At 42.2% G+C, this 132739-nt stretch overlaps 8 protein-coding genes, 1 long non-coding RNA gene and 1 other non-coding gene across 15 annotated transcripts; 8 read left to right on the forward strand and 2 right to left on the reverse strand.

The window, feature by feature from the left end:
* Positions 1-23011: 23011 nt before the first annotated feature.
* Positions 23012-36627, forward strand: cdhr5b (cadherin-related family member 5b). Of its 2 annotated transcripts, XM_041849527.1 has the most exons (15): positions 23012-23202; positions 25798-25970; positions 27781-27831; positions 28371-28460; positions 28739-28825; positions 28941-29039; positions 29193-29369; positions 29561-29651; positions 29859-29950; positions 30356-30562; positions 30792-30905; positions 31053-31119; positions 31333-31539; positions 34586-34761; positions 35116-36627. In XM_041849527.1, exons 1-15 carry the CDS (start codon positions 23118-23120, stop codon positions 35662-35664), a joined length of 2265 nt encoding a protein of 754 aa, XP_041705461.1. In that variant the 5' UTR covers positions 23012-23117; the 3' UTR covers positions 35665-36627. The 2 variants fall into 2 exon arrangements, with proteins under 2 accessions (XP_041705461.1, XP_041705462.1); XM_041849528.1 differs by lacking the exon at positions 31333-31539.
* Positions 33749-33803, forward strand: LOC121540988. The gene has a single exon (XR_005995633.1). It is a non-coding gene; the product is annotated as a U7 small nuclear RNA (small nuclear RNA).
* A 3452-nt stretch (positions 36628-40079) lies between the features above and the next one.
* On the reverse strand, positions 40080-50440 carry LOC121540562 (cathepsin D-like). The gene is made up of 9 exons (XM_041849530.1): positions 49972-50440; positions 49531-49681; positions 49234-49357; positions 46375-46493; positions 46095-46291; positions 45794-45916; positions 41864-42008; positions 41476-41574; positions 40080-41172 (listed from the first exon to the last, which is right to left on the reverse strand). Exons 1-9 carry the CDS (start codon positions 50031-50033, stop codon positions 41026-41028), a joined length of 1167 nt encoding a protein of 388 aa, XP_041705464.1. The 5' UTR covers positions 50034-50440; the 3' UTR covers positions 40080-41025.
* Positions 50441-51375: 935 nt separating this feature from the next.
* LOC121540563 lies at positions 51376-59521 on the reverse strand. 2 transcript variants are annotated; one of them, XR_005995509.2, is made up of 5 exons: positions 59351-59521; positions 55560-55676; positions 52075-52179; positions 51777-51906; positions 51376-51492 (listed from the first exon to the last, which is right to left on the reverse strand). It is a non-coding gene; the product is annotated as an uncharacterized LOC121540563 (long non-coding RNA). The 2 variants fall into 2 exon arrangements; XR_005995508.2 differs by having other exon boundaries at positions 51376-51906.
* LOC121540561 (synaptotagmin-1-like) lies at positions 56856-62902 on the forward strand. The gene is made up of 9 exons (XM_041849529.1): positions 56856-56942; positions 59495-59632; positions 60153-60322; positions 60589-60675; positions 60952-61119; positions 61258-61425; positions 61640-61757; positions 62087-62220; positions 62444-62902. The coding sequence occupies exons 2-9, from the start codon at positions 59524-59526 to the stop codon at positions 62681-62683; spliced, it is 1194 nt and encodes a 397-aa protein (XP_041705463.1). The 5' UTR covers positions 56856-56942; positions 59495-59523; the 3' UTR covers positions 62684-62902.
* Positions 62903-68679: 5777 nt separating this feature from the next.
* LOC121540564 lies at positions 68680-79052 on the forward strand. Its single transcript, XM_041849532.1, has 5 exons — positions 68680-68867; positions 69546-69643; positions 69773-69859; positions 70565-70749; positions 77595-79052. The coding sequence occupies exons 2-5, from the start codon at positions 69556-69558 to the stop codon at positions 78498-78500; spliced, it is 1266 nt and encodes a 421-aa protein (XP_041705466.1). The 5' UTR covers positions 68680-68867; positions 69546-69555; the 3' UTR covers positions 78501-79052.
* Positions 79053-83083: 4031 nt separating this feature from the next.
* On the forward strand, positions 83084-90729 carry LOC121540569 (troponin I, fast skeletal muscle-like). The gene is made up of 7 exons (XM_041849540.2): positions 83084-83162; positions 88031-88063; positions 88173-88209; positions 88406-88534; positions 89414-89503; positions 89618-89794; positions 90541-90729. Exons 2-7 carry the CDS (start codon positions 88056-88058, stop codon positions 90634-90636), a joined length of 537 nt encoding a protein of 178 aa, XP_041705474.1. The 5' UTR covers positions 83084-83162; positions 88031-88055; the 3' UTR covers positions 90637-90729.
* Positions 90730-92596: 1867 nt separating this feature from the next.
* LOC121540568 (troponin I, fast skeletal muscle) lies at positions 92597-108087 on the forward strand. Of its 3 annotated transcripts, XM_041849537.1 has the most exons (8): positions 92597-92670; positions 92888-92978; positions 97184-97216; positions 97306-97348; positions 97504-97632; positions 97809-97898; positions 107097-107273; positions 107408-108087. In XM_041849537.1, exons 3-8 carry the CDS (start codon positions 97209-97211, stop codon positions 107501-107503), a joined length of 543 nt encoding a protein of 180 aa, XP_041705471.1. In that variant the 5' UTR covers positions 92597-92670; positions 92888-92978; positions 97184-97208; the 3' UTR covers positions 107504-108087. The 3 variants fall into 3 exon arrangements, with proteins under 3 accessions (XP_041705471.1, XP_041705473.1, XP_041705470.1); XM_041849539.2 differs by lacking the exons at positions 92597-92670; positions 92888-92978 and adding an exon at positions 93316-93451; XM_041849536.2 differs by lacking the exons at positions 92597-92670; positions 92888-92978 and adding an exon at positions 93320-93432.
* Positions 108088-111770: 3683 nt separating this feature from the next.
* On the forward strand, positions 111771-116610 carry LOC121540570 (troponin I, fast skeletal muscle-like). 2 transcript variants are annotated; one of them, XM_041849541.1, is made up of 7 exons: positions 111771-111837; positions 113531-113564; positions 114186-114222; positions 114395-114523; positions 114704-114793; positions 114930-115103; positions 116274-116610. In XM_041849541.1, the coding sequence occupies exons 2-7, from the start codon at positions 113557-113559 to the stop codon at positions 116358-116360; spliced, it is 525 nt and encodes a 174-aa protein (XP_041705475.1). In that variant the 5' UTR covers positions 111771-111837; positions 113531-113556; the 3' UTR covers positions 116361-116610. The 2 variants fall into 2 exon arrangements, with proteins under 2 accessions (XP_041705475.1, XP_041705476.1); XM_041849542.2 differs by lacking the exon at positions 111771-111837 and adding an exon at positions 111866-111989.
* A 7718-nt stretch (positions 116611-124328) lies between these two features.
* LOC121540571 (troponin I, fast skeletal muscle) lies at positions 124329-130520 on the forward strand. The gene is made up of 7 exons (XM_041849543.1): positions 124329-124404; positions 128254-128287; positions 128387-128423; positions 129367-129495; positions 129788-129877; positions 129953-130126; positions 130295-130520. Exons 2-7 carry the CDS (start codon positions 128280-128282, stop codon positions 130373-130375), a joined length of 519 nt encoding a protein of 172 aa, XP_041705477.1. The 5' UTR covers positions 124329-124404; positions 128254-128279; the 3' UTR covers positions 130376-130520.
* The last annotated feature ends 2219 nt before the right edge of the window (positions 130521-132739 follow it).

Raw genomic sequence — 132739 nt, forward strand, 5'->3', positions numbered from 1 at the left:
AGGAGAGGCCATGTGAGGATATGACAGAGCCAAGTGACTTGGTGTATAGGGAGAAAAGGAGAGGGCCTAGAACTGAGCCCTGGGGGACACCAGTGGTGAGAGCACGTGGTGCGGAGACAGCTTCTCGCCACGCCACTTGGTAGGAGCGACCGGTCAGGTAGGACGCAATCCAGGAGTGAGCCGCGCCGGAGATGCCCAGCTCGGAGAGGGTGGAGAGGAGGATCTGATGGTTCACAGTATCAAAGGCAGCAGACAGGTCTAGAAGGACAAGAGCAGAGGAGAGAGAGTTAGCTTTAGCAGTGCGGAGAGCCTCCGTGACACAGAGAAGAGCAGTCTCAGTTGAATGACCAGTCCTGAAACCTGACTGGTTTGGATCAAGAAGGTCATTCTGAGAGAGATAGCAAGAGAGTTGGCTAAAGACGGCACGCTCAATAGTTTTGGAAAGAAAAGAAAGAAGGGATACTGGTCTGTAGTTGTTGACATCAGTGGGATCGAGTGTTGGTTTTTTTGAGAAGGGGAGCAACTCTCGCTCTCTTGAAGACGGAAGGGACATGGCCAGCGGTCAAGGATGAGTTGATCAGCGAGGTGAGGTAGGGGAGAAGGTCACCGGAGATGGTCTGGAGAAGAGAGGAGGGGATGGGGTCAAGCGGGCAGGTTGTTGGGCGGCCTGCAGTCACAAGTCGCAGGATTTTATCTGGAGAGAGAGGGGAGAAAGAAGTCAAAGCATAGGGTAGGGCAGTGTGAGTAGGACCAGCAGTGTCATTAGACTTAACAAACGAGGATCGGATGTCGTCAACCTTCTTTTCAAAGTGGTTGACGAAGTCATCCACAGAGAGAGAGGAGGGGGGGGGGGGGGGATTCAGGAGGGAGGAAAATGTGGCAAAGAGCTTCCTAGGGTTAGAGGCAGATGCTTGGAATTTAGAGTGGTAGAAAGTGGCCTTGGCAGCAGAAACAGATGAAGAAAATGTAGAGAGGAGGGAGGAAAAGATGCCAGGTCGGCAGGGAGTTTAGTTTTCTTCCATTTCCGCTCCGCTGCCCGGAGCTCTGTTCTGTGAGCTCGCAATGAGTCATCAAGCCACGGAGCTGGAGGGGAGGACCGAGCCGGCCGGGAGGATAGGGGACACAGAGAGTCAAAGGATGCAGAAAGGGAGGAGAGGAGGGTTGAGGAGGCAGAATCAGGAGATTGGAGGGAGAAGGATTGAGCAGAGGGAAGAGATGATAGGATGGAAGAGGAGAGAGTAGTGGGAGAGAGAGAGCGAAGGTTGCGGCGGCGCATTACCATCTGTGTAGGGGCAGAGTGAGTAGTGTGGGAGGAGAGCGAGAGAGAAAAGGAAACAAAGTAGTGGTCGGAGACATGGAGGGGAGTTGCAGTGAGATTAGTAGAAGAGCAGCATCTAGTAAAGATGAGGTCAAGCGTATTGCTTAGCTCCATTCTTTCTTTTTTATCCTGAAAAACACCCCAGTCCTTAACGATTACAAGCATACCCATAATATGATGCAGCCACCACTATGTTTGAAAATATGGAGAGTGGTACTCAGTAATGTGTTGTATTGGATTTGCCACAAACATAACACTTTGTATTCAGGACAAAAAGTGAATTGCTTTGCCACATTTTTTGCAGTATTACTTTAGTGCCTTGCTGCAAACAGGATGCATGTTTTGGAATGTTTTTATTGTGTACAGCCTTCCTTTTCACTCTGTCAATTAGGTTAGTAACTTCAATGTTGTTGATACATCCTCAGTTTTCTCATATCACAGCCATTAAACTCTGTAACTGTTTTAAAGTCACATTTTTACATTACATTTTAGTCATTTAGCAGACGCTCTTATCCAGAGCGACTTACAGTTAGCCATTGGCCTCATGGTGAAATCCCTGAACAGTTTCCTTCCTCTCTGGCAACTGAGTTAGGAAGGACGCCTGTATCTTTGTAGTGACTGGGTGTATTGATACAACATCCAAAGTGTAATTAATAACTTCACCATGCTCAAAGGGATATTCAATGTTTGCATTTTTTCCCATCTACCAATAGGTGCCCTTCTTTGCGAGTCTTTGGAAAACCTCCCTGGTCTTTGTGGTTGAATCTGTGTTTGAAATTCACTGCTCAACTGAGGGACCTTACAGATACAGTAATTGTAGTCATTCAAAAATGATGTTAAACACTATTATTGCACAGAGAGTGAGTTCATCCAACTTATTATGTGACTTGTTAAGCAAATGTTTACTCCTGAACTTATTTAGGCTTGCCATAACAAAGGGGTTGAATACTTGACTCAAGACATTTAAGCTTAAAAAAAATGTGTGGTAAAAATTCACTTTGACATTATGGGGTATTGTGTGTAGGCCATTGACAAAACATCTCAACATAATCCATTTTAAATTCAGGCTGTAACACAACAAAATGTGGAAAAAGTCAAGGGGTGTGAATACTTTGAAGGCACTGTATATAGTAGAAATGGCAAATGCATTTACAGGTCACCTATTTATTTATTTATTTTATTTATTTATTTCACCTTTATTTAACCAGGTAAACCAGTTGAGAACAAGTTCTCATTTACAACTGCGACCTGGCCAAGATAAAGCATAGCAGTGCGATAAAAACAACAACACAGAGTTACATATGGGGTAAAACAAAACAAAAATCAAAAAAATACAACAGAAATACAATTAATATACAGTGTGCAAATTTAGCAAGTTATGGAGGTAAGGCAATAAAATAGGCTATAGTGCAAAATAATTACAATTTAGTATTAACACTGGAAAGATGTGCAAGAGATGATGTGCAAAATAGAGATACTGGGGTACAGATGAGCAAAATAAATAACAATATAGGGATGAGGTAGTTGGGCGGGCTAATTTCAGATGGGCTGTGTACAGGTGCAGTGATCGGTAAGGTGCTCTGACAACTGATGCTTAAAGTTAGTGAGGGAGATAAGCGTCTCCAGCTTCAGAGATTTTTGCAGTTTGTTCCAGTCATTGGCAGCAGAGAACTGGAAGGAATTGCGGCCAAAGGAGGTGTTGGCTTTGGGGATGACCAGTGAGATATACCCGCCGGAGCGCAGACTACGGGTGGGTGTTGCTATGGTGACCAATGAGCTAAGATAAGGCGGGGATTTGCCTAGCAGTGATTTATAGATGGCCTGGAGCCAGTGGGTTTGGCGACGAATATGTAGTGAGGACCAGCCAACAAGAGCGTACAGGTCACAGTGGTGGGTATTATATGGGGCTTTGGAGACAAAACGGATGGCACTGTGATAGACAACATCCAATTTGCTGAGTAGAGTGTTGGAGGCTATTTTGTAAATGACATCGCGAAGTCAAGGATCGGTAGGATAGTCAGTTTTACAAGGGCATGTTTGGCAGCATGAGTGAAGGAGGCTTTGTTGCGAAATAGGAAACCGATTCTAGATTTAACTTTGGATTGGAGATTCTTAATGTGAGTCTGGAAGGAGAGTTTACAGTCTAACCAGACACCTAGATATTTGTAGTTGTCCACGTACTCTAGGTCAGACCCGTCTAGAGTAGTGATTCTAGTCGGGTGGGCGGGTGCAAGCAGCGTTCGGTTGAAGAGCATGCATTTTGTTTTACTAGTGTTTAAGAGCAGTTGGAGGCTACTGAAGGAGTGTTGTATGGAATTGAAGCTCGTTTGGAGGTTTGTTAACACAGTGTCCAATGAAGGGCCAGATGTATACAAAATGGTGTCGTCTGCGTAGAGGTGGATCTGAGAGTCACCAGCAGCAAGAGCGACGTCATTGATATACACAGAGAAAAGAGTTGGCCCAAGAATTGAACCCTGTGGCACCCCCATAGAGACTGCCATAGGTCCAGACAACAGGCCCTCCGATTTGACACATTGAACTCTATCTGAGAAGTAGTTGGTGAACCAGGCGAGGCAGTCATTAGAGAAACCAAGGCTATTTAGTCTGCCAATAAGAATGCGGTGGTTGACAGAGTCGAAAGCCTTGGCCAGGTCAATGAAAACGGCTGCACAGTACTGTCTATTATCGATCGCGGTTATAATATCATTTAGGACCTTGAGCGTGGCTGAAGTGCACCCATGACCAGCTCGAAACCGGATTGCATAGCAGAGAAGGTACGGTGGGATTCGAAATGGTTGGTGATCTGTTTGTTGACTTGGCTTTCAAAAACTTTTGAAAGGCAGGGCAGGATGGATATGGGTCTGTAACAGTTTGGATCTAGGAGTGTCACCCCCTTTGAAGAGGGGGATGACCGCGGCAGCTTTCCAATCTCTGGGGATCTCAGACGTTACGAAAGAGAGGTTGAACAGGCTAGTAATAGGGGTTGCGACAATTTCGGCGGCTAGTTTTAGAAAGAAAGGGTCCAGATTGTCTAGTCCAGATGATTTGTAGGGGTCCAGATTTTGCAGCTCTTTTAGAACATCAGCTGTCTGGATTTGTGTGAAGGAGAAGCGGGGGGGCATGGGCAAGTTGCAGCGGAGGGTGCAGAGCTGGTGGCCGGGGTAGTGGTAGCCAGGTGGAAAGCATGGCCAGCCGTAGCAAAATGCTTGTTGAAATTCTCGATTATTGTAGATTTATCGGTGGTGATAGTGTTTCTAGCCTCAGTGCAGTGGGCAGCTGGGAGGAAGTGCTCTTATTTTCCATGGACTTTACAGTGTCCCAAAACTTTTTGGAGTTAGTGCTACAGGATGCAAATTTCTGTTTGAAAAAGTTAGCCTTTGCTTTCCTAACTGCTTGTGTATATTGGTTCCTAACTTCCCTGAAAAGTTGCATATCACGGGGGCTATTAAGCTATGCTGGGTACAGGTATGATCTCGGTGGAAGTGAAGCCTCTGAGCTGACGAGGGGGACGAGGGAGTGCAGCGTCGATGACCTGGAGGAGATCCTTTCATGGACGCCCTGCTCTTCTGTGTTGACATTCACATAGCCCATATGTTAAAATAATAACCGGGTTAGACAGCAGGGAGGAACCTGCAAACTAAACAAGTCACCCAAACTCACAACCTACCATCACAACTCAGAGAGCTCAGTGCAGCAAGGTCCGGTGGGTTTAATGAAATCCCGGACGAGCCCCCATGTTACGCACACCTCTCGGAAGAGGGAACGCAACACCCTGCTACAACTCAACTCTCCGTGGTGTGAAAGAGGTATGGGACTGTAGGTGTGAGTAAGGATGACAACCCACTACTTACTTAACTAGCACCACCTGGTGTACTAACAAAAATAAAAGGGATGGTCCGCCCAGGTATTTTCTAGTGTGCATAGACAGTCAACTTCTACGGGTAATGTATGCCCGCGGCCCTCTTGCCTAAGCACTCCCTAGGTGCCTTCCCCTTCCCCCCTTGGGAACAAATGAAACAAAAATAGCACAAACTGGTTCACAACAAAACTAACTCAGGACATTAAAGGAACTCTGAGCCACAAACTAACACAAAACATTACAATTGGTTCTCAGAGCAACAACAACACAGTACATACCAAACTCTTAGCATACAACCAACATGCTGTAACTCTCAGCAATTCTGGTTCCCCTTTCCTGCATTTTCTGAGCAACTGGGGCTTATATAGCTTCAGGAGGAGTTGGTAAATTGGAGACAGCTGCGTCCTGACGAGGGCGCGGTGTCAGCTCTCCAATCATCAATGTTTTTCAAATCAATCAGCTGCTTGTTGGGGAATTTCAGGAACCCATTTCCTGAAATACCTACATGAAAATACACAAACCACAACATAGAAACTGGGGAACGTAACAGTGATGCAAACATAATCCAGGTCATACCATGTTCCATTAATTATTGTGGTAAAAGTTTGTTTATCCCAAGTTAAAAAGACTTCGCAAATAGTAATGAATCTGTTGCAGAATGACCACACTCTAGTTTCCGTATACAGATAAATAATGTTTTGCTCACAATAATTGCCCAATTAAATAAAATATTGTGTTTTTGCCTGCTATGGTACCAGATGTTACTATCCATTGTACTTTTTTTGTCCATTGACCTTCTTTGTCTCCATTGCAATCTATTGTGTCTGGGTTGTTTTTGCAGTGCAGAATTTGCATATACAGTATATTGCTAGCGTGATTTAGATGTTAATGCTGACATTGAAGCAAAACGTTCTTTATTTCCTTATTGGAACTCTTCCTGTAGCCTAATGCAGTAAACAATATAAACGTATGTCTAATTCATACCTTTTAGTGCCATGTTTGATTATTGCCATTTCGGAGTAGAAGAGCTGCTCAAGGTGACATTTCATTGTCTCTAAGGACTAGATCTACTGAAATTGTGTGGGAGTCTGGGAGCCTAGCACAAATAGTACTTAAGGTAATAAAATATATACTTCTGCATAGTTTTACTTTCATGTGGTCTACAAAAACAGTTTTTGCATATTTAAGCACATCTTACATACACTACCAGTCAAAAGTTTGGACACACCTACTCATTCAAGAGTTTTTCTTTATTTTCTTTAAACTATTTTTTACATTGTAGAATAATAGTGAAGATATAAAAACTATGAAATAACACATATGGAATCATGTAGTAACCAAAAAAGTTTTAAACAAATCAAAATATATTTTATATTTGAGATTCTTCAAATAGCCACCCGTTGCCTTGATGACAGCTTTGCACACTCTTGGCATTCTCTCAACCAGCTTCATGAGGTAGTCACCTGGAATGCATTTCAATTAACAGGTGTGCCTTCTTAAAAGTTCATTTGTGGAATGTATTTCCTTCTTAATGCGTTCGAAACAATCAGTTGTGTTGTGACAAGGTGTGTGTGTGTGTGTGTGTGGGTGTGGGGGGGGATACAGAAGATAGCCCTATTTGGTAAAAGACCAAGTCCATATTATGGCAAGAAAAGCTCAAATAAGCAAAGAGAAACAACATTCCATTATTACTTTAAGACATGAAGGTCAGTCAATACGGAAAATGTCAAAAACTTTGAAAGTTTCTTCAAGTGCAGTCGCAAAAAGCATCAAGCGCTATGATGAAACTGGCTCTCAAGAGGACCGCCACAGGAATTGAAGACCCAGAGTTACCTCTGCTGCAGAGTATAAGTTACCAGCCTCAGAAATTGCAGCCCAAATAAATGCTTCACAGACTTCAAGTCACAGACATATCTCAACATCAACTGCGTGAATCAGGCCTTCATGATCGAATTGCTGCAAAGAAACCACTACTAAAGGACACCAATAAGAAGACCTGATTGGACCAAAAAAACACGAGCAATGGACATTAGACCGGTGGAAATTTGTCCTTTGGTCTGGAGTCAAATTTGAGATTTTTGGTTCCAACCGGCATGTCTTTATGAGACACGGTGTGGGTGAATGGATGATCTCTGCATGTGTAGTTCCCACCGTAAAGCATGGAGGAGGAGGTGTGATGGTGTGTGGGTGCTTTGCTGGTGACACTCTCTGTGATTTATTTAGAATTCAAGGCACACTTAACCAGCATGGCTACCACAGCATTTTGCAGCGATATGCCATCCCATCTGGTTTGGGCTTAGTGGGACTATCATTTGTTTTTCAACCTCCAGGATGTGTAAGGGCTATTATACCAAGAATGAGAGTGATGGAGTGCAGCACCAGATGACCTGGCCTCCACAATCCCCCGACCTCAACCCAATTGAGATGGTTTGGGATGAGTCGGACGGCAGAGTGAAGGAAAAGCAGCCAACAAGTGCTCAGCATATGTGGGAACTCCTTCAAGACTGTTGGAAAAGCATTCCAGGTGAAGCTGGTTGAGAGAATGCCAAGAGTGTGCAAAGTTGTCATCAAGGCAAAGGGTGGCTACTTTGAAGAATCTAACATCTAAAATATATTTAGATTTGTTTAACACTTTTTTGGTTACTACATGATTCCATATGTGTTATTTCATTGTTGTGATGTCTTCACTATTATTCTACAATGTAGAAAATAGTCAAAATTAAGAAAAACCCTTGAATGAGTAGCTGTGTCCAAACTTTTGACTGGTACAGTATGTTAAATAGTCACCACTAGCCGGCCTCCACCCAGTACCCTGCCCTGAACTTAGTCACTGTTACTAGCCGGCTACCACCCGGTACTCTACCTGCACCTTAGAGACTGCTGTGCTATGTACATAGTCATTGACCACTGGTCACTTTAATAATGTTTACATACTGTTTAACCCACTTCATATTTATATACTGTATTCTAGTCAAGGCTCATCTTATATAACTACTGCTGTACACACCTTTTCTATTCCTATACTGTCCATACTGTCTATACACACCATCATACATACTGTATATATACTGTATATTTATATTCCAGACTCTGACATTGCTCGTTCTGAAATGTCTTCATTTCTTTCTTAGAATTTTTGTATTTGTGTGTATTGTTTTGTATTGTTAGGTATTTCTGTGCTATTGGAGCTAGAAACATAAGCATTTCGCTGCACCTGCGATAACATCTGCAAAATACATGTACGCGGCCAATATATATATTTTTTATTTATGTATCTTTTATTCTCACTCTTTTACACTGACACTTAAACCATTGATGATAAAGAAATGCTGCATATGTCATTTATGCAGTATTTGATCGTTAGTCCATCTAGCCAGACTTTATGAGAAGTACTTTGCAAAGCACCGAACACACACACACACACACAGGGTAGAGTACCGACTGCCGGCCCTAGTAATACTTGCGCAAATGGATTTGAGAGTCTAGGCCACTCTGTCTCCTAGCTCATAACTGTGTGGAGTATATACTGTAATAAACTCCAACACGACAGAGTGTTTTATTCTCTCATTACTTTGTCGTCAGATGAAGATGTAGCTTTTTGAAACATCAAATTAGAAATAAGGAGATCATCTCCTATTCTCCTTATTCACACCCACACTATCATGATGACAGTGCAGTATTAATGATTTTGTCACGCCCTGACTCTGGGGACTCGTATTTGTTGAGTCAGGGTGTGTATTTTCTGTGTGGTATGTTCTATGTTGCATTTTCTATGTTTAGATCTAGATCGTGTAGATCTATGTTGGCCGGTGTGGTTCCCAATCAGAGGCAGCTGTAGCTCGTTGTCTTTGATTGGGGATCATACTTAGGTAGCCTATTGGCACTAGTGGGTTGTGGGATCTTGTTCCGTGTTAGGTATGTTTGTTTTGTGTACCTTGGACGTCATGTTTCGTTTGTTGTTTTGTCATTGTGTTTATTCAGAAAAATAAACATGTACGCATATCACGCTGCGCCTTGGTCCGTCCCGTCTGTAAACGAACGCGACAGAAGATCCCACCAAACGAGGACCAAGCAGCGTGTCCAGGAGCAGACAGCCTGGACCTGGGAGGAGATCCTGGACGGTAAGGGATCCTGGACTTGGGAGGAGATTCAGGCCGGGATGGATCGCCGTCCTTGGGAGGAGACAGTGGAGGCGCGGTATAGAGAGGAGCAGCGGCAATGCAGAAGGCGCCGGCCGAGGAAGAAGCCAGAGAGACAGCCCCAAGAAAATGTTGGGGGGCTAAAAGGGTGGTTGGCGGAGCCTAGTGTTAGAGCAGAGCCAACTCCCCGTACTCACGCGAGGAGGCGTGTGACTGGGCAGGCTCCGTGTTATGCGGAGCTACGTACTGTGTCGCCAGGGTGCCGGCACAGTCCTGTACGTCTTGTGCTAGCACCACGCACGTGCCGTGCGAAGATGGGCATCCAGCCAGGACTGGGTGTGCCGGTTCAACGCTCCTGGTCTCCAGTACGCCTTCTCGGTCCTGCATATCCTGCGCTGGTTCTACGAGCTGTATCGCCAGTACGCGTGCACAGCCCAGTGCGTCCTGTGCCAGCGCCCCGCACGTGTAGTGCGAAAGTGGGTAGCCAGCCAGGACGGGTTGTGCCAGCTCTCCGCTCCAGACCTCCAGTCCGCCTTCGCAGTCCGGTCCGGTCCGGCCCGTTCCTGCTCCTCGCACCAAGCCAGTGGTGCGCGTCGCCAGCCCGGCCCGACCTGTTCCTTCCCCTCGCACCAAGTCAGTGGTGCGCGTCGCCAGCCCGGTCTGGCCTGTTCCTGCCCCTCGCACCAAGCCAGTGGTGCGCATCGCCAGCCCGGTCCGGCCTGTTCCTGTCCCTCGCACCAAGCCAGCGGTGCGCGTCGCTAGCCCGGCCCGGCCTGTTCCTGCCCCTCGCACCAAGCCAGTGGTGCGCGTCGCCAGTCCGGCCCGTCCTGTTCCTGTTCCTGCTTCTCGCACCAAGCCAGTGGTGCGCGTCGCCAGCCCGGCCTGTTCCTACCCCTCGCACCAAGCCAGTGGTGCGGGTCGCCAGCCCGGCCCGGCCTGTTCCTGCTCCTCGCACCAAGCCAGTGGTGCGCGTCGCCAGCCCGGTCCGGCCTGTTCCTGTCCCTCGCACCAAGCCAGTGGTGCGCGTCGCCAGCCCGGCCCGGCCTGTTCCTGCCCCTCGCACCAAGCCAGTGGTGCGCGTCGCCAGTCCGGCCCGTCCTGTTCCTGTTCCTGCTTCTCGCACCAAGCCAGTGGTGCGCGTCGCCAGCCCGGCCTGTTCCTACCCCTCGCACCAAGCCAGTGGTGCGGGTCGCCAGCCCGGCCCGGCCTGTTCCTGCTCCTCGCACCAAGCCAGTGGTGCGCGTCGCCAGCCCGGTCCGGCCTGTTCCTGTCCCTCGCACCAAGCCAGTGGTGCGCGTCACCAGCCCGGCCCGGCCTGTTCCTGCCCCTCGCACCAAGCCAGTGGTGCGCGTCGCCAGCCCGGCCCGGCCTGTTCCTGCCCCTCGCACCAAGCCAGTGGTGCGTGTGTCCAGTCCGGCACGGCCCGTGCCTGTTCCACCGGTGCCTGATCCGGCACCGGTCAGCTGCTCCACTCCGGATCCAGAGCAGTCCGCTCCACCGGTGCCCAGTTCAGCTCCGGTTAGCTGCTGCACTCCGGAGCCAGAGCAATCCGCTCCACTGTGGTCCAGTCCAGCTCCGGTCAGCGGATCCACTCCGGAGCCAGAGTAGTCCACTCCACCGGTGCCCTGTTCCTGCCCCTCGCACCAAGCCAGTGGTGCATGTCGCCAGCCCGGCCCGGCCTGTTCCTGCTCCTCGCACCAAGCCAGTGGTGCGCGTCGCCAGCCCGGTCCGGCCTGTTCCTGTCCCTCGCACCAAGCCAGTGGTGCGCGTCGCCAGTCCGGCCCGTCCTGTTCCTGCTCCTCGCACCAAGCCAGTGGTGCGCGTCGCCAGCCCGGCCTGTTCCTGCCCCTCGCACCAAGCCAGTGGTGTGGGTCGCCAGCCCGGCCCGGCCTGTTCCTGCTCCTCGCACCAAGCCAGTGGTGCGCGTCGCCAGCCCGGCTCGGCCTGTTCCTGCCCCTCGCACCAAGCCAGTGGTGCGCGTCGCCAGCCCGGCCCGGCCTGTTCCTGCCCCTCGCACCAAGCCAGTGGTGCGTGTGTCCAGTCCGGCATGGCCCGTGCCTGTTCCACCGGTGCCTGATCCGGCACCGGTTAGCTGCTGCACTCCGGAGCCAGAGCAATCCGCTCTACTGGGGTCCAGTCCAGCTCCGGTCAGCGGATCCACTCCGGAGCCAGAGTAGTCCACTCCACCGGTGCCCGGTCCAGTTCCGGTCAGCGGCTCCAGTCCAGACCCGGACGTCAGCCCCTCTCCAGGTTCGGGGTCTCCCACACCAGGGTCCAGACAGGGCTTGGAGTATAGTGGGAGGAAGGAGAGAGGAAACAGCGCGCCGAGGTCCAGACCAGACCAGGGGCGCAACAGGGAGGCGGAGAATAGGTGGTTGTCACGCCCGGAGCCGGATCCACCTCCGAGGCGGAATGCCCACCCGGCCCCTACCCTGTTAAGTAAAGGTTGTGCGGTCGGAGTCCGCACCTTTGGGGGGGGGGGGGTACTGTCACGCCCTGACTCTGGGGACTCTTATTTGTTGAGTCAGGGTGTGATTTTCTATGTGGTGTAGATCTATGTTTATTAGTCTAGTATGTCTACATCTATGTTGGCCGGTGTGGTTCCCAATCAGAGGCAGCGGTCGCTCGTTGTCTCTGATTGGGGACCATACTTAGGCAGCCTATTGGCACTAGTGGGTTGTGGGATCTTGTTCTGTGTAAGGTATGTTGTTTGTGTCTACCTTGGACTTTACGTTTCGTTTAGTTTGTTGTTTTGTCGTTGTGTTTATTCGGTATAATAAACATGTATGCATATCACGCTGCGCCTTGGTCTGACTAGTCTATGAACGAACGTGACATGACTAGAATACAATATAATACAGTATATACATATGAAATTAATAAAACAGTATGTAAACATTATTAAAGTGACTAGTGTTCCATTTAAGAGGTTATCCATTATTTAACCTCTCAGGATACAGGGCGCAACAACCCCATCCTGAATTAACATTACTTTGCACTTTTTTGATAGAAACAAAAGGAAGGACATCACACATGCATACTAATCTAATTATCACATTCCTAGGAATTTTCCTCTCTGATAAGCAGACAGCCCAACAGACAACTTCGACCCTCTCTGTTTGAAAATACATAAACTGGAATACACACAATACATGGCCAAAAGTATGTTGACATCCCTTCAAATTAGTGGATTCGGGTATTTCAGCCACACCCGTTAATGACAGGTGTATAAAACTGAGCACACAGCCATGCAATCTCCATAGACAAACATTGGCAGTAGAATGGCCCGTACTGAAGAGCTCAGTGACTTTCAACGTGGCACCATCATAGGATGCCACCTTTCCAACAAATCAGTTCGTCAAATTTCTGCCATGCTAGAGCTGCCCCGGTCAACTGTAAGTGCTGTTATTGTGAAATGGAAACATCTAGGAGCAACAACGGCTCAGCCACGAAGTGCTAGACCACACAAGCTCACAGAACGGGACCGCCGAGTGCTGAAGCACGTAACACGTAAAAATCGTCTGTCCTCGGTTGTAACACTCACTACCGAGTTCCAAACTGCCTCCGGAAGCAACAACAGCATAATAACTTTTCGTTGAGAGCTTCATGAAATGGGTTTCCATGGCCGAGCAGCGTCGGTTGGAGTGGTGTAAAACTCGCCGCCATTGGACTCTGGAGCAGTGGAAACGTGTTCTCTGGAATCACACTTCACCATCTGGCAGTTCGATGGACGAATCTGGGTTTGGCGGATGCCAGGAGAACGCTACCTGCCCGAATGCATACTACCAAATGTAACGTTTGGTGGAGGAGGAATAATGGTCTGGGGCTGTTTTTCATGGTTCGGGCTAGGCCCCTTAGTTCCAGTGAAGGGAAACCTTAACGCTACAGCACACAATGACATTCTAGATGATTCTGTGCTTCCAACTTTGTGGCAACAGTTTGGTGAAGGCCCTTTCCTGTTTCAGCAAGACAATGCCCCTGTGCACAAAGCGAGGTCCATACAGAAATGGTTTGTCGAGATCGGTGTGGAAGAACTTGACTGGCCTGCACAGAGCCCTGACCTCAACCCCATCGAACACCCATTTGGGATTAATTGGAACACCGACTGCAAGCCTGGCCTATTCGCCCAACATCAGTGCCCGACCTCACAGTTTTAATCACTTTCAGCCTTGAGGGCAGTGGGAACCAAATGCAGTCACCTGTACTTCGTAGGAATGTCCCGCCCGTGGCTGGAGTTGTGAGCAAGGATGTGCTTTGCTCTTTGAAATGGTAAAATGTGGTTATTTCTCTAGATAATACCTCCCTGTGCAACTGGATCCTGGACATCCTGACGGGCTGACCCCAAGTGGGGAAGGTAGGCAACAACACCTCCACCACCCTGATCCTCAACACGGGGGCCCCACATGGATGCATGCTCAGGCCCTTCCTGTACTCCCTGTTCACCCATGACTGTGTGGACAAGCACGTCTCCAAGTCAATGATCAAGTTTGTTGACGACACAACAGTGGTAGGCCTGATTACCAACAACGACGAGACAGCCAACAGGGAGGAGGTGATAGCCCTAAGACCCTCACAAACTTCTACAGATGCATCATTGAGAGCATCCTGTCGGGCTTTATCACCGCCTGGTACGGCAATTGCAGCAACCGCAGGGCTCTCCAGAGGGTGGTGCAGTCAGCCCAACGCATCACCGGGGGAAAACTGCCACCACAAGGTGCACCTGTGTAATGATCATGCTGTTCAATCAGCTTCTTGATATGCCACACCTGTCAGGTGGATGGATGATCTTGGCAAAGTAGAAATGCTCACTAACAGGGATATAAACACCTGAAGAGAGCTGGGACCACAGTCTCAAAGAAAACCATTAGTAACACACTACGCCGTCATGGATTAAAATCCTGCAGCGCACGCAAGAACCCCCTGCTCAAGCCAGCGCATGTCCAGGCCCGTCTGAAGTTTGCCAATGACCATCTGGATGATCCAGAGGAGGAATGGGAGAAGGTCATGAGGTCTGATGAGACAAAAATATAGCTTTTTGGTCTAAACTCCACTCACCGTGTTTGGAGGAAGAAGAAGGATGAGTACAACCCCAAGAACACCATCCCAACCGTGAAGCATGGAGGTGGAAACATCATTCTTTGGGTATGCTTTTCTGCAAAGGGGACAGGACGACTGCACCATATTGAGGGGAGGATGGATGGGGCTATGTATCGCGAGATCTTGCCCAACAACCTCCTTCCCTCAGTAAGAGCATTGAAGATGGGTCGTGGCTGGGTCTTCCAGCATGACAACGCCCCGAAACACACAGCCAGGGCAACTAAGGAGTGGCTCCGTAAGAAGCATCTCAAGGTCCTGGAGTGGCCTAGCCAGTCTTCAGACCTGAACCCAATAGAAAATCTTTGGAGGGAGCTGAAAGTCCGTATTGCCCAGCGACAGCCCCGAAACCTGAAGGATCTGGAGAAGGTCTGTATGGAGGAGTGGGCCAAAATCCTTGCTGCAGTGTGTGCAGACCTGGTCAAGACCTACAGGAAACGTATGATCTCTGTAATTGCAAACAAAGGTTTCTGTACCAAATATTAAGTTCTGCTTTTCTGATGTATCAAATACTTATGTCATGCAATAAAATGCAAATTAATTACTTAAAAATCATACAATGTGATTTTCTGGATTTTTGTTTTAGATTCCGTCTCTCACAGTTGAAGTGTACCTATGATAAAAATTACAGACCTCTACATGCTTTGTAAGTATGAAAACCTACAAAATCGGCAGTGTATCAAATACTTGTTCTCCCCACTGTATCATAGTCATCAAGGCAATGGGTGGCTACTTTGAAGAATGCCAAATATAAAATATATTTGGATTTGTTTAAGACTTTTTTGGTTACTACATGATTCCACATGTGTTATTTCATAGTTTTGATGTCTTCACTATTATTCTACAATGTAGAAAGTAGTAGAAATAAAGACAATCCCTTGAATGAGTAGGTGTGTCCAAACTTTTGACTGGTACTGTACCTACTCATTCAAGGTTTTTTTTGCATTGTAGAATAATAGTGAAGACATCAAAACGATGAAATAACACATATGTATTATATATATAATATTGAAAGTTTTACCGCACTTCCAAAGAACCTGACTTGAATTGAGAGTGTGAGTTGCCTGAATCCATGATGTGTTGACATTTGGCACCAATAATCTCACAGTATGCTTATATGCTTGAAATGAATCTCTTGAAGTCAATACACTGCACACAAAATACACTGCACACACAATACACTGCACATGCAATACACTGCACACACAATACACTGCACACACAATACAGTCTCATTCATTAAACTTTCAGTTCAGCACTCTAATTTCCCACAAGCAAAAAAACTTACAAAAAACAAACAGGTATTAGCTCAAGGGTGAGCTACTCTATTTAGGATCGATGTGTATTCTTAAGAGCACAAAACCATTGAACTGTTTGTCAGTCTCATTCTAAATGCTTGACGTTATCTAGTCTGTTCCTGTCATCTCAATGCTGAAATAAATTGAGTATCTACCTTTGGGTCCTTCCTTGTCCTGCTCCTGGTTTGCTATGTGTGCAATGAAGGCAGCAATGGAATATACTGTAGATATACTTGACGATAGCAAATAAGGTTCCATCCCACTTCCTAACTTTCTCAAACTTCTCATATCTTAATCAGATAAGTTATTTACATATTTAAACCAAGTTATTCTAGTTCATTCTAGGTTATTCAAGTTCAAGTAAGTTTCTCTAAGGCTTTATTTTCCTGAGGAGATCTCTGAGGGCTCATATCAATTGTATGTCCCTGAGGATTGGACTTTGAATATGCTCTAATTATAATACAATTTTAATTCCCTGGTGTGATCCCATAGAAAATGTTGAAGGCTGACATTCGCTAACCGTTTAAAGCACATAAACAAGCTCACATGTACACAAAAAATGTATGCACGCATGACTGTAAGTCGCTTTGGATAAAAGCGTCTGCTAAATGGCATATTATTAGTATTATTATTACACAGAGAGAGAGAGAGAGAGAGAGAGAGAGAGAGAGAGAGAGAGAGAGAGAGAGAGAGAGAGAGAGAGAGAGAGAGAGAGAGAGAGAGAGAGAGAGAGAGAGAGAGAGAGAGAGAGAGAGAGAGAGAGAGACAGAGACAGAGACAGAGACAGAGACAGAGACAGAGACAGAGACAGAGACAGAGACAGAGAGAGGCCGTATGTATATATAAATATATATGTTCAGCCTGCATGGATGATTCTGGCTATGGTGGCTCCATGCTGCCATCTACAGTTATTTTTGTTCCCAACAGTATTACATTATTGCCAGATACAATATAGAAATAATGCAACAGTTTCAGCATGAACAGATTGTGGACTGAATGACTCGTCTAAATACATGTAAGCAATCATTTACATTTTTACATTTTTTTGTCATTTAGCGACTTACAGTTAGTGAGTGCATACATTTTTCAATCACACACCATCACACTCATAGAGGCATTTGCTGTTGAATCTTAAATGATGGCGGTCAAAACTGACTTGACTGGTCAGAGACTCTTGTGATTGATACATCTGGCACATTGACGTGTCCATTTTCAGTGCCAATGAGGCAAACTAAATACATGTCAATCTAGGATTCACTCCTAGGTGTCTAATGTATGTCAAGCAATCAGTTCTCTGACATTGATTTTTCTCTGATTTCTGATGTCCAATAGTAGCAATCTGCAGCAGTTCAAACCAATTAAGGAAGTGAAGACCGGTAATGTGATTGATCTCTATTAAACAAAGTACACAAACAGGACCATCATGCCCTGATTACAACACCAATAACACAGAGATTTAATTATATGTGCAAATATTAACAACAATAAAAAGTATGTGTCAGACAGGTGAAGGGGGTCAGTCCGAATGTGAAGCGGGCTGTTGATTTACTAGCTTCGGTTTTGTGAAGGGGGTCAATAACGTCCAGGGCTACATAAGGCGAAGGCGCATTCTCTCTGAGGTGACGGTCACTCTTCTGCTTTGCACCACTCCAGACCAGGGTGAGTACTGTCTCTATTACATCTGAGGAGCCACCACCACTTCAGCTGATTAGAGCAGCTGAAGGGGCTTCTAAGGCTGCGTTTAGACAGGCAGCCCAGTTCTGATATTATTTCCACTAATTGGTCTTTTGGACAATCACATCAGACCTTTTCACATCAGATCTTTTTCAGAGATGATCTGATTGGTCGAAAGACCAATTAGTGGAAAAAATATCAGAATTGGGCTGCCTGTCTAAATGCAGCCTAAGTGGTTGAGTCGCTGCTAGTGCTAGTCTGGCTGCTAGGAACTGAGGGAATTACATCTGGGATTGTTAGTGTTTCACTGTTGTGTTTGTGCTCAGATCTGGGAAAATGTATCATATACTGTATGATTATTTCAAATGCATTTTTTTGGGAGGTCAGATTATGTGACTTGAAGCCTAGACCTACTGTAGAACACTTTTCTTGTTAGTTCCAAACTATTGAAGGATTGTATTTTTCCAGGGTAAAATCATGGCCTTTCTCATCAGCTTGGGACAGATGCTACTGCTCACAACCATTCTCTTCCACCATACAGCATCCCTTCCTCTGTCGGAGAGGTAAGATTTTCTTGTCCACTAATTCATAGTAATTTCATACATGTGTATATGTGTAGCCGGTGTTGCTATCTGGTGTGTGTTATTCTACAACTTCACATCATATCATCACCACAGTAACCAGGGGGATCTGGAGGGGATCATTAGGAGTGAGATCAGTCGTTTAATCACCCCATCCCTGTTCGCCAGGAACTATGTGGATGCACTAGTTGAGGCCAGACTGAGGTAGGTTACACAGAGGCCCCGTCCATGCTCCTCATATAAACCAATCTCTCTCACTATGGTGGCTTCATGTGTGACATATAACTGCATTGGTTAAATATTCCAATGAGACCATATCGGCAAGATAAGCACTAGTACTCATGTTTGTACCACTTCATTGATCTGCCTGCTATTCCAGTCAATCTAGGAGATCGGGCCCACAGACGAGACAGTTGGGGGACATTGAGTTCTCCAACCGATACGCTGAGTACCTGAGATCCAAAGCAAAGCACAGCTCAATCTGCGCCTTCCTCCGACGCATGCAGAGTGTTAAGAAAAGGTAATGTCACCCATAGAAATATAATTACTATCACGGAACGTTGACTTGAATGTGGATGTCTGTTTTATACAGATAATCTTTTTGGATCATCACCAGGGTCACCATATTCTCTCTCTCTCTCTCTCTCTCTCTCTCTCTCTCTCTCTCTCTCTCTCTCTCTCTCTCTCTCTTCTCTCTCTCTCTCTCTCTCTCTCTCTCTCTCTCTCTCTCTCTCTCTCTCTCTCTCTCTCTCTCTCTTTAACAGAACATGAACAGAGTAAACAAACATATTCATTACCATGATGTGTTGGTGTTTCCTGCTGTACATGTCAAAACTCATAATCATGTAATATATCATAATGTATCACTGCATGCTTGTCCACAGTGGGTTAGGAGCAGATACAGAGATCAACCTGCTGTTGAAGCAGTACATGTGTCCCAATGTCTACCACTGGGCGGACTGAGTTATAACTGAGTTGTAACCGGAGGACAACAGGGCTGGAAATGCGGGAAACGACTGACGTCTCTCCAACTGGACTACCATGGAAGACTGACTACCTAATGTTACAGTAGTAAACGATGGATTGTTTAGATATTTTAAGATACTATTCTATTAGATGTGATGTTTAATCAGTCATGGAAATGTATGCTATTTAGAGTTCTCAGGATGTAATAAACATGTTTTGTGAGTATTAATTAGGCTAATCTGTAGTTATTTATAAGTTGTTATAGTGATTTAGATATATAGTTTCCCACCTGTATCACCAGTGTCTGTACCACTTTACAATAATACAGTAACTTTCATGATTAAGCATTAACAAACGATTTATAAATATAAACATTTATAAACATTGCAAGTCATGAGAATGTATAACATTTATAATACTTTTTTAGTAATGGCTAAAGTAATGGCTAGTTTATTAATGTTATTATAAAGTGTTACCCAAGTCTGTAGACTGGGTGTGTAAAATGATACCTGATACCATATAAAGACTGTCATGGACTGATACCTGATACTATATAAAGACTGTCATGGACTGATACCTGATACCATATAAGGGTCACCATATATGGGCGGCACCATATATGGGCGGCAGGTAGCTTAGTGGTTAAGAGCGTAGTGCCAGTAACCGAAAGGTCGCTGGTTCTAATCCCCGAGCCGACTAGGTGAAAAATCTGTCGATGTGCCCTTGAGCAAGGCACTTAACCCTAATTGCTCCTGTAAGTCGCTCTGGATAAGAGCGTCTGCTAAATGACTAAAATTTTAAAAATTTATATAAAGACTGTGATGGACTGATACGTGATACTATATATAAAGAATGTCATGGACTGATACCTGATACCATATAAAGACTGTGATGGACTGATACGTGATACTATATATAAAGAATGTCATGGACTGATACCTGATACCATATAAATACTATCATGGACTGATACCTGATACTAGATAAATACTGTCATGGACTGATACCTGATACCATATAAAGACTGTCATGGACTGATACGTGATACTATATATAAAGACTGTCATGGACTTCCCCCTGTTCTTTGTACGCTGATCTGATAACAATGTTTAAATAGCACATGAAGTTCCCTGCTTTAAGTGTTGGTTTAAAGTGTCTCAGTGGTGCTTTTTCCAGTCATCCATCAGTGAGCTGCAGGTTCTTTTTGTTGTTGTTGTGAATAAATAGTATTTGACTGGTTGTATATGGTTTACATCCAAGTGTTTGGTGACAACAGTCTTCCTCAGGCCAAGATACCTAGGTCAACTAATCTGCACCATGCATATAATGAATATGAACATTATGCGCGGAACTGCTAAAGGAATTAGGAATTAAACGTGTACTTGAAGCAACACACATACAGACATGCATAACACACAGAGGTCTCACCTGTACTCTGAGGCTTCAGATTTGAGTACTTTATGTATAGGCCAGTGGAGGCTCTTCAGAGGAGGAAGGGGAGGACCATCCTCCTCAGTAATTTTATTTTTTTATTTTTTATAGTGAAACATTTAAAAAGTTATCCTTTTTAGATAAAACTATACAAAATATATTAATGTCACCAAATAATTGATTAAAACACACTGTTTTGCAATGAAGGTCTACAGTAGCCTCAACAGCACTCTGTAGGGTAGCACCATGGTCTAGCCAGAGGACAGCTAGCTACCATCCTCCTCTGGGTACATTGACTTCAATACAAAACCTAGGAGGCTCATGGTTCTCACCCCCTTCCATAGACTTACACAGTAATTATGACAACTTCCGGAGGACGTCCTCCAACCTATCAGAGCTCTTGCAGCATGAGCTGACATGTTGTCCTCCCAATCAAGGGATCAGAGAATGAATCTAGTACTGAAAGCATAAGCTTCAGTTAGCTAGCACTGCAGTGTATATAATGTGTTGAGTAGTTGACTCAAAGAGAGAGAAAGACAATAGTTGAACAGTTTTGAACAAATTAATTTATTTGAAAATGAAGGAGAAGCAAGAGAGAGATAATTTGTTTACTTTAACTTTCACTTACTTAGCTAGCAAATGCAGCTAGCTAGTTTAGTCTACTCAAACACCCGGCTCAAACAGAGGGATGCTATGTTAGCTAGCTGACTATGCCTTTCCAACACAACACTGGAACTCTTCCAAGTCAAGGTTAGCTTTTTACCTAATATGGTGACAACAATGTAGGCTGTGTGTAGCGTTTATGATATGGTTTGGAAAGGTTTTATCGCCTGGTCACATACAGCTGATGTGTTGTGCATTGAAGTCCACAAGCGAAGGGAAAAGGTGAGAGGAGTAGAGCGCGTAGATGCGAGAAGGAATACAACGTGGCTGCTATGAACGTGAACTGTGTTTACGTGTGATCATGGGTGTATTCATTCCGCCGATTCTATTGAAAAATGTTTCTTAAACAGAAGCAAATGGAAAGAAACTGGGATAAACATACCTGAATTTGTCCAATAGAAATTCTTGTTTGAAACTGTTGGACTAATGATTGCACCCTAGATCAGCTAGATGCAGGCAAGAGTGTGCAAGGCGGTATTGAATGTGTCACTGTCTGTACACATGTCACTGTCCATCACATCAAATTTTTCTCTCGACCTGTGTGCATCTACGTTGTAAACGTTCATTCATAGGCTAGGTTGTTGTAGCAACCTCATGATTGGTATAGGGAAAATTTTAGTATCATGTAGTAGCCTAAACCAATCGATGTTACATTGAAATGGGTGAATGGAATATGAATGACAGTCATCCAATATGCTGTAATAGAAATAATGCCATGCTCATGAAAAGAAATGAATTGTCCTCCCTCATCTTAAATGGCACCGACCGCCACTGGTATAGGCATACTGGGTATATTTTTGCCACTATCTGGTCAGAGAGTCAGTCCACACACCTGGCCTCACCGATCTAAATCTCTCTTTGAACTACATAAAAACAAATAATGAAAATCATCATAGTATGACAGTGGCACTTGGTGGGTGGAGTTGAATAGTCTTGTGGTGTACAGTCACAGATGAGCAGTGAGACTGTACAGGAGTTAAATGATATCTGAAACTAGGTTATAGCCTATAGTCTACACCCCTGTGTTCCACCCATTCAAAGGTCCTCCGTCATCTCTCATCGAAACGATAAAACAATCTTTTACTAATCATTCCCTTATTAACCTGATGTAGTTTTGAATTCTGGCTTACAGTGTTTGGCCCAAGTCTTAAATCCATGTATGGATGTTATATGGATCTAATTCTCCCTAAATCATTAAAGTAGTGTCTGCTGTAGGTAACATTGATACTTGGATAGTCAGTAATATAGGCCTTTCTGTGTCCTGCTTCTGTTACCTTCTTATTATACGAGACAGACTCCCACTGGCCAATGGTTTCCTGTTCTCTGTGTAAAATTATATTATTCAATCATTCTTAATGCTTTCCCTTTTTCTCACAGTATACGCGAAAGGTTTCTTGTAACTCCTGATATTTGTTGTCGTCATGTGGATGGTTGTTGTACATTTACAGTACACAGTCATTAAGTTTGTAGCTACTGACCAAAGGCCTCCACACATTCCTGTTTTCATTGTCCTTTAGAACCGGTGGCCTAGTAGTTCCATAATAGAAAATATGACAAATGGATCAAATAAATTTTACATGGGCTTAATCCTCCAACTTTAGGGAGGTCATCATGCCTCACATTATTTCTTCGTACAGGTTATTCACTATACTTTACAACAGTTTTGTTCAATTCTCTGGACACTACAGCTTATAGGACAAAAAGGTCCATGACTTTCTCCCATACTCCCCTCAAAACAGATTGTGTGCAATTTCTCATATAATGATCAGACAAATAGATCTCGTCTCAACCTCAAAAACAGATCCGCTTTCATGTACTTTGCAAATGAAACATGAGTCGTGTGGCTCTTATTATTGTATGATTTCTCCACAACAGATGTGTATCTTTATGAGGGGAAAAGTCCACCATAGACATGCTCCTCTCCTCTGATCATAAAACAGCAGATAAGCCCTATAGTCACAAAGGTGACTAAAGTCAGTTCTCTCTCCTCAGGGCATACAGTCGCTGCTTTATGCGAACAAGTACAAGCGGGTACAAAGGCCCTGCTATTCCTACCTTATTTCATTAGGATTGATCGGACAATTGAACAGGGCAATGGAGCAGAAATATCCACACTTCACTTTGAGGACCGTGTTGAGCTTTCTGCTTGTGTTTTTGCTTCACAGATCAACTCAACAGAGTAAGTATTTCTAAACTGAAATGATTATTGGACATTGACAGGGACACAGCTTCAGGGTCTGCAGCTTTTGTAATATGTTGCAGATTGGTTGTCCAATTTTGTTTTTTACACTTTGAATTCTGAATTTTAATTTTGGACTTTTTCCCAAATACATCTCACTTCTGAGAAAATATAGCATTTTCTCAGTCCTTTAATCACCAATGAAACTAAGGCTATACATGTATTACTTGTATTTTATTGTTATTTTATTTCACAAACAGTAAGGCTACCCACTGGGCACAAACTGGTTAAATCAATGTTGTTTCAACATAATTTGTCAACATATTGTGACGTGGAATCTACGTGGGAAATACTTTGGAGTTGAAAAAAGTAAAAACTGTTGATTTAAGGGTACAATTTCTACCACAGGATCATGTCATCATGGTAACGAATTTTCAACAAAGACAAACTTTATATGAAATAGGTTTAATTTTTACATTTGAAACAACGTCAGATCTTCAACGTAACATCCACTGTAAGAAAAAAACAATAGGCTGGGCAGCACCTCCTACTGGAGAGTTGATCAATCTACAGCTATCCAGAGTTTTAACCAAGTTTTAGCCCATCCAGAGTTTTAACCCAGCTTAGCTTTGATATTTGTCACTGACCATAACCAATGTGCTATCGTGAGAATGATTGCTGAGAAATCTCGACTTAATAGATTCACTGTTGCTATCGAAGTAATTCCAAAGGTTAGGCTCAACAGTGGTGCCGAGCTCCCTGCCATCCAGGACCTCTATACCAGGCAGTGTCAGAGGAAGGCCCTAAAAATGGTAAAATACTCCATCACCCAAGTCACAGTCTGTTCTCTCTGCTACCGAACTGCAAGTGGCACTGGAGCGCCAAGTCTGGGACCAACAGGCTCCTGAACAGCTTCTACCCCAAAGCCATAAGACTTCTGAACAGTTAATTAAACGTCTACCCAGACTTTCTGCTTTTCACCCCTACCTACAGTACATAGTACTTCAATCACCTAACCAAACCTACATGTACATTTTAACTTTATCAATCACCCCAACTACCTCGTACCCCAGTACACTGACTTGGTACCGATAGTCCTTGTATATAGCCTGTATATAGCCTCGTTATTGTTATTTTATTGTGTTACTATATTATTTGATCTATTTGTTAAGTTTCTACTTTTTAACTGCATTGTTGGGAAAGGGCTCGTAAGTAAGCATTTCACTGTAAAGTCTAACACTTTTATTTGAACAGAGCAATGAAATGTAACCATACTTTATCAATCACATATTTGGGAAATCATCAACAGCTATTGTTTAAATTCAGCCCAGGATTAAACTAAAAATAGAAAATACATATAGGCCTATGGTTTCAAGCTTTGGTTGATTTCAAATGGAATCTACAAGTTAATAATAAATATGTTGGATTCACATCTCCATCTCAACCAAAAATGTATGTTAAAGAATAGGATGAAATCAAATCAAACTGTATTTAAAGTGCATTTAAAGTTAAATTTGATTTGATTTAGTTATATTCTTTAACTTAGATTTTTTGGTTAAAATGAAGACGTGAATCCAACATATCAATTATTAATTTGTAGACAAACTGGAATTAAAGGCAGACTCAGATTCACAGATGGAGCTATCCAAGCAGAAGAAACATCTCCTTCAAATGTTGATATTTGGTTGCGTTGACAACCAAACACAATTCAGTATCACTTTTGCAATACAGTAAATAGCCTTTTACATTTTCTACAGGTTAACAAATGATTGTTGGATTCATGTCTCCATCTCAACCTAAAATAAAAGTTAAAGAAATAAAATAATAGGATTAAGCCAGTGGCTCAGATCTAACTGTCCAAGCAGTAGATATCTCCTTTAAATGTTGATATTTGGTTCAATTGTGTTTGGTTGCGTTGTCAACCAAACACAATTCAATATTACTTTTGTAAGACAGTAAATAGCCTAATGTTAAGGATATCTTAAAAACGAATGTAACAGTATTTATTCAACCTAAAATGAGTAACACATCCATGGCCACATTTTGAGTTTACTGTAAAAATAAACGTCTTCTTATGTAGAAAGCATGCGTGTTCAGAATCGTAGGTCTGTGGAAATCTTCACAATTGCTGTAATAATCTGCACAGAATCTCAAACGGCATTGATCACTTGCACTATGTACTTTAATATAATCTCAACTGCAATCCAGGTCATTTGGTTGTGCTATTAGATTAAGCACATTAAGTTGTTGTATAAATACAAAAGATCTGACATTGTATTACCGTTTTAACTTTGTTGTGCTTTTAAATGGTTGAAAGTGCTGTGATAACACATTGAGAATTCAACAAACTTTGGACTGTCTTTTTGAGTGTGTGAAAATAGGTTGGAATCTCAATCATCAATGTATCTACCAAATATTACCAAATTCTCCATGTTGAAATGACGTGGTGTGCCCAGTGGGATAATATCCATAGAGTTCAAACACATTTTGCTTGAATTATACTTTCATTGAAAACAGACAATTATTGAATGTAATGTTATATCATTTGTGTACTGTTCATTCATTGTCATACCTCTTTTCTCTCTTCCATTGCAGTATGCTCCGTGCCTGGGAATATTTTCACTATTACAGAGAACAATGATGTTGGTGCTTTTGTGACCACAATCACCACAGAAGTTGGAGTGATCCTAACTATTACCAGTAATCCTGCAGACTCTTTCGGTCTGAGTGGCAACAATCTTATAGTGGTAAAAGTTATGGACTATGAGGTATGCTATAACTGTTTAGCATGAATATGTTTTCATCTTGGATCTAGATTAAGCTACGGAAGGCACATGCATTGTTGGGTACACTTACAGTGGGGAAAAAAAGTATTTAGTCAGCCACCAATTGTGCAAGTTCTCCCACTTAAAAAGATGAGAGAGGCCTGTAATTTTCATCATAGGTACACGTCAACTATGACAGACAAAATGAGAATTTCTTTTCCAGAAAATCACATTGTAGGATTTTTAATGAATTTATTTGCAAATTATGGTGGAAAATAAGTATTTGGTCAATAACAAAAGTTTCTCAATACTTTGTTATATACCCTTTGTTGGCAATGACACAGGTCAAACGTTTTCTGTAAGTCTTCACAAGGTTTTCACACACTGTTGCTGGTATTTTGGCCCATTCCTCCATGCAGATCTCCTCTCGAGCAGTGATGTTTTGGGGCTGTCGCTGGGCAACACGGACTTTCAACTCCCTCCAAAGATTTTCTATGGGGTTGAGATCTGGAGACTGGCTAGGCCACTCCAGGACCTTGAAATGCTTCTTACGAAGCCACTCCTTCGTTGCCCAGGCGGTGTGTTTGGGATCATTGTCATGCTGAAAGACCCAGCCACGTTTCATCTTCAATGCCCTTACTGATGGAAGGAGGTTTTCACTCAAAATCTCACGATACATGGCCCCATTCATTCTTTCCTTTACACGGATCAGTCGTCCTGGTCCCTTTGCAGAAAAACAGCCCCAAAGCATGATGTTTCCACCCCCATGCTTCACAGTAGGTATGGTGTTCTTTGGATGCAACTCAGCATTCTTTGTCCTCCAAACACGACGAGTTGAGTTTTTACCAAAAAGTTATATTTTGGTTTCATCTGACCATATGACATTCTCCCAATCCTCTTCTGGATCATCCAAATGCACTCTAGCAAACTTCAGACGGGCCTGGACATGTACTGGCTTAAGCAGGGGGACACGTCTGGCACTGCAGGATTTGAGTCCCTGGCGGCGTAGTGTGTTACTGATGGTAGGCTTTGTTACTTTGGTCCCAGCTCTCTGCAGGTCATTCACTAGGTACCCCGCGTGGTTCTGGGATTTTTGCTCACCGTTCTTGTGATCATTTTGACCCCAACGGGGTGAGATCTTGCGTGGAGCCCCAGATCGAGGGAGATTATCAGTGGTCTGGTATGTCTTCCATTTCCTAATAATTGCTCCCACAGTTGATTTCTTCAAACCAAGCTGCTTACCTATTGCAGATTCAGTCTTCCCAGCCTGGGCAGTTTTGTTTCTGGTGTCCTTTGACAGCTCTTTGGTCTTGGCCATAGTGGAGTTTGGAGTGTGACTGTTTGAGGTTGTGGACAGGTGTCTTTTATACTGATAACAAGTTCAAACAGGTGCCATTAATACAGGTAACGAGTGGAGGACAGAGGAGCCCCTTAAAGAAGAAGTTACAGGTCTGTGAGAGCCAGAAATCTTGCTTGTTTGTAGGTGACCAAATACTTATTTTCCACCATAATTTGCAAATAAATTCATTAAAAATCCTACAATGTGATTTTCTTGATTTTTTTTTCTCAATTTGTCTGTCATAGTTGACGTGTACCTATGATGAAAATTACAGGCCTCTCTCATCTTTTTAAGTGGGAGAACTTGCACAATTGGTGGCTGACTAAATACTTTTTTTCCCCACTGTAATTCCCTTGGCTCTGCTGGTGCCTTTTCCACATGAATTAACCCTTTATTTTCTTGCAGTTGATTATGAATATAGTCAATTGTATAATGCAGATGAGACGTTGATGTGTAATTTTGTTTATTTCACAGACTACCACGTCTTTCACCGTTGACCTTCAATGCAGAAAAGGTGACCAAGTTGTAAGTGCACTTTCTTGTACTTTTAAACATCCATACATTATGTGAGTGGCTACAATATGGGCAATCTGGACCAATAAATAAATCATTAAAAAAAGCAATTACAATAAAAAGTTATGCCCGTTATACAATGATCAACATTGTAATAAAAATTATTTTGATTTGAGATGTATTCAGTCATAACTGCGTTTGTTATTTACTTGTGTATGGTCATTTTATGGAATACACATACACCTCCACTGTACATTTTGTTAACCATCAAAGTGTAAATGGAGCAATATTCCAAACTGCATTCCATGACATTTTCACATGCAAATAGCACTTGATTTCTATGATACAGTATATCTGTAGTGCTCAAGGGACAACATTCCATTAGAGCAAAATGACTTGGGAAATATATATTTAAATCTACTGTGACCTTTTTTTAGGTAAAACTCTTAAATATCATTAGATTTATGACAGATGGCATGCAGTGTTAAACGTAAGTTAAACCTAATTTTACTTCTATGGAGTCAGTAATTCAAATGTGATCTTCATTCCAGCTCCCTTTACCAATAGTGGTACTTATTGAGAATGTGAATGACAACCCGCCAGTATTTACAGAAAGCCAGTACACTCTCAATGTCAATGAGGTGAGTGCATATTTGTGACTCTCATTCTTTCCTAGTTAGTTTACTTCATTATCAGTCATAGGGAAGTTAGGATCACGTTTTTAACTAGTCAGTCAAACAGTCAAGCAGATTAACAGTCTAGCAGTTTTTATACTAGCCATGAGTACTTTGCTATATTTCTAGAATCCTGTTAAGGTTCCATAGTAGAATGTCTGATTCCATTTACTGTAAACACAAAACATCTACTCATAGGACAGCGACAGTAATTAATACTATACGTGTTATTTTCTTTGGACCAGTTGTCACCTGTAGGCACAAGTGTCGGTGCATTTGTAGCAGTAGACGCAGATGATCATCAACTCTATTACCGCCTAATGCCAGATACAGTAAGTCTCCATCCTCATCCTGTCTAAATATGAAAGCGAATACTAAAAGAAAATGCTCCTCTCAGCCATACATAACTTATCTAAAATAAAATAATGTCCTTTTAAATTCTAACAGGCGGGTTTTAGACTGCAAGATAACAGCCCAAATATACTAGTGCAACAAGTTCTCGACTACGACACAGTGAAAATGGTGACACTTACATTATTTGCTCAGGTGAGTGCTGGTTGTGTTTTTCTAGTTCTTGTAATAAAAGTGACTGATTGTTTGGGGCTGTGGAATAAGAAACTGTATTGGTTGAAATCATCATCTATCTGACTGCATCCAAGCTTTTGATCTTCACCTAGTCCTTTGTTGTGTTTTTTTTAGGATACCCCAACACCCACACCACCTTCATTTACTGCCACAGCCACTATCCATGTCAACATCTTGGACATTGACAACCGTCCACCATGGTTCCAGCCCTGCACAGAAACCACAGTTGGCTTGTCCAAAATCTGCCTCAGCTCAGGTTATACAGGAAAAGTCAACCTAACAGAGCAAGAGGTGCGTCCATCCATCTCCCCTCAAAAAACAACAACGTTGTTATAATCTTATAATACATCTGACTAATATTCACAATCTACTCAGTACGGCTAGCCATCATTATGTGTTTATCTTAGCCTATGACATTGTTGGATTGTAATAGTAGTAACAGTAGCCACAGTAGGTAATGCAAAGTCTCATTTACGTCCCAGGTTGGTGCATTGCCATTGCAGCCAGGTCCGGTGCGTGCCATTGATGGTGACAAAGGCTTAAATGTGCCGATAATGTACAGTTTTCTAACTGGTAAGCAGCATAAATATTCAAAATTTTACATGTACATGCTCTCAGATGTTGGCTCTCAGAAATATCATGATCATTGATACTGGCAGACTCGGCCATCATTCACAATGCAAATATCTCACCTATAGGCCTGGCCAACAACACTTTTCTTCTCCAATGAAAATACCCCTACTTACAGGACTCTCACATTTCTCTTTTTCTCTTTTTAAGAGAATGGCATATTTGATATCAATCAAAACACTGGGGAGATCACCATGTTGAAAGCGGCGGATGTAGCGGGTCCATTGACCTTAACAGTTTTGGTAATTAAACGTTTATCTGAAATAGTTCATAAATCCATAATGTCCATATAGACCTCTGCCAACCATATAGTCTATACACGCTTAGAAAAAAAGGTGCCATCTAGAATCGAAAAGGGTTCTTCGGTTGTCCCCATAGGAGAACCCTTTTGAAGAACCCCTTTTGGTTCCAGGTGGAACCCTTTTGGGTTCCCTGTAGAACCCTTTCCACAGAGGGTTCTACATGGAACCCAAAAGAGTTCTACCTGGAACCAAAAAGGTACCCTTGGAATCCTTTTTTCTAAGAGTGTGTAGTTAATAACCTCTTATTGCAATTAATAGAATTATGCAGTTGACATCACATGGGAATGTTTTTGCGGCACAGATACAATCAGCGATAGAAAATGTTGACTCGGTTCTTATTCTCAGGCTTTACAGACGTCCAACAGCGACCAGTTCGCGACCACAACGGTCACGATCGTTGTTGTGACCAAGAGTGTGAACCCGCCGCGGTTTGAGAAGACGGAGTACGAGGGCTTCATCTCTGCAGACGCGGGCATAGACAGCATGGTTCTGGAGAGCAAAGCCTCCAACAGGCCACTCAGGGTCCAGGCCAAGGACAAAGACTTTGCTGATGTAAGGTCTATCAGATTCCCTTGTGGCGGTAGCAGTGAACACACATGCACATTTAAAGTACAGATCTTGTGATTTCATTTTTAAAGAGACTAAATATGCTACAGATGATATTGATATTGATCACACTAACTCTAAATATGATCTTTAGTGGTCTTACATTTCCCATTACAGGGACCTTATTGCATGGTTCCCCTATCTAACGGTATGGCTAACCAATCCTTCTCTACAGGGCTTCAACCCTGATGTGAGATACGAGGTTCAGGAAAGCCGTGGTTTCTCTATTACCCCGCAAGGCTTCATCCTCATGGCTCAAAACCTTGAGCCAGGCCATGTTTCCTTGCATGTGAGTGTATCCTGTTCCCTTTAAGACAAAACAACAACCTACAAATAAACTGGAAGAAAGTCTACTGTAGGTGTTTGAGTGAGACATAAAAAAAAAAACGTCTTGTACTTAGAGTTTCAATGTTGAACTTTTTATCTGTTTGCTCAGTTGCGTGCCATCGACTCATTCAATGCAGAATCAACTACAGCAACTCTCACGGTGGAGATCATGCCAGGTAAAACCCATTAAATGTAGCTAATATATTTACATAGTTATAAATAATGCTGGTTGCCCATTACCCTCCTTGCTCTCCCTTAATTACTCGCAAATCACGTGCTATTGCACGCCCTATGTCTTTCTCCATGCTATGCTATTGCTAACCCTGGTGAGGGACAGGGATGGTGAGGGGGTCCATGCTGAACAGCTGCTGACACTGCTCTCCTCCCAGGGATTACAACCATGGCCCCAACCACCACTGACATGGCCACCACTGACATGGCCACCACTGACATGGCTACCACTGACATGGCCACTACTGAAATGGCCACCACTGAAATGGCCACTACTGAAATGGTCACCACTGAAATGGCCACCACTGAAATGGCTACCACTGAAATGGCTACTGCCACCCCTGCCACCATCAACTCCACAACAGGTACCCACATGGAAAAATACTACAGTTTACTATAGAATATTATAGTATTTACTGTAGGATTCTCTAGTAAACTGTAGTAAAAGGTAGTATACTGTAGAATACAATACTCCACACTGTAGTATCCCTCGATCATGTGTAGTACTTACTTTAGAATTTTGTAGTATACTGTAGAATATTATACTCCACACTGTAGTATCCCTCGATCATGTGTAGTGCTTACTTTATAATTTAGTAGTATATTGGAGAATACGATAGTAAATACTACAGTATTATCCACATAAAAACACTGTAGTTATAAAGTAATGTAAAGTACACAAAAACACGAAAATGTCTGCAAAAACACTATAGTTTTTAACTATAGTAATACTACAGTATTTAATGTGCTTATACCCCACCCATTCCTATCTCCCATATCCCAATTTGTGCCACCCATGAGTGAGAAACCTACATGCCAAGTATAGACAACATATTGTGTTCCCTACAGGTTACACGGAAACACCTCTGTCAATCATGCTCCAGATGTCAAAGCCAGACTGATACAAACTCAACCTCACACAACATCAACATACCTCACTTATAAACACAACATAACCCTAATTAACATGTACCCTATCCCCTACCCCCAACCCTTACCCTAATCCGGGTTCGTATCCTCCCCCTCCCCTCCCATTACTGACTATTGGCATCTACAAACAGTTCTTTACACTTTTACTGTTCTAAACTCTACACTATTTTAACTATTCTCCCACTAACTACTTTTAACTCATCTCGTTGGCACTCTTCTTTCCTTTATTAACAAAAGTAAATAAATATGTAAATAAAACAAAACATTGAATTTTAGGTATTACTTTAAATATACGTACATTCAGTGGCCAGTTTTTAGGTACACCACCCCATTCATGAAAATGGTTCACTCCTACAGAAAGCGAGTCACATGGCCGTGGCTTGCTACATAAAGCAGGCAGACAGGCATCGAGGCATTCAGTTACTGTTCGATTGAACGTTGGAATGGGCAAAACGAGTGACCTAAGCAACTTTGAACGTGGTATGAACGTGGTACGTCTCCCGAGTGGCGCAGTGGTCTAAGGCACTGCATCACAGTGCTAGCTGTGCCACTAGAGATCCTGGTTCGAATCCAGGCTCTGTCGTAGCCGGCTGTGACCGGGAGACCCATGGGACGGCGCACAATTGGCCCAGCGTCGTCCAGGGTAGGGGAGGGAATGGCCGGCAGGGATGTAGCTCAGTTGGTAGAGCATGGCGTTTGCAACGTCAGGGTTGTGGGTTCGATTCCCACGGGGCGCCAGTATGAAAAATAAAAAATAAAAAATAACTGTAAGTCGCTCTGGATAAGAGCGTCTGCTAAATGACTAAAAATGTAAAAATGGATGATCGTCGGTGCCAGGCGTGCCGGTTCCAGTATCTAAGATTCAGCCAGCTTCCTGGGCTTTTCACACATGACAGTGTCTATGGTTTACCGAGAATGGTCCAACAAGCCAAAAACATCCAGTCAGTGGCAGTCCTGTGGGCGAAAACAACTCGTGGATGAGAGGCCGAAAGAGAATGGCAAGAATCGTGCAAGCTAACAGGCGGGTCACAAACAGGCAAATAACGGTGCAGTACAACAGTGGTGTGCAGAACTGCATCTCGGAATGCACAACTCGCTGGTCCTTGTCACGGATGGGCTATTGTGGCAGACGACCACACCGGATTTCACTTCCATCAGCTAAAAACAAGAAGAATTGGCTCCAGTGGACATGCGATCACCAACACTGGACAACTGTAGAGTGGAAAAACATTGCCTTGTCCGACGAATCCTGGTTCCTGTTGCGTCATGCTGATGGCAGAATCAGGATTTGGAGTAAGCAGTATGAGTCCATGGCCCCATCCTGCCTGGTGTCAACAGTACAGGCTGGTGGTGTTATGGGGTGGGGAATGTTTTCCTGGCACACGTTAGGTCCCTTGATACCAATTGAGTAACGTTTCCATGCCCCGAAGAATTCAGGCTGTTCTGGAAACAAAGGGGGTCCGACCCAGTACTAGATGGGTGTACCTAATAAACTGACCACCTAATAAACTCCCCCCTGCCTGCCTTGCCTCCTTCTCTCATCCCATGAGATGACATCGATAGAAAATAGTAGAATGTCTGAACTATCCAATCAGGCTCCAGTCCTACCTACCTACCTACAGTTTATAGAAAAGAGCAGAAGCTCTGAACTAGCTCTTTTAGTATTTGTCCAGTAGGTTTCCTCAAGGAGAAAGCCCCCACTTCTATGTCAAAGATAATAAAACAAAAACGCTGTAGTAAATACACAGTAATGTCCTCAAAAACACTACAGTTATTACTACAGTATACTACAATCATGTCCGCAAAAACACTACAATAATTACTACAGGATACTACAGCCATATCCGCAAAAACACTACAGTATGTATTACAGTAAAGTCCGCAAAAATACTACAGTGAATAATATAGTATATAAATATAGTAATACTACAGTATTTATACCATAGTATACAATATTATTTTTTCATGTGGGTATCCTCTAATCCCCCGTATTTTTCTCCCAGGAGACTCCAAACACAACCTCACTGATAATGGCTATTGCTGCTGCCTATGCTTCTTACACAAGGTCACACACAGTGCTTTTGCTTGGCTTGTCAACACCTCCCAAAAGCCATTCACTGATTGTAAAACCAATGTCCATAGCTTGCAAACCTGCGCTTACCCAAGCTTGCTGAAATTATACTCACACATAACGTTAGAGGTCTTTCTTGGGACATTCCTGTGGTTATTGCACATCCTGATAAACCCCTTCCCTAATCCTCCTACTTTTAGGGGGGAGGGGGCTATAGAGATGCATATATAAAATTGTATACACAATTTTACCATATTTGATTAGTCTCTAAAAATAATGTTTTCCCTGACCAAGATGGCTGTCCTGTAGACATGTTGGATGGATGCCAATGTCCATTCTTGTGTTGTATTTATTTCTGTGAGGGGCGGCATGTTTTAAACATTGTGTTTGACCTCGAACCTCCCCTGCAGAGGGGATTCTTGGGGCCCCAGGTGGGTATGGTCCTGGGGACATGGCTGCCCTGGGTGCTAGCATGGCTGTGTTACTGGTCATCTCTATGGTCTTCATCGGCCTGCTCGTCTTCCGCATCCAGAAGGGCAAGACAGATTGGAGGAAGCTGTCAGAGGCCAGCATCTTCCGTAGCTCTGTGAGTTAATTCTACACTGCTAGAAAAAATAGCAGTTCAAAGCTTTTAAAAGCTACACTTTTAGAAAAGAAGGTGCTATCTTGAACCTAAAAGGGTTATTCGACTGTCCCCATAGGAGAACCCTTTGAAAAACCGTTTTGGGTCCAGGTAGAACCCTTTCCACAGAGGTTTCTACATGGAACCTAAAAGGGTTATATCTGGAAACAAAAAGGGTTCTCCTATGGGGACAGCTGAAAAACGCTTTTGAAGTGTAGTAATCGATTGGAGTGGCAAAAGAATTATATTAGTGTTAAAGATTTTTGCTCTGCCTCCCTAAATACAGTCTGTTCTGACTGGTGCATTGCTTGTCTACAGCTTGGGAAAGGTCCCGGCGAGCTCAAGGACGGGGTGCAGTACACCAATGAGGGCTTCCAGAATGACGGGGACACCAGCAGCGTGGGCTCCAAAGGCCCAGAGGAGATGGATGGGAAGTGGGCCATCGGGAATGGAGTGACCTCCAGAGCTGTGGAGGAGACTGTCATAAAGGTCTCGGCTCCAATGTACCCCAACCTCCTGCCTGATACCAGCAGCCTGGCAGGGTCTGACAAGGCCGACAGCGAGAAGGAGGTGAAGCCCATCCTGACCAAGGAGAGGCGCATGGAGGAGGGCTACAAGTCAGTCTGGTTCAAAGAGGACATCGACCCAAACGCCAAGGAGGAAGTGGTCATCATACCCGACAATGGGGAGCGGGAAGGTGACGACGATGATGATGATGATGAGGAAGAGGAGGTGTCTAGAGAGGAGGAAGAAGAATATGACAACTCGTCACCACAGACCCCAAAGGTGTTCTTCTCTGATGCTGATCTGGATGATGGACGAGGGGCGAGGTTTGAGGATGAAAAAATCCAGACGTCTGACCTGTGAGGAGTAGAGGGGTAGGCCTGCAGTGGATTTAGCTTGCCTTGTCTGGTTGGGCGGGTGGGGTTTTCATTTTTTTGCGGGGACTATCTTACTCTTTCAGTTGTGCCGAGTAAGCTAAATCTTACACACCTGGGGCCTCATTTCCACACTAAATATCTGCGTGCGCCATTTCTGAAAAGAATACGTACGTCTAAAAATATTGAGATTTATAAACTTGGCGCATTCCATACATACGCATTTTTGCCGCTATAAATCAGACCTGTCGTAAAACTGTGCACACATGAACAAGCATTATAACTCTGTCAGAAAATGTCCCTCCATTCACCTTTCATGGTGACAATAACGCCTTTTATTTTCTGTATCATTTGGAACTATTGGAATTAGGCCACGTAGGTTTCTGAAAGAAAGAGCAATGGCAAATTTGATCACATTTCTGTAGAGGTGTGGGCAGAATGTTTTAGTCTTTTAAAGTGACTTTTTCAAACAGAACATGCATGCTGCCTATGCCAAACACTTGATTGATTGTAATTTATATTCGGAACAATTTTACTTTGACAGTATGGGTATAGGCTACCGTATTGCTGTGCGATGGGAGCGTGACATCATAGCCTATTGAATCTCAGAGCCTATACCAAGGCAGGAGATAGAAACACAATAATCTATTGATAAACAAAATATTGAACAACAATTAGTATTTTGCATAGAACTGTGGGCTGTATCATTTTACTTATAAACTACTGGACTATTTACTGTGGAATAGATTCCTATGAATAAAACACAGATTTTCACTCTTGTCACTAACAGCAAATGGCTGCATCTTGTTATTATCTTTTTATGAATAAACGTGTCATAATAGCCCCCATTTGCACAAAATACTTTGCCGCGCTCACGTGCTAGTCAGAACTAGGAAACTCTAGTGCACACATGTTTTGGGGTATATTTTGTACGTACGCAACATTTATAAACGAGGCACCTGAAGTACTGCATGTGAAAGAAAGAAATGCTATTTTCTGCATTAGGATCCCACCTGTCTGAAGCATCACATTAACTTTTTACTGCATTGGGCTAAATCAGGGTCATACAGAGTGTTTCTTGGTAGTCTTAAACAAATCTACTTTGAAACAAAAGTGTACACCTCACACACATGGTTATGGACTGAAGAAAACAAGACACCTGTACCATGTCAGATATACAGATGAAATGTATTCAATGTTGAGTTTGCATCCCAATATTACACTTTATATACATCACAGAAGATTGAAATATAACAAAACCGTTTGACATAGAAACACTGGATTTTCAGCAGGTTTTTTATGAAACAAATGAATAACATTCCACCCATGATGCCGTTAGAGGGCGATTTGGTCATTTGACCACAGGAATGGGGTTTAAGACGACTATTTTATTGGACAACATGCTAGAACCTCTGCTGCTTTCTCATCAATCCTGGAAACATTACAGTAGAAGCCATTATCAATCATGTGGAGCTTTGACCCTGGCACACATCGGAGTCATACTTCCTTGTTGCTTACCGAAACTCTGCCGTTCACTAATCAGTAACTCACTTTATTGCTTAATACAGTACTATTAGACAATGTGTTATCATACACAAAAACAAACAGAAAAAAATAACATTAAGTGCAATACTTACTAATTTCGTTTTGCCATTGTTCGGGTAAGATAATTCATGGTTTGAACTTAAGGTTGAACTTTTTTGTATCTTTGTAAATAATGGATGTTAAAAATAAAATAATTTATGTAATAATAAAGAACTCAAGTATGATTTGACAAACCAAATATCGAATGATCATGTCTCACATGTCTCACATGAGTTTGATAATACAGACACCTGAATGTAAAAATGTGGCAGGACAGATACTGATAGCAACAAGTCCTCCATTGTTTGTTGCTTGTTTATGATAAGGCCCTCGTTACCAGCAGGCAGGGGCTGTAAAGAGCAATAGACTGACGCAAACAAGTGCACTTTGTACCCTAATTAAATAATAATCCATGTACAATAATCATAGATGTTCTATATTTGTGAGAATGACTAGATCATGACATACAGTGAGGGAAAAAAGTATTTGATCCCCTGCTGATTTTGTATGTTTGCCCACTGACAAAGACATGATCAGTCTATAATTTTTTTTAAATGGTAGGTTTATTTGAACAGTGAGAGACAGAATAACAAAAAAAAAATCCTGAAAAACGCATGTCAAAAATGTTATAAATTGATTTGCATTTTAATGAGGGAAATACGTATTTGACCTCTCTGCAAAATAAATCAAATCAAATCAAATCAAATCAAATTTTATTGGTCACATGCGCCGAATACAACAGGTGCAGACATTGCAGTGAAATGCTTACTTACAGCCCTTAACCAACAGTGCATTTATTTTAAACAAAAAAAGTAAGAATAAAACAACAACAACAAAAAAGTGTTGAGAAAAAAAGAGCAGAAGTAAAATAAAGTGACAGTAGGGAGGCTATATATACAGTAAAATAAAGTGACAGTAGGGAGGCTATATATACAGGGGGGTACCGTTGCAGAGTCAATGTGCGGGGGCACCGGCTAGTTGAGGTAGTTGAGGTAATATGTACATGTGGGTAGAGTTAAAGTGACTATGCATAAATACTTAACAGAGTAGCAGCAGCGTAAAAAGGATGGGGTGGGGGGGCAGTGCAAATAGTCCGGGTAGCCATTATTAGCTGTTCAGGAGTCTTATGGCTTGGGGGTAGAAGCTGTTGAGAAGTCTTTTGGACCTAGACTTGGCACTCCGGTACTGCTTGCCGTGCGGTAGCAGAGAGAACAGTCTATGACTAGGGTGGCTGGAGTCTTTGACAATTTTGAGGGCCTTCCTCTGACACCGCCTGGTATAGAGGTCCTGGATGGCAGGGAGCTTTGCCCCAGTGATGTACTGGGCCGTACGCACTACCCTCTGTAGTGCCTTGCGGTCAGAGGCCAAGCAGTTGCCATACCAGGCGGTGATGCAACCAGTCAGGATGCTCTCGATGGTGCAGCTGTAGAATTTTTTGAGGATCTGAGGACCCATGCCAAATCTTTTTAGTCTCCTGAGGGGGAATAGGCTTAGTAGGCAGGTAACAAATATGACTTAGTACTTGGTGGCAAAACCCTTGTTGGCAATCACAGAGGTCAGACGTTTCTTGTAGTTGGCCACCAGGTTTGCACAAATCTCAGGAGGGATTTTGTCCCACTCCTCTTTGCAGATCTTCTCCAAGTCATTAAGGTTTCAAGGCTGACCTTTGGCAACTCGAACCCTCAGCTCCCTCCACAGATGTTCTATGGGATTAAGGTCTGGAGACTGGCTAGGCATCTAGGACCTTAATGTGCTTCTTCTTGAGCCACTCCTTTGTTGCCTTGGCCGTGTGTTTTGGGTCATTGTGATAATGGAATACCCATCCACGACCCATTTTCAATGCCCTGGCTGAGGGAAGGAGGTTCTCACCCAAGATTTGACGGTAAATGGCGCCGTCCATCGTCCCTTTGATGCGGTGAAGTTGTCCTGTCCCCTTAACAGAAAAACACCCCCAAAGCATAATGTTTCCACCTCCATGTTTGACGGTGGGGATGGTGTTCTTGGGGTCATAGGCAGCATTCCTCCTCCTCCAAACACGGCGAGTTGAGTTGATGCCAAAGAGCTCGATTTTGGTCTCATCTGACCACAACACTTTCACCCAGTTCTCCTCTGAATCATTCAGATGTTCATTGGCAAGCTTCAGACGGGCCTGTATATGTGCTTTCTTGAGCAGGGGGACCTTGCGGGCGCTGCAGGATTTCAGTCCTTCAAGGCGTAGTGTGTTACCAATTGTTTTCTTGGTAACTATGGTCCCAGCTGCCTTGAGATCATTGACAAGATCCTCCCATGTAGTTCTGGGCTGATTCTTCACCGTTCTCATGATCATTGCAATTCCACGAGGTGAGATCTTGCATGGAGCCCCAGGCCGAGGGACATTGACAGTTCTTTTGTGTTTTTTCCATTTGCGAATAATCGCACCAACTGTTGTCACCTTCTCACCAAGCTGCTTGGTGATGGTCTTGTAGCCCATTCCAGCCTTGTGTAGGTCTACAATCTTGTCCCTGACATCCTTGGAGAGCTCTTTGGTCTTGGCCATGGTGGCGAGTTTGGAATCTGATTGATTGATTGCTTCTGTGGACAGGTGTCTTTTATACAGGTAACAAACTGAGATTAGGAGCACTCCCTTTAAGAGTGTGCTCCTAATCTCAGCTCGTTACCTGTATAAAAGACACCTGGGAGCCAGAAATCTTTCTGATTGAGAGGGGGTCAAATACTTATTTCCCTCATTAAAATGCAAATCAATTTATTAAAATGTTGTCATACGTTTTTCTGGATTTTGTTGTTGTTATTCTGTCACTCACTGTTCAAATGAACCTACCATTAAAATTATAGACTTTATAGACATTTCTTTGTCAGTGGGCAAACGTACAAAATCAGCAGGGGGAGAACAAGTCCACTTCTCAAACCAACCCATTGCAGGGACTGAATACATTTTTTAAATGTTATTTGTCACTGCAGTAATTGTGTCGGATTGCCATAACAATGTTGTGTCTAATGACCCAACACTCATTCATATATCAGTAATATCACTATTATCTTAATACCTAATGTCAAATTCCAAATCTGAATTCCAAAGTTTAATAATACACATGTATAAATGTACCCAGGAAGAAAAGCATGTAGAGGGCACGCTGGGCTAATGAGAGTCCATATAGATGGGGATGTGCTGAAGTGATTCAAGGTCAAAGGAAACCACATTCATTTCCTCATGGCAACAGCAAAACCATAACAAATCCTGATAAACATCGCTGTTGGTGCAACATCATAACTACACCCAATCAGCTGCAATTACTCTGAAAGAACACCACGCACACACAATGGCCAAATAACTGGGAGTTAAGTATTTATTTGATTCATTCATCTCTTTACACACAAATATGTAAAATAGAGGTCATGTTTAAATGGGAAATTAACACAGGAAAATGCACCCACTTACTCATAAAACAAACTAAACTTTGAATGCTGTGAAAATTATTTATGATACAAATGTTACCAGTGTGAGAGAAGTTAATTGTCTGCATGCCTCATTTTCAGGCCAAATATAATTGTACAAAGTTTGTTATTCTAAAATAAGAATTTTAAATCTATGAAAGCACAATAAATCTCAGCAGCTAATTTAAGTGTTTTAGCATTACTCTCTTTTTCAACATTATTTTCACTGGGCAGGGCTATCTAGAGGGGTTGGGTTAAACGCGGATGCAGAAGACAAATTTCGGTTGAATGTATTCAGTTGTGCAACTGACTAGGTATCCCCTTTCTCTTTCCCTTATATTGCTTTGGCAAATCCCACCCTATCGTTGTCCCGGTCAAAGACTGTGTAGTAAGCTCCAATGAAGACATCTCCCAGAGTCCAGCCAGGGAAGCCTGTGGCGAAAAATCCTAAAAGGCAGACTTTCTTGCCCTTACTAGTCCACTGTTCATGCACGTGCGCACGCCCGCACACACACACACACACACACACACACACACACACACACACACACACACACACACACACACACACACACACACAGTTAAGAAGGTAAGAAGGAGCACCAGTGACATCTACTGATATGCTAACAAGGTTTCTATTCTATAATGATGCTAAATTATTCCACTTTATATTTCCATATGCCTTTTACTTTCCTAGACTCTGACTGTGCTAACATTACAGTACCATATAGTGCATTTCGTTTTCTCTACAAACTGTCTGATATACTATATATACTGTACTTACCCTGAGAATATAATGTTCTCCAGTCAGAGGGTAGACCTTTCCACTGACAGCGAAGGAGACGGTGGGGAGGGAGGACACTTTCTCACAGTCAACCGTGTACTGTGAAACAACAGGGAAATGACAGCTAGCGTTTAACAACAGTCAGACTACCCTCTCACAGCTAACATGCTTCAATGTCAATAGAATCGCTAGAGAGTTGTGAAATGGCTATTCGAGGACCTATTTAGCATCATGATTACAATTATTTTTACTCCCTTGGGTTTGGTAGATACCAGGACGATATACTCGTCGGTTGGTATGCATTTTCAAAAGAAAAGGATTAGGGAGATAGAGAGAAGAGATAGAGAGTAATAGGAGATTCTAGTCTCTGTCATCTGTCATGTTCTACCTTTCCACGGTTCCAGGACACAGCTCCGACAGCCTTCTGCAGAGCACTGATCTCATCATAAGGACCTAGGATCAGGGAGGTGCCAGTGTCCACTACGGCCTCACAGCCACCTTTACACAGCTTGACATCCTCCCCAACGTTCAAACTGCCAAAGACACCCAAATATTTAGTTAGAGAAATATACTGAACAAAATTATTAACGCAACAATTTCAACGATTCAACGAGTTACAGTTCAGACAAGGAAATCAGTCAATTGATATATATTAATTAGGCCTTAATCTATGGATGTCACATGACTGGGCAGGAGCCCAGCCATGGGTGGGCCTGGGAGGGCATAGGCCCACCCACTGGGGAGTCAGGCCCAGCCAATCAGAATACGTTTCTCCACACAAAAGGGCTTTATTACAGACAGAAATACTCCTCAGATCCTCAGGGGATCTTTTATTTCAGCTCATGAAACATGGGACCAACACTTAACATGTGTCCAATCAAAAACGCATCTTCTGACCAATGGCTAAAATAATATGTAAATTGTGTAAATAACTCTCTAACAAAACCAATGGTCCAAACCTCATATCTCTATCATAATCCGTTGAATTTCTATTGGAGTAAAAGCAGGGTAAAAAATCGGGAAATTAGCATTGAGCGTACTGCAAGCTTTTTATTTTCAAAGCCTTTTAGTTTATTTCAGCTCGTGCCATGCTAATTTAGCAGAAACAACTTGTACATTCTCAAAATGTAAAATCCTCAAAGGTTTCGGCGACAGAGCTCGGTGCATTTTATCGGATGTATGCAGTTCCGAAATCGGACTTTTTGTATATAATGTTAACGATATGTTAGAGATAGATCCCACTGAACGATTCAGAACATGAAGAATCATATTTGTCTCTGTAAAATGTATTTTATAACATAAGGAAGTGAAATGTCATCACCAATGCACGTTTTCACCCACTCTGGGCAGAGTGGGTGTACACCCTAATGACTGTCCCATGAAAATCTAACTTTTAAAAGTTAATATTCTGTTAACTCATAGCCAGATAATGTTGTTGACTCATCCTATACTTGTATTTGTGGCCAAAGCATAAATTGGAGAAAGAAAACACTTCAAAAACCCCACCTCAAACTTGTCTCTCAAACAGACCGTTTAAAAAAATGCTTGCTATTTCCTCAAATGCTTGCTATTTCCTCATGGAGGATGAGCTGGCCAATCAGCGGACTACTCGCATGAATATTTTTAATGACCATGTTACAAATGAATGGAGGCTTGTTGTGCAATTAAACTGAACGTCACAGCGTAGCTTGGAAGAAACTGTAAGTAGTATGTTTCCTTGCCGAGGAATGATGCCAGCTGTGCTGCGGACTGAGGCTCAGGTAAGGTGAGAATAATAATAATAATATGCCATTTAGCAGACGCTTTTATCCAAAGCGACTTACAGTCATGCGTGCATACATTTTTGTGTATGGGTGGTCCCGGGGATCGAACCCACTACCTTGGCGTTACAAGCGCCATGCTCTACCAGCTGAGCTACAGAGGACCACTATGGGACAGGATGAGGGTGATGTATCCAAGGAACTCAACGTCTGACACCCCGAACACACACTTTTCTGTGTTGAGTCTGGCCCCGATCTCGAAGAGCTGACAAAACACCTGCTGCAAGTGAGAATCGTGCTCTGTCTGTGATGCACAGTGTACCACAATGTCATCCAAACAGATTTACACTCCAGGGATGCCTGCCAGGAGAAGAGTCATAATCTTCTGGAAACAGCTGGGCGTGGAGCTGAGTCAGAATGGCATGCGTTTGTACCTGAACAGCCCCCTGTCATGTGCCAGGGGAACCTGGAGGGATCCCTGCCTCAGGTCTAATTTGCTGAATAACGTGGACCCATAAAAATGGGTTGTGAGCTCCTCAGCGGTTGGTAGCGGGTCCTTGTCGGAGATAATCGCTTTGTTCACGGCCCTGAGGTCCATGCAAATTTGAAGATCGCTATTTTTCTTGGGTGCAATGACCAGGTTTGAGACCCATGGTGAGGTGTTAAGGAGGTTGTCAAGTCCGTTGTCAATGGGCTTCCGAAGGGTCAGCGGAACCCTCCGCAATGGCTAGATTACTGGCTTGACCTCTTTGTTGACTGTAGGCCGATGAGGTGAACTAGCACCTCAGAAAGTTGTGAGTACTCCGTAGGCACTGGTGTAGGAAAGTGCTGCACACGTGCACCAGTTGAATCTGACAACTTGAACCCTAGGGCATGAAATAAGTCCAGTCTGAGGATGTTAGCGCCATCTGTTGCAATGTAGAACTTGGTGGTCGGTGTGGTTTTGTTGTTGTAACAGACTGGCAGTGAGACAGTCCCAATGATTGAGATCGGTGTGTGGTTGTAGCTGTAGAGGGATACTGCTGGTCTCTGCAGTGGCACGTGTGAGAAGAATGAGTCATAAGTGGCTTTGTTCAAAAGTGACACTTTTTCTCCAGTGTCAATCACCAGTGAGGTTTTAACACCCTCAATGTAGCAGTCACATTGCTTGGCCGCAACTGAGTCATCATGTACAGAGTTAATGGAGACTGGTGAACTTTGACCTGCATCTGCTCGATGCTGTCCTGCCGCTGCTGAACGACAACAATGGGCAAAAGGATTGTATTTGTTGCAGTTCTTGCAGCGTTGCCCTTTTGCTGGACATGGAGATGCTCTTGTAGCATGCCCACTGGAGCCACAATTAGAACAATGAAGCCCCCCAGTGGTTTCCTGCTCATTTTGCACTGGTGCCTCAGCCAGTGTGTGAAGCCCCGCCCACTGAGATGCGCTCTGTAGTTTATGTAGGTCAGCGAGAGCAACTTCCATTTGTTTTCCAGTGCTTTCTCCAGTGTCAGCTCTTCGGTCTCTAACAACAATTTCTCCCTCAGTGGAGCACATGACGATTTTTCAATGAACTGATCACGTACAAATTCGTTTTCGAGTGGTCCCACTAGCTCTCTCAAGGAGGAGACAAACTGTGCTACGGACTCACCCAGCAGTTGGGCTCATTGTCTAAAGAGAAAACTATGCATGATCACACTGCGTGAGCCACTGTAGTGTTCCAAGAGAGCTTGGACCGCCGATGTAAACTTGTTATCTACTGGCTTTAGAGTGGAGATGACATATTGTCCCTCAGCACCGAGACAGTGGAGTAGAATCGCCCGTTTGTGCAGCTCCATGCAGATTGATAACTATCATATACATCTGGGCTCCCGAGTGGCGCAGCGGTCTAAGGCACTGCATCTCAGTGCTTGAGGTGTCACTACAGACCCCCTGGTTCGATTCCAGGCTGTATCACAACCGGCTGTGATTCGGGGTCCCATAGGGCGGCGCCCAGTGTCGTCCGGGTTTGGCCGGTGTAGGCCGTCATTGTAAATAAGAATTTGTTCTTAACTGACTTGCCTAGTTAAATTTAAAAAAAGGATTGAAACCAGCGATTCCATGGAACAGGTGGATCTCCCAAGACCGATGGAGATTGTGGAGGTAAGCTAAACTCGGCCATCCTCCTCGCCAAATGTTACAAATGCACTGAGGCTTTTTGTGCAATTAAACTGAACATCTTTACTTCAGATCAACATGTTAACATCTCGTACAAACTCACCTATCCAAACCTCACACCTCTGTGCATGGACAATATGACTGATACATTCTTAAAGCAACAGTATTCAATACTCAACTGAGCTACGACACCATATTACTGAACACAACAGACAGGTATACACCAACACCATTCTGTTGTTGGGATATGCCGATACCCTTCCAAAACAGAAAAGTTTATTTTAAATATACTTAATTACAATTTTTGGGGACAAAAATGTTTTCACACATATTGTAATTAATTATAGGTCATATTTCATAGAAATCTGGAAACACTGGACAGTTACTTTAAAATAAAAAAAACACTGGCTAGCAGCACTAACCCGTCCATGTGGATGTTCCAGAGGTCCTTTGTGGTGACGTTGACATAGTGGAAGTCCCCAGTGTAGTATGCAGGGTCAGTCCCTCCCAGCACTAGCTGTCCCCCTGGCTGGTTGGAGGAGATCCTGTCACAGAACAGTAGTGCCCATCAGAAGACAGCATCTACAGTACATTTCCAGTGGTACAAGTAGATTTCTAAAACTGCCATGTTAACTTACAGTTATTCTGCTCAATGGGACTTTCTGGATAAATAAGTATAAAATACAATAATGATCTGTGTTCCACTTCACTATCGCCACTCACCTGTGGTTGAGGTAGAAGGAGAAAACATTCTCCGCCAACAACTTCTCTCTCATTATGTTGTCAAAGACAGGGCTCATGGCATCATCCGTTGGGTAAGACATACCCAGAACTCCATCGAACCTAGCACCAACGAAGTTCGCTCCATATATCTTGACGGCCTCACCAAACACCTGATCTTTTACGGATACACTTCCAATCTGACAGAAGAGCAAAGAAGACGATTTAAAACTATATCATCTGTCAGTGACAACAGTTCATTTCTCCTCCTTTCCAAACTTACTGTGCATGTATCCTGGCTGAGATACCCGGTTACACTTCCCAGTCCATAATGCATTGAAAAGTCTTTTCCACCCTTGACATATGTGCTGGACTTGGTATCATTGTATTTCCTGTGAATCACTGCAATAAAACGTTAAACAGACAGTGCCTTGCAAAAGTATTCATCCCCCTTGCCGTTTTTCCTATTTTGTTGCATTACAACCTGTAATTTAAATGGATTTTTATTTGGATTTCATGTAATGGACATACACAAGATAGTCCAAATTGGTGAAGTGGAATGAAAAAAATAACTTGTTTCAAAGAAATTCTATAAAATAAGTAATGGCAAAGTGGTGCGTGCATATGTATTCACCCCCTTTGCTATGAAGCCCCTAAATAAGATCTGGTGCAACCAATTACCTTCAGAAGTCACATAATTAGTTAAATAAAGTCCACCTATGTGCAATCTAAGTGTCACATGATCTGTCACATGATCTCAGTATATATACACCTGTTCTGAAAGGCCCCAGTGTCTGCAACACCACTAAGCAAGGGGAACCACCAAGCAAGCGGCTCTCCAAACAGTTCAGGGACAAAGTTGTCATTAATCAGAGAGGCAACAAAGAGACCAAAGATAACACTGAAGGAGCTACAAAGCTCCACAGTGGAGATTGGAGTATATGTCCATAGGACCACTTTAAGTTGTACACTCCACAGAGCTGGGCTTTACGGAAGAGTGTATCGTATCTGAAGATTATGCCTTTGTTAAATGTTTTTCATGACGAAATGGAATGTTGGTTATGTTAGTATCAAAAGGCAATATTTAGTATAAGGTAACATATAATAGACAGGAAGTGTATTGTAAACTGGCCAGCAGAGGGAGCCCATCTTGTTGCATTGGTTATAAATAGGGGTACACGAAGAAGATAGGACAGAGCAGACATTAGAATTGGACGCCACTGCTCTCCGGACCACGCGTGTCTGTAAACTCATGCTGAAGCTTGTGGTCTGAATAAACCTTATGATCAATGTTCAGTATGAGCAGACTCCTTTTGTTGACAGCAATAATTGCCACCATTCATCATATACTACAAGTGGTTAGAAAAAAGCCATTGCTTAAAGAAAAAAATAAGCAAACATGTTTGGTGTTCGCCAAAAGGCATGTGGGAGACTCCCAAACATATGGAAGAAGGTACTCTGGTCAGATGAGACTAAAATTGAGCTTTTTGACCATCAAGGAAAATGCTATGTCTGGCGCAAACCCAACACCTCTCATCACCCCGAGAACAACATCCCCACAGTGAATCATGGTGGTGGCAGCATCATGCTGTGGGGATGTTTTTCATTGGCAGGGACTGGGAAACTGGTCAGAATTGAAGGAATGATGGATGACGCTAAATACAGGGAAATTCTTGAGGGAAACCTGTTTCAGTCTTCCAGAGATTTGAAACTGGGACGGAGGTTCACCTTCCAGCAGTACAATGACCCTAAGCATACTGCTTAAGCAACACTTGAGTGGTTTAAGGGGAAACATTTAAATGTCTTGGAATGGCCTAGTCAAAGCCCAGACCTCAATGCAATTGAGAATCTGTGGTATGACTTAAAGATTGCTGTACACCAGCGGAACCCATCCAACTTCAAGGAGCTGGAGCAGTTTTGCCTTGAAGAATGGGCAAATATCCCAGTGGCTAGATGTGCCAAGCTTATAGAGACATACCCCAAGAGACTTGCAGCTGTAATTGCTGCAATAGGTGGCTCTACAAAGTATTGACTTTGGGGGGGTGAATAGTTATGCACGCTCAAGTTTTCTGTTTTTTTGTCTTATTTCTTGTTTGTTTCACAATAAAACATATTTTGCATCTTCAAAGTGGTAGGCATGTTGTGTAAATCAAATGATACAAACCCCCAAAAAATCAATTTTAATTCCAGGTTGTAAGGCAACAAAATAGGAAAAATGCCAAGGGGGGTGAATACTTTCGCAAGCCACTGTACATCATCAGTTTGAAATTGTATTTTCTGAACAAACAACTAGCTAAGACATTAAGTCACATTCACAATGTTTATTCCTAATATTGACATAAATGTCACTCAGACATTAAATCGCCCTTGGGTTTGGTCTCTCTTTCTTTTTAAACCTTATATCCATTTACTCCAAATATACACTGAGTGTGCAAAACATTAGAAACACCTTCCTAATATTGAGTTGCACCCCCTTTTGCCCTCAGAACAGCCTCAATTCGTCGGGGCATGGACTCTAGAAGGTGTCGAAAGCGTTCCCCAGGGATGCTGGCCCATGTTGACTCCAATGCCCACAGTTGTGTCAAGTTGGCTGGATGTCCTTTGGGTGGTGGACCATTCTTGATACATACAGGAAATGTTGAGTGTGAAAAACCCAGCAGCGTTGCAGTTATTGACACACTCAAACCGGTGCGCCTGGCACCTACTACCATGACCCGTTCAAAGGCACTTAAATATTTTGTCTTGCCCATTCACCCTCTGAATAGCACACATACACAACCCATATTTGAATTGTCTCAATGCTTAAAAATCCTTCTTTACCTTGTCTCCTCCCCTTCATCTAGACTGACTGAAGTGGACTTAATAGGTGACATCAATAAGGGATCATAGCTTTCACCTCCTGGATTTACCTGGTCAGTCTATGTCATGGAAATAGCAGTGTTCTTAATTTTTTGTACACTCAGTGTATATTTCCATATGCCTTTTACTTTCCTAGACTCTGACTGTGCTAACATTAAATTGCAGTATCATATAATATACATGATATTCCTAGAGTAAAAAAGAATTGTACATTCAGTGTATATGCTACAGGGAATAGTCTGAGAAAATGCTACCCATGTGCACAATGCATGATGAGACTTACAGCATGTGATGTCAGCGACGGAGCACTTGGAAGAGGGCACCCAGAGATCGTTGGATCCAGTGTCAAAGGTCACCCTGAACATTTGAGGTGGGGTTCCTAGACTAATCTCTCCATAGAACTGAGCCTGGAGACACAATCACATCAACGATGAAGAAGATATATCAAAACCAATGCACAATGATTAATGCATAATGGGCGAAGTATGACTTGAGTTACTGTGCATAAGGCCCCTTACTGTGCAAATGAAATAGGACTTTTATATGACTTATACTGTGCATAAGGCGGGCAGACCCTTACATCAACATAGTTCCTCAGAACCACTTTGCTGGGCCCACTGGCGTCATCGTCGTCAAAGGTGTCGGAGTAGGAATCATGGAATAGATTACTGAAATCCCTCTCTGAGTCAGACATAGATTGCCTCAAGGACTTAAACTTTGTGAGGGGAATACTGGATAGCAAAATCAACAAAAAAGGTACAGGACATAAGGATCTTCTCAGTGCCTCTAGGACCTTTATCAAGCCTTCACTAAGTATGAACAAGTAATAATGTTTTAAGCAGTATACTTTTATACAGATCTCCAGCAATCTATTTTTATTTCTACATAATTCATATAGAATTACTGCATAATTTAGGTAATGTTCAGTTGCAAACCACACATAACTAATGCAGTTAATAATGCACATGTTTTATAAATGAACTAGAAATGTTATTAAAAACATATCTGCTGTGTATCATACCGTATGAGCGACTCGGACGTCCACGCACAAGTTGCTAACACACTGAGATATAAAATCTTCATTTTGAGGCTTTCTTGTGGTTGTTGTCGATGCAAGTTCTGATGGCTTCTCCACCACTGCTGTGATGTTGGACTGTAGAGTAAGGATCCATAGACTGGATATCGTCTCTCCTGAGAGGAATTTATACAAATCTTTGTTTGCTTGTTGCTGTGTACCTGTCACTCCTGTCATGCAACACATTACCTACCTGAGGCTAATTCCCAGGTTCAAATATTGGAGCTAAGCTAATTCTTATTGATGTAGGCTATGCGGGCGGCAGGTAGCCTAGCGGTTAAGAGTGTTGGGCAAGCCAAAAATGTTGCTGGTTCAAATCCCCAAGACAACTAGCTGAGAAATCTGCTGATGTGCCTTTGAGAAAGGCACTTAACCCTAATTGCTCCAGGGTCGCCATCAATAATGGCTGATCCCTGGCTGTGACCCCACTCTCCGAGGGTGTCTCAGGGGGAGTGGGATATGCAAAAATAAATTTGCAATTCACACATGTGTATAATACCCACTTGTACATGTGTGAAGTAGGACAAATATAAGCACCACCCTAATTATGATTATCTTGATGCAGCGCTCCACCTGAGGAAGAATGTGTGTCATTCAGAATGCATTGTGTGCTTCTGCTCTTAAACAATCAAGATTAAAGGAATATTTCAATATTTACAATCTGTTTAAGCAGTTGGTTCAATTATATACTGAAGATGGCAGCTGTCGTATGAATGATAAATGATAAACATGCCAGTGAAATATGTAAAACTGGAGCCAAAAAAATACCCCAAAATACACAGTATCTTCTCCCCATTGGTCTGCCATCAATCATGACATCGTAGTGACCCCCTCCATGTGATACAGGCAGTTGAGGCAGAGTACAAGATGCCGTACCAAGTTAAGGATAGGGCTATGAGTGGCTCCAGCCAGGCAGAAGGCCTCATCCACCAGCAGTCCCCAGCCTCGTAGAGTCTTAAGGGCACTGGCACACACTTCCCTGGAGCTCCAGCCTAAACCTCCTCCTCATCTCACCCATCAACACAGCAAACTCTGTCATGGAACCCTGGAGTACAGACAGCATGTCAGGGCGACGTGTATGCTGTGAGCGAAGAAAAGCGCAGGACACCGAGCTACTGGCAGACGAACTTTACTTGCACAGTAATCAAAAATACAAACAAAACCTCCAAACAGGGAGGAACAAAATACGCATACACCCGAACACTGCCGACCTCACGGAAAACAATCACACACAATAACCAATGAGAGACAGGGGGTTATAAAGGAAATACAATGTAACATAATGGGAAACAGGTGAAAACAATCAAGACAAACTAGACAAACACCGAAACATAGATCGGTGGCAGCTAGTACTCCGGGGACGACGAACACCGAAGCCTGCCCGAGCAAGGAGGAGGAGCAGCCTCGGCTGATTCCGTGACACAGCAATACTTTTCTTTAGTAAGGCCTTGCAAACATCATTGGTATCTGTTGACAAGTACAGCTTCAGGTTATTTGGTTGCAGGCTCTAAATGGAATCCTCCTTGTCGCAGAAGTAAAATCTGCTAATATCAATAACTTTTGGGGAATACAAGAAATACAACATCCAGTTTGTGATAATTACACGTTAACTAGGCCTACACATGGATTACCTAGAAATGACTACTTAATAATAAAGTAAGAACACTGTTCTTGAAAATAGGGATTCATCTTACATATCTTGTTGTGATTCTCTTCCATACCCCTACTGTAACTCAAAGTTTATGCCATACCATAATGTTTTGCACTGGCAATGATATTTGAGTGTGTTTCTTCGCTGTCATTGGCCAGCAGAATCACATCAAACAGGAATATCTCATCAGGGTTCATGGTCAGCAGTCTTTCATTCACTTCCTGGATGGCCTGGGGAGGATAAAAGCATGCAAAACAAACTTCATTTCTGAAGAAATAATATTTCTGAAGAAAGACGTATTCAAACTATTAATGTATTCATTCATAAATGAATTACCACATCTGTGTATTTTACTAACTGTGCATACAGAATGGATGCTTAAAATTATGAATGTTCACCTTGATGAACGAAAAAGCATCTCTCTTTCTCAAAGGTTCTGTTTCTCCATGGACTTGCTCAGCGTCTGATTACACTTCAACAACCACAGCCTGAGTTGCGTCTCTCTAGAGACAGAAAGAAACATTCAATAATATTGCTCAAACATTGATAATACCCCATAGCCTACAAGTAGTTGTTCTGGGGGACTATTATGAGTACCTGTAACTAGACAGATTTGCCGCAGGATATTTGACATGTCGATGTCTCACCTGCTTGACATCGGGATTAGGATTGAATATTGTCCTGGTATTTTACAACTCTTCCATCCTGAGAATAAATCACTTTTCTCCCGGTTAACCCGGTATTTCCCGCCAAAACCGGAAGTGTAATTCAAAAGCATATAAAGCATATAGGCGTATATCTGGATTTGATTAGAGATTTGATCGAAAATTCAAGCCTGATGCTACCTGAGCCATACATTAAATACATTTTATGAGCCCTACATTAAAGACATGTTATGAGCCCAAGCCCAAATGATTGTGTCGTTATCCAATACATGCAGTACCAGTCAGAAGTTTGGACACACCTACTCATTCAAGGGTTTTTCTTTATTTTTACTATTTTCTACATAGTGGAATAATAGTGAAGACATCAAAACCATGAAAGAACACATATAGAATCATGTAGTAACCAAAAATTTGTTAAACAAATCAAAATATATTTTATATTTGAGATTCTTCAAAGTAGCCACCCTTTGCCTTGATGACAGCTTTGCACACTCTTGTCATTCTCTCAACCAGCTTCACCTGGAATGCTTTTCCAACAGTCTTGAAGAAGTTCCCACATATGCTGAGCACCTGTTGGCTGCTTTTCCTTCACTCTGCGGTCCAACTCATCCCAAACCATCTCAATTGGGTTGAGGTCAGGTGATTGTGGAGGCCAGGTCATCTGATGCAGCACTCCATCACTCTCGTTCTTGGTAAAATAGCCCTTACACAGCCTGGAGGTGTGTTGGGTCATTGTCCGGTTGAAAAACAAATGATAGTCCCACTAATCGCAAACCAGATGGGATGGCGTATTGCTGCAGAATGCTGTGGTAGCCATGCTGGTTAAGTGTGCCTTGAATTCTAAATAAATCACAGAGAGCGTCACCAGCAAAGCACCCCCACAACATCACACCTCCTCCTCCATGCTTCACGGTGGGAACCACACATGCAGAGATCATCCTTTCATCTACTCTGCGTCTCACAAAGACACGGGGGTTGGAACAAAAAATCTCAAATTTGGACTGATCAGACCAAAGGACAGATTTCCACCGGTCTAATGTCCATTTGCTCATGTTTCTTGGCCCAAGCAAGTCTCTTCTTATTATTGGTGTTCTTTAGTAGTGGTTTCTTTGCAGCAAATCGACAATGAAGGCCTGATTCACACAGTCTCCTCTGAACAGTTGATGTTGAGATGTGTCTGTGACTTGAACTCTGTGAAGCATTTATTTGGGCTGCAATTTCTGAGGCTGGTAACTCTAATGAACTTATCCTCTGCAGCAGAGGTAACTCTGGTTCTTCCTTTCCTGTGGTGGTCCTCATGAGAGCCAGCTTCATCATAGCGCTTGATGGTTTTTGCGACTGCACACAACTTTTCCGGATTGACTGACCTTCATGTCTTGATGGACTGTCGTTTCTCTTTGCTTATTTGAGCTGTTCTTGCCATAATATGGACTTGGTGTTTTACCAAATAGGGCTATCTTCTGTATACCACCCCTACCTTGTCACAACACAACTGATTGGCTCAAACGCATTAAGAAGGAAAGAAATTCCACAAATGAACTTTTAAGAAGGCACACCTGTTAATTGAAATGCATTCCAGGTGACTACCTCATGAAGCTGGTTGAGAGAATGCCAAGAGTGTGCAAAGCTGTGGGACATCTTTTGTTTTTCAACAGGACTATGACCCAACACACCTCCAGGCTGTGTAAGGGCTATTTTACCAAGAACGAGAGTGATGGAGTGCTGCATCAGATGACCTGGCCTCCACAATCACCCGACCTCAACCCAATTGAAATGGTTTGGGATGAATTGGACCGCAGAGTGAAGGAAAAGCAGCCAACAAGTGCTCAGCATATGTGGGAACTCCTTCAAGACTGTTGGAAAATTATTCCAGGTGAAGCTGGTTGAGAGAATGCCAAGAGGCATCAAGGCAAAGGGTGGCTACTTTGAAGAATCTCAAATATAAAATATATTTTGATTTGTTTAACACTTTTTTGGTTACTACATTCTATGTGTTCTTTCATAGTTTTGATGTCTTCACTATTATTCCACAATGTAGAAAAACCCTTGAATGAGTAGGTGTGTCCAAACTTTTGACTGGTACTGTATATGATATAGGTATAGGCTACTGCACATTACTCACAACATAACAACATGAAAGCCCATTGATGTAGCTAGCTATAGCCTATGCTCTCTTGGGTAAATAAATGAAACAAGCTCCAGTAGGCTTATCTTTTTGAGTGTGAACTGTATTACTGTAGGCCTACTGTATTGTGTTATACTGTATTATATGGACTGGAATTACGCACCTCCTTCAAACCATGATCAAGTTGGGAGAGAACATGCAATTCTGGTGCAGCACATGCGGCCTACAAAGTTACAAATATAGGCTAGCGAATTTGATTTCAATTTTGAAATATAATAGGGCCTATTTCTATAATTAGTAGGCATATATATATATATATATATATATATATATATATATATATATATATATATATATATATATATATATATATATATATATATACTTACCTTTATAATATTCCCTAATGTTATTAGCCTACCTCCTCTTTCTCTCTATATTGTTGCTTCGTTCCTTCCTCGCTTTCAACAGTTAAATTAAATACGTTTTGTTGTCCTTATCTTCATCATTCTAATGACATGCTTGAATAATATAGTACTAGAATTAGATGCAGACGGCTTCCACTTCTCTTCACGAAGATTGAATGGTTATGGGTCTGAATAAATAACTGCTATAGCCTACCGCCATTGCGCGTTCGCCCTTTTTTCAAACTACTTGTGAGTTCTATTGGCTGCTGTATTTATCATTCAGCAAACAAGAGCTTGCATCCCTCTTCTAATAGTCTACTGGTGTAAGAAATGCACAAAAAAATGCTAAGCTAAGGAGCTTTTTTAAGGAGAGAGGCCAGTGGAGCACAGGTGCGTGCGTATTGCGCAAGAGACAGAGGCTATAAATTAGAAGCTTATTATGCATAATTTATTAGCTAAATAAAAGGCCAATACTGCATTGAATGTATTACCTGAAAGAGGTAGGCTAGGACATCGATATACAGTATGTGCCTATATCCATCTTGAACAGGATTATCTATTTTGGATGATTGACCATACAGAGAACAGAGAGAATGCTGTAGAGAAGCCAGATTTAGACATCGCATATAATTTAACAGTTCCATTTCACGTCATGCTGTTCATATAAATAATTTATGGTAATTTACCGGTTTCTCGCAGTTATTTATCCTGGGAAAAGGGAGTGGTTTTGGGCAGTAAATCTCGGGAACTGGGTTCCAGCCATTCAACCCTAATTGGGATTGCACACCATTGAAACCATCCATCTTGATAATGCAGAAGAGAGAGAAAAAATTAATAAAAATAACCCAAACAATCTCCAAACTCTCTAAAGTTTCTTAATGAAAACTGTCAATAGACTCAGGAATAGGCATTTGTGCAAAATTGTCTATTTGAATAGGCTATAATGACAAACATGTATTGAACAAATTATGCAGAATAAGGTATAATGTGGAACGGTGCTTGGATCGCCGTTATGTACTGTATAGCCAACATCAGATTGCCCTACCTACCTTGGTTTGCCTTGCTACAGTGTTTTTCCGTACTGAGAAACAGATACTTAACCAATACTGCCATCTGCTGCACAGGAGTAGTAGTACCAGCAAAACTACAGAAGTTATCCCCTAAAAACTAACATTATTATAATCAAGGTAATATTTGTACTCCAAAATGAATATTAAGAAAAGAAAATAAAGCTAAACCTTATTGATAAGATTCTTAATATTTCATTGGATTTGAGTCCATGTTTATTTGTCATGGAAACCATATAGTCACAGCGGAAGCTATGATTATTATTAGCAACTATTTAAACATTTATTTTTATAAATTCATGACCACTTTCAGCATAAATAAAATAGTCAGAGAGCTCCATCTATAGCGCACATGTAGATTGAGTATGATTGGAGATAAATGAGATAAAAATCAATCGTTATTTGCTCAATAAACAGATGATGGAGGGGTTGACTATTGACTCATGGAGGCACCGATGTTACTTTGTTGTAACTGAACCGGATTAGTCTAGGTATCTTCCTGTGTTCATGCAAATGTTTGCGTTTTTAACCTTGGTTTCCTTTCAAAATGGAATATGATACCGTACTGTAGTATTGGTCCATCCCATGTTTATACAACATATCCAGACTACTGTTCTACTGTTCTACTGTTCTACTGTTCTACTGTTCTACTGTTCTCTTCTCTAATACTGAGGTGGAGCCAAACATTCCAATGCTGTACGGGTTCCCTGACTCACACACACACACACACACACACACACACACACACACACACACACACACACACACACACACACACACACACACACACACACACACAATGTGTGGTGTCACTGTGTGTACATGAGGTGTGGTATTCAATGCTTCAGTTACATGTGTTGAGGAAATACATCAAAGCTCCCTACCATCTACAAGCTGTAACAAAATGGAGGGATGGGATGATTGGGATCAAGAAGTGGACTAGACACATCATTGGAATTTAAATTTCTGGAAACAAACGTGTCTATTATCATTGGAGAAAAGGTGAGTCAATCAATTTACCAGTGTGATATTTACACATTTAAAATTAACCCACTCAATGATCAATCCACCATTACAGAAAGATTTGTGTAAACCAGAATACACAGTTTATTGAGCTGTTTAATACTAGTAAAAAGCATCAGTAACATAATTTACTCAAAGATGTTATTGTAAACAAAGGTGTGATACTGCAGGAAAATATTGAAGGCTACGCCCTAACTGAGTTGGCCTTTCTATGCTTAGCAATGAACTATGTGAAATGCATATATTGGTCTAAGCAGAAGAATAGCTATTTATCTTCCACATGAGACCACGTCTTCTCACTGATCAAACACTTCATACAGAATGTTTATGGGCCGATACAGCCACTTTCAGGCTTTCAGGGCCAAGTGACTTCCTTCCCCTCATTTGTTGTAATCCTGTAACTCCCTTTTGCTGGAGAACTGCATGGATGAATGATAAAGTAGTACAGTCTTCAAGTAGGCTACAGTAATAAGGATAAAACTACACTGGTACTGAAACAGTGAGTACTACCTTAGTTTTTACATATACGTTTCCCTATATTGTAAGTAAAACCTGATTCTCTCAGAATATAGGTATCTATTAATAAAACAATTGTTTGCCTGTTGTACGGTTGTTGGTTGTGTTCATGTGAACAAAGACTCGAGCTCTTGAGATACAAGCTCTTGTGGTACTCTGTCTTTTCATTATCTTTGTTCTAATGCTCAAATACTGTCTCTTTGAACTAGCAGCTACTGTATAAAACATATTGTATTGGGTTTTAGGGATATTGTCCATTGAGTGTCCATCTTTGTATTGACTTTTCCTTACTGTTGACACATTCCGGTGGTGGAAAAAGTATCCAATTGTCATACTTGAGTAGAATTAAAGATACCTTAATAGAAAATGACTCAAGTAAAAGTGAAAGTCACCCAGTAAAATACTACTTGAGTAAAAGTCTAAAAGTATTTGATTTTAAATATACTGTATCAAAGTAAATGTAATTGCTAAAATATACTTAAGTATCAAAAGTAAAAGTACAAGTACAAATAATTTCAAATTCCTTATATTAACAGGCCAGACGGCACCATTTTCTTGTTTTTTATTTATTTACGGATAGCCAGGGACACACTCCAACACTCAGACATCATTTACAAATTAAGCATGTGTATTTAGTGAGTCCGCCAGATCAAAGACAGTAGGGATGACCAGGGATGTTCTCTTGATAAGGGCGTGAATTTAACAATTTTCCTGTCCTGCTAAGCATTCAAAATGTAACAAATACTTTTGGGTGTCAGGGAAATGTATGGAGTAAAAAGTACATCATTTTCTTTAGGAATTCAGTAAAGTAAAAGTAAAAGTAATGTACAGATACAAAAAAAAACGACTTAAGTAGTATTTTTACTTAAGTACTTTACACCACTGACACATTCCAATTGAAAAGCACCTGTATGAATATATTTACATCATGTAAAGTAAAGAAAAGTAATCCGCTGTGCTATGGTAATTTTGTTTGAAATACCATTTAGAAAATAATGTTATCAGGGAGTGCAGCACACCCTGTTTTAATCTGCCTTTGTGGAGCTGTCAGCACTCAACCATGCAGTTGTTTAACAATGGTGGTGGCTAAGTATCCACTCTCCTCTGTCATGGCAACCATGTTTTTGCAAGCAGAGGCACAATATTTTGTGTGTAAGAAAGAATGGGTGTTGGGTACAACTTGAGTTTAAACCAGTAGTGTAAAGTACTTAAGTAAAAATAATTTAAAGTACTACTTAAGTAGTTTTTTGGGGTATCTGTACTTTACTTTACTATTTCTATTTTTGACAACTTTTACTTTTACTCCACTACATTCCTAAAGTAAATAATGTACTTTTTACTCCATACATTTTCTCTAACACCCAAAAGTATTTGTTACATTTCGAATGCTTAGCAGGACAGGAAAATGGTCCAATTCACCCACTTATCAAGAGAGCATCCCTGGTCATCCCTACTGCCTCTGATCTGGCGGACTCACTAAACACAAATGCTTCATTTGTAAATGATGTCTGAATGTTGGAGGATGCCCCTGGCTATCCATAAATTAAAAAAACAAGAAAATTGTGCCGTCTGGTTTGCTTAATATAAAGAATGTGAAATGATTTATACTTTTACTTTTGATACTTAAGTATATTTAAAACCACACACTTTTAGACTTTTACTCAAGTAGTATTTTGCTAGGTGACTTTCACTTTTACTTGAGTCATTTTCTATTAAGGTATCTTTACTTTTACTCAAGTATGACAATCGGGTACTTTTTCCACCACTGGTTTAAACATAATTTCAACATCAATGCTATGATCTCCAAACTATTATCTGTAAACCTAACAAAAATGGTCTAAGGCAATGAAATTATTAGTACTTTATCTTACCAGAGGGGACTGCTGAGGAGCAACAGTACAGTAACTGTGTTAAAGTAGCAGTTGGTGTCAACAGACACAGTAGCATCCTGAGCTATGAATTACCCAAATTGCTTTTCCTCATTGCCTGTGTTTGCTGTTTGCTCTCGATTCTAGGTCTCAGCTATTCACCCCATACATACACCATGTTTCCTACAACCCCATTAACTAAGGGCACCGTAACCCCTAACACTACTGCCAGCCCCACAACCGCCGCTCCTGGGTTTATAGACCAACTACTGAACAAGATTCCCTGTGAGTAACCCCGTAATCCCCCCTCTCCCTTTACCCCCCCCCCCCTTCCTCTGACACCCCTCCTCTGACACCCCCCACCCTCTCCTGAGTGGGCACCCCTACGCTGCCCCCCTTCTGTCCCACTTTCAACAGACATGGCAGGGGAGAGCTGCCTGCCTGCCTGCCTGGGCACCTGTCTCCATGTGTCATATCTAATTTCACTCCCAGCGCACATTTCTTAGCTCTCCATTTTCACTTATTATACAAGTTTATTTCTCCTGAATCTTGTTGGCTGTGCTCTTGCTGCATGCTTCAGATGTGTGTCATGGTGAGACAAGTTGACTACACTGACTCTCTCAAGACTCGGCAGCTAGGGGCTGCTGCTCTCACATAAATACAAGGCAAATTTATTTTCGAATAGCTCTCCATTTCTACTTGTTACAAGTGAATCTCTCCTTAATCCTGCTGGCTGTGCTCTTGCCTCATGCTTCAGATGTCTGTCACAATGAGACAAACTGCTGTCTTTTCTTGTCTCCCGCAGTGCCAAGATGGGCTATTTACACCATCTTTGCCGTCATCGTCTTGATGTTTTTGGTGTGTATTATCTGCATCTGTGCGAAATGCTGCTGCAAGAGCAAGAAAAAGAGAAAAAAGAAGCCGGACGCTCATATCAATCTACAAGGGGTGAATGGTTCCTCAACTACATCGCTAGTAAGTACAGGGAGTAGTAGTAGTAGTAGTAGTAGTAGTAGTAGTAGTAGTAGTAGTAGTAGTAGCTTGGTCTTGGTGGGAGCATCTGCTCCATTTGATCCATTTATTTTTGCTTAGACTGGTCGCTGTTGTTGAGAAGGAGTGAGGTAGAGGTGCAGCTTTAGCTCCTCATGTCTGTTAGGATGGGCCGCTGATTGAGGGATTGGTTGGCTGGCCGGTGAATGTGATTAGCTGGTTCAAGCTATGACAGTGTTCTTGATGGGCAGGTCCAACCTGGCTCGGATGATGCAGGCTACGGCTCAGCTAAAAACCGGGGAAGACTGCTCTACTCTCTGGAATACAAGGCACAAGAGGTTAGAATGCACTTAATTAGTCTTCTGAACTTGTAACTTGATCAAAATACTGTAGCCACCACAAGCCATAGAACCAGAGTTCCCATTTGATCACAGATTAAACAAGATATTAATTATCACACATATCAAGAGAAATGTCTGCTTTTTCAAAATATCACTGAAGTATACGTCAATGTGTCTTTATTTTTCTACCATACAGTGATATTGCGTGTGTGTGAGGCAGCCTTATCTTCCCCTACTATCTTTGACTATCCTGCCATCTCTCATCCCCTGCAGCTGACAGTGGGGCTCAAAGAGGCTGCAGCTCTGACAGCCATGGACCGGAGAGGCACCTCTGACCCCTATGTTAAAGTCTACATCACCCCCAACAAGTCAAAGACATTCGAAACTAAGGTCTTCAGGAAAACCCTCAACCCCGTGTTCAATGAACACTTCAAATTTAAGGTATTTGAGGAGTATTATACATATGTTATTATAGCAGTATTACCAGACAGTCTACCAATTTGAGAGGATTTTAAACAGTGTAAGTGAGTCTGTGTTCCTGCACCACTCTTGACTCTTGCCTGTCTATCTTGTGTCCAGATTGACAAGGCTGAGCTAAATGAGTCCACCATAGTCATGAAAGTGTTCGACTTCGATAGATTCTCCAAACACGACATCATTGGGGAGCTGAGGCTGCAGCTCGGAAACATTGACTGGAACCATGTGATTGAAGAGTGGGAAGACCTGAGAGAACCCTCCAAGATTGAGGTCAGGAGATTTAGTTGATTTCTGGAACCAAATAGTGCAGGTCAAACATTTTTTTTCAAACGGCATTTGAATATCACAAAGTTCTCAAATCTAGCCATAGGCCTACATACTGAATTTTTACATGAGGCCTACATTCCCTTGACATCTATAGGCCCACATACTGAATTTCCACATGGTAGTTAATGTTGTTTCTTGTTATCTACTGTGATTACAGGATGAAATTCTGGGGGAGATCTGCTTCTCGTTGCGCTACGTCCCCACCACTAACAAGCTGACTGTTGTCATCCTGGAAGCCAAGAACCTAAAGAGTATGGACAGAGGGGGCTCATCAGGTAGGTCCAAGCCTTGCTCTCTGAGAGGAAGACTGAGTGGTGGTTTTGCTGAAGAGGCTAGTTATGATTAGCCTGGAATCCAGACCTGTTTTGTGCTGACATTCCACTCCTTGTACTCAGTCAGTGTCATGCGCCAAACATATAACATGGAGTAACAAAGAGTGCAATGTTACCACAAAACAAGTCGGATTCCAGGCTAAGTTATTAATTAAACAAATAATACTACATTATTATTGAGGCCAGTTTTTGATTATCACAAAAAATACTGCATTATTTGTGAGGCAGTGGATGCTCAAACTACACTCCACCTTCATTCATGTACACTGTAGATCCCTATGTAAAAGTGCAGCTAGCTCTGGACAAGAAGAAGTGGAAGAGAAAGAAGACATCTGTTAAAAAGTCGACACTGAATCCCTACTTCAACGAATCCTTTACGTTTGATGTGTCGTTTGAACAAATTCAAGTAAGTATGATCTTATCTCAGAATATGGCTAAGATGAAGCCTTTTGGCTCTTCAGCCAGTTACAAGCTCAACAGCCTGCATGCTATGGAGCTCCAGAAAAGAGGCCATCCCTTTACATCATAATGTTATTTTGTGGCCAAATTCATTTAAACAAAAAGGTGATGGGACATCCTCTGTAGAAGCACAGTTTGCAGTGACTGTTCTCTGCTGTTGCTCCCTCCAGAGGGTTCAGCTGATGATCTCTGTGTGGGACCATGACAAGTTGACCAGGAACGACGCCATAGGGAAGATTTTCCTGGGTTGTGATGCTGCAGGGAACCAGCTGAGGCACTGGGCAGACATGCTGTCCAACCCCCGTAGGCCTGTGGCCCAGTGGCACAACCTGCTTTCCAACGAACAGGTGGACTCCACCCTCGACCTCAAACACTCAGTCAGGATCCCCTTCATCAATAAGAACTTTTGAGAAATCTTAGACTCGCTTGCCAGACTCATGGCACTCAAGCAGCTGTGGGAAGAGGCTAGAGAAAATCCTCCTCCGTGGCCTGACATAACCAGATTCCTCCCTCTACTTCACTAAGCTAATAGCGGCTTGGAGGCCCTAGCACTTCTAAACACTGCAAAATACAGTGCCTTCAGAAAGTATTCACACCCCTTGACTTTTACAGCCTGAATTTAAAATGTATTACATTGAGATTTTTTTGTCACTGGCTTACACACATAGCCTATAATTTGAAAGTGGAATTATGTTTTTAGAAATGTTTACAAAACATGTTTTTATGGAAAGCTAAAATGTTTTGAACCCCTTTGTTATGGCAAGCCTGAATAAGTTCAGGAGTAAAAATGTGCTTAACAAGTCACACAATAAGTTGCATGGACTCACTCTGTGTGCAATAATAGTGTTTAACATGATTTTTGAATGACTAACTCATCTCTGTACCCCACACATAAAAGTATCTGTAAGGTCCCTCAGTCGAGCAGTGAATTTCAAACACAGATTCAACCACAAAGACCAGGGAAGTTTTCCATTGCCTCGCAAAGAATGGCACCTATTGGTATGGTAGATAAAAAAAGTAAAAAAAAAAAAAGCAGACATTGAATATCCTTTTGAGCATGGTGAAGTTATTAATTACACTTTGGATGGTGTATCAATACACCCAGTCACTACAAAGATACAGGCGTCCTTCCTAACTCAGTTGCCGGAGAGGAAGAAACCGCTCAGGGATTTCACCATGAGGCCAATAGTGACGTTAAAACAGTTACAGAGTTTAATGGCTGTGATAGAAGAAAAGTGTGGATGGATCAACAACATTGTAGTTACTCCACAATATTAACCTAAATGACAGAGTGAAAAGAAGGAAGCCTGTACAAAATAAGGCAATAAGGCACTGAAGTAAAACTGCAAAAATGTGGCAAAGCAATTCACTTTATGTCCTGAATACGAAGCGTTATGTTTTGGGGCAAATCCAACACAACACATCACTGAGTACCACTCTTCATATTTTCAAGCATGATGGTGGCTGCATCATGTTATGGGTATGCTTGTCATCGGCAAGGACTAGGGAGTTTTTTAGGATAAAAATAAATGGAATAGAGCTAAGCACAGGCAAAATCCTAGAGGAAAACCTGATTCAGTCTGCTTTCCAACAGACACAGGGAGACAAATGTACCTTTCAGCAGGACAATAACCTAAAACACACAGCTAAATATACGCTGGAGTTGCTTAACAAGACAACATTGAATGTTCCTGAGTGGCCTAGTTACAGTTTTGACTTAAATCGGCTTGAAAATCTAAGTAATGGCTGTCTAGCAATGATCAACAACCAACTTGACAGAGCTTGAATAATTTTTTTAAGTGTGCAAATATTGTACAATCCAGGTGTGCAAAGCTCTTAGAGATTTACCCAGAAAGACTCACAGCTGTAACCTCTGCCAAAGGTGATTCTAACATGTATTGACTCATGGGTGTGAATACTTATGTAAATTAGATATTTCTGTATTTCATTTTCAATACATTTGCTAAAAACATGTTTTCACTTTGTCCATATGAGGTATTTTGTGTAGATGGTTGCGAAAATAAAATCTATGTAATCCATTTTGAATTCAAGTTGTAACACAACAAAATGTGGAATAAGTCAAGGGGTATTAATACTTTCTGAAGGCACTGTATATGCTGCCATTTTTATAGACATTTCATGAGATAAACATGTGATGGTTATGAATAATACAATTATTGAAGCTCAACTATTTTCTATGTAGCCCATTGTTCATTGGTTTTATACTCAAGTTGAATATAGCCTTACAGGCAAACTTGAACGCTGCACATGTTCATATAAATGTAATTACAATTGGTCTCAGTTGTAGAACAATTGTCATAGTGTCTACCTCAAGTTATTCAACAAACACTGCCCCTATATGGAAATACTCTAAAACTCTTACTTGATGGAAATATGCAATAAATCCATGTATGGCTTCTCATTTCCCCAAAGCATCTGATTGAATGTGTCTGATTGAATCTCAGATGATAATAGCATGTGCCCTACCTTGGGCCAATTAACTTCAGTTCAGCAGCCTCCTCTCTCCCAAGTGACACAGGGTTGGTACAGTGGGAAATCAGGGAGCCACAGAAGTGTCAGCCTATAAAACCTTTAGATGAACATGGATCCCTATGGGAGGGATGAAAACAACAGAAGCAGGGCTCGGATTCTGAGCCAGAGATGGTTTATAATGTTGATACAGGCTTTGTCTCAGCGTTGTCAGCACCTGCTGTACACAGGCTCATTATAGCTACCTAATGAGGAGTTATGTTTTGGACAGAGCACTGGAAGCACTGTGGCCACTACAAGAGGGGATGTTGCTTACTGGTCTCACAGGTGGTCAGGTGTAACATATTGAACGGTATGAAAGAAGTAAAGGAGTTTTTTCATAGCATGTTGTCAAACATACCCTCAAGACAATAGTATTGCAACACATTTAGCAATATTGCAACAAATATGGAAGTTTGAGTATAACTCAGAAAGATATTGACTTGAAATAAATTAAACTGGGTTCTAACCATGCTAGATCTCATGTCATAGAGTGACAGTCAAAGAAGGAGCTATGACTACAGTGGCTTGCGAAAGTACTCACCCCTCTTGGCATTTTTCCTATTTTGTTGCCTTACAACCTGGAATTAAATTTGATTTTGGGGGGGTTTGTATCATTTGATTTACACAACATGCCTACCACTTTGAAACAAACATGAAATAAGACAAAAAAACAGAAAACTTGAGCGTGCATAACTATTCACCCCCCCCCCAAAGTCAATACTTTGTAGAGCCACCTATTGCAGCAATTATAGCTGCAAGTCTCTTGGGGTATGTCTCTATAAGCTTGGCACATCTAGCTGCTCCAGCTCCTTCAAGTTGGATGGGTTCCGCTGGTGTCCAGCAATCTTTAAGTCATACCACAGATTCTCAATTGGATTGAGATCTGGGCTTTGACTAGGCCATTCCAATAAATTTAAATGTTTCCCCTTAAACCACTCGAGTGTTGCTTAAGCAGTATGCTTAGGGTCATTGTCCTGCTGGAAGGTGAACCTCCGTCCCAGTCTCAAATCTCTGGAAGACTGAAACAGGTTTCCCTCAAGAATTTCCCTGTATTTAGCGTCATCCATCATTCCTTCAATTCTGACCAAGTTTCCCAGTCCCTGCCGATGAAAAACATCCCCACAGCATGTTGCTGCCACCACCATGCTTCACTATGGGGATGGTATTCTCGGGGTGATGAGAGGTTTTGGGTTTGCGCCAGACATAGCGTTTTCCTTGATGGCCAAAAAGCTAAATTTTAGTCTCATCTGACCAGAGTACCTTCTTCCATATGTTTGGGGAGTCTCCCACATGCCTTTTGGCGAACACCAAATGTGTTTGCTTATTGTTTTATTTAAGCAATGGCTTTTTTCTGGCCACTCTTCCGTAAAACCCAGCTCTGTGGAGTGTATGGCTTAAAGTGGTCCTATGGACAGATACTCCAATTTCCACTGTGGAGCTTTGCAGCTCCTTCAGGGTTATCTTTGGTCTCTTTGTTGCCTCTCTGATTAACGCCCTACTTGCCTGGTCCGTGAGTTTTCATGGACGGCCCTCTCTTGGCAGGTTTGTTGTGGTGATATATTCTTTCAATTTTCTTATAATGGGTTTCATGGTGCTCCGTGGGATGTTCAAAGTTTCAGATATTTTTTTATAACCCAACCCTGATCTGTACTTCTCCACAACTTTGTCCCTGACCTGTTTGGAGAGCTCCTTGGTCTTCATGGTGCCGCTTGCTTGGTGGTGCCTCTTGCTTAGTGGTGTTGCAGACTCTGGGGCCTTTCAGAACAGGTGTATGTATATTGAGATCATGTGACAGATCATGTGACACTTAGATTGCACACAGGTGGACTTTATTTAACTAATTATGTGATGTCTGAAGGTAATTGGTTACACCAGATCTTATTTAGGGGCTTCATAGCAAAGGGGGTGAATACATATGCAGCACCACTTTTCCGTTATTTATATTTTATAATTTTTTGAAACAAGTTCTTTTTTTCATTTCACTTCACCAATTTGGACTTTTTTGTGTATGTCCATTACATGAAATCCAAATAAAAATCAATTTAAATTACAGGTTGTAATGCAACAAAATAGGAAAAACGCCAAGGGGGATGAATACTTTTGCAAGGCACTGTATAAGAGGAAATATATCTTAGAAGGATTCAAAGAAAATGTCTTCAATCTCCAATGAAATGTATTTTTTTTAATGGTTGTATTGGAAATTAAATAGACCTTCTCTCATTTCCAATTAAAAGGTTTAGTTGGAAATCAAATAGAGTTTCTCAGAATCCTCTTAATGATTCCAGTGAACTGTTACTTCCTGGAAAGAGATGAATGGATGACCAGTGTGTGTGAGCGCAGAACTGCACATGTGTTCCCAGAACATGAAGATCTGAGTGATGATCCAACAGTAGAGCCAAACCAAAGGTCATGGCTCACGCTGCTGTGTTTTCAGTCCACTCTGTCCTGTGACACAGGGCCTCCCGCTGTGTGACCTGGCCTGTGGTAAGCCTCCCAACGCTGGGCACAGTAACATCAAAGAGCCCCTGGGAACCATGGAACCTGCCAGTTCTGATCCTGACTACAGGCCTGATCAATAAACCATGGATAGCATACTCCCTGGTAGAGTTAGTGAGCACACTCCCTGGTAAAGTTAGTAGGCACACTCCCTGGTAAAGTTAGTGAGCACACTCCCTGGTAAAGTTAGTAGGCACACTCCCTGGTAAAGTTAGTGAGCACACTCCCTGGTAAAGTTAGTAAGCACACTCCCTTATAAAGTTAATAAGCACACTCCCTGATAAAGTTAGTAAGCACACTCCATGGTACCAGACACATCACATGACACCAAGTGCCATTTAGCATGAGGCCCACGCACGCACGCACGCACCCACGCACGCACGCACGCACGCACCCACCTACCCACCCCCCCATGTCATAGAAATAAAACTATTCTATCACTATGGGCCTATGTCATAGAGATAGAACTATTCTATCTCTATGGGCTATGTGCTCAGCTGCTCTGTATGCAGCAGGGTGACATCATACGACTAGCGTTTCCAGGATACCTGGAGTGCGGCTAAGCTGCCCAATTAAAGTGCGCCTTGAAAACCATCGCCTCATACAGTTTAAGTGATTACTCTCAATGAGGGTTTGCTTCATGCAGATTGCAACCAGTGCATGATAAGAAGGATTATTTGTCATTTGAGAGACGACGAGAGAGAATCCAATAAAATCATAGGCTATCACCACACGAGGTGAGTGTTTAAACCTTTTTGAATGTGAATTAGGCATAGGCAGTTTAGTATTCCAGATTGTTAGCTTACAAATGATTAAGGAACAATGTGGGATAATATTATTTTCTATGGTAATTTAATCTAATGATATACCCATTTGATTCTTGAAGAATATAATAATGCTATGAGCCTACTCTATCATTACACAAAATATAAGGTTGTTTTATACTATGCTTTATATTATCTGAATTCTTTGAAAAAGCTGCAATGTCAATGTCATGGCCTGTCAGTCCCTTGAATCCATAGCCCAGACGAATTTGAGAGTTGCATTTTCCCAGCCTCAGACCATTTATACCAAATCAATGGGACTTGATCACCATCAGGCCATGATGTCAAGATGTATATTTTATTATTCCATCAAATCAATTGATGACATTTGATATGTCTAATTCAGGCAATATTTGTTCAAATTTTTTATTTTTTATTCCCCATACAATTTTACCTGACAGAGTTGTCAACACAGGGGTCACAGCTGACCACATTTACCTGGGGTGTATTCATTACAGAAACCGTTTACCGTTTAACAACCAAACGGAAGCAAACAGAGAAAATGGAACGAAATGGGGCGGGACATACCTGCATTTGTCGAATAGAAACTCTCGTTTGCTTTTTCCGTTTGGAGTGGACGGTTTTTGCAAAACAAATTGAACAGACGAAACGTTTTGCAACATAATCGGCGTAATGATTACGCCTCAGTAAAATTCCTAATCGCGTTATTGAGGTGATTTGTCCACGTGAGCATCCGTACTGTTCATTCAGCTGAGAGCTGCAAGGAGCGAGTGGATGGGGGGTTTGTGCTAACTGGAATTTCTATCCATTTCATTCTTGTTGTATGGACATCTATGCAATAGTGTACTGTTTGTCAAAATTATTTCGAATGCGCATTTATTGTGTGTCTCTTGCTGGTTGGCGAGCATCCATTAAACAGCGACACTGCACCAACCTGTTATAGCTAGCTAAGTTAGCAATTTAGCTAACGTTAGCGAGCTGTGTGTATACAGCATACCATAACAGGCAGCAATATTATAATGCGCTTAGCAGAAATATGCTATGCTAAAAATGATTTGATTAGGCTCGGTTAGCCAATGCACGGCCCGGGCACACGTCCCCAGGAATCCTACCGCTAGCTGATTAACTGGCTGGTAAAAACGGCAGCGAGCCGACGGCCACTACCACCACAACATGAGTCAGATTAGATGTCGGACTCTTTGAATACTCTCTCTCTCTGCTGCTGCTGATGATGATGATGATGCTGCTGCTCATCTTTCAATTTCAGCTTTACGGCGGCGGAGGGAAATTGTCTACGATGACAATTGGTATATTTAGTTACCTAGTCTAGACTGTGTTGATTGATAGTTATAGGTTGTCAGCAGCCATTATCAACGCTGATATCGGGTAGCTTTGGAAAATGTTGAAACCCATGTTGATCATCAGAATCCTCAATTAATCTGTCTGTCTCGCTCATCAGGAGGCAGAAAATGGAAACCGTGGACAAATGGAACAAATGCCTAATATCACCTAAGTTGTTGGATAGAAAAGTATTTCCCAAACAGAATGGCAAGACAGGTACTTATTCTTCATGGGTTGCACTTGTAGTAATGTACACATAAAACAATGTTGGTTAGCTAGTCATTGTGTATGATGAATGGTAAATGACAGACAGAACTGAAAAGATAAATGCTATTTCATTCACAGGCATGATTGCTAAGCATCTTCACAACACATTCAGACTTCAACATAGTTTGCAGATACAGTCCATCACTCGCTCAGAATGTGCCACTGGTAAGAAAACATTTGACCTAAAACCTTTTGCCCTTTTTTTATCCTGGTAATATTTCAATGTTGACTCCTTTTTCAGCACTGCATCATAAATGTTGGGTTTTTGATAACAATCTGTTTTAGCACTATGCATTAGCTACAGCACATCCAGAGGGTTCATTCTTATCATAACTAATCACATTGTGACAAAGGTAAATATTGACACATCCCTTGTCCTTTGTCAATCAGGGATATCTCAGTGTTAATGTTTAGCCCCTCAGCAAGCAACAATTGGTCTAATATAAAAGGCTCCATCGTCTAGTACAGTGTTTCCCAAACTCGGTCGTACCCCCCGTAGACGTTTTGTTTTTTGCCATAGCACTACACAGCTGATTCAAATAATCAAAGCTTGATGATGAGTTGGTTATTTGAATCAGCAGTGTAGTGCTCGGGCAAAAACCAAAACGTGCACCCGGGGGTGGGGTGCCAGGACCAGGACCTAGTTTGGGCAACCCTGTACTAGTAGAACAGAAATGGCAATGTTCACGGAGTGGTTAAGCTATTAATAAAATCACAGTTGTGGCACTGTGACTATCCCTTTGCTTGTAAGATCCACTATGCTGCTGAGGCCTTTCTCGTAGTTTTCAAGAAACATTAGAACTGTGCAAAGTTACAGAACTTGGCAAGGCCTAAACTCTGGATGTTTTCCTCCCTGTATATGTAATTCAGGCTCCTGTCCAAATTTGATGATGAGTAGGAATGAGCGCCACGAGCCTCGGCCTGTCCCCGTTGCCCTCACCCCCCAGCTGGCCCCAAGGGCCCACCGGCCCCTCTGCCTTTCTGTCTCCTCAGATAGCAATGGCCGCTTCAAAGCTCTGGAGACCCAAGAGTGGAAGAACAATCTCAAAGCCCAGGTATGTCTGTCTACTAGGCCTATTCTGGTAGGTTTCCCCATCAGTAACTACTGTTAGCCATGTGGGTGGCTACTAGGCCAATACATACTGGTGGTTTTCCCCTTCAGTGACTACTGTTAGCTATGGGGGTGGCTGTAGTACTTGCATTGTAATCCAGGCTCTGTCGTAGCCGGCCGCGACCGGGAGACCCATGGGGCGGCGCACAATTGGCCCAGCGTCGTCCAGGGTAGGGGAGGGAATGGCCGGCAGGGATGTAGCTCAGTTGGTAGAGCATGGCGTTTGCAACGCCAGGGTTGTGGGTTCGATTCCCACAGGGGGACTGTATGAAAAAAAAAAAATAATGTATGCACTCACTTAACTGTAACTCGCTCTGGATAAGAGCGTCTGCTAAATGACTAAAATGTAAATGTAAATTGTAACCAGGGGTTGGAACTGAAAATCTTCTCCCAGAACCACCATTTTTTTTGTTCCGTTCCACTGTTCCTGACCAGCAAAAAAAGTTCTGAACCGGTTCGAACACCAAAAGATAAACGGTTTATATCGTTCCTTTCTGTTCCTTTTTAAATCTCTGAAATCAAATGACTTCACCAATGGATAGAGCAGCTTGCTATGGAGCTGGCAAGCTATGTACATGCATTGGACAGACAAGTGTAGCAAAGGGTGCGACATGCGACTGACATTGGAATTTCTTTGAACTTCAGAGAGTTGGCTTAACTAACGTTGGACCAGAGCTAGCCCTTGATCATTAGTTTTTTGAGAGCTAGACCAGAGCTAGCTAAAAAGCTAGCTACAGATTATTCGGAAAGTATTCAGACCCCTTGACTTTTTCCACATTTTGTTACGTTACAGCCTTATTCTGAAAATGAGTAAAAAAAAAATTTCTCTCATCAATATACACACAATAACCCAGAATGACAAAGCAAAAACAGGTTTGTAGAATATTTGTCACTTTTTATTTTATTTTTTAAATATCATATTTACATAAGTATTCAGACCCTTTACTCAGTACTTTCTTGAAGCACCTTTGGCAGCGAATACAGCCTTGAGTCTTCTTGGTTATGACGCTACAAGGTTGGCACACTTGTATTTGGGGAGTTTCTCCCATTCTTCTCTGCAGCCTCTCAAGCTCTGTCAGGTTGGATGGGGAGCGTCGCTGCACAGCTATTTTCAGGTCTCTCCAGAGATGTTAGATCGGGTTCAAGTCCGGGCTCTGGCTTGGCCACTCAAGGACATTCAGAGACTTGTCCCAAAGCCACTCCTGCGTTGTCTTGGCTCTGTGCTTAGTCATTGTCCTGGTAGAAGGTGAACCTTCGCCCCAGTCTGAGGTCCTGAGCGCTCTGAAGCAGGTTTTCATCAAGGATCTCTCTGTACTTTGCTCCGTTCATCTTTCCCTCTATCCTGATTAGTCTCCCAGTCCCTGCCGCTGAAAAACATCCCCACAGCATGATGCTGCCACCACCATGCTTCACCGTAGGGATGGTGCCAGGTTTCCTCCAGACGTGACGCTTGGCATTCAGGCCTAATAGTTCAATCTTGGTTTCATCAGACCAGAGGTGCCTTTTGGCAAACTCAGAGCGAGCTGTCATGTGCCTTTTACTGAGGAGTGGCTTTGTCTGACCACTCTACCATAAAGGCCTGATTGGTGGAGTGCTGCAGAGATGGTTGTCCTTCTGGAAGGTTCTCCCATCTCCACAGAGGAACTCTGGAGCTCTGTCAGAGTGACCATCGGGTTCTTGGTCATCTCCCTGACCAAAGCCCTTCTCCCCCGATTGCTCAGTTTGGCCGGGAGGCCAGCTCTAGGAAGTCTTGGTGGTTCCAAATCAATCAATCAATCAATTTTATTTTATATAGCCCTTCTTACATCAGCTAATATCTCGAAGTGCTGTACAGAAACCCAGCCTAAAACCCCAAACAGCTAGTAATGCAGGTGTAGAAGCACGGTGGCTAGGAAAAACTCCCTAGAAAGGCGAAAGCCTAGGAAGAAACCTAGAGAGGAACCAGGCTATGAGGGGTGGCCAGTCCTCTTCTGGCTGTGCCGGGTGGAGATTATAACAGAACCATGCCAAGATGTTCAAAAATGTTCATAAGTGACAAGCATGGTCAAATAATAATCAGGAATAAATCTCAGTTGGCTTTTCATAGCCGATCATTAAGAGTTGAAAACAGCAGGTCTGGGACAGGTAGGGGTTCCATAACTGCAGGCAGAACAGTTGAAACTGGAATAGCAGCAAGGCCAGGCGGACTGGGGACAGCAAGGAGTCACCACGGCCGGTAGTCCCGACGTATGGTCCTAGGGCTCAGGTCTCTCAGTTGGCTTTTCATAGCCGATCATTAAAGAGTTGAAAACAGCAGGTCTGGGACAGGTAGGGGTTTCGTAGCCGCAGGCAGAACAGTTGAAACTGGAATAGCAGCAAGGCCAGGCGGACTGGGGACAGCAAGGTGTCATCATGCCCGGTAGTCCTGACGTATGGTCCTAGGGCTCAGGTTCTCAGAGAGAAAGAGAGAACGAGAGAATTAGAGAGAGCATACTTAAATTCACACAGGACACTGGATAAGACAGGAGAAGTACTCCAGGTATAACCAACTAACCCCAGCCCCCCGACACATAAACTACTGCAGCATAAATACTGGAGGCTGAGACAGGAGCGGTCCGGAGACACTGTGGCCCCATCCGAAGAAACCCCGGACAGGGCCAAACAGGAAGGATATAACCCCACCCACTCCGCCAAAGCACAGCCCCCGCACCACTAGAGGGATATCCCCAACCACCAACTTACAATCCTGAGACAAGGCCGAGTATAGCCCACAGAGGTCTCCACCACAGCACAAACCAAGGGGGGCGCCAACCCAGACAGGAAGATCACGTCAGTAACTCAACCCACTCAAGTGACGCACCCCTCCCAGGGACGGCATGAAAGAGCACCAGCAAGCCAGTGACTCAGCCCCTGCAACAGGGTTAGAGGCAGAGAACCCCAGTGGAGAGGGGAACCGGCCCGGCAGAGACAGCAAGGGCTGTTCGTTGCTCCAGCCTTTCCGTTCACCTTCACACTCCTGGGCCAGACTACACTCAATCATATGACCTACTGAAGAGATAAGTCTTCAGTAAAGACTTAAAGGTTGAGACCGAGTCTGCGTCTCTCACATGGGTAGGCAGACTGTTCCATAAAAATGGAGATCTATAGGAGAAAGCCCTGCCTCCCGCTGTTTGCTTAGAAATTCTAGGGACAATTAGGAGGCCTGCGTCTTGTGACCGTAGCGTACGTATTGGTATGTACGGCAGGACCAACTCGGAAAGATAGGTAGGAGCAAGCCCATGTAACGCTTTATAGGTTAACAGTAAAACCTTGAAATCAGCCCTTGCCTTAACAGGAAGCCAGTGTAGGGAAGCTAGCACTGGAGTAATATGATCAAATTTCTTGGTTCTAGTCAGGATTCTAGCAGCCGTATTTAGCACTAACTGAAGTTTATTTAGTGCTTTATCCGGTAGCCGGAAAATAGAGCATTGCAGTAGTCTAACCTAGAAGTAACAAATGCATGGATTAATTTTTTCTGCATCATTTTTGGACAGAAAATTTCTGATTTTTGCAATGTTACGTAGATGGAAAAAAGCTGTCCTTGAAACAGTCTTGATATGTTCGTCAAAAGAGAGATCAGGGTCAAGAGTAACACCGAGGTCCTTCACAGTTTTATTTGAGACGACTTTACAACCATCTAGATGAATTGTCAGATTTAACAGAAGATCTCTTTGTTTCTTGGGACCTAGAACAAGCATCTCTGTTTTGTCCGAGTTTAAAAGTAAAAGTTTTCAGCCATCCACTTCCTTATGTCTGAAACACAGGCTTCTAGCGAGGGCAATTTTGGGGCTTCACCATGTTTCATTGAAATGTACAGCTGTGTGTCATCCGCGATAGCAGTGAAAGTTAACATTATGTTTTCGAATAACATCCCCAAGAGGTAAAATATATAGTGAAAACAATAGTGGTCCTAAAACGGAACCTTGAGGAACACCCGAAATGTACAGTTGATTTGTCGGAGGACAGACCATTCACAGAGACAAACTGATATCTTTCCGACAGGTAGGATCTAAACCAGGCCAGAACTTGTCCGTGTAGACCAATTTGGGTTTCCAGTCTCTCCAAAAGAATGTGGTGATCGATGGTGTCAAAGGCAGCACTAAGGTCTAGTAGCACGAGGACAGATGCAGAGCCTCGGTCTGACGCCATTAAAAGGTCATTTACCACCTTCACAAGTGCAGTCTCAGTGCTATGATGGGGTCTAAAACCAGACTGAAGCATTTCGTATACATTGTTTGTCTTCAGAAAGGCAGTGAGTTGCTGCGCAACAGCTTTTTCTAAAATTTTTGAGAGGAATGGAAGATTCGATATAGGCCGATAGTTTTTTATATTTTCCGGGTCAAGGTTTGGCTTTTTCAAGAGAGGCTTTATCACTGCCACTTTTAGTGAGTTTGGTACACATCCGGTGGATAGAGAGCTGTTTATTATGTTCAACATAGGAGGGCCAAGCACAGGGAAGCAGCTCCTTCAGCAGTTTAGTAGGAATAGGATCCAGTATGCAGCTTGAAGGTTTAGAGGCCATGATTATTTTCATCATTGTGTCAAGAGATATAGTACTAAAACACTTAAGTGTCTCTCCCGATCCCAGGCCCTCGCAGAGCTGTGCAGATCCAGGACAGCTAAGCCCTGGAGGAATACGCAGATTCAAAGAGGAGTCCGTAATTTGCTTTCTAATGGTCATGATCTTTTCCTCAAAGAAGTTCATGAATTTATCACTGCTGAAGTGAAAGCCATCCTCTCTTGGGGAATGCTGCTTTTTAGTTAGCTTTGCAACAGTATCAAAAAGAAATTTTGGATTGTTCTTATTTTCCTCAATTAAGTTGGAAAAGTAGGATGATCGAGCAGCAGTGAGGGCTCTTCGGTACTGCACGGTACTGTCTTTCCAAGCTAGTCGGAAGACTTCCAGTTTGGTGTGGCGCCATTTCCGTTCCAATTTCCTGGAAGCTTGCTTCAAAGCTCGGGTATTTTCTGTATACCAGGGAGCTAGTTTCTTATGACAAATGTTTTTCGTTTTTAGGGGTGCAACTGCATCTAGGGTATTGCGCAAGGTTAAATTGAGTTCCTCAGTTAAGTGGTTAACTGATTTTTGTCCTCTGACGTCCTTGGGTAGGCAGAAGGAGTCTGGAAGGGCATCAATGAATTTTTTGTGTTGTTTGAGAATTTATAGCACGACTTTTGATGCTCCTTGGTTGGGGTCTGAGCAGATTATTTGTTGCGATTGCAAATGTAATAAAATGGTGGTCCGATAGTCCAGGATTTTGTGGAAAAACATTAAGATCTACAACATTTATTCCATGGGACAAAACTAGGTCCAGAGTATGACTGTGGCAGTGAGTAGGTCCAGAGACATGTTGGACAAAACCCACTGAGTCGATAATGGCTCCGAAAGACTTTTGGAGTGGGTCTGTGGACTTCTCCATGTGAATATTAAAATCACCAAAAATTAGAATATGATCTGCTATGACTACAAGGTCTGATAGGAATTCAGGAAACTCAGAGAGGAACGCTGTATATGGCCCAGGAGGCCTGTAAACAGTAGCTATAAAAAGTGATTGAGTAGGCTGCATAGATTTCATGACTAGAAGCTCAAAAGATGAAAACGCCATTTTTTTTTTTGTAAATTGAAATTTGCTATCGTAAATGTTAGCAACACCTCCGCCTTTGCGGGATGCACGGGGAAACTTCTTCCATTTAAGAATGATGGAGGCCACTGTTCTTGGGGACCTTCAATACTGCAGACATTTTTTGGTACCCTTCCCCAGATCTTTGCCTCGAAACAATCCTGTCTCGGAGCGCTATGGATAATTCCTTCGACCTCATGGCTTGGTTTTTGCTCTGACATGCACTGTCAACTGTGGGACCTTTATATAGACCGGTGTGTGCCTTTCCAGATCATATCTAATCAATTGAATTTACCACTAATCAATTGAATTTACCACAGGTGGACTCCAATCAAGTTGTAGAAACATCTCAAGCATGATCAATGGAAACAGGATGCACTTGAGCTCAATTTTGAGTCTCATAGAAAATGGTCTGAATACTTATGTAAATAAGGTCTTATTTTATTTATTTTGTATACATTTGCGTAAATTTCTAATAACATGTTTTCGCTTCGTCATTATGGGGTATTGTGTGTAGTTTGATGAGGATTTTTAATCAATTTTAGAACAAGGATGTAATGTAACAAAATGTGGAAAATGTCAAGGGTTCTGAATACTTTCCGAATGCACTGTAGCTAACAAGCTTGTGTGTGCAGAGCGGCACCAGAATTCAAATAAAAACACGTCTTACCTTTTTGTAACTAATAAATCCAGTGTGAAACATAAGATATATAGTATCCTTAACTAGCATTAAAAAATAATCCATTGTTCTGTAATTACACTGAACAAAAATATAAACGCAACATGTAAGTCCCATGTTTCATGGGAAATAAATAGCTGAAATAAACAAACCCATAAATTTTCCATACACACAAAAAAGCTTATTTATCTGAACTTTTGTGCAGATTTTTTTTTACATCCCTGTTAGTGAGTATTTCTCCTTTGCCAAGGTTAATCCATCCACCTGACAGGTGTGGCATATCAAGAAGCTGATTAAACAGCATGATCATTACACAGGTGCACCCTGTGCTGGGGACAATAAAAGACCACTCTAAAATGTGCAGTTTTGCCACAGATGTCTCATGTTTTGAGGGAGTGTGTAATTGGCATGCACAAGTGTCGTATCTTATGGTATTCTACTTCAGTATGCTGTGTGTGTGTCTGCCTGCAGATGGAGCAGGCCCACAGTGCAGGATCAGCCAGCAGCACAGGCTCCTTGGAGAGGGCCTCGTTGTTTTGTGCCTCTGGTTCCACCACGGCCTCCAGCTCTGGCTTGTCCAGCCCCGTGGAGAACCTCACCAAGAGCAAGTCCTCCAGCCGCTTCTCCCTCTTCTCCCCTCCCTGGAACAGCAGCTCAGAGTCCGACTCCAACCCCCCCTCCCGCTCCGGCTCCAAGAAGCTGCGTAACTACAGCATGAGGGCGGCCACAGGTCCGGCCGGGGTGGGGGCAGGGGGCAGGGCGGGTCCACCAGAAACCCCAGACATGCCCAAACAGAACATCCCGGAACACTTCCAGTACTCTGAGCCCGTCATCTCCAAGGTGACGGACTACATCTTTGTGGGCAACCTGAACGCGGCGTACAACGGGCGCACGCTGTGCCGCAACAACATCGACAGCATCATCGACATGAGCAGCCTGCCGGGGGACCCCGGCCCCAGCCTAAGCCTTATCCCCTGCACCTGCTCCCGAGGCGCCCGCCACAGCTGGTCCCGCCTCAAGGTGGACATTTGCGATGTACCAGATGCGCTGGGCGAGGGAAGCCCTGCCCTGAAGCAGCGCTGCTTTGAGGACATCAACGAGTGCATCGAGGCTTCCACGGAAAAAAGGAAACGCGTGCTGGTCCACTGCCGTGACGGGTACTCCCTGGCTCCGACCTGTATCATCCAGTACCTCATGGTGAAGCAGAATATGCGGCTGATCTCGGCCTACGAGCTGCTGAGGGCCAAGTACCCCGTCAACATCAGGGAGTGTCACCAGAACGTGCTGGTGAGCCTGGAGAGAGCTCTGCGGCCTGGAGGAAACGTGGACCCAGAGTGCTTCAAGCAGGCCATCTCAAGGAAAGTGGCCTGGACATGACCTGACTCCTCCCCCTCCATTCCCCTCTCCCTGTAGTTTGACCCTCTTTATTTTTCTAATCTAATCATGGCATTCAATGGATATTTTTCTATGGACAATTTTTGAAAGGCAGCTTTACTTTCTGTCATAGTCAACTGGATATGGTGATGTTGCCACTTAGTGGGCTTCAAAAGGATTGGGACAGTGACACGTGTTGGTTCTGTACTCCAGCACTTTGGATTTAAAATGACACAATGACTGAGGTTAAAGTGCAGATTGTCAGCTTTAATTTAAGGTTATTTTCATCCATATCTGGTGAACCGTTGTAGACGTGTTTAGAAACATTATATTCTTATTTACAAAATAAAGTGACTCCAAAATGACACTATACATTATTTACCATTCATTTCTATTGGGCACAAAATAATCTGAAACACAACCAAAACAAACAGCTAATGCATCCAAAAAGTTTGTAGAGTCTCACAAGCGTGATGTAATTTTTGCGTGCTAGGAATATGGGACCAAATACTACATTTATGACTACTTTAATACACATATAAGTGAATTTGTCCCAATACTTTTGGTCCCCTAAAATGGGGGGGGGGGACTATGTACAAAAAGTGCTGTACTTTCTTAACAGTTCACACGATATGGATGAAAATACCATCAAATTAAAGCTGACAGTCTGCACTTTAATCTCATAGTCATTGTATCATTTCAAATCCAAAGTGCTGGAGTAAAGTGCAAAAACAACAAAACATTTCACTGTCCCAATACTTTTGAAGCTCACTGTACTTGCGACGCAGCCAAATGCTTGTGAAAATGTAAATGCAAATTGATGTATTTGTCCTCTTCTAAGCCTGTGAATTTATGACTTTGTGATGTTTCTCCATAAGAGATTAGATGTTTTACTCTTTACAGCTGCTAGATATGGAAAACGTTTCATTCTAGACCGTGACTTCAGGCTGAAGAAGCTCTGTGCCACGTTGGTTTTATTGTGGCTGTGCTGTTTTTATTTCAGGGGAATTTGAATGGGAGATCTCAGGAGAACTAATGATGATGTCATTCCAATATAGCTGCAAACGCTGCTGATCTAATCTGAAAGCTGTGTGTGAATAATGGAGGACGTCACTGCTCTCTTGGATCTACATCGGCCAATCACAGGGGCAGATCCTTACTGTACTATATCAGCGACATGCAGGGGACTTTGCACATGGATACCGATTGTTGTTGTAAATCCTTCCCTAACACCTCAATTGGTCTGTGACCCTCCTGCCACAGACAGACATGACAATGTGGTATCCTCCTCAGACATTTTCCATTATGGTTCAGAAGACCAGGCGGAAGACGATGAATTATCATAGATCATCCTCTATGAGGAAAACTAACTGTCTTAATCTTACATGACGTTCCCTATCACTTTAACTCACCGTTGTAAAAATTTGCTGTGGTACTTGTTGGAAACTGTGGCTTTGTAATTTCAGCTGTTGTGTATGCAATGATAATGTATGGTCAGTATCTATCTCTCTGGAATGCCAGTATTAGTATATTATAAATTAGACTGAATGGTGATTCAGTGTTGTACTGCGAGAAATTCTATTGCACTACCTAAAAAGGTTCTCCAGAAATGCACAGTTTGATGGGTATTAGTAAGCTGACATATGAATTTAAACACCAGTTATAGCTTTTTTATTATCATTGTTCTGTGGTATGGAAATGTCATTGTAAAATTATTGTTTTGAAGACTTAGTGTTCGATTCAGTTAATTTGGTCCCAATATTTTTCCCTTAAAGGGACAGTTTGTTCAAAAGTAATATTTCCATTATTTACTTATCTTGGAAGTAGTCATAGGCCAATAGTGACTACGTCTATGATTAGGGTTTCATTACTTTGCTTCAGCCACAACAGGCTAAATGTTAGCAATTTCTACCCCAAAACACAAGGATTGAATGTTGCCCACTTTAGAACTGTCTGAATTGCAAAATCAACTCAAATTAACATAGCATTGGAAAGCAAAACTTTCTCTCCAGGGAGTTGTGTAGAGGTTCATATGATTTAGAAAAGTTAGGTTTCTGTAAAAAACAAAAACAAAAAAACAGATGGCTTGCTACAGTAATGATCATATTCATAAAATGCCACTGATCTAATGTTATTGTAGTATGATTATGATCGTAAACCGCTATTCTTTTATCTGACAGAGATTTTAATATTAGAATTGCTTATTTTTGTCGACAGTGGTGGTAGTAAATTTTTGTTGTTCTGTGACCAGTATGGGTGGAATGGAAGCTACAGTATATGGGTATGGTGCCTTTGCTTGAATTGTTCTTGTGCGACTGTACAGTGACACTTGCACACTTTGTATGCAGTTGTTGGCCGTTGATAAACATTTTTATACTGTAAAATGTTGCCTATTAATTGATGCTATCAATGTTTTAATTGGAATACATGATGTAATGATTTTATGAAAGAATACAGTTATGTGAATTGGTTATTGCTGTAACATGTTTTGTTTTGGTGGTCAGTGGGTGCACAGTCTTATTTATGTACTTTGCGAAATGTGGCTGTGATCATTCATCCATGATGTGATTAGGGTTACAGAATGAACGTAACTTTCCCAAAATTCCCAGGTGTTCCAGAAATCCTGGTTGGAGGACTCTGGATTTTCTGCTTATTCCCACTTGATTCCTGGAATCTTCCAACTGGGATTTCTGGAAAACCTGGGAATTTTGGGAAAGTTACCAGAATTTTGCAACCCTAGATGTGATGAGTCAACATTTTGTGCACTTCTGCACACCATACAATTTAGGCCATAGACGGATGTTTTAACATTTTCAAGGTGAATATACTATATTTAAAAATAAACGGTTATAGAAGGTTTATTTGACCCTTGTAGTGGTGTCTTTGAATCGTCTCTCAACTTTGGTTTGGTTTTACAACTTGTTCTCAGGTGAACTGTAATATGGCCCAGAATGTTCTTACTTAACTGTATATGAAACCAGAATATGTGAAGCAATGCATTTCCTGTGTGTAGTTTTTGGTAGGTGTAAATATTAAAAAAATATGTGTTACATCATTGCAATTATGTATATTGTTTGACCAGATTATTCTGTATAGACGTAAACAAAGTTAAGTCTTAGTGTTCTCAGGGTTCTCTTCATTAGTGCATACCATAGCAAACGTTGCAAAACGTTTTGCAACAAAAACGAGGTTCAAGTAGTCCCTCCCCATTTCCGTCCGTTTTGTTCAGTTTGATGCCTAGTGAATTTATACGAGGCTAATTTTGTCTTGGATTCTCCACATCAATGTCAGTTGTGATGTGAACAAGTGCACACTCAGGGAGTGGGGAAGGGTGGAGAAACCCATCACAGTATTATTAGCCTTATCCCACACACAGGGCTGACACAGCCTCTGCTGCTGTGGCCCGTCTGTCACCAGCCTCCATGACTTCTATGACCTGCACGACTTTAGCTTTCCCTTCCTTTATTCCATTTCCCTGCCCCCCCCCTCTTCTGGCTCTCACTGGTCCTTAAGTGCTACATATCCCCACAGTTTGCCTCTCTCCTACCATCCCATCTTCCCCATTCCCGGACTGCATGCTGAGGCTGCTGTATTCACTTACCCACCTGTCCAAACCATTAGTGAAGTGACGTCTGCAAAGAGCCTTTTTACATGCGATCGGGCATTTGATATCGTTCCAACCCTTTGCCCATTGTAACACAGTGTTAGATTCAATGTAGTCCAGTTGTCTGGAAGAAACAGCTCTTCAGCTAACGTCATACAATGTATCATACCATACTGTCTTACATTCAATGGCATATATTACATATTATTACTAAAACAAACGTTCTTCTGTTTAGGATAACACTTTTTCTCAGTGCTATGGTGACCGCCACCTCAACCTGGAATGTTCTGGAAGAAATGCCCAAGCATGATGCTGGTATATCCTCTAACACATCACCATTATCTGCTCACTGTTTCTCTACAGTAGCTTGCTCTGTACTGTTGTTACTTCTTGTTAATTATACAAGTCTATTGGTCACTTCATTAACATCTTCCTGAATAGTCTTCACTGTGCAGCCAAAACAGATTCCCTGGACCTTTCATCACGCCGTACTCTCACACCTGCTGTCTCCTTAACTTACATCACTGAGCTTTCCCTCCTTATTTTCTTTACCACCACCGCCAGCTCAAACTGGCGGTGGTGGTATCACACTGCCACTTCTCTGTAGAACTATTTCTGAATGATCATCTCCCTATCAAACGCAGTAACAATCCTAACCCTGTCTCTCAATTCATCACACTTTCTGAAGCTAAAGTGTCTATCCGACTGGCAGCAGTAAACCAAGCTACCAACAACTAATCAGAAAGGAAGCATCAGACCACCGCTTCCTACTGTACTAAATAAGGCTGTTGTCTAAATGAATTATCGCGTAACAATCACAATATCATCAGAGTAAGGTTATTTATAAAAGAGGTGGGAGTCAGATATAGTATTTCAGGTGCTTGCCAGCCTATTGGTCTGTGGATGAATCTACTTCCATAAACAGAAAGATGGGATTTCCTTGGCCATTGGGAATTGCAATATATACCATCTTATAATTCCATCTGCTGCTGTAGCCACCAGCCGGTCTCACCCATCCCTCCTCCAAATCTGTTGCACTCCTCTTCCTCCTCAGCTCCTAGGTGAGAACTACTCTTCTTTCAGCCGGCTCTGGCTTGACTGCTCTGTGCTGCATGGTGAATTGTTTGGATTTATTCAGTGGTCCATCTTGTTTCAAATGAGTTTGTGCCGGTTTATTGAAGGGTTCTATTTGAGGTTTGGGACTTATTGCTGCTTTGTTTGGATGTGGTGGTTTCTGTGGTGGGTGTTGCCTATTAAAGCATTTTGTCGGTGTGGTTTCATGCAGTTTCAATGAGATATTGTCAATCCGTTGATGAATAGTGTAGGTTTTTATGGAAGTACAATGCAAACATTTGTGAAGGAGAAATTATCCAGCACTTTGTACATTACACTAGGACAATCTTGGTTGTTCTAGACCTAGATGTGGTTTATGGAGGCTGTTTGACATTACTAGACACCTTTAACTGATGGATGTGCAATGCGATACTCCCAGTGTGTATCTTGGTGTCAGCGCAAACAATTTTTCACCATATAACACAGATGAGGGCTTGGCTGGAATAAATTGTTTTAACACTGTAGGGTGTAAAGCCTTATTTGCATATTTTCCAGCATGCCTTCCGAGTGAATGTGAAGGATACCTACCCATGACTGTGTTTGTTAGTGACAGAGACATGGTTGTTGCATTCAATAACTTTCAGCCCTGAAGTCTTCACCAAGTGACTGCCTAAGTGAATGTGTTTAAATTAAAAGTAAACCCTTTATGACCATATATTATACATTTCATAAGGCCTTTAGTTATGGCCTAGTTATCCTCAACATTGTGGTCTGAAAATCCTGGCTCATCAAACCTGCAAGTCACAGGTTTGTGAAGTGATTAGTAATTCCTATCGAAATCCAGCCAGATGAAGGAAATCCAAAAATGTGAATATTTTATCACTCACAACCTGCATTCAAAATGATTGCTATGGTGAAAGACTTGACAAACAAGACTACCTAAACCATGTAAACTGGAATAACCATTTCAGTAACGGGTGCAATAAGTCCAACACTTTACAGATTGGATTAGTTTAGAAAAATGTAAGTCATTTATCTTTGATATACAGTGGGGGAAAAAAGTATTTAGTCAGCCACCAATTGTGCAAGTTCTCCCACTTAAAAAGATGAGAGAGGCCTGTAATTTTCATCATAGGTACACGTCAACTATGACAGACAAAATGAAGAAAAAAAATCCAGAAAATCACATTGTAGGATTTTTAATGAATTTATTTGCAAATTATGGTGGAAAATAAGTATTTGGTCAATAACAAAAGTTTCTCAATACTTTGTTATATACCCTTTGTTGGCAATGACACAGGTCAAACGTTTTCTGTAAGTCTTCACAAGGTTTTCACACACTGTTGCTGGTATTTTGGCCCATTCCTCCATGCAGATCTCCTCTAGAGCAGTGATGTTTTGGGGCTGTCGCTGGGCAACACGGACTTTCAACTCCCTCCAAAGATTTTCTATGGGGTTGAGATCTGGAGACTGGCTAGGCCACTCCAGGACCATGAAATGCTTCTTACGAAGCCACTCCTTCGGTGCCCGGGCGGTGTGTTTGGGATCATTGTCATGCTGAAAGACCCAGCCACGTTTCATCTTCAATGCCCTTGCTGATGGAAGGAGGTTTTCACTCAAAATCTCACGATACATGGCCTCATTCATTCTTTCCTTTACACGGATCAGTCGTCCTGGTCCCTTTGCAGAAAAACAGCCCCAAAGCATGATGTTTCCACCCCCATGCTTCACAGTAGGTATGGTGTTCTTTGGATGCAACTCAGCATTCTTTGTCCTTCAAACACGACGAGTTGAGTTTTTACCAAAAAGTTATATTTTGTTTTCATCTGACCATATGACATTCTCCCAATCCTCTTCTGGATCAACCAAATGCACTCTAGCAAACTTCAGACGGGCCTGGAAATGTACTGGCTTAAGCAGGGGGACACGTCTTGCACTGCAGGATTTGAGTCCCTGGCGACGTAGTGTGTTACTGATGGTAGGCTTTGTTACTTTGGTCCCAGCTCTCTGCAGGTCATTCACTAGGTCCCCCCGTGTGGTTCTGGGATTTTTGCTCACCGTTCTTGTGATCATTTTGACCCCACGGGGTGAGATCCCAGATCGAGGGAGATTATCAGTGGTCTTGTATGTCTTCCTTTTCCTAATAATTGCTCCCACAGTTGATTTCTTCAAACCAAGCTGCTTACCTATTGCAGATTCAGTCTTCCCAGCCTGGTGCAGGTCTACAATTTTGTTTCTGGTGTCCTTTGACAGCTCTTTGGTCTTGGCCATAGTGGAGTTTGGAGTGTGACTGTTTGAGGTTGTGGACAGGTGTCTTTTATACTGATAACAAGTTCAAACAGGTGCCATTAATACATGTAACGACTGGAGGACAGAGGAGCCTTTTAAAGAAGAAGTTACAGGTATGTGAGAGACAGAAATCTTGCATGTTTGTAGGTGACCAAATACTTATTTTCCACCATAATTTGCAGATAAATTCATAAAAAATCCTACAATGTGATTTTCTGGAGAAAAAAAATCTCAATTTGTCTGTCATAGTTGACGTGTACCTATGATGAAAATTACAGGCCTCTCTCATCTTTTTAAGTGGGAGAACTTGCACAATTGGTGGCTGACTAAATACTTTTTTCCCCCACTGTAGTTTAAGATAAATTAATCAATATGCATGTAGACACAAAGATATTAAAACAAACAATTTCTAAGAATCAACCTGCAACAAAGCATGCTGGGAAATATGATAACAAGTACCACTCCCACAACCTTTTCACTCAGAGATTTAACGGAAATGAACTCAACACAGTCGAGTAACAACACCACGCGGTGTTGATTCCACTGTGAATCAACTAACACTTCATTTATTCACTGCAGGTGGTGTCAATTGTAATCCCACTGGCGTTAACCCCACTAGAATCAACACTCAGATATAACACTCACAACACCTTTTACCTCAGCACCGAGATTTTAATACTTGCAAATATTGCTATTCAAAGATCAAATTTTTGGATATCCTAACTCTGTCTGGATTCCAATAGTATATGACCTGCCGATGTGGCCTGCAAACCACACGTTTCAGACCACTGTGATAGGCTGTCGAAGTATGGTATTGTAAAAAAAATAAAAGTAATGTATTGTCATAATAAATCCTTACATTTTTATGATAAAATATTTACTTAGGCACTTACTTGGTGAAGGCTACAGGACTGAAAGCCATTGAATTCAACAACCATGTCTCTGTCACTAGCAAACACAGTCATGGGTGGTACCAGCCTCTACATTTCACTTGAAAGGCACCCTGGGAAACAAATAAGCAAATAAGGCTTTACACCCTACAGTGTTAAAACAACACCCAAAAACCAGTCACCACAGGTGTTAATTCCCTAACGCTGAGAAGGCATCAACTGCAATAAAGTGTTAATTTAAGTCGGAATTTGCAATACCCATGGTGTTAGGGACCCAAAACCCTTGAGGTGTTAGTTTATCAACACTTTGAAAAGTGTTAATTTAACACTATTTTGGTGGGCCAAGTATAATTACTAAGAAAATGTTACATTTAACACTGTGGGTGTTAAGATTCCGATTGCAAACTTGCTGTGTGTTTGAAACTCTCACAATCACTGTCTGAGTTTCTCCCCCTGATAAACCTCTTAGTTTTTTTTTTTTACTGAGGATAGTCACTGTCCATGTTAATATCTGCCATAGAAGAAGATTCAAAGCCACATCTAATCCTTTATGAAAGCACTGGGATTATCAAATTCACAATACATTTTTATAAGAGATTTAGGTTCAGCAGATTTATCCAGGGGCTTTTATTTGGGTATTTGACAGGTATTCTAACCATAGGTGGTTAAAGGGGCAATCTGTGATTGGTACATCCATTTTTGGACTTTTAAATTGAAGATATATAGCCATTTTTTAATTTGAAAGTGATTACATTTCTCCAGCCCCATCCCACCGCTGTTTACCAAAACAGTGCTAGGGTGACCGCTTTATTATTGTTTGAATCCCAGATTGGCCCTTTAAACAGTCAGAAGCTCTATGGAAGTGCTGGATCAAGTGGACTTTTCCAGGCAGGGGAGCCCTTATTTCAGATGTGATGGTGTAATGTCTCTGCCATCTCAGGGATGTTCTAAAGGGTAAGCTGGGCATCAACAGAGGTGGTATCAGGTTGTTGATAATCTCCCAGCCTTCCATTATGGAGCTACTCAAGGAGAACAGCTGGCCCTCATATTCTAATTCTAATTTTGACCCTGCTGCTTTTCCAGGGCCAAATGGCCCTCACTTGTGTTGGGAGGCTATAGTGTTTCCTCTCAGCCCTCACGTGTGTTGGTAGGCTATAGTGTTTCCCCTCAGTGGAACAATTATGCCTGAATGCCCTGTATAAGGAACTTCCAAGGTGATTAAACTCAGCATGACTTCTGATTGATCCTCCTTGAGAGATTCCTGGAGAGATTAATTGGTACATCTGTTTAGACTAGGTGAACAAAATCATATTTAATTATCTACTCCTAAATTCCATCAACGTTTGTCTGAAAAATAAATTGAAAAAAAACATCAACAATTTGATAGAGTTTGATAATCAACATACTCTCATTAGAATATGTCAGAAGTTAGGACATTTGACCATTGTAGTTACAGTATATGTCACATAAGTTGACATAGTAGTGAATTGTATTCTTATTCTTTGCCACTGTAAAACAAAACCATGCAGTTGATAACAGAAAATTGCCAAGTAAATAAAAAAATAATTTTGGTTTTCCAATATTTGCAGCCTTGGAAAATCTCTAACTGAAATGACAGGTGATTGGCAATGCAGCAATTGTATTTGTTTGAATTAGTTTGAAATGTATATTAAATAATGACCTCTCTTTTTTCACAGGGTGTGAAATCAAAGGAACGCCAAGATGTCGGAGTGAGTAACTTATACATTGATCATATCTCATATTTGTGGATCTCGATGTGTAATACATAAAAATGACCATGATATTTTCTCTCACCTTTTCATCATTTTATCTCTTCAGGAAAAAGATGTCTTCGAGTCGGAGGCATTACCTGAAGGTAAACACTTTCAAATATTTGCTCTTAATTTGATACTTGTCAACAACTATCAATACAAGGAGAATAGAGGGAAACACAAGTATACAATATCTTACGGTTCATGTTCTACACGAAAGCCTGTCAACAAAAATGCCTACCTGATTCTGGTATGGCTGAGCTTTTCATAAGTGTAACCTGCATGCCTAATGTCTCCCAGAGCTTGATGCTCTCCATTGCTAAAGGCTTACTTGAAGACGAGGCAAAGGAGAAAGAGCAGGAGAGAATAAGATGGATGGCGGAGAACTGCCCTCCCCTGTCCCTGCCAGGGGGTACTCAACAGTTACAGGTAAACCAAACAAACAACCATTCAAAGCAATTCTATATAATCCCATAATTTAAAGTGGTAGTTCACTCAACAATCAAAGTTTGGTCAAACCCCAAATCAATGTAAAATATATGCCTTCATATAAAAGATGATTACATAATTAGTTACTGTACAAATGTATTGAATAACGTTTTCACTATTGTTATTATTATTATTATTATTATTATTATTATTGTGAATAGTAGTAGTAGTAGTAGTAGTCATAGTAGCAGTATCAGTAGCAGTAGTAGTAGTCATAGTAGCAGTAGTAGTAGTAGTCATAGTATCAGTAGTAGTAGTAGTAGTAGTAGTAGTAGTCATAGTATCAGTAGCAGTAGCAGTAGTAGCAGTAGAAGAAGCACTGCGGTAGTAGTAGTAGTGGTAGTAGTAACAGTAGTAGTAGTAGAAGTAGCAGCAGTAGAAGTAGTAGTAGCAGTAGTAGTAGTAGTAGCAGTAGTAGCAGTAGTAGTAGCAGTAGTAGAAGTAGCAGTAGTAGTAGTAGTAGTAGTAGTAGTATTAGTAGTAGCAGCAGTAGCAGCAGTAGCAATAGTAGTAGTAGTAGTAGTAGTAGTAGTAGTAACAGTAGTAGCAGTAGTAGCAATAGTAGTAGTAGTAGTAGTAGCAGTAGTAGTAGTAGTAACAGTAGTAGCAGTAGTAGTAGTAGCAGTAGTAGTAGTAGCAGTAGTAGTAGTAGTAACAGTAGTAGCAGTAGTAGTAGCAGCAGTAGTAGCAGCAGTAGCAGCAGTAGCAGTAGTAGTAGTAGTAGCAGTAGTAGTAGTGATGGTAGTATGTATTAGTATTATTAGTATGATGATGATGATGATTATTATTAATGCTTGATATTTCTTGATATCACCTCAGGAGTTCTTGAAAGAGTTGCATCATAAGATTGACGTGATAGATGAGGAGAGATATGACCTGGAGAGCAAAGTGAACAAAGCTACTAAGGAGGTATATCGTATTCACTTTACCTCACAACTACTAAAACTTGGAATCCATTCCATGAGTAATTATGTGGTGCCAGTTGGATCAATGTTTTTGTTCTCCTCTTCTTCCATTGGTCAGATTGAAGATTTGAACATTAAAGTTATTGACTTGAAGGGCAAGTTCAAGAAGCCAACTTTGAGGAAAGTGCGTATGTCTGCTGATGCTATGCTCCAGGCTCTGCTGGGCTCCAAGCACAAGGTGTCTATGGATCTGAGATCCAACCTGAAACAAGTAAAGAAGGAGGTCAAAGAGGAGGTGGGTAACGGTTCAGAAAGATAACAGTATATTGTAGAGATGTCCCTTTGGGTAATCTCTCGTGGACAGATGCACGTAACATAATTGGTGGTAGCATCTGGTGACAGACTGTGGGATGTGACGACTAACAACTTTATTCCGCGACTCAGATTTTTCGTCACTGATCATTTGGACAAATCACAATTTCACAGGTGCTCGTATCTTTCGAATTTCAGAAGGGGAGGGGACATTTGGCCCATAGACTTGCCCGAAACTGGCTGAGAGTTTCCGTTTAGAGGGGTAGAGACTTCACTAGTCTCGTTAGTACATAGTACATTTTATAACACGTCTCCCCCCATGACTTAATTGAGCATCAATTACGCAAGATTTTTGTTCTGAGTGTCTGAGATTACCCATTGGCAGACATTGTCATTGTCAAACCTGAGGCCTTGTTAATCTACTCTAAGAGGTTGGTCATACTGAAATGAGTTCATGCATAGATAAGCTCAGCAGAGCGCACCCATGTTATAAGGCTGTTTGATTTGATGTTGTATAGAGTTGTCAAACCACTGATACAGGGTCAGGTATATTTTCATAGCATTGGGTTCATCTACAGCTACACAACTTATGCCAAATAACTGCTCCACTCAGACATGACAAACAAGCCACCATGTTGTTTGGATTCAGCACTCAATTATCTCAAGGTTTAATAGATTTAATTTACTGCATTTTCTTACCTTGAACCTTTGACTATGTTGCTATTGCAGGATAAGGAACTGCGTAACGTTGGAGACTGGCGTCAGAACATTGAAGACAAGTCTGGAATGGACGGGAGGAAGAAGATGTTTGAGTCCGAGGGTTAATTTAGTCTATCATTTCCCTGTACACTCTAAAAAGAAAAGGTTCCTGGAGTGTCCTTTAGGGGTTCTTCAAATTGAAACTGTGGGGGAACCCCTATAAGTTCTTCGAAGAACCCTTTAAAAGGGTTCTTCAAATAACTCCCTTTAATGGATCCTCAAAGAACCCCTTGAAGAACCCTTTGGGGTTCATTTTTGAACTACCCACACCTCCCCTATTATTATTATTAATAATAATAATATGCATAACAATAAGAACAATAACACAATATTTTAGTTGTCAGTGTTTATTATGATTTTAGTGGCAAAGCAGAATTAAAAAATCTAAATATGAGGTAAACTCCCAGCAGAGCCGCAAGTCCTATGGGTATATCCTCTGGCATGTTGATGTTAATGTGTTTATGTTCTCCGTATCCATAGCCAGAATGATTTTGCATTGCATGGTCATCGAACAGGTTTCTTGTTCATCAGAGGGGTAGGGAGGGTGAAGTCTGTGAATCCAAAAAATAGTAATTATACAGATGATTAACAAAACATGCACACAACAGTATTCATACCTTGTTTTTTGTGGTAATTGTGAATGAAACAAATGTTTTGATAATGGTTTTCATACACATACCTTGTCCATAATGTAGAGGCCTATGGGATATTCATTGAAGAGGAAAGGGAGGAGGATGGTAAATGTGATCTGCATAACATACTAATACCAATTGACATACCATTGTATGCCCCCTCCTCTGTATACCTGCTGACACAAAAGTGAGCAGTTCAGTCATCTGCACCCAATAGAGCTAGCCTTCAACATATTCTTATAGCTTACATATTCTTACCTCTTTGTTGATTTGATATCCATTGAATTGTCCATTTTCTGTTTTAGAAAGATTTTCATAAATATGAAAAGATAGATGGTATCATCATAAACCAATATCAATTTAGATAATACAAGGGACAAACCTTACCTTAAATTGAGAAGATCTTTATATTTTTCAGTTAAATGCATGCACCTGCTGTCCTTTCAAATCCAAATGTTTCAGTTGGGCAGTTAGGTTCCTGCAAGAACCCCCACCAACTAAGGAGGTTCCTTGATGAACCCCACCTCCTATGAGGTTCTTGGAAGAACCTTTTGGGGGCAATTTTCAGTGCCAAAAATGCTAAGGTTCTTCGAAGAACTTTGAGGATCTTAGACGAACCCTTGTTGAACCCCTAATTGTTACAGTGTATAGACCCTGCTAAGCAACACAAAACTCTATTTTTTGAACGTTTGTCTTATTGACCACTATGGTATCATTTGAACCAGTGTATGTTTCTGTAAAACAAAAGGACAATTAAATGTTTTGAGTGGAAAAGAAACGTGCGTTAATAAATGCTTTTCAGATTGCCGCAATTTCTTGTCCCTGTGTGATCAGGTCTATATTTTGTCTATGTCTTGTCTAAATGTACCTCTAGTCTAGAACATGTGTCAGGTTATGTTTGTTAGTTCAAATATATATGACAATCATATTTTCTGCCAGTTTTTATCTTCTTTAGTTTTTCCTGATGTTACCATAGACACAATTGGCTTACATGTTAGCCTGACTAGACTGTGCAGTATGATAGGCACAGTGGTGTCACATGATATGGAGTCAAGTGCCACCAACGTCTATCACTCTTGAATCATATTCACAAGTCCTCTACAGGAATTGCCAGCCAGTTATTTACAACCTGACTGACAGATATAATGTGACCTGACCACAGTTAAACCGTCAGTAATAGCACATTCTGACCTTACCCACTGGGCACGGACGTCAATTGAACGTCTATTCCACGTTGGTTCAACGTAATTTAATTGAAACAATGTTGATTCAACCAGTGTGTTCCCAGTGGGTAGAAGTTAGGCTAATTGTATGTCCTGGTTTGCTAGAGGTACAGTATCAGTTGATAGCAAACAGTAGTTAAGAAACAAGTAGAGCACTATTGGTTGTTGCCTGGGTAGCCACTTATTGGATATGAAGAGATGTTGTCAGGTGGTGCAGAGGAGAAGAACTCTTCTTGAGAAGTGGGGTAAGTGAGGCAGGCTTACTGCCTGGCCATGGCTCTGTTAATTGATTAAATATATGAGAACTGATTACAAATGTTAGTAATTAGGATGCATTGATGGATGGTTTCAAGTAACACTCAAGATGTTTTCAGGTTCATTCTTTCATCCACAGTGAAAAATTGAGTTAGTAGAGAAAAAGATATCCATGAACCATCCTTGTCCATCTTACTTGTCTTTCAGTGGGAGATCTGAACGTGACAGAACTGTCATCAGGTCCTTTGGGTGCCTCAGAAGCCACGGACATACATCTCAAACACATGATGCCTCCGAGGTACGACCAGTTTAATAGTTTGGCATCCTTTTACGATAAACAACATGGGTGCCAGTTGCATGTCTGGCCTTCTGAAAATGTGTGAATTATAGCATTCTCTATTACTGTTGGTGTGAGTGGCCTTTAAAGTTCTGAGTACTGGCCATGCATGCTCCTTATGGGTGATGGCATATGCTAAATAAAAGATGATGAAATAAGAACAACTATCTTGAAGGACGTGTTATTTATACTAGAGACTGGGGGAGGGGAGGGAACAGGGAAACACTGTACTCTATTTCATGACCTTGTCAGCCCATTGGTTTGGTCTGTAATCCGCTTCCATAAAGAGAAATGGAGGATTATAGAGAGAGATCAGAAAATGCAATATATACCTTCTTAATACTTGAGCTGCCTGCGATCAGTCAGTCAGTTGGGGATCCCTTAACAAGCCTGTGCTGCTCTCCTTAGTCCCGAGGTGAGAACCAATCCTTACAGTATGTCCGTCTCTGTTCTGTACTTCTAACTAGTTAGACACTATCTGAAGGAGAGAAGATTTATTAAGATTTTACTCAGGTTTTAGTTTTCGGATAAACTAAATTTTTCTTGATATAGTATACAGCAGTATTGTGGTCTTTGCGCTAACTTATTCATTGAGTAATTGCAGATTTATAGTGATGTGCCTATTTAATGTCATCACTTGGCTGTTGGTTGAGGAAAATAAGATTGTTTCTATAAAGATTTTAGCATGTGAAATGCATTTTAGTTTGTGAAATGTATGTGAATTGTATTGTGTATTGCAATTGTATTGCATTGTAGCTAATTACTACTTTGTGTTTGGTTGTTATCGTTGGCTCTAGTCCAAGAGTGTTAAATGTCTTTCCTGTAATCATACACTGACGTGTTTGGATTGTTGCTTCATGTAGTAATGCTTTCTTTATATGACATCTTATTCTTACTCAAATACATTTAATGTCTGTCACTAATGTTTAAATGACTCAAGTGATATATAATTTAAAAAATATTGACATCAATGTTTTAAAGAGCATAAATCAATTATTCAATTACTTGATTTATTTCAATACATTTTATAGATATTTTATTTGTTCTGTACAATATTTATTGATTGATTTTGTTGGTGTATCTTAATTTGTAACCTTTCAATAGTAGCATTTGCATAAGAAACGTTTTTCAGGTACCAGTAGTGTATTGAATGTGTTTTAGTGAGCAGACCGTATAATTATCCATGGGGTGGTAAATGATTGATGAATATGGACTGATGATGTGACATGCTGAAAGGGTACACCACCACAAGACATAAATCTGAAAGCGATCGTCAAATGTTTTCCTTCCTGTCAACACCATATTTTAGACATACAGTGGGGAAAAAAAGTATTTAGTCAGCCACCAATTGTGCAAGTTCTCCCACTTAAAAAGATGAGAGAGGCCTGTAATTTTCATCATAGGTACACGTCAACTATGACAGACAAAATGAGAAAAAAAATTCCAGAAAATCACATTGTAGGATTTTTAATGAATTTATTTGCAAATTATGGTGGAAAATAAGTATTTGGTCAATAACAAAAGTTTCTCAATACTTTGTTATATACCCTTTGTTGGCAATGACACAGGTCAAACGTTTTCTGTAAGTCTTCACAAGGTTTTCACACACTGTTGCTGGTATTTTGGCCCATTCCTCCATGCAGATCTCCTCTAGAGCAGTGATGTTTTGGGGCTGTCGCTGGGCAACACGGACTTTCAACACCCTCCATAGATTTTCTATGGGGTTGAGATCTGGAGACTGGCTAGGCCACTCCAGGACCTTGAAATGCTTCTTACGAAGCCACTCCTTCGTTGCCCGGGCGGTGTGTTTGGGATCATTGTCATGCTGAAAGACCCAGCCACGTTTCATCTTCAATGCCCTTGCTGATGCAAGGAGGTTTTCACTCAAAATCTCACGATACATTTTGGTTTCATCTGACCATATGACATTCTCCCAATCCTCTTCTGGATCATCCAAATGCACTCTAGCAAACTTCAGACGGGCCTGGACATGTACTGGCTTAAGCAGGGGGACACGTCTGGCACTGCAGGATTTGAGTCCCTGGCGGCGTAGTGTGTTACTGATGGTAGGCTTTGTTACTTTGGTCCCAGCTCTCTGCAGGTCATTCACTAGGTCCCCCCGTGTGGTTCTGGGATTTTTGCTCACCGTTCTTGTGATCATTTTGACCCCACGGGGTGAGATCTTGCGTGGAGCCCCAGATCGAGGGAGATTATCAGTGGTCTTGTATGTCTTCCATTTCCTAATAATTGCTCCCACAGTTGATTTCTTCAAACCAAGCTGCTTACCTATTGCAGATTCAATCTTCCCAGCCTGGTGCAGGTCTACAATTTTGTTTCTGGTGTCCTTTGACAGCTCTTTGGTCTTGGCCATAGTGGAGTTTGGAGTGTGACTGTTTGAGGTTGTGGACAGGTGTCTTTTATACTGATAACAAGTTCAAACAGGTGCCATTAATACAGGTAACGAGTGGAGGACAGAGGAGCCTCTTAAAGAAGAAGTTACAGGTCTGTGAGAGACAGAAATCTTGCTTGTTTGTAGGTGACCAAATACTTATTTTCCACCATAATTTGCAAATTAATTAATTAAAAATCCTACAATGTGATTTTCTGGAATTTTTTCTGGAATTTTTTTTTTGTCTGTCATAGTTGGCGTGTACCTATGATGAAAATTACAGGCCTCTCTAATCTTTTTAAGTGGGAGAACATGCACAACTGGTGGCTGACTAAATACTTTTTTTCCCCCACTGTACCTACACAGCCTGTTACAACATAATAGACATCTCTGATACATCATCTCATTCGCAATCTGGACGTATACATTTCTATATATTACCTCATTTACCGTTATTTGCTCCACTTTTATACATTTTCAGATCCGCAAAAAAAGTGCTTCGTTTTGATTTTGGATGTGACCAAAGTACTTGAGTTACTGTACTTGAGTTCATGGGCATAGTGAGGATACATTTTTGGTAATAGACGACCCCAAGCCAGGGCAAGTTGAACAGCTGACATGTCAACTGGGTTGGAACTTAGAGATTTTGGGCACTTGCCAGCCAGGCTAATAGACTGACATTTTTAATAGCCCGGGTCCAGAATCTGTGCCATGTGATGTTTGAAAAGACAAAATATCACTAGCCGGCAGGCTAGTTGGGTAAATTTTCAACTAACCCGGTGTGAAAAGTACTAGCCACGGTCTAGCTTAATTTCTACCCCTGCATGTCAGTTCACAAGAGTTGCTGTACTGTAAATACCTATATGCCAATTTAGTTGAGCTTATGGAAGCTGGGGTGATACTATTTCAATTACAATTAATTAGTCTGCAGCTCTGTGAAGTTCCCTCTCTTCTGCAAGTATGAAGGACGGGAGTTCTTCAGAACTTTACTGCTTTAAACAGTATTGTTGGACATTCATGGCATTGGTTTATTGCACTTGAATCTGAACAATAATCACCCCGGATAGAAAAATACATATGCTAATAAACTCATTTTGATAATACATTTATTCAGTGTAGGTAATCATGGAGAATGGAGACAGTTGAGTGAGTACACTGAACTGACCTGATAGAGCAGCAGCAGTTATTTTTGAGACGTGGCCTAACGTCTTGGTCATCTAAGGAATGTTCTAGAAGGCAATGGCAGGGCTGGTGGCAGGGCTGGTACCACCAGCTGCAGTGTTTGGTTACTGTGACCTCTTGGAGACAAGCCTACCATAACACAGAGCCATTTAATACAAGATCTGTGCCCAATTTAGTTCTCCTCAACTCAAGATAACTTCCCCATCTCCAGGGAAACGATACCCAGAGTCGACTGAGATTAAGGAATTCGGAATGTATTCTTATCACTTGTCTCATTTACAAAAACAATTAAGAAGACCCCCGTTGGAAGTAGGGGAGAGCGGGGACAGACTCAATAACACAAATTAGAAACAGCCTAGAGTGCTCTTATTCAATGTGCTTAAAAAATATATACATGTTTGCAGACTTTGACTACTTTTTTTGTATTGACCGGTCTAGCATTCTCCATGTACCTTAGCCTATAGAACAGTATCAGTAATCTTACTGGTATAGTTTTGTGATTGGTATAGTTGATGGAGGATATACCAGTATTTTTGGTAAAATGTTGGCTGTTATAAGTACATATTTCATGATTACTATTGTTTTGCATTTCTAGGAAGTGAAGACACCAAACAGCCAAGATGGCAGAGTAAGTATAGGCCAATACATTGTTTACATGCTGTGTTTCAAGTGTTTAGGTAGTTGTACTTCACCTGATTTATTTCCTTGGTCCAATAGCAAGAAAGGCAACGTGTCCTCAAGCCGTAAGCACACTCTGAAGGTAAGGAATCCCACACAGCCCTTCCTTTAATGTTTTACGTAGAATAAAACATTTAATAATGTATAAAAATCATAATATAACATACTTTTAAAAAGTAGTAAAGCAAAGGGACATATAGGTCAATTGTCTTATCAACTGTCATAATTTGTCTCCAGAGTTGTATGCTGGCAGTTGCTAAGGATTGGCTTGAAGCTGAAGCATTAGAGAAAACTAAAGAGAGGGAGAGATACATGGAAGAGAACTGCCCTCCTCTGGAGATGCCCCACTCCAAGGATGATTTGATGGTATGATATTCAGATATTCAAAGACAGACATTATGAAAACATATCATACCTGCTTGATACAGTGTGTTGTATGAGTTGTGCTTCTATCAGGTTCAGCTGTACTAAGTAAGTTCAGGCATACAATTAGGTATTATATGAAGACAGTTAAATGTTCCTTTGTTGCATTCTTTCATTAGGAGCTTTGCAAAAAGATGTACGACAAAGTTAATGTGGTTGATGAGGAGAGATACAACTTAGAATATAAAGCGATCATGGTTTGCAATGAGGTAAGCAACCTTCTTGTCTGCTCCTAAAAAAACATTATGTTTCAATATAAATATAAGGTGCCTTCAGAAAGACTTATTCCACATTTTGTTGTGTTACAGCCTGAATTCAAAATGTATTAAGTAGATTTTGTTTCTCACCTATCTACACACAATACCCCATAATGACAAATTGAAAAGATCTCATTCACATTCGTTTTCACACCCCTGAGTCAATACTTTGTAAAGCACCTTTGGCAGTGATTACAGCTGTGAGTCTTTCTGGATAAGTCTCTAAGAGCTTTCCACACCTGGATTGTGCAACATTTGCCCATTATTCTTTTCAAAATTCTTCAAGCTCTGTCAAATTGGTTGTTGATCATTACTAGACAACCATTTTCAGTTCTTCTAGTAGATTTAAGTCTAAACTGTAACTCGACCACTCAGTAATATTCACTGTCTTCTTGGTAAGCAACTCCAGTATAGATTTGGCTTTGTGTTTTAGGTTGTTGTCCTGCTGAAAGGTGAATCAATCTCCCAGTGTCTGGAGGAAAACACACGGAACCAGGTTTTCCTCTAGGATTTTGCCTGTGCTTAGCTCCATTCCATTTCATTTTTATTCTGAAAAACTGCCCAGTCCTTAACGATTACAAGCATACCCATAACATAATGCAGCCACCACTATGCTTGAAAATATGGAGAGTGGTACTCATTAATGTGTAGTATTGGATTTGCCCCAAACATAACACTTCATATTCAGGACAAAAAGTTAATTGCTTTGCCAAATGTTTTGCAGTATTACTTTAGGATGCATGTTTTGGAATATTTGTATTCTTTACAGGCTTCCTTATTGTCACTCTGTCAATAAGGTTAGTTTTGTGGAGTAACTACAATGTTGTTGATCCATCCTCAGTTTCCTCCTATCACAGCCATTAAACTCTGTAATGGTTTTAAAGTCACCATTGGCCTCATGGTGAAATCCCTGAGCGGTTTCCTTCCTCTCCGGCAACTGAGTTAGGAAGGACACCTGTATCTTTGTAGTGACTGTGTGCATTTATACACCATCCAAAGTGAAATTAATAACTTCAACATGATCGAAGGGATATTCAATGTCTGCTTTTTTTTTACCCATCTACCAATAGGTGCCCTTCTTTGCGAGACATTGGAATACCTCCCTGGTCTTGTGGCTGAATCTGTGTTTGAAATTCACTGCTCGACAGAGGGACCTTACAGATAATTGTATGTGTGGGGTATAGAGATGAGGTAGTCATTCAAAAATCATATTAAACACTATTACTGCACACAGAGTGAGTCCAATCAACTTAGTATGTGACTTGTTAAGGCTTGCCATAACAAAGGGGTTGAATACTTATTGACTCGAGACCTTTCAGCTTTTCATTTTCTAATTAATTTGTAAAAAATTTGACATTATTGTGTGTTGAAAAAAAACACTACATTTAAGGAATTTTACATTCAGGCTGTAACAAAACAACATTTGGAAAAAGTCAAGGGTTGTGAATACTTTCTGAAGGCACTATGTAGTATCTCACAAAAGTGAGTACACCCCTCACATTTTTGTAATTATTTGAGTATATCTTTTCATGTGACAACACTGAAGAAATGACACTTTGCTACAATGTAAAGTAGTGAGTGTACAGCTTGTATAACAGTGTAAATTTGCTGTCCCCTCAAAATAACACAACACACAGCCATTAATGTCTAAACCGCTGTCCTGTTAAACCGCTGTATGGTCTTGGCCACCGTGCTGCAGCTCAGTTTCAGGGTCTTGGCAATCTTCTTATAGCCCAGGCCATCTTTATGTAGAGCAACAATTCTTTTTTTCAGATCCTCAGAGAGTTCTTTGCCATAAGGTGCCATGTTGAACTTCCAGTGACCAGTATGAGGGAGTGTGAGAGCGATGACACCAAATTTAACACACCTGCTCCCCATTCACCCCTGAGACCTTGTAACACTAACGAGTCACATGACACTGTGGAGGGAAAATGGCTAATTGGGCCCAATTTGGACATTTTCACTTAGGTGTGTACTCACTTTTGTTGCCAGCGGTTTAGACATTAATGGCTGTATGTTGAGTTATTTTGAGGGGACAGCAAATTTACACTGTTATACAAGCTGTACACTCACTAATTTACATTGTAGCAAAGTGTCATTTCTTCAGTGTTGTCACATGAAAAGATATACTCAAATATTTACAAAAATGTGAGGGGTGTACTCACTTTTGTGAGATACTGTATATACAATATATATATTCAGTACCAGTCAAATGTTTGGACACACCTACTCATTCCAGGGTTTTACTTTATCTTTACTATTTTCTACATTTGTATAATAATAGTGAAGACATCAAAACTATGAAATAACACATATGGAATCATGTAGTAACCAAAAAAGTGTTTGTAACGTGTACGCTGGGAGTCGGGAAGCAAGTACAGGGAGTGAATTTAATCATAAATGAAACCAGGAACAAAACAAGAAACACGAGTAGCGTACAGACATGAAACATAAAAACAGGGTCAATAACGCCTGGGGAAGGAACCAAAGGGAGTGACATATATAGGGGAGGTAATCAGGAAGGTGATGGATTCCAGGTGAGTCCCATGAGGTGCAGGAGCTTGTAACGATGGCGACAGGTGTGTGTAATAATGAACGCCAAAGGGAGTATACGTGACAGTGTTCAACAAATCAAAATATATTTTACATTTGAGATTCTTCAAAGTAGCCACCCTTTGCCTTGATGACAGCTTTGCACACTCTTGGCATTCTCTCAACCAGATTCATGAGGTAGTCGCCTGGAATGCATTTCAATTAACAGGTGTGCCTTGTTAAAAAATGTGTGGAATTAATGCGTTTGAGCCAATCAGTTGTGTTGTGACAAGGTAGGGGTGGTATGCAGAAGATAGCCCTATTTGGTAAAAGACCAAGTCCATATTATGGCAAGAACAGCTCAAATAAGCAAAGAGAAACGACAGTCCATCATTGCTTTAAGACATGAAGGTCAGTCAATCTTTGAGAATTTCTTAAAGTGCAGTCGCAAAAACCATCAAGCGCTATGATGAAACTGGCTCTCATGAGGACCGCCACAGGAAAGGAAGACCCAGAGTTACTCTCACTATTCCGTCGTGGATGTGGTGGAGGAGTCAAGCGCAGGAAACAGAGGTTTAGTCCAACAATACTTTTAATAGTCTCAATAACACGAGAACAAAACCCCGACCTCGAAAACACGAAGTGGCGAGGGAAAATTACGCACACGCGTAAAACACTAAACATGAAAACATGACACGGAAAACAAACACGTATCATAGACACAGTGGCAACAGAATAACAACACACAAATACCCTAGATCACAACACGGAACTTATAAGACACGTAATCAACTCCCAAACAGACACAGGTGTGACAGACAGACAAAAGCAATCAAACACAGAAACATAGAGCGGTGGCAGCTAGTACTCCGGGGACGGCGAACGCCGAAGCCTGCCCGAACCAGGAGGAGGAGCAGCCTCGGTCGAAACCGTGACAGTACCCCCCCCTTGACGCGCGGCTCCAGCCGCGCGCCGACCCCGGCCTCGGGGACGGCCAGGAGGACGCGGACCCGGGCGCGTGGGATGCCCATGGTGAAACTCAGTCAGGAGGGATGGATCGAGTATGTCCCTCCTGGGCACCCAGCACCGTTCCTCCGGACCGTACCCCTCCCACTCCACGAGATACTGGAGACCACTCCTCCGGCGCCTCGAGTCCAAGATGGTCCGGCACCCTGTACGCCGGGACCCCCTCGATGTCCAAAGGGGGCGGAGGGGTCTCTCCTATCTCATCTTCTTGGAGTGGGCCAGCTACCACCGGCCTGAGAAGAGACACATGGAACGAGGGGTTAATATTTTTATACTCAATTGGCAGTTGTAACCTGTAACACACCTCGTTCAATCTTCTCAGGACTTTGAAGGGGCCCCACAAACCGCCCGACCCAGCTTCCGGCAGGGCAGGCGGAGGGGCAGGTTTCGAGTCGAGAGCCAGACTCGATCTCCCGGTGCGTACACCGGTCCCTCACTGCGGTGGCGATCGGCGCTCGCCTTTTGTTGACGGATGGCACGCTGCAGATGGACATGGGCAGCGTCCCACGTCTCTTCCGAGCGCCGAATCCACTCGTCCACCGCAGGGGCCTCGATCTGGCTCTCGTGCCACGGTGCCAGGACCGGCTGATAACCTAAAACACACTGGAAAGGTGTTAAGTTGGTGGAGGAGTGGCGGAGAGAGTTCTGGGCCATCTCTGCCCAGGGGATGAACCTCGACCACTCCTCCGGCCGGTCCCGGCAATAGGACCTCAAGAACCTACCCACATCCTGGTTGACACGTTCCACCTGCCCATTACTCTCTGGGTGGTACCCCGAGGTAAGGCTTACCGAGACCCCCAACCGTTCCATGAACGCTCCCCAAACTCTGGAAGTGAACTGGGGACCTCGGTCAGACACAATATCCTCGGGGACCCCATAGTGCCGGAACACATGGGTAAATAGGGCCTCAGCGGTTTGTAGGGCAGTAGGGAGACCCGGCATGGGAAGGAGACGACAGGCCTTGGAAAACCGATCCACAACGACCAATATGGTGGTATTCCCCTGGGAGGGGGGTAGGTCAGTTACGAAATCCACCGATAGGTGGGACCATGGTCGTTGTGGAACGGGCAGGGGATGTAGCTTACCCCTGGGCAAATGTCTAGGCGCCTTACACTGGGCACACACCGAGCAGGAGGAGACATAAACCCTCACATCCCTAGCTAACGTTGGCCACCAGTATTTCATGCTAAGACAGTGCACGGTCCGGCCAATACCTGGATGTCCAGAGGAGGGTGATGTATGAGCCCAATAAATAAGACGATCACGGACCTCGAGCAGAACGTACGTCCGCCCCATAGGACACTCGGGGGGAGTAGGGTCGGTACGCAGTGCCCGCTCGATTTCGTATCGACCTCCCATACTACCGGAGCCACCAAACAAGATTCCGGCAATATGGAAGTAGGCTCGTTGGACCTCTCCTCCGTGTCATACCGCCGGGACAGGGCGTCTGCCTTACCATTCTGGGACCCTGGGATGTATGTGATCTTAAAAACAAACCGGGTTAGGAACATATTCCACCTAGCCTGACGAGGGTTCAATCTCCTAGCTGCCCGGATGTACTCCAGGTTACGGTGATCAGTCAGAATGAGGAAAGGGTGTTGAGCCCCCTCAAGCCAATGCCTCCACACCTTTAGGGCTTGGACTACGGCTAACAGCTCCCTGTCCCCAACATCATAGTTGCTCTCCGCCGAGCTGAGCTTCTTCGAGTAGAAAGCACAGGGGCGGAGTTTAGGTGGACCGTTGTGACAGGACTGCCCCAATACCGGTCTCGGACGCGTCTACCTCAACCTGGAATGGTAAAGAGGGATCCGGATGCGCCAGCACCGGAGCCGAGGTGAACAGGTTCTTAAGTTTGACAAATGCCCTGTCCGCCTCAGCCGACCACCGCAAACGAACCGGACCCCCCTTTAGCAGGGACGTAATGGGAGCTGCAACCTGTCCAAAACCCAGAATAAACCTCCGGTAGTAATTAGCAAAACCCAAGAACTGCTGCACCTCTTTTACAGTGGTTGGAGTTTGCCAATTACACACGGCCGATACCCGGTCTACCTCTATCTCCACACCAGACGCGGACAACCGATAACCCAAAAAGGAGACGGACTCCTGGAAGAACAGGCATTTCTCTGCCTTGACATACAAGTCATGCTCAAACTGTCTTCTCAACACTCGGCGCACCTGGGCTACATGCTCGGCTCGAGTAGCAGAGTACACTAGGATGTCGTCGATGTAAACTACTACCCCCTGCCCATGCATGTCCCGGAAAATCTCGTCAACAAAGGATTGGAAGACTGACGGAGCATTCATTAACCCGTATGGCATGACGAGATACTCGTAATGACCCGAGGTGGTGCTAAATGCTGTCTTCCATTCATCCCCCTCCCTAATGCGCACCAGATTGTATGCGCTCCTGAGATCCAACTTTGTGAAGAACCGCGCTCCGCGTAATAATTCCGTCATCGTCGCAATCAGTGGAAGTGGGTAGCTGTATTTAACTGTGATCTGATTGAGACTACGATAATCAATACACGGGCGCAATCCCCCGTCCTTCTTCTTCACAAAGAAGAAACTCGAGGAGACTGGGGAAGTAGAGGACCGTATGTATCCCTGTGCCAAGGACTCGGCTATGTATGTCTCCATAGCCGCTGTCTCCTCTTGAGACAGGGGATACACATGACTCCGTGGAAGAGCCGCTCCTGTTTGGAGATTTATCGCACAGTCCCCCTGTCTATGAGGAGGTAGCCGTGTTGCCCTCGATTTGCTAAATACGAGTGCTAAATCCTCATACTCGGGGAATGCGCAGTGCGGGCACTTGGTTCGGACTCTCTACCGAGGTCGCCCCCTACGGAAACACCTAGACATCTCCCTACACACTGAGCAGACCACTCCATAAGAGCCCTCTGTTGCCACGCTATGGTAGGATCATGGGTGCTTAACCAGGGAAGGCCCAACACCACGGGTACGCAGGAGAGTCAATCAGATAAAACTGAATGATCTCCTCATGACCCCCCTGCGTCGTCATCGTCAGTGGTGCTGTGACCTCCCTGATCAGGCCCGACCCCAACGGCCGGCTGTCTAATGCGTGGACAGGAAATGGATCGTCTACCGCCAAAGGGGGAATCCCTAACCTACTACAAAATGCCCGATCAATAAAGTTCCCAGCTGCGCCTGAATCTACTAGCGCCTTATGCTGGGAATGAGGTGCCACCTGTGGAAACCTCACAGGAATACTCATGTGACCAACAGAGAGCTCTGGGTGAGTGGGGCGCCTACTCACCTGAAATGACTCCCCAGTGCGTGGCCTGTTGTCACCTCTCCCAGGAGACCCTCCCCAGCACCTGGCCGCAGTGTGTCCTCCACGACCGCAGGTGGTGCAGGGATGGCCCCCCTCGGGTTCCCTCTCCTCCTCTCTCTAGCGCCAGCACCCCCTAGCTCCATGGGAATCGGCTCGGGGGTGCTGGAGGGTGGACTGGACGACCCCCACTCGGGGACGTCCGCGGGTAGCCAGCAGGGTATCCAGACGGATGGAAATGTCCACCAACTGGTCAAACGACAGGTTGGTGTCCCTGCAGGCCAGCTCCCGACGAACGTCCTCTCGTAGACTACACCGGTACTGGTCGATGAGGGCCCTCTCATTCCACCCCGCATCCGCCGCTAGTGTCCGGAACTCCAGTGCGAACTCCTGTGCGCTCCTCTTCCCCTGTCGGAGGTGGAATAGACGCTCTCCCGCCGCTTTCCCCTCAGGGGGATGATCGAAGACAGCCCTGAAGCGGCGGGAGAACTCCGCGTAGGTGATGGTTGCGGCGTCTATTCCCCTCCATTCGGCGTTGGCCCACTCCAACGCCTTGCCGGAGAGACAGGAGATGAGGGCGGAGACGCTCTCGTATCCCGAGGGCGCCGGGTGTATGGTGGCAAGGTAAAGTTCTACCTGCAGGAGGAATCCCTGACACCCGGCTGCAGAACCGTCATATGCCCTCGGGAGTGAGAGCCGAATGCCACTGGGTTCCGGTGCTGAGAGAGGAGGACTGGCTGTTGGTGCTGCGATGTTGTAAGGGTCCTTGGCCACCTCAGGGTTCACCAATCGGCGCAGAATGTTGGACACCTCGTCCATGGCGGTCCCGAGTTGCCGGATCATGGCGTCCTGGAAGTTGATCCGGTCCAGCAGGGATTCGGGTGCCGCCGCTGTTCCTGCTGACTCCATGATGGTGTGTTGTTCTGTCACTATTCCGTCGTGGATGTGGTGGAGGAGTCAAGCGCAGGAAACAGAGGTTTAGTCCAACAAGACTTTTAATAGTCTCAATAACACGAGAACAAAACCCCGACCTCGAAAACACGAAGTGGCGAGGGAAAATTACGCACACGCGTAAAACACTAAACATGAAAACATGACACGGAAAACAAACACGTATCATAGACACAGTGGCAACAGAATAACAACACACAAATACCCTAGATCACAACACGGAACTTATAAGACACGTAATCAACTCCCAAACAGACACAGGTGTGACAGACAAAAGCAATCAAACACAGAAACATAGAGCGGTGGCAGCTAGTACTCCGGGGACGGCGAACGCCGAAGCCTGCCCGAACCAGGAGGAGGAGCAGCCTCGGCCGAAACCGTGACAGTTACCTCTGCTGCAGAATTGCTGCAAAGAAACCACTACTAAAGGACACCAATAAAAAGAAGAGACTTGCTTGGGCCAAGAAACACGAGCAATGGACATTACACCGGTGGAAATATGTCCTTTGGTCTGATGAGTCCAAATTTAAGATTTTTGGTTCCAACCGCCGTGTCTTTGTGAGACGCAGAGTAGGTGAGCGGATGATCTCCACATGTGTGGTTCCCACCGTGAAGCATGGAGGAGGTGTGATGGTTTGGGAGTGCATTGCTGGTGACACTGTCAGTGATTTATTTAGAATTCAAGGCACACTTAACCAGCATGGCTACCACAGCATTCTGCAGTGTACGCCATCCCATCTGGTTTACGCTTAGTGGGACTATCATTTGTTTTTCAACAGGACAATGACCCAATACACCTCCAGGCTGCGTAAGTGCTATTTGACCAAGAAGGAGAGTGATGGAGTGCTGCATCAGATGACCTGGCCTCCAAAATCACCCGACCTCAACCCAATTGAGATGGTTTGGGATGAGTTGGACCACAGAGTGAAGGAAAAGCAGCCAGCAAGTGCTCAGCATATGTAGGAACTCCTTCAAGACCGTTGGAAAAGCATTCCAGGTGAAGCTGGTTGAGAGAATGCCAAGAGTGTGCAAAGCTGTCATCAAGGCAAAGGGTGGCTACTTTGAAGAATCTAAAATATAAAATATATTTGTTTAACACTTTTTTGGTTACTACATGATTCCATATGTGTTATTTCATAGTTCTGATGTCTTCACTATTATTCTACAATGTAAAAATTAAGAAAAAACGTTGAATGAGTAGGTGTGTCCAAACTTTTGACTGGTACTGTATATATACCAGTATTGTTGGTATATACGTATGGTATATGATAAATATATATTATATGTATTTGTTTCCTCGGTTAAGCCCACCTGAATCACTGATTTTCTTGTTCCAAAATTCCACCCGCTAGGTTAAAGACCTAAACATCAAAATTGTTGACCTGAGGGGCAAGTTTAAGAAGCCAGCACTGAAGAAAGTGCGTATGTCTGCTGATGCTATGCTCCAGGCTCTGCTTGGCTCCAAGCACAAGGTGACCATGGATTTGAGATCCAACCTGAAACAAGTGAAGAAAGATGAGAAGAAAGAGGTGGGTCCATTAGGTTAACATAGAGATATAGATATTATAGAGATATTGTATCGTGAGACATTGTTAATGTTGAACGAACTTTAGGCCTTGATATTCTACACTTCATTGTCTTCTCACCCTTTCTACCATCACAGGATAAGGACTTGCGTGACGTTGGTGACTGGCGTAAGAACATTGACGACAAGGCCGGCATGGACGGCAGGAAGAAGATGTTTGAGGGAGATAATTAGATCATTGGGCTGTGTTTGTATGATGTGACTGACTACTGTCCTGTAATGTCGTACTGACAACCACATTCTGATTGATACCCATTACAACCAATATCGTAACTATGTGACACATCTTTATTTATTTCGAAGACACAGAAAGAAACAGAAGGAAACAGAAGCAGAAAGTAAGAAAGTCTTAGGAAGATGTGTGTAATGGTCTGAATCTTGGTTTACTGCTTTACTCCCTGTAGTAGAGTAGCCTGCTGTACAGTGACAAACTTTAAATTGGCTTAAGGAAATCATTCTTCATTTCAAATATTTATATTTTGTCATGCTGATACACTAAGAGAACAAAACGTGTAAATCTTGCAACCGCTATCCTGTACTGTTACCGTATAGAGTGGATCCTTGGTAATGTTCTAGACTAGAGTGCTGAGTTGCCCATATCATATAGTCACACATGCAGATCACTCCTATAGTTAAAGGTTTTGTATAATAAAAGTCCAAACGAGCCCCCGAAAATTGTGCACAATTGTGTACGACATCATCCATTTTGTATGATATGTTACGTCCTCCCAAAAAAATAATAAAAATAATAATCTTAAGATCCCGTTCAATCTCTTTAATACTCGTCTTCGATTATCTAGTCTAAATTGAGCAGCATGTACAGTAACAAGTTTCTAGAGGTTTTGAAATCAATGCTTTCTGTCATGTTATACAACATTATCTGGAACATTCTTAATTTACTGTTGGATAAAGAAAACTTTATGTTAAGTAAAATCATGATATTTGTTTTATAGATTTTATATATATTTTTAAGAGTTATTCATTCAATAGTTAGGTTAATATGTTGGGGTTTTTTACCTAAAAAAACAACAATTGGGCTCAACTATTTCTTCCGCAGTCTTTTTGGGGTCTGTCGTTGTCACTGAAATTAAGGTGAGTTACTTCATTATTTTTTATTTTTCCCTTTTGTATTACAGTAAAAGCAAGTGTATTATTTCATTGTTAACTTGTTACAAATGTAACAAATTGACTAAGCAATTTTATTTAAAAAAAATTAGTTCAATTGTTTCAAATTATCTTTCCTGTTTACAATTTGCATTTACTGTAATGTATTACTTTCCTACTCTCAACAGATAAATATTCACTTAAACATCAGATGGAGTCTTATTGATGCTTCCGTGGTAAGTGTATTTTTATTGAGGATTTGTATTTATTCTTCCACTACCACAGTTTACAAGCATATTATATTCAGAAAAATTCAACAAGCTCTTTTAAGACTCAGTGGCCGTGAAAAGGGTGTTAGGATATGCAAAAAAACATGTTTCAAATTCACACGTGTATAACACACACTTGTACACTGAGTGTACAAAACATTAAGAACACCTTCCCTTTTTGCCCTCAGAACAGTCTCAATTAGTCGGGGCATGGACTTTACAAGGCGTTCCACAGGGATGCCGGCCCATGTTGACTCCAATGATTCCCACAGTTGTGTCAAGTTGGTTGGATGTCCTTTGGGTGGTGGACCATTCTTGATACACACGGGAAACTGTTAACCGTGAAAAACCCTGCAGCATTGCAGTTCTTGACACACTCAAACCGGTGCACCTGGCACCTACTACCATACCCCGTTCAAAGGCACTTAAATATTTTGTCTTGCCAATTTACGCTCTGAATGGCACACATACTCAATCCATGTCTCAATTGTCTCAAGGCTTAAAATTCCTTCTTTAATTAACCTGTCTCCTCCCCTTCATCTACACTGATTGAAGTTGATTTTACAAGTGACATCAATAAGGGATCAAAGCTTTCACCTGGATTCACCTTGTCAGTCTGTGTCATGGAAATAGCAGGTGTCCTTAATGTTCTGTACACTCTGCATGTGTGAAATAGGACAAATATAAGCACCCACCAAATTATTCTTATTAAATAGAAAGCATGTGGTCCAGGTGTTATCCCCCTGGTTACTAAAGGAATTTGCAGAGGATCTAGCTAGTTTCAGTTTAATTTTATTAGTCGTATGTACAGGACACGTGGTATACAACATCCAACGAAATTCTTACTTGCAGGTTCCTTCTCAACAATTCAAAATGATAAAAAATAAGAAAAGATAAGAATACGAACATAAAGTAAATCAAATCAAATCAAATTTTATTTGTCACATACACGTGTTTAGCAGATGTTATTGCGGGTGTAGCGAAATGCTTGTGCTTCTAGCTCCGACAGTGCAGTAAAATAGTGTTCCATTTCTTAAAGTGGACAGTGATTTCTATAGGCAGCAGCAGCCTCTAATGTGCTAGTGATGGCTATTTAACAGTCTGATGGCCTTGAGATAGAAGCTGTTTTTCAGTCTCTCGGTCCCAGTATTGATGCACCTGTACTGACCTCGCCTTCTGGATGATAGCGGGGTGAACAGGCAGTGGATCGGGTGGTTGATGTCCTTGATGATCTTTTTGGCCTTCCTGTGACATCGGGTGCTGTAGGTGTCCTGGAGGGCGAGTAGTTTGTCCTCCAGTAGAACATAATAAACATTTAGCATAAGTATAATACAGGAAGGCACAATTTATAGTCCAATATTTACACATGTTTTGGGGAAGGGGGGATTGGGGGGCAAGCTCCAGTGGTCACACACTTAGTAAACACCTCCTATCAACTGGGCTATGTACCTTCGGTGTGGAAGACCGCTAACATCTGCCCCGTTTCTAAGGTCCCCAGTCCTGGAAAGAAAAATGATTGGAGACCAATCTATCCTACATCCTGTCTGTGCAAAGTCCAGGAAAGGTTAATTGTGAAGAAGCTCATGCTAGTTGCTCTTGAGGAATGCAAAAGCCAGTATGCATACTTGCCTAAACACAGCACAACAAATGTGCTGGTCAGAGTCACACACATCTTGCTAACAGAGACAGACTCAAAGCAACCCACAGTGGTTTGGGTTCTGTTGGCAGACATGTCAAAGGCTTTTGAAAGTGTCGACCATGCTGAACTCCTGCAGCATTTGTCCAGTCTGGGTCTGTGTCCAAGGCTACTCACCTGGCTTCACAGCTACACAACAGGGAGAACACAGAGGGGGATGGCAAATGGAATGTACAGCTCATTGGCAGAGGTAACATCTGGGGTCCCACAGGGTGGGGTTGTCTCGTCTTACCTCTTCCTGCTCCACATGTCCACTCGGAGAGTCATCTTTGGGCTGTCCTGTTCTTTAAGGCTAGAAAACATTTACAATGACACCTCAGCGGAAGAGGAGGCGAAGTAACTGGAGGAATGGGCGGCAGATGGAAAGAAGTCTGTCCAACTAAAAATCCTCCCCAGCCAGCTCCACTAATCCTGGGTGGACAGGCTGTTCCAGTTGGAACAAAATACCTTTGCTTACACTTGGACAAACAACTCAGTGGTAACCAACATATTGACCAGGCAGTGAAAAAGGCTTCAACACATCTCATCTTCCTGACTGTGATGGCAAGAAACAGCCTTCCAACTGGAAATCTTCACCACTCTGATCCGACCATGCCTGGAGTATGCCAGTGTGTTGCTGGTGGGTAGCACAAAGAAGCAGCAAGCTGGACTGGACAGTATAAAGAAAAGGACAAGCAAGATAATTTAAAAAAATGGAGATATCCCACTGACCCTTCCACCACTACAGTCAAAGAGAGATCAAGCAGCAGTAAGATTGGTCACTGACATGCACCAACCTGACCACCCTCTACAGATGTAGGATCTTCATTTGATCACCCTGTTGCAAGATAACTTTCCTGTAATGCAGGAAATGTAAAACTTATAGTGTATTTGAGGTTTAAAAATACTTGATTTTCCCTTACAAAAAATGTATCAACCTCTACAAATATGTCCATTAATTATAATCCACATAATAATTCACATTTCCTGTTGCTGCAGGATTATTTTTCTGCTGTAGCAAACTGCCTCAAATTAAGATCCTAAATCTGTACATAATCTCCTACCACAGAGAAGGGGAGACAGTACCAGAACCAACTGTCCAGCATCAAGGCAAGGACAAGTAGGCAGAACAATTCTGCCATACAGTCTTGGTCTGCACTGTACATTTGTAACTCATCTTGCAATTGACAGGCGGTTAAATAAATAAGCAATAAAACTAGAATAACAATCCTGAAGGGTTGGTTATTTATATGCAGGCAGCAGGGAGGTTGGGTTTTGGCTAGAGTTACAGCAGCTTGCTGAACCATTGGTCTGGAGCGGGGCTCCATTCCAATTCCATAAAGAGAAATGCAGAGTTTTGCTGACCCATCACAGTATCCCATTAAAACCCTCATAGCATTTCAGTTGCCTGTCACAGTCCCAAACGGGTGTACTGCTCGATCGCCAGCTTTCTCTAATAGGTGAGAACCTCTCACCTGTTTATCCTGACTCTCTATCTGCTCCCTGTTCTCAGCTTGGTTATGCATCACAGGAGTTCAGCAACTCCACTGGCTCTCCTGTTCTGGATTAGCACTCCTTCTTCTGTTTGGAAACCCTACAATCAGCTGCACACGTGAGATCAGACCAGGTGTCTCTCTGTGTGCAAAATGACTGTTTAAAATTGGTTTAGATAAAGCTTTGATGATAAAGTAACTAGTGACAAACCTTTCATGTTGAGGAGAGGATATAGTCCTGTCACAACACACATATTATAGAGCATTAACGACTTTGCTCACTTGTCTTTTAGTCATAACATTTTCATTAAATTAATCTTACAACAAAAATAATGTGCAGGGTAAAACATGTTTATCTCGTTTAATACGTTTGTTTGAGTTCAATATAGTCTGGAATGTAGTGTTAAATATATCAAATGTTGTCTAATTCTTGGGGACATTGCCAGCTACGTAATATTTTGAAACCAGACTCCTACATGAGCAATTAATTTAGAAACCTATACTCGTCAGTCTCCTTTGACGTCAGTGGACATACATTTAATTAGATTTGTGTTAGACATTGCTAATGAGTCCTCAGTTGTCATGTATTTATGTCATGTGCACCATGCCACAGTACATTTGGTTTTGTTTACAAATGTAATGATATTTTGTATTTTTATAATTACTAGCATTTCCATTTTGATTGTTGTTGGATCTTCAAAGATTTGTTTGAAATGCAAATAGGTCTTAGGTTGTCACATACATCAAGTGACTGAGCTTTTGATAGATATTAGAGAGGTTTCAAAGACCACTTCCTGTGCTCTCTCCAACTGGTCCCCAAACAGTACCTCCACATTTTGACAGAAAAAAAAGAGCTTAGAATATTTGTTTCTTGATTCCAGTGCTTTGAGAACGTTATGAAAGTGTTTTTCACTTCCAGTCATCTATTTTCATAATCACCTCTGATGTCTTTCAAGACCACATCCTCAGTCACTGGCAGATACTTACAAATATTGTAAAGTAAATGTAGCATGCTTCATCATTTTGTCCAAGCATTTTTTTTTGTGAAGGCTGCATTGTGTGCTGGTGTAATTGTAAATCTATTAATTGCTCTGTATTTGAGATACTGTATGTTGGGGATGAAGCTCCTTCAAATCGTCCTTGGCTGTCTCAGTGGTGTCTTGTGGTACAATACAGTTTGGAGGCACATGAGAGAGTGTTACGTTATAATTGACCTGCTGATGACAACTGACAGTATCAGAAGAGAATCCCAAGAAGACACACTTTTAGAAATGAGCTCCTTTCCCTGAGCACAGCAGGGGTTCCAAAGGATAACTATCTTAACCCTCTGAGTGAAACTGGCGTCAGTGTGCTGCTAACAGCTTCACTGTCCCTGTCCCCTTGCTGGGCTTGAACTAGTGGTTCTCTGATCGCAAACACACGTGACCGCCCAACCAGTTGTGCTATAGAAAAGGATCTAATTCGATAGCGCCATTGGCGACATTTCAAGCTAGCTGTGGAGTGAGCTTACGGCACATTCTTAACCAAGTAAATTCTGTTTGGTAAAATATTGCTATTGGTATTCAAATCCTATTCAAATGAAAAAAAGGTTGTCAAGAGTGCATGAATATTTGCAAGTGTTGAGTTTATTACATTGTTGTATTGTCGTTTCTTTCCAAAGGGGTCTGAAGCAAACAAGAGACCAAGATGTCTGAGTAAGTTCCAATATGTTCTTATGATATCAGTGACTATATTTGTCTGCCCTGTGTGAATAATTAAGCTCCTGAGTGGCGCAGTGGTCTAAGGCACTGCATCGCAGGCTCAGCCGGCCGCGACCGGGAGACTCATGGGCGGCGCACAATTGGCCCAGCGTCATCCAGGGTAGGGGAGGGAATGGCCGGCAGGGATGTAGCTCAGTTGATAGAGCATGGTGTTTGCAATGCCAGGGTTGTGGGTTTGATTCCCACGGGGGGCCAGTATAAAACATTTATTAAAAATAAAAAAATGTATTCACTAACTGTAAGTCGCTCTGGATAATGTAATGTTAACATCACCTTTATTTTGGTGTTCATCTATGGAATAGCCTCCCATTAGGGGAGAGTGGGGTAAGAAGGATCATTTTTTACATGCTCAACGTGGGAAAGGAAATATAGCATTCACTCTATGATGTATACTTCAGGATCTTGGACATCCATGTATATCAATATATTGCCTTTTTATTAATGTTTGGAAACTCATCTTTACCTCTCCAGTGCCCCATGTCCCAACATTATTTTTTAAATCAGAAATGTATACATTTCTAGGAAATTCACATATCTTTTGATAAACTCTTTTAGGAAAAAAATGGCATCGAGTCGCAAGCATCATCTGAAGGTAATTTGTCACAAGTAACATTGAATTTTATTTTTTGTAATTAAACTTTATCTTGAGCACAATATATTATAATATGACATTATAATGAAAGTTTTTGTGTGTTGTGATGTGTATTCCCCTGTTAACCTTCATCCAGTTGTGTCACCATTCCTGCTTCTCTCTCCTTCTCCAGAGTGTGATGCTCCAGATTGCTAAGGGCTTGCTAGACGCGGAGGCCATAGAGGCAATGGAAGAGAAAAAAAGGTACATGGATGAGAACTGCGCCGCATTGGACATGCCTGGGTCATTGGCGGATCTGCAGGTACAGTATCACCAATGGTTGAAATCAACAGTGTTTACAAATGCTTAAACTAGATTTTCAATCTACATTGTCAGGAAATTCACTTTTGTTGCCCCACAGCGCAGGTTGTTTATATTACATTCAGTTCTTAATTTCAATCTTTAGTTGTTAAAGGTTCATTTAGTTAATAACCTCCTGCAGGAACTGTGCAAGACAATTCATCACCAGATTGATAAGGTGGATGAGGAGAGATACGACCTGGCAGGCAAAGTGGGCAAGTGTGACAAAGAGGTACAGAAACCCTAATTAATCTGTCAAATGAAATCCTGTTGTAGCCAGTTGAGGTTGATTTTCTCTCTTGTTAACATTGGTGACCTGAAGATAAAAGTGCAGATATTGTCTTTTTCCTGACTTCCTCTCTTCACAGATTGAGGATTTGAAGATTAAAGTGATTGAGTTCCAGGGCATGAAGAAGCCAGCTCTGAAGAAAGTGCGTATGTCTGCTGACTCCATGCTCCAGGCACTGCTGGGCTCCAAGCACAAGGTGTCTATGGATTTCAGAGCCAACTTGAAAGAAGTGAAGAAGGAGGTCAAAGAGGAGGTGGGTATTTGTGTGGAAACCTACAAAGCAGAGAATTGGTATAATACTATGGATCGATATCCGTGCATAGCCACGGGAAGGTGTAAGATGTTTTGAGTTTGCAAAACGCATTTCATGCAATTCTACATAGTTTTACATGACTGGAGACATTTGAAGAATCTTTTTTATTACCAAACTAATAACCATAATGACAGGGTACTCTGACCCTGAAACAACCGTAATGACAGGGTACTTTGACCCTGAAAAACTGAGATCAATTGAAACGACCTAGTCTTGAATGCAACCAATAGCCTAGGCCAACGAAAAGAGTGGAAGACACCCAGATTGTACAATATGAGGATGAAAGTATAGTTCTAAAAACCTTTCCAGTGGCACTGACTCACCCAATGATGAATATATTGTATGCACTCGTGCCAATAGCCTATCTCTCAAAGATACTTTGTAAAACAATGCTGTTCGCTCAATATTGGGAGTTGATCAAATATTTTGGTAGCCTAACAACAGACTAGAGACAGATTAGACTCTTCTCTATTTAGCAGTATCCATTGGACTTCCAAACTTTTTCCCCATGATTGTATTTTGAAATATTGCGAAAGGCCAGGCTATTTTAGCTGCTGTTCACTGATAGCCACAACTCAACAATCAGCTGTTTGATATTTGCCGCACGTGCTGCCCAAATTGCAGCAGGCTTCCTGACTGTATGCGCTTGTGATTCCACACAATCCACAGCTAAAGAAGCTATTGATCCTCTGTGGCTAAAATGTGCTCTCTGGTATAGTAATTTGAATGATTTCATTATTTCTGTACAGACAGGAGCCTATAATTTTGGCAAATGTATTTAAATGTATCAGAGGGTGCAGCAGCACCTCCAGCACCCCTACTTACCGACGCTATGTATCAGTACAGTACATTACATTTGAAGTAAATAATTTGAGTCATATTAAACTATTTTGGCACTAATATCACTCCATATTGACTAATATCACTCCATATTGACTAATATCACTCCATATGTACTAATATCACTCCACATTTACTAATATCACTCTATGAATGTACTTCTTTCCTTTTTACAAAACCCTTGAAGCTCAAATTAAATGACCTAAACAAATAGCTTAGATTCTCTCTTGACCTGATCTCTCTGCTGTAACACCCACTCTACCCTTACAGGACAAAGATGCAGTTGGTGACTGGCGTAAGAACATTGATGACAAGGCCGGCATGGACGGCAGGAAGAAGATGTTTGAGGCCGCATAAACGCTGTGGCACGACTCAGTCCCATTTCACCTGGCATTCTCTGTGTCTTAATAATAAGTCAGTTGTTGTCGGATATATAAAGTGGTATTGTGGTTAAGTCAGAGATGGATTTGTATGACCTTGTTGTCGACTCAGATAATTACATTTTTCACAGCAACTTGAACACATTTTGAAAAGCACTTACTGTATGAATAAATGTACTTTACTAAAGTATATATGACTGAATATGAAATAAATATGTTAACCTTTACAACTGGAATAGCATTTTCATTTTGCTTGCATGTCTTTTAGGTTTTTATGATAAAAAAAGAGAAAAAAACTACTTATTCAGTAACCTACTTGATTTGGGTATGATTATCATACTATTCAATGTTATTCAATAGTGAAGGACTGAATGATTTTAATCTTAGGACATCATTTCTTAGAACATGTCACACACACCAAAAGGTAAATGCTCTGTGCATGTTCTCTCGCTTTCTCTCTCTCTCTCTCTCTCTCTCTCTCTCTCTCTCTCTCTCTCTCTCTCTCTCTCTCTCTCTCTCTCTCTCTCTCTCTCTCTCTCTCTCCCTCTCTCTCTCTCTCTCCCTTTCTCTCTGCTGAATCCTGCTGACCTAGTGGAGGTAATTATGACTCCTAGAATTGGTAGCATCTTTTTATTGTTTGAGCATCTTGTGCATGAAAACTGATACAAATATATTTAGGCTAGGAATGAATCAATTGTGGATTTAATCAATTGTTCAATACTAATACAAAAATACAATACTAATTTGATGTGAATAATGAAGAATGAATATAGGGTAACATGTTATAACAACCTTCATGACTAAGCATTAATTTTCTATTTATAATCTATTAATAAATAAGTATTTCATTATTTGTAAACATAAACATTTATATGTTTTTATAAGCATAGAAAGCATTACAATTCATAAGCATTAGTAACATGTATGGTAACTTAGGCCTATAAAGAATATAGGATTGATAGTATTTCTCACACAAAAATCAGCGTGCATAGTGTGTTGACCAGGGTAGTTGAGTATTCATGATGTTTTCTTGTATTCATGATGAAAAAGCTATGTTTTCTTGTATTCATGATGAAAATGCTATGTTTTCTTGTATTCATGATGAAAAAGCTATGTTTTCTTGTATTCATGATGAAAAAGCTATGTTTTCTTGTATTCATGATGAAAATGCTATGTTTTCTTGTATTCATGATGAAAAAGCTGTTTTCTTTTATTCATGATGAAAAAGCTATGTTTTCTTGTATTCATGATGAAAATGCTATGTTTTCTTGTATTCATGATGAAAAAGCTATGTTTTCTTTTATTCATGATGAAAAAGCTATGTTTTCTTGTATTCATGATGAAAATGCTATGTTTTCTTGTATTCATGATGAAAAAGCTATGTTTTTTAAATTCATGATGAAAAAGCTATGTTTTCTTGTATTCATGATGAAAATGCTATGTTTTCTTGTATTCATGATGAAAAAGCTATGTTTTCTTTTATTCATGATGAAAAAGCTATGTTTTCTTGTATTCATGATGAAAAAGCTATGTTTTCTTGTATTCATGATGAAAAAGCTATGTTTTCTTGTATTCATGATGAAAAAGCTACGCCTTCTTGTATTCATGATGAAAAAGCTGTTTTCTCGTGTCTTGTGACACCATAGGTTGGTGTTGTATCTTGTGAGGTCTTCGCTGTAGCGAGAGCGAGACAGTGGTGGACTAGCATGGACGTGACGCCCCCTACTGCCTCACCCTAGCACACACAACTGCAGGTAAGGGAGAAATAAGAAACCTGTTGGCTGGCCAGTGTAATAAGTCATCATTTCAGATATGGATCATCTGTGTAATAGATCATCTTTGCCTTTTTACTTACAGCAGCTTTGATGTGATTTATCGACAAGTGCTTTGGTTTTATTGTCAATGACAGTGTAGAATTAAATCTGGGTACATGAAAAACGGAGAAATCTGGGTAGATATATATGTTGAATGGAAAATGGATATTGGGTGAGTGAAGTCAGGATAGTTTTTAGATCATGGTGCTTTATGAGATGAAAGAGAAATGGTTGTAGTTGTGATTGCATTGTTGAAGCGTACTGGAGCATAACTCTGTATGAACAATGCATGACAATATCTTCTATAACTGATCAACCAGAGGGTGCATGATTCCCCTGTCTGTACCTCTTCTTCTTGCCTGCAGTAAGGCACATTTGCAAAACCGCCTACAATATTGTTTGAAGTCCTGTGTGGCTATGTTGGTAGGACATGGCACTTGCAATGCCAGGGTTGTGGGTTTGATTCCCATGGGGGACCAGTATGAAAATGCATGCGCTCACTACTGTAAGTCGCTCTGGATAAGAGTGTCTGCTAAATGACTAAAATGTAATAAAGAGCCGCAGAAATGTTTGCCACCACAAATTCCAGAAAATATTTTATTTGGAGGGGCCTTTACATTTTAGCAGATGGCTGGTTGATATAGAACTAGAACTACAAGGTTAGCCAGCCAGCTAATTCTGAAGCCAAATGACCGAAATAAACACTCAGGAACAGGGACGGCTTGTTCAATAGGGCGATATGGGCGACGCACTGCCAAACGGGAAAAGGAAGGGATTTTTTTTCTAATCAATTATAAAAAAAAAAAAATATATATATATATTTTTTTTAAATAAATTTATAAAAAATTATATCACGGCAACAGCAGTTATCAGTGTTCACGTCTGATCTGCCAGCCACTAAATGTCAAATCAGGCTAAAGTCGTGCTTCAAATGGCCCCGCCCGTTTTTTTGGGCGATTTCAGTCAGGTTGAAAATCGCCCAGAAGTCTCTCATAGCCTGTCATGTAAAATCTATTTTTTCACATTTCAAAGCTTTCAATACATTCTCTATGGGTGTCTGTGTGCATGCACTTACGCGCTTTCGTCATACGTGACGTAACGTTGAACGTAACTAAGACAATGGCGGCTATCAGCGTCTATGTTGCGACCTGCAGTGTGGCGTTATTTTATGTTTTTAATTTGTAGACTTAGTTTACAAACATTCTGCAAACATTCTGCTTTGGACTGATCTTCGGTTTTGGACTGATCTTGTTGATCGTGTACATACCCGCTACGAACGGACTAAATAATGAAAACGCTGCTGGCAGAGAGGTGGAGCCGGCCACCTTCACCCTGGTCAGAGCGGACCGCGATCCTGGTAAGAGAGCGACTGTACCCCGACATTGAACTGCTTTCTGTGTCATTGAACCTTACTATTGTTGATAAAACAAGTTTACTGGAGAACGGAGAAAAAGTAGAGACTTTTGGACAAGGTGGATAATTGTATAATATAAGGCAGTTTATTCAGAGGTAAAGATATCTGCAATCGCGTTCACGGACCCGTTCGTCAAACTCTTAGGGAGCTATAAATCAAGCCCCATTACTTACCATATCAGATAAGAGAAATTGCTGCAGCTACATATATTTTACATCCTGGCCCTACATAGTTCACTATTTGCATCACTTACCAAAATATTACATGTGGTCATATATGCTTGGAAAGTGGAGATGCCATAGAACGTCAAAAAAGTAAACATTGCTGGAGACACATTGCGTTTGCTAGCGAAGAGATTTGTTGTGGCAAATGAACTTGGGCTGGGAATTGCCAGGAACCTCACGATAAGATATATGCATCAGCATTGCGAGTCTCATGATTCTATACGTATTGCGATTCGATACTGTGATTTTATTGCGCACCATATGTCTGTTGCAGAGGGATCAGAAAGCCATGAGAACGAGTTTTTATCAGTCATGGAAATAAAAGTGCTGAAAACAAATTGGCTCCCAATGTGAAAAGATTGAGAACAAGCTATGAAGGAACAATAATGGTGTTTTGGTGCAGGTACAGCCAACTAGCGCTAAAATATTGCGATATTGTCAATACAGTATATCGTAAAGTATCACTATGTAACTCGATTTCTTTCACCCCAATCCCTCAAATTAACGGTAAATAACTGAATTGTTTGCCCCACATTTAGCTAAGATGATTAGCTAGCCAGCTAAAATGTTTTATTTAGTTAGCAGTCGCATCTACAATAGTTTACTGTCAATAACATGTCTCCAAAAATGACGTGGTGTCTCCAATTGTGTTGACATTTTACAATTGCAATGCGCATCCATGAGTATCCACTTTCTGTAGCTCAGCTGGTAGAGCATGGTGCTTGTAACGCCAAGGTAGTGGGTTCGATCCCCGGGACCACCCATACACAAAAATGTATGCACGCATGACTGTAAGTCGCTTTGGATAAAAGCGTCTGCTAAATGGCATATTATTATTATTATTATTATTATCTGAAGAGAGCCCCGAAACATTGTGTGCAGACATTTTATGCAATAAATGAAGTAGGTTCAATCTAGTAGTTCTGATCTTCTGATTGGTCCTGATGAGTTGGGCGAGGTCCCCTCCAGGCTACTGTCACTGTTGCATTGGCTCTGAGTCGGGTTCTCTGTCTTCAAATGTTCAGCCTAAGAGAGGGGATTTTTGTGTGTGTGTGTGTGTGTGTGTGTGTGTTTAACAGTGATGATGTGTGTGTGTGTGTGTGTTTAACAGTGATGATGTGTGTGTGTGTGTGTGTTTGTGTGTGTGTGTGTCCTCAGAGCAAGAACTCGTGAGTTGGAAGAACTGAGAGGCCTATGGCGTGGGTGTTGTCCTTGGCCACCTGCTGACAAGGCTGACAAGATAGGACCCTTTTGTCCATTGTTATTGGATAGGAACATAACTTATAACCAGCTCCTGACCTAAATAGATCTTAGCACAACATTTTACTCAACATATCATATTCCATATTCACTATAACAAATATATTTACTACGACATTAGCAAGAACCGCCACATCCTCAGCCGGCTAATCCAGTGTGTGAAGTTTTGCGGAGTGTTTGAGTTAGCTTTGCGAGGCAAAGATGAAACTGAGGGCTCCACCAACCCTGGTAAGCCAACACTTTTGAGATCAGTCAATAAATGCTTCTGGTATTGACTTATATGCTGCCCCTGTCTTCATGTTGTTGCTGGACATATCTTTTTTTAAATGTGTGTAGGTCACCTAAATCATCAGAAAAATTGCCCCTCCTGAGAATTTTTTCAGGAGCCGCCACTGCTCAGGAAAGAGGATAGTCAAAGCATGGCCGGCTCCAGGCATCAGCAACGTAAGCGGTCGCTTAGGGTCCCCAACCAATTATTATTTATTTATTTATAAAAAAATTGGGGGGAACTCAGTTGGGTCTCAACTTACTATTGAGAGTTAGAATAATGGAATACACCAGGTGCAATTTCGAAATGTGGTTGTGGATCAGCAGTTTCTCTCTTGTTATATCAGTCACTGACAGTCACTCAATTAGCCATGTCGGCTAACAAGTTTTTGATTGGTAGTTAGTCTAGCCAGCTATCTAAACTTGTAGTAATCATGGCTGAATACCGACCTGTCACGCAGGGCACGTGCCCAGGGGCCCTGACCTCCAGAGGGCCTCCATTGATTTTGTTAGTCATTTACACTCATATCATATTAACATGGCATAAGTCATTACAAAATGTGTAGCATTGCAGAAAATGTGCTTTAAAACTGCAAAAAAGTCTCTCCACCCCATGGCACAATCTGTAGATTGCAGGAAATTAGTTGTAAAACTGCAACAACAAAAATAATAATAAATAATAATAATATGCCATTTAGCAGACGCTTTTATCCAAAGCGACTTACAGTCATGCGTGCATACATTTTTGTGTATGGGTGGTCCCGGGGATCGAACCCACTACCTTGGCGTTACAAGCGCCGTGCTCTACCAGCTGAGCTACAGAGGACCACGAAAGATATCAATACAAATATCTCTGTCCCATGGCACAAGTTATAGAATTGCACTAAACTTGTTTTAAAACTGCAAAATTTTCTCTATGCCCATTGGCAAAATGTGTAGAATTGCAGGAGCCATTTTTATCTCAATGTCAAATCATTTCTGGGTAACAATTAAGTTGTCACACCCTGGCTATGGGACTCTAGTTGTTGAGCCAGGGTGTGTTTGTTCTATGTGGTGTGTTTCTATGTTGGGGGTTCTGGTTTGTTGTTTTCTATGTTTGCCTTAGTGACTCCCAATCAGAGGCAACGAGTGTCAGCTGTTGGCTGGTTGTCTCTGATTGGGAGCCATATTTAACTGTCTGTTTTTCACTTTGTGTTTGTGGGTTTTTGTTCCGTGTTGGTCATTGTTACCAAGGACGTCACGAGTCGTTTGTTGTTTTGTTTCGTGCTTTATTAAATAAAGTAACATGTTCGTTCATCACGCTGCGCATTGGTCTACTTCTCTCCCTGACGATCGTGACATAAGTACCTTACGGTACCTTACTCAGCCACCCAAGTCATAGACTGTGCTCTCTACTACCGCACGGCAAGCGGTACCGGAACGCCAAGTCTGGGACCAAAAGTCTCCTGAACAGCTTCTACCGCCAAGCAAAAAGACTGCTGAACAGTTAATCAAATGGCTACCTGGACTACTATTTGCATTGACCCCCTTTGTATTTTTGTTTTGTTTTATTGCACTGGCTCCATGTGCACACTCACTGGACTCATTTTTTACATTTACATTTTAGTCATTTAGCAGATGCTCTTATCCAGAGCGACTTACAGTTACTGAGTGCATACATAATTTTTTATTTTTTCATACTGGCCCTCCGTGGGAATCGAACCCACAACCCTGGCGTTGCAAACACCATGCTCTACCAACTGAGCCACATCCCTGCCGGCCATTCCCTCCCCTACCCTGGATGACGCTGGGCCAATTGTGCGCCGCCTCATGGGTCTCCCGGTCGCGGCCGGCTACGACAGAGCCTGGACTCCTTGTATATAGCCTCGGTATTGTTATTTTATTGTTTTACTATTTCCCTTTTTTATTTGGCAAATTGTTCTTACTTTTAAACTCTGCATTGTTGGGAAAAGGGCTCTTAAGTAAGTAAGTCTACACCTGTTGTATTCAGTGCATGTGACAAATGAAATTTGATTTGATTTTGATTGTTTTCAATAAAAATTGCCAAAAAGAAACCAAAATTGCTTCTTAGCAAAAGAGCAATTTCTCAAGCAAGAATTTAGCTAGGACTGTCTGGGAGTGGTCTGAGTGGGGGAGGGGAAAACAGAAAACTAGCTGTTATTGGCAGAGAGGTTTGGAACTCTCTTTCTTATTGGTCTATTAACACATTTCCCACCTGGGGATGTCACCAGGCAGGCCTAAACTCCATCCCACCAAAACAGTTTGACATTTCAGGCGGTCTATTCAAACAGTTCTTACACTATCATCATTTTCACAATTTCACAGTATTACAGTGTATTCCATCCTCATAGTATGGAAATATATATAAAACAAAGGAAAATGCACTGGGCCTTTAAAACAAAAATGTTTCTCTCCACCGTCAAGAGGGGTGCCACTCAAATGTTTTGCCGTGATGTGGGGGGCCCCCTACCAAATCTAGCTTAGGGCCAAAAGCCAAAAGGCTAGAGCCGGCCCTGGGTTAAAGTATGGATCAGACCCCTATCCTACCATAAGATGCAGTATTAGCAACACTTATTACATCTGGCCCTGTAGTGTAGGCCTACTGTGACCACATTCATTTATCATTCATTTATCATTCATTAATTAAGACTCAATCACAACAAGAATCTATAGAGGGGATGAAATTGTGACAAGCAGTTGCATGTTGCTTGTTATTATTCACGTTACAGAGCAAGACGTGGAAATATTATTGATACTGTAGTTATGGTCAATGTGGAGCCTATATTTAGATTACAGGGCATGATACAGGGCATGACAGGGCAGTATATCAGGCCGACAGGGGGCCGGCAGCATCACTGACCATTACCATAAAGACTGACCTACTGGAGGAAACATTACCATGTTGAGGGGGGGGGATAAACCACTGGTGTCCACCCATCAGTATTTAATACTGTGTACTCCCTCATTTAATCTGCCATCGGCTTGCCATCCTCTCCCTCTCTCACAGCTGCTCTTCATTTTTCATCATTATTTTTCTCACAGGTGAGGATAATAGTGGAATCTTATAGTGTTCCAGCATCCATAATGTGCTCCTGTCTCTTGACTGCTTTGAAATGTATCTAGTATTGCAGCTGTTGGTTTCTGCACATTGTGAGATAATAAGATCACAGTAGAAGTGTGGTCCTGTATGGTTCAGTTGGTAGAGAACAGTGCTTGTTACACCAGGGTTGAGGGATCAATTCCTTTGGCCTCCCACATGAAAAATGTATGCATGTGTGACAGTTAAGTTGTTTTTGGGATATAAGTGTGGGAACAAATACATGTCTGTATCCTCACCTTTGTTTTTTTTATGTGATAGATGTTATTTGAAATTATTCATTATGTGCACATGATTGACAGATGTTAAGGAATTTGAATGTTTAATTGTTTTGCGTCACCAAATGTGAATCTAGCTATTTAGGAAGTATAGCTAGCTCAACAGTTTGAGCCTTCTTGGTCACTAGGAATATTTTACTTCGTAGGCAGATTGTATGTATCAGCCCAACATGATGCTCAAGGGAACCTTGTTACCTGGATGTTTTTGTTCTGCTATGGGTGTGCAATCTTTTCAAAAAAAAATCCCGAACAGGTAGTGTTCTAGATGTTGGGAATCTACAGAATTTAACTTTGTTAGCTAGCTAGTTATTTTGAAATGGTTTGGAGGAAACAACAACAAGTTGGAAGAAAAGCTACAAAAAATTAAGAAACACTTTAACTATCCCTTTAAAGAATCAACACTTTATCTATCCATAAGAGTGACTCAAAAATATTTGGTACTAATTGTGTATGGTAGTAAAATAAAAAGAAGAGTTGTAGCTATGTAGGTCAGCAGCTCAGAAATTAAGTAGATCATAATTTAGCATGCCAAATATCAGTTTAGATTTGTCTACCTCAGGGAAATATGAAACGATCATTGAGAATGTTTTTGGCATCTGAATAGGTTGAAATCCTATCTGTTAAATCATTAAAATGTTCCAAGTGGGAAGCAGCAATATGATACATGCTTGTGAATATCTCATATCTGCACGCTTATATCTGCAATGTGAAACTAGTTGGAAGGTGTTCTATTGCCAGTGTCTAGCTGCCAAATAATATGCTAAAATTGCAGATTGTCCAAATGTCCTGGATCAGCATATAAAATATATATATATACCCCAGTAAAGTGAACCAGGGTAGACTCCTACTTGCTGTGTAATTAAAGTGATCTCTACAGCCGTGGTCAAAAGTTTTGAGAATGACACAAATACAGTGGCTTGCGAAAGTATTCACCCCCCTTGGCATTTTTCCTATTTTGTTGCCTTACAATCTGGAATTAAAATAGATTTTTTGGGGGGGTTGTATCATTTGATTTACACAACATGCCTACCACTTTGAAGATGCAACATATTTTTTATTGTGAAACAAACATGAAATAAGACAAAAAAACAGAACATTTGAGCATGCATAACTATTCACCCCCCAAAAGTCAATACTTTGTAGAGCCACCTTTTACAGCAATTACAGCTGCAAGTCTCTTGGGGTATGTCTCTATAAGCTTGGCACATCTAGCCACTGGGATTTCTGCCCATTCTTCAAGGCAAAACTACTCCAGCTCCTTCAAGTTGGATGGGTTCCGCTGATGTACAGCAATCTTTAAGTCACACCACAGATTCTCAATTGGATTGAGGTCTGGGCTTTGACTAGGCCATTCCAAGACATTTAAATGTTTCCCCTTAAACCACATGAGTGTTGCTTTAGCAGTATGCTTAGGGTCATTGTCCTGCTGGAAGGTGAACCTCCATCCCAGTCTCAAATCTCTGGAAGACTGAAACAGGTTTCCCTCAATAATTTCCCTGTATTTAGGGCCATCCATCTTCCTTCAATTCTGACCAGTTTCCCAGTCCCTGCCGATGAAAAACATCCCCAGAGCATGATGCTGCCACCACCATGCTTCACTGTGGGGATGTTGTTCTCGGGGTGATGAGGGGTGTTGGGTTTGCTCTAGACATAGCATTTTCCTTGATGGCCAAAAAGCTCAATTTTAGTCTCATCTGACCAGAGTACGTTCTTCCATATGTTTGGGGAGTCTCCCACATGGCTTTTGGCGAACACCAAACATGTTTGCTTATTTTTTTCTTCAAGCAATGGCTTTCTTCTGGCCACTCTGTGGAGTGTACGGCTTAAAGTGTTCCTATGGACAGATACTCCAATCTCCGCTGTGGAGCTTTGCAGCTCCTTCAGGGTTATCTTTGGTCTCTTTGTTGCCTCTCTGATTAATGCCCTCATTGCCTGGTCTGTGAGTTTTGGTGGCGGCCCTCTCTTGGCAGGTTTGTTGAGGTGCCATATTCTTTCAATTTTTTTATGATGGATTTAATGGTGCTCCGTAGGATGTTCAAAGTTTCTGATATTTTTTTACAACCCAACCCTGTTCTGTACTTCTCCACAACTTTGTCCCTGACCTGTTTGGAGAGCTCCTTGGTCTTCATGGTGCCGCTTGCTTGGTGGTGCCCCTTGCTTAGTGGTGTTGCAGACTCTGGGACCTTTCAGAACAGGTGTATATATACTGAGATCATGTGACAGATCATGTGACACTTAGATTGCACACAGGTGGACTTTATTTAACTAATTATGTGACTTCTGAAGGTAATTGGTTGCACCAGATCTTATTTAGGGGCTTCATAGCAAAGGGGGTGAATACATATGCACGCACCATTTTTCCGTTATTTATTTTTTCGAATTTTTTGAAACAAGTTATTTTTTTCATTTCACTTCACCAATTTTGACTATTTTGTGTATGTCCATTACAGGAAAACCAAATAAAAATCCATTTAAATTACAGGTTGTAATGCAACATAATAGGAAAAACGCCAAGGGGGATGAATACTTTTGCAAGGCACTGTACTAATTTTCACAAAGTCTGCTGCCTCAGTTTTGATTATGACAATTTTTATATACTCCAGAATGTCATGAAGAGTGATCAGATGAATTGCAATTAATTGCAAAGTCCCTCTTTGCCATGAAAATGAACTTAATCCCCAATGCTGCCTATGACCCCAAGAACACCATCCCCACCGTCAAACATGGAGGTGGAAACATTATGCTTTGGGGGTGTTTTTCTGCTAAGAGGACAGGACAACTTCACTGCATCAAAGGGACGATGGACGGGGCCATGTACCGTCAAATCTTGGGTAAGAACCTCCTTCCCTCAGCCAGGGCATTGAAAATGGGTCGTGGATGGGTATTCCAGCATGACAATGACCCAAAACACACGGCCAAGGCAACAAAGGAGTGGCTCAAGAAGAAGCACATTAAGGTCCTGGAGTGGCCTAGCCAGTCTCCAGACCTTAATCCCATAGAAAATATGTGGAGGGAGCTGAAGGTTCGAGTTGCCAAATGTCAGCCTTGAAACCTTAATGACTTGGAGAAGATCTGCAAAGAGGAGTTGGACAAAATCCCTCCTGAGATGTGTGCAAACCTGGTGGCCAACTACAAGAAACGTCTGACCTCTGTGATTGCCAACAAGGGTTTTGCCACCAAGTACTAAGTCATGTTTTGCAGAGGGGTCAAAAACGTATTTCCCTAATTTAAAATGCAAATCAATTTATAACATTTTTGACATGCGTTTTTCTGGATTTTGTTGTTGTTATTCTGTCTCTCACTGTTCAAATAAACCTACCATTAAAATTATAGACTGATCATGTCTTTGTCAGTGGGCAAACATACAAAATCAGCAGGGGATCAAATACTTTTTTCCCTCACTGTAGATACATAATTATTACTGCTCTTCTGACTCTATCACAGTGCAACATACACATTTATAACAACACTTGTTCTGTCAAAGTTTTGAATCTTTTCATTTCTGTCTTATACAAGGTGTGAAAAAAAAATAAACAAGCAAGATGTCAGAGTAAGTATAATGTTAAATTTGTCTCAATAAATCCGAGAGGTGATCAATTGTCTGAGTGCATCTTGATCCTTTAATGTTTTCTACTTCTTCCTCTCACAGGAAAAAGATGACATCGAGTCGCAGGGGTCATCTGAAGGTAAATATACTGAACTAACCCAATTTCCCCCTCCAATATGAAAAACTGTTTTGTTCTTATTCTCCTTTGATTGAACATTTATCTATACAGGTAAGTCAATTAATAACCCATTCTTATTTGCAAAGATGACATGTCAAAAGTGCGAGCACAGCAGCGATATAAAATAACTTTCCTTATTTAATGAAATAACCACAAATGAACTATGTGTACGAATTATAGTGTAATATGTTTTCAAGACAAACACAAACGGCAGATAAACAGTAGCTGGCAGGTGCCTGAAGTTAACAGTAGCTGGCAGGTGCCTGACGTTAACAGTAGCTGGCAGGTGCCTGATGTTAACAGTAGCTGTCAGGTGCCTGACGTTAACAGTAGCTGGCAGGTGCCTGAAGTTAACAGTAGCTGGCAGGTGCCTGAAGTTAACAGTAGCTGGCAGGTGCCTGAAATTAACAGTAGCTGGCAGGTGCCTGAAGTTAACAGTAGCTGGCAGGTGCCTGAGGTTAACAGTAGCTGGCAGGTGCCTGAAGTTAACAGTAGCTGGCAGGTGCCTGAAGTTAACAGTAGCTGGCAGGTGCCTGAAGTTAACAGTAGCTGGCAGGTGCCTGAAGTTAACAGTAGCTGGCAGGTGCCTGAAGTTAACAGTAGCTGGCAGGTGCCTGAAGTTAACAGTAGCTGGCAGGTGCCTGAAGTTAACAGTAGCTGGCAGGTGCCTGAAGTTAACAGTAGCTGGCAGGTGCCTGAAGTTAACGTGCTTAGGCTGTCAATTATTAATTCAGACACTTAATACCACAAGGTTACTTTCTTGAATTTATAAGGAAATACAGTACATTTGAGAGTGTCTGAAATTGACACTAGGCCTAACCTTGCATTGGTGAGTCCTACATGTTTTTGCCTAGTCGTGGTCTGTGTTAGCTGCTCTGACACCTATTCTCCCCTTGGCCTCCAGAGCGTGATGCTCGCGATTGCCAAAGACCTGCTGGAGAAAGAAGCAGCAAGCTTGAAAACGACAAAGGCAGAGTATATGGCAGAAAGCTGCCCTGCTCCGGTAATGTCTGGGGGTCTTCCTGAGCTGCAGGTATTGTACCATTCTGACCAGTTCATTCTCATTTAGTCTGTTTTGAATACCTGACATATACAATGATCCATACAAACATACAATGGGTACCACAACATCCTAACCTAATTATCTTTCATGCTACATATTTGATTTTGCGATATGTGTTAAGGCTGCATTTGGATTTATTTGATTTGCTTAGAAATGAAAATGATTTGAATGAGATTGATCTGTGCCAAAAGCTGAAGAGACCATTAAGAGACTCACAGTGTTTCTCATTCAAATGATATGTGATGTGTTTGTGTGTCAACAGGAAATGGTTAAAAAGTTGGCTCAGACCATCGACAAGGTTGATGAGGATAGATATGATGCAGAGGCAAAAGTGAAGAAGGCAGACAAAGAGGTACAGTACATTGGATTCCATATTGTCCTCATCCTGTAAACATTTACCGCTGGTGTTGACTCACCCTCTTTACAGATCGAGGAGCTGAAGATGAAAGTGGTTGAGATCCAGGGCATAAAGAAGCCAGCTCTGAAGAAAGTGCGTATGTCTGCTGATGCTATGCTTGCAGCTCTGCTGGGCACCAAGCACAAGGCTTCCATGGATTTCAGAGCCAACTTGAAAGAAGTGAAGAAGGAGGTCAAAGAGGAGGTGGGTATTTGTGTGGAAACTTACAAAGCAGAGAATCCCAGTACCGTAGGAGTTGACGGCAGTTGTCCCGAATGTGCTCAGAACTTTGAGGAAAGGATCAGTTACATGTATTTCATATTATATCCTCAAACACTAAGAATGTCACATCATAAACTTTTTGTCATGCAGGAGGAAGTCGGTGACTGGCGTAAGAACGTTGATGAACAGGCTGGCATGGATGGCAGGAAGAAGAAGTTTGAGACCGCATAAAGGACTGAATTAGAGTAATTTTGTCAATCCATTTAACTTAAACGTATTTATGTCAATTGTAAAAAGCTATTGAAGAAAACCCATTTTACCTATGTCCAACATTCAATGCCAAAGTCCAGTAATTAATTAAATACTTTGAAGTAGACAGTATGTTTTGGTTACTTTTGATGTGTATATCTCTTGAACACAGTGGAGGCTGCTGAGGGGAGGACGGCTCAGGATTTTATTTCCTACAAACATTTCATCATAAATTTCAACATCATTAGAATATAATGTGTCAAACGAAATAACTTGATGAAAATACAATTAAATTAAAACATAGATTAAATTAACTCAATAACGATTGGCTTGATTTAGTTACACATTTTAGATGTGTGTTAATAATTACAATTTTTTTTTATATTGAATTAATCATTTCATAATTTAATAAAGAATATACTAAACAATTTACAATAATATAGTTATTATATAATATATATATACCACAAGATGTCAGTAGAGCACCTGTTCTCCTTTCCTCTCTCTCTCCTCTTTTTGATCTTCATTTATTTACCTAGGCAAGTCAGTTAAGAACAAATTCTTATTTACAATGACGGCCTACACTGGCCAAACCCGGACGACGCTGGGACAATTGTGCGCCGCCCTATGGGACTCCCAATCACGGCCGGTTGTGATATAGCCTGGAATCGAACCAGGGGGTCTGTAGTGGCACCTCAAGCACTGAGATGCAGTGCCTTAGACCGCTGCGCCACTCGGGAGCCCTCTCTCTCTCTCTTCTCTCCTCTCTCTCTCCCTTCTCCTCTCTCTTCTCTCCTCTCTCTCTTCTCTCCTCTCTCTCCCTTCTCTCCCCTCTCTCTCTTCTCTCCTCTCTTTCTCTCCTGTCTCTCCCTTCTCTCCTCTCATCTCTCTTTTCTCTCCTCTCTCTCTCTCTCTTCTCTCTCTCTCCCTTCTCTCCTCTCTCTCTTCTCTTCTCTCTCTCTTCTCTCCTCTCTCTTCTCTCCTCTCTCTCTCTCTCTCTCTCTCTCTCTCTCTCTCTCTCTTCTCTCCTCTCTCTCTTCTCTCCTCTCTCCTCTCTCTCTCTTCTCCTCTGTCTCTCTACTTTTATCTCTCCTCTCTCTCTCCATTTCCTCCTCTCTTTTCCTTCTCTCCTCTCTCTCCCCCTTCTCTCCTCTCTCTCCCCCTTCTCTCTCTTCTCTCTCCTCTCTCTCTTCTCTCCTCTCTCTCTTCTCTCTCCTCTCTCTTCCTTCTCTCCCCTCTCTCTCCCTTCTTTCCTCTCTCTCTCCCTTCTTTCCTCTCTCTCTATCCCTTCTCTCCTCTCTCTCTCTCTCCTCTCTCTCCTCTCTCTCCCTTCTCTCCCCTCTCTCTCCCTTCTCTCCTCTCTCTCTTCTCTCTCCTCTCTCTCTCTTCTCTCTCCTCTCTCCTCTCTCTCCCTTCTCTCCTCTCTCTCTCTCTCTCTCTCTCTCTCTCCCTTCTCTCCTCTCTCTCTCTCTCTCTCCCTTCTCTCCTCTCTCTCTTCTCTCCTCTCTCTTCTCTCCTCTCTCTTTCTCTCTTCTCTTCTCTCCTCTCTCTCCCTTCTCTCCTCTCTCTCTCCCTTCTCACCTCTCTCCCTTCTCCTTTTTCTCTTCCACTCTCCATCTTTCTCTCGCGCTCTCTTTCAATCTCTCGCTCCTTCTCCCCACCTATGTCCCCATCTCACCTTTGAGCAACGGAGGGCTGTTTGCTTGCACACTTTGTTCTCAGGAATTTGTCATTATTTGTAGATATTACATTTGCAGGTGTGTTACAATGAAAATGAAGTTAGTGCACTGGATTGAGGAACTCTTGTCCTGCAAATGGTGAGTAACACTTTTATCTCCTTTTAAAAAATCCTTCAAAAAATCGACAAGAAAGAAAAGTGTTCTGACAGTAATGACAAATACAGAAATTGTTAAACAATTGCACTGTTATGCAATTCATAGCATGGTTCCCTTGTTCAATTTGACAACCCCTTTTTCCCTGTTTTATTTTAAAGGTGCAATCTGCAATTTGTACTTCAATTTTCTTTTACTTTTAAGTTATTGATATATACCCATTGATTATTGAAAATTATAAACTGGGTGGTTCGAGCCCTGAATGCTGATTGGCTGACAAAACATTTATTTTTACTGCTCTAATTACGTTGGAAACCAGTTTAAAATAGCAATAAGGCACCTCGGAGGTTTGTGGTATATGGCAATATACCACGGCTAAGAGCTGTATCCAGGCACTCCACGTTGCGTCGTGCATAAGAACAGCCCTTAGCCGTGGTATATTGGCCATATACCACACCTCCACGGGCATTATTGTTTAAACATAACTTATAAATGCCTCATGAGCTTAGTTCAA

This window comes from Coregonus clupeaformis, chromosome 26 (assembly GCF_020615455.1).
Source record: "Coregonus clupeaformis isolate EN_2021a chromosome 26, ASM2061545v1, whole genome shotgun sequence".
In the NCBI taxonomy this organism is placed as follows: Eukaryota; Metazoa; Chordata; class Actinopteri; order Salmoniformes; family Salmonidae; genus Coregonus; species Coregonus clupeaformis.

Bases quoted from the DNA above. Each gene is read 5' to 3' on its own strand.
- LOC121540569 (XM_041849540.2), top strand. The intron at 88,210-88,405 runs GTAAACACTTTC...AATGTCTCCCAG, and splicing joins GTCGGAGGCATTACCTGAAG to AGCTTGATGCTCTCCATTGC. The intron at 88,535-89,413 runs GTAAACCAAACA...ATATCACCTCAG, and splicing joins GGGGTACTCAACAGTTACAG to GAGTTCTTGAAAGAGTTGCA.
- LOC121540562 (XM_041849530.1), bottom strand. From the start codon at position 50,033: ATGAAGATTTTATATCTCAGTGTGTTAGCAACTTGTGCGTGGACGTCC. The intron at 46,494-49,233 runs GTAAGTCTCATC...GTTTTATTGCAG, and splicing joins CGTCGCTGACATCACATGCT to TGATTCACAGGAAATACAAT. The intron at 45,917-46,094 runs GTGAGTGGCGAT...GTTCTGTGACAG, and splicing joins TCCTTCTACCTCAACCACAG to GATCTCCTCCAACCAGCCAG.
- LOC121540561 (XM_041849529.1), top strand. From the start codon at position 59,524: ATGTTTCCTACAACCCCATTAACTAAGGGCACCGTAACCCCTAACACT. The intron at 59,633-60,152 runs GTGAGTAACCCC...TGTCTCCCGCAG, and splicing joins ACTACTGAACAAGATTCCCT to TGCCAAGATGGGCTATTTAC. The intron at 61,120-61,257 runs GTATTTGAGGAG...TCTTGTGTCCAG, and splicing joins ATGAACACTTCAAATTTAAG to ATTGACAAGGCTGAGCTAAA.
- LOC121540571 (XM_041849543.1), top strand. The intron at 129,496-129,787 runs GTATTGTACCAT...GTGTGTCAACAG, and splicing joins GGGGTCTTCCTGAGCTGCAG to GAAATGGTTAAAAAGTTGGC. The intron at 130,127-130,294 runs GTGGGTATTTGT...TTTGTCATGCAG, and splicing joins AGAAGGAGGTCAAAGAGGAG to GAGGAAGTCGGTGACTGGCG.
- LOC121540564 (XM_041849532.1), top strand. From the start codon at position 69,556: ATGGAAACCGTGGACAAATGGAACAAATGCCTAATATCACCTAAGTTG. The intron at 69,860-70,564 runs GTAAGAAAACAT...TATGTAATTCAG, and splicing joins TCGCTCAGAATGTGCCACTG to GCTCCTGTCCAAATTTGATG. The intron at 70,750-77,594 runs GTATGTCTGTCT...GTCTGCCTGCAG, and splicing joins AGAACAATCTCAAAGCCCAG to ATGGAGCAGGCCCACAGTGC.
- LOC121540568 (XM_041849537.1), top strand. The intron at 97,349-97,503 runs GTAAGGAATCCC...ATTTGTCTCCAG, and splicing joins GCCGTAAGCACACTCTGAAG to AGTTGTATGCTGGCAGTTGC. The intron at 97,899-107,096 runs GTAAGCAACCTT...TCCACCCGCTAG, and splicing joins CGATCATGGTTTGCAATGAG to GTTAAAGACCTAAACATCAA.
- cdhr5b (XM_041849527.1), top strand. From the start codon at position 23,118: ATGGAGCAGAAATATCCACACTTCACTTTGAGGACCGTGTTGAGCTTT. The intron at 31,120-31,332 runs GTAAAACCCATT...CTCTCCTCCCAG, and splicing joins CACGGTGGAGATCATGCCAG to GGATTACAACCATGGCCCCA. The intron at 31,540-34,585 runs GTACCCACATGG...CCTCCCCTGCAG, and splicing joins CACCATCAACTCCACAACAG to AGGGGATTCTTGGGGCCCCA.
- LOC121540570 (XM_041849541.1), top strand. The intron at 114,223-114,394 runs GTAATTTGTCAC...CTCCTTCTCCAG, and splicing joins GTCGCAAGCATCATCTGAAG to AGTGTGATGCTCCAGATTGC. The intron at 114,524-114,703 runs GTACAGTATCAC...AACCTCCTGCAG, and splicing joins GGTCATTGGCGGATCTGCAG to GAACTGTGCAAGACAATTCA.